Source organism: Aquarana catesbeiana, linkage group LG01 (assembly GCF_042186555.1).
Source record: "Aquarana catesbeiana isolate 2022-GZ linkage group LG01, ASM4218655v1, whole genome shotgun sequence".
Classification (NCBI taxonomy): domain Eukaryota; kingdom Metazoa; phylum Chordata; class Amphibia; order Anura; family Ranidae; genus Aquarana; species Aquarana catesbeiana.
The window spans coordinates 1,852,476-1,987,458 of NC_133324.1; the positions used below are offsets into that span (position 1 = coordinate 1,852,476).

Below are 134,983 nucleotides of genomic sequence, written 5' to 3' on the forward strand. Positions count from 1 at the left end.
AACGCCAGTATCTTTGCAGTGAATTTTTTAAACTTTTTTCAGCTTTTTTCAGCGTTTTTGCAATAGCGTTTTTTAGCGTTTTTGAGCGTTTTTCAGTGTTAGAACGTTTTTACAGCTGAAAAACATCTTTCAGAACGCACTGGTCCTGGGTTTTTTTTTACAGCTTAAAAACGCTTATGCCACTTGCAGCTCAAAAACGCCTAGGTGGGCATGAAGCCATAGACTAACATAGACAGGCCTTTTTAAGCTGCAAAAAAAGCTCAAAAAAGCAGCTGTAAAAACGTCCGTGTGCATGAGGACTAACAAAGGAGGGAGATTCTTGAGACATCATGCCGTGTCCCAAGCAATGTTCATTTCATTGACCGAAAAAGTTGTCAACTAAAATACGACAAACAATTCAGATGACTAAAATACACCTGAAGCTAAAATTGCATTTTAGTCAAGACTATGACTAAAACTAAATCCAAAACGAACATAGTTACATAGTAGGTGAGGTTGAAAAAAAAAGACACAAGATCGATGCCCCCCGCTGAGACCACCGCCTGTGGAAGGGGTGAGGAGGGGTGAGGAGGGGAGGGGTGAGGAGGGGTGAGGGGTGAGGAGGGGTGAGGGGTGAGGAGGGGTGAGGAGGGGAGGGGTGAGGAGGGGTGAGGGGTGAGGAGGGGTGAGGGGTGAGGAGGGGTGAGGAGGGGTGAGGAGGGGTGAGGAGGGGTGAGGAGGGGTGAGGAGGGGTGAGGAGGGGTGAGGAGGGGTGAGGAGGGGTGAGGAGGGGTGAGGAGGGGTGAGGAGGGGTGAGGAGGGGTGAGGAGGGGTGAGGAGGGGTGAGGAGGGGTGGAGGAGGGGAGGGTGGGGGAGGGGTGGGGTGGAGGAGGGGAGGAGGAGGGGAGGGGGAGGGGAGGAGGAGGGGTGGGGGAGGGGTGGGGGAGGGGTGGAGGAGGGGAGGAGGAGGGGAGGAGGAGGGGGAGTGGAGGAGGGGTGGGGGAGGGGTGGAGGAGGAGAGGGTGGGGGAGGGGAGGAGGAGGAGAGGGTGGGGGAGGGGAGGAGGAGAGGGTGGGGGAGGGGGAGGGGTGAGGAGGGGGAGGGGTGAGGAGGGGGGAGGGGGAGGGGTGAGGAGGGGGAGGGGTGAGGAGGGGAGGGGAGGAGAAAGGGGAGGGGAGGGGAGGGGGAGGGGAGGGGGAGGGGAGGGGGAGGGGTGGGGGAGGGGTGGGGGAGGGGAGGGGGAGGGGTGGGGGAGGGGAGGGGTGGGGGAGGGGCGAGGAGGGGGTGGGGGAGTAGGGGTGGGGAGGGGTGGGGGAGGGGGGGAGGAGTAGGGGGAGGAGGGGTGGGGAGTAGGGGGAGGAGGGGGTGATGAAACGTGGATTGTATCCTGGAGACTCTGTAGTCTGGGTGGAATTCGATGATTTCTCTCCATCAGCCGTCTAATCTATCCAATGTCTCCAGAACCTTCCGATGGCACAAACAGGAGGTGCAGTGGGTAGGAATGTACAGTGGGTAGTATGGGAAGTATCGGGTGGCTCGGTGGGCAGTATTGGAGTGGAGAAGTGGGTAGTGCTGGGTTGTACAAGTGAGCACAGTAGGTAGTAGTATTGGGGTGGAGGTAGGTGACTCGTTGGGCAGTATTGGGGTGTAGGTAGGTGGCTCGGTGGGCAGTATTGGAGTGTGGGTAGGTGGCTCGGTGGGCAGTATTGGGGTGTGGGTAGGTGGCTCGGTAGGTAAGTATTGGGGTGGAGGTAGGTGGCTCGGTGGGTAAGTATTGGGGTGGAGGTAGGTGGCTCAGTGGGTACAGTGGGGAGTATTGGGGTGTGGGTAGGTGGCTCGGTGGGAAGTATTGGGGTGTAGGTAGGTGGCTCGGTGGGCAGTATTGGGGTGTGGGTAGGTGGCTCGGTGGGCAGTATTGGGGTGTAGGTAGGTGGCTCGGTGGGCAGTATTGGGGTGTGGGTAGGTGGCTCGGTGGGCAGTATTGGGGTGTGGGTAGGTGGCTCAGTGGGTACAGTGGGAAGTATTGGGGTGTGGGTAGGTGGCTCGGTAGCTAAGTATTGGGGTGGAGGTAGGTGGCTCAGTGGGAAGTATTAGGGTGTAGGTAGGTGGGCAGTATTGGGGTGTAGGTAGGTGGCTCGGTGGGCAGTATTGGGGTGTGGGTAGGTGGCTCGGTGGGAAGTATTGGGGTGTAGGTAGGTGGCTCGGTGGGCAGTATTGGGGTGTGGGTAGGTGGCTCGGTGGGCAGTATTGGGGTGTAGGTAGGTGGCTCAGTGGGCAGTATTGGGGTGTAGGTAGGTGGCTCAGTGGGCAGTATTGGGGTGTAGGTAGGTGGCTCAGTGGGTACAGTGGGGAGTATTGGGGTGTGGGTAGGTGGCTCGGTGGGCAGTATTGGGGTGGAGGTAGGTGGCTCAGTGGGAAGTATTGGGGTGTGGGTAGGTGGCTCGGTGGGAAGTATTGGGGTGTGGGTAGGTGGCTCGGTGGGCAGTATTGGGGTGTAGGTAGGTGGCTCAGTGGGCAGTATTGGGGTGTAGGTAGGTGGCTCAGTGGGAAGTATTGGGGTGTGGGTAGGTGGCTCGGTGGGAAGTATTGGGGTGTGGGTAGGTGGCTCGTTGGGCAGTATTGGGGTGTAGGTAGGTGGCTCGGTGGGCAGTATTGGAGTGTGGGTAGGTGGCTCGGTGGGCAGTATTGGGGTGTGGGTAGGTGGCTCGGTAGGTAAGTATTGGGGTGGAGGTAGGTGGCTCGGTGGGTAAGTATTGGGGTGGAGGTAGGTGGCTCAGTGGGTACAGTGGGGAGTATTGGGGTGTGGGTAGGTGGCTCGGTGGGAAGTATTGGGGTGTAGGTAGGTGGCTCGGTGGGCAGTATTGGGGTGTGGGTAGGTGGCTCGGTGGGCAGTATTGGGGTGTAGGTAGGTGGCTCGGTGGGCAGTATTGGGGTGTGGGTAGGTGGCTCGGTGGGCAGTATTGGGGTGTGGGTAGGTGGCTCAGTGGGTACAGTGGGAAGTATTGGGGTGTGGGTAGGTGGCTCGGTAGCTAAGTATTGGGGTGGAGGTAGGTGGCTCAGTGGGAAGTATTAGGGTGTAGGTAGGTGGGCAGTATTGGGGTGTAGGTAGGTGGCTCGGTGGGCAGTATTGGGGTGTGGGTAGGTGGCTCGGTGGGAAGTATTGGGGTGTAGGTAGGTGGCTCGGTGGGCAGTATTGGGGTGTGGGTAGGTGGCTCGGTGGGCAGTATTGGGGTGTAGGTAGGTGGCTCAGTGGGCAGTATTGGGGTGTAGGTAGGTGGCTCAGTGGGCAGTATTGGGGTGTAGGTAGGTGGCTCAGTGGGTACAGTGGGGAGTATTGGGGTGTGGGTAGGTGGCTCGGTGGGCAGTATTGGGGTGGAGGTAGGTGGCTCAGTGGGAAGTATTGGGGTGTGGGTAGGTGGCTCGGTGGGAAGTATTGGGGTGTGGGTAGGTGGCTCGGTGGGCAGTATTGGGGTGTAGGTAGGTGGCTCAGTGGGCAGTATTGGGGTGTAGGTAGGTGGCTCAGTGGGAAGTATTGGGGTGTGGGTAGGTGGCTCGGTGGGAAGTATTGGGGTGTGGGTAGGTGGCTCGGTGGGCAGTATTGGGGTGGAGGTAGGTGGCTCGGTGGGCAGTATTGGGGTGTAGGTAGGTGGCTCAGTGGGCAGTATTGGGGTGTGGGTAGGTGGCTCGGTGGGAAGTATTGGGGTGTAGGTAGGTGGCTCAGTGGGAAGTATTGGGGTGTGGGTAGGTGGCTCGGTGGGAAGTATTGGGGTGTAGGTAGGTGGCTCAGTGGGAAGTATTGGGGTGTGGGTAGGTGGCTCGGTGGGAAGTATTGGGGTGTGGGTAGGTGGCTCGGTGGGCAGTATTGGGGTGGAGGTAGGTGGCTCGGTGGGCAGTATTGGGGTGTAGGTAGGTGGCTCAGTGGGCAGTATTGGGGTGTGGGTAGGTGGCTCGGTGGGAAGTATTGGGGTGTAGGTAGGTGGCTCAGTGGGCAGTATTGGGGTGTAGGTAGGTGGCTCAGTGGGAAGTATTGGGGTGTGGGTAGGTGGCTCGGTGGGAAGTATTGGGGTGTGGGTAGGTGGCTCGGTGGGCAGTATTGGGGTGGAGGTAGGTGGCTCGGTGGGCAGTATTGGGGTGTAGGTAGGTGGCTCAGTGGGCAGTATTGGGGTGTGGGTAGGTGGCTCGGTGGGAAGTATTGGGGTGTAGGTAGGTGGCTCAGTGGGAAGTATTGGGGTGTGGGTAGGTGGCTCGGTGGGAAGTATTGGGGTGTGGGTAGGTGGCTCGGTGGGCAGTATTGGGGTGGAGGTAGGTGGCTCGGTGGGCAGTATTGGGGTGTAGGTAGGTGGCTCGGTGGGCAGTATTGGGGTGTGGGTAGGTGGCTCGGTGGGAAGTATTGGGGTGTAGGTAGGTGGCTCAGTGGGAAGTATTGGGGTGTGGGTAGGTGGCTCGGTGGGAAGTATTGGGGTGTGGGTAGGTGGCTCGGTAGGTAAGTATTGGGGTGGAGGTAGGTGGCTCAGTGGGTACAGTGGGGAGTATTGGGGTGTGGGTAGGTGGCTCGGTGGGTAAGTATTGGGGTGGAGGTAGGTGGCTCAGTGGGTACAGTGGGGAGTATTGGGGTGTGGGTAGGTGGCTCGGTGGGAAGTATTGGGGTGTAGGTAGGTGGCTCAGAAGGTAAGTATTGGGGTGTGGGTAGGTGGCTCGGTGGGAAGTATTGGGGTGTAGGTAGGTGGCTCAGTGGGTACAGTGGGGAGTATTGGGGTGTGGGTAGGTGGCACGGTGGGCAGTATTGGGGTGTGGGTAGGTGGCTCGGTGGGAAGTATTGGGGTGTAGGTAGGTGGCTCAGAAGGTAAGTATTGGGGTGTGGGTAGGTGGCACGGTGGGCAGTATTGGGGTGTAGGTAGGTGGCTCGGTGGGAAGTATTGGGGTGTAGGTAGGTGGCTCAGTGGGGAGTATTGGGGTGTGGGTAGGTGGCTCGGTGGGTAAGTACCGGGAAGATTTCTCTCACCTCAGGTGAAGCTTCTCTCGTGTCTTCAGGGCGCCGCCATGTTGGTGACCTGTAAGCCCCGCCCCCTTTCTGACGCCATTCGGTGACTTTCCCGCCCACAGAGTTAAAGAAGGAAAGCTCCGCCCTGTAGGCGGAAGAGGGCGGAGCGGCTGAGTAAGGAATGAGACTATGTCTCATCAGATGAGGTGACCCGTCAAAATGTGTAACGGAAGTGACGTTTCGTCGCCGCCATCTTGCTACACCCCGCACTCCTCCATAAGGATACACTGAGAAGGGGTAAAGCGGACATCTTGTTACACCCACCGAGTTTTGCATTCTACACTTATTTATAGCAGTAAAGTGAGTTTATATAGTGAAATACAAGACTCAGAACTCCGTCTGATTGGTAAGATGTTGAATTTTAAAAGCAGCGGCAACCCTGATCATCTCACAGGTTTGCTGATCTGACAGAAGATCGCTGCTTTTAAAATTCAACATCTAACCAATCAGACGGAGTTCTGAGTCTTGTATTTCACTATATAAACTCACTTTACTGCTATAAATAAGTGTAGAATGCAAAACTCGGTGGGTGTAACAACATGTCCGCTTTACCCCTTCTCAGTGTATCCTTATTGAGGAGTGCGGGGTGTAGCAAGATGGCGGCGACGAAACGTCACTTCCGTTACACATTCTGACGGGTGATGAATCTCGGGAGGGGAGTATAAAATGATTGGAGGAATACGATCAGACATGACGGTGAGCTCCGTCATAGTGGGAGGAGATGGAGGAGGAGTTCTGACCGGATGACAGTGCAGGGTGCAAAATCATTCCTGAATGGGAGGAGTCTGAGATGTGGGAGGGGTGTGATTCCTGAATGGGAGGGTCTCATTCCTGGGTGGGAGGGGTGTGATTCCTGAATGGGAGAGGTCTCATTCCTGGGTGGGAGGGGTGTGATTCCTGAATGGGAGGGGTCTCATTCCTGGGTGGGAGGGGTCTTATTCCTGGGTGGGAGGGGTCTCATTCCTGGGTGGAAGGGGTGTGATTCCTGAATTGGAGGGTCTCATTCCTGGGTGGGAGGGGTGTGATTCCTGAATGGGAGGGGTCTCATTCCTGGGTGGGTGGGGTGTGACTCCTGAATGGGAGTGGTCTCATTCCTGGGTGGGAGGGGTGTGACTCCTGAATGGGAGGGGTCTCATTTCTGGGTGGGAGGGGTGTGATTCCTGAATGGGAGGGGTCTCATTCCTGGGTGGAAGGGGTGTGACTCCTGAATGGGAGGGGTCTCATTTCTGGGTGGGAGGGGTGTGATTCCTGAATGGGAGGGGTCTCATTCCTGGGTGGGAGGGGTGTGATTCCTGAATTGGAGGGTCTTATTCCTGGGTGGGAGGGGTGTGATTCCTGAATGGGAGTGGTCTCATTCCTGGGTGGGAGGGGTGTGACTCCTGAATGGGAGGGGTCTCATTTCTGGGTGGGAGGGGTGTGATTCCTGAATGGGAGGGGTCTCATTCCTGGGTGGGAGGGGTGTGATTCCTGAATGGGAGTGGTCTCATTCCTGGGTGGGAGGGGTGTGATTCCTGAATGGGAGGGTCTTATTTCTGGGTTGGAGGGGTGTGATTCCTGAGTGGGAGGGGTGTGATTCCTAAGTGGGCGGGGTCTCATTCCTGGGTGGGAGGGGTGTGATTCCTGAATGGGAGGGTCTTATTCCTGGGGGAAAAGGGTGTGATTCCTGGGTGGGAGGGTCTTATTCCAGGGTGGGAGGGGTGTGATTCCTGGGTGGGAGGGGTCTCATACCTGGGTGGGAGGGTCTTATTCCAGAGTGGGAGGGGTCTCATTCCTGGGTGGGAGGGTGTGATTCCTGAATGGGAGGGTCTCATTCCTGGGTGGGAGGGGTGTGATTCCTTAATGGGAGGGTCTTATTCCTGGGTGGGAGGGTGTGATTCCTGAGTGGGAGGGGTCTCATTCCTTGGTGGGAAGGGTGTGATTCCTGAATGGGAGGGTCTTATTTCTGGGTGGGAGGGGTTTGATTCCTGAATGGGAGGGTCTCATTCCTGGGTGGGAGGAGTGTTATTCGTGAATGGGAGGGTCTTATTTCTGGGTGGGAGGGGTGTGATTCCTTAATGGGAGGGGTCTCATTCCTGGGTGGGAGGGGTGTGACTCCTGAATGGGAGGGGTCTCATTTCTGGGTGGGAGGGGTGTGATTCCTGAATGGGAGGGGTCTCATTCCTGGGTGGGAGGGGTGTGATTCCTGAATGGGAGGGTCTTATTCCTGGGTGGGAGGGGTGTGATTCCTGAATGGGAGGGGTCTCATTCCTGGGTGGGAGGGGTGTGATTCCTGAATGGGAGGGGTCTCATTCCTGGGTGGGAGGGGTGTGATTCCTGAATGGGAGGGGTCTCATTCCTGGGTGGGAGGGGTCTTATTCCTGGGTGGGAGGGGTCTCATTCCTGGGTGGAAGGGGTGTGACTCCTGAATGGGAGGGGTCTCATTCCTGGGTGGGAGGGGTGTGACTCCTGAATGGGAGGGGTCTCATTCCTGGGTGGGAGGGGTGTGATTCCTTAATGGGAGGGTCTTATTCCTGGGTGGGAGGGTGTGATTCCTGAGTGGGAGGGGTCTCATTCCTTGGTGGGAAGGGTGTGATTCCTGAATGGGAGGGTCTTATTTCTGGGTGGGAGGGGTTTGATTCCTGAATGGGAGGGTCTCATTCCTGGGTGGGAGGAGTGTTATTCGTGAATGGGAGGGTCTTATTTCTGGGTGGGAGGGGTGTGATTCCTTAATGGGAGGGGTCTCATTCCTGGGTGGGAGGGGTGTGACTCCTGAATGGGAGGGGTCTCATTTCTGGGTGGGAGGGGTGTGATTCCTGAATGGGAGGGGTCTCATTCCTGGGTGGGAGGGGTGTGATTCCTGAATGGGAGGGTCTTATTCCTGGGTGGGAGGGGTGTGATTCCTGAATGGGAGGGGTCTCATTCCTGGGTGGGAGGGGTGTGATTCCTGAATGGGAGGGGTCTCATTCCTGGGTGGGAGGGGTGTGATTCCTGAATGGGAGGGGTCTCATTCCTGGGTGGGAGGGGTCTTATTCCTGGGTGGGAGGGGTCTCATTCCTGGGTGGAAGGGGTGTGACTCCTGAATGGGAGGGGTCTCATTCCTGGGTGGGAGGGGTGTGACTCCTGAATGGGAGGGGTCTCATTCCTGGGTGGGAGGGGTGTGATTCCTGAATTGGAGGGTCTCATTCCTGGGTGGGTGGGGTGTGACTCCTGAATGGGAGTGGTCTCATTCCTGGGTGGGAGGGGTGTGACTCCTGAATGGGAGGGGTCTCATTTCTGGGTGGGAGGGGTGTGATTCCTGAATGGGAGGGGTCTCATTCCTGGGTGGAAGGGGTGTGACTCCTGAATGGGAGGGGTCTCATTTCTGGGTGGGAGGGGTGTGATTCCTGAATGGGAGGGGTCTCATTCCTGGGTGGGAGGGGTGTGATTCCTGAATTGGAGGGTCTTATTCCTGGGTGGGAGGGGTGTGATTCCTGAATGGGAGTGGTCTCATTCCTGGGTGGGAGGGGTGTGACTCCTGAATGGGAGGGGTCTCATTTCTGGGTGGGAGGGGTGTGATTCCTGAATGGGAGGGGTCTCATTCCTGGGTGGGAGGGGTGTGATTCCTGAATGGGAGGGTCTTATTCCTGGGTGGGAGGGGTGTGATTCCTGAATGGGAGGGGTCTCATTCCTGGGTGGGAGGGGTGTGATTACTGAATGGGAGGGGTCTCATTCCTGGGTGGAAGGGGTGTGACTCCTGAATGGGAGGGGTCTCATTCCTGGGTGGGAGGGGTGTGATTCCTGAATGGGAGGGTCTTATTCCTGGGTGGGAGGGGTGTGATTCCTGAATGGGAGGGTCTTATTCCTGGGTGGGAGGGGTGTGATTCCTGAATGGGAGGGGTCTCATTCCTGGGTTGGAGGGGTGTGATTCCTGAATGGGAGGGGTCTCATTCCTGGGTGGGAGGGGTGTGATTCCTGAATGGGAGGGTCTTATTCCTGGGTGGGAGGGGTGTGATTCCTGAATGGGAGGGTCTTATTCCTGGGTGGGAGGGGTGTGATTTCTGAATGGGAGGGGTCTCATTCCTGGGTGGGAGGGGTGTGATTCCTGAATGGGAGGGGTCTCATTCCTGGGTGGGAGGGGTGTGATTCCTGAATGGGAGGGGTCTTATTCCTGGGTGGGAGGGGTGTGATTCCTGAATGGGATGGGTCTCATTCCTGGGTGGGAGGGGTGTGATTCCTCAATGGGATTGGTCTCATTCCTGGGTGGGAGGGGTGTGATTCCTGAATGGGAGGGGTCTCATTCCTGGGTGGGAGGGGTGTGATTACTGAATGGGAGGGTCTTATTCCTGGGTGGGAGGGGTTTGATTCCTGAATGGGAGGGGTCTCATTCCTGGGTGGGAGGGGTGTGATTCCTGAATGGGAGGGTCTCATTCCTGGGTGGGAGGGGTCTCATTCGTGGGTGGGAGGGGTGTGATTCCTGAATAGGAGTGGTCTCATTCCTGGGTGGGAGGGGTGTGATTCCTGAATGGGAGGGGTCTCATTCCTGAATGGGAGGGGGTCTCATTCCTGGGTGGGAGGGGTCTCATTCCTGGGTGGGAGGGGTGTGATTCCTGAATAGGAGTGGTCTCATTCCTGGGTGGAGGGGTGTGATTCCTGAATGGGAGGGTCTTATTCCTGGGTGGGAGGGGTGTGATTCCTGAATGGGAGGGGTCTCATTCCTGGGTGGGAGGGGTGTGATTCCTGAATGGGAGGGGTCTCATTCCTGGGTGGGAGGGGTGTGATTCCTGAATGGGAGGGGTCTCATTCCTGGGTGGGAGGGGTGTGATTCCTGAATGGGAGGGGTCTCATTCCTGGGTGGGAGGGGTCTCATTCCTGGGTGGAGGGGTGTGATTCCTGAATGGGAGTGGTCTCATTCCTGGGTGGAGGGGTGTGATTCCTGAATGGGAGGGGTCTCATTCCTGGGTGGGAGGGGTGTGATTCCTGAATGGGAGGGGTCTCATTCCTGGGTGGGAGGGGTGTGATTCCTGAATGGGAGGGGTCTCATTCCTGGGTGGGAGGGGTCTCATTCCTGGGTGGAGGGGTGTGATTCCTGAATGGGAGTGGTCTCATTCCTGGGTGGAGGGGTGTGATTCCTGAATGGGAGGGGTCTCATTCCTGGGTGGGAGGGGTGTGATTCCTGAATGGGAGTGGTCTCATTCCTGGGTGGGAGGGGTGTGATTCCTGAATGGGAGGGTCTTATTTCTGGGTTGGAGGGGTGTGATTCCTGAGTGGGAGGGGTGTGATTCCTAAGTGGGCGGGGTCTCATTCCTGGGTGGGAGGGGTGTGATTCCTGAATGGGAGGGTCTTATTCCTGGGGGAAAAGGGTGTGATTCCTGGGTGGGAGGGTCTTATTCCAGGGTGGGAGGGGTGTGATTCCTGGGTGGGAGGGGTCTCATACCTGGGTGGGAGGGTCTTATTCCAGAGTGGGAGGGGTCTCATTCCTGGGTGGGAGGGTGTGATTCCTGAATGGGAGGGTCTCATTCCTGGGTGGGAGGGGTGTGATTCCTTAATGGGAGGGTCTTATTCCTGGGTGGGAGGGTGTGATTCCTGAGTGGGAGGGGTCTCATTCCTTGGTGGGAAGGGTGTGATTCCTGAATGGGAGGGTCTTATTTCTGGGTGGGAGGGGTTTGATTCCTGAATGGGAGGGTCTCATTCCTGGGTGGGAGGAGTGTTATTCGTGAATGGGAGGGTCTTATTTCTGGGTGGGAGGGGTGTGATTCCTTAATGGGAGGGTCTTATTCCTGGGTGGGAGGGGTCTCATTCCTGGGTGGGAGGGGTGTGATTCCTGAATGGGGGGATCTTATTTCTGGGTGGGAGGGGTGTGATTCCTGAGTGGGAGGGGTGTGATTCCTAAGTGGGCGGGGTCTCATTCCTGGGTGGGAGGGGTGTGATTCCTGAATGGGAGGGTCTTATTCCTGGGGGAAAAGGGTGTGATTCCTGGGTGGGAGGGTCTTATTCCAGGGTGGGAGGGGTGTGATTCCTGGGTGGGAGGGGTCTCATACCTGGGTGGGAGGGTCTTATTCCAGAGTGGGAGGGGTCTCATTCCTGGGTGGGAGGGTGTGATTCCTGAATGGGAGGGTCTCATTCCTGGGTGGGAGGAGTGTTATTCGTGAATGGGAGGGTCTTATTTCTGGGTGGGAGGGGTGTGATTCCTGAATGGGAGGGTCTCATTCCTGGGTGGGAGGAGTGTTATTCGTGAATGGGAGGGTCTTATTTCTGGGTGGGAGGGGTTTGATTCCTGAATGGGAGGGTCTCATTCCTGGGTGGGAGGAGTGTTATTTGTGAATGGGAGGGTCTTATTTCTGGGTGGGAGGGGTGTGATTCCTGAATGGGAGGGTCTCATTCCTGGGTGGGAGGAGTGTTATTCGTGAATGGGAGGGTCTTATTTCTGGGTGGGAGGGGTGTGATTCCTTAATGGGAGGGTCTTATTCCTGGGTGGGAGGGGTCTCATTCCTGGGTGGGAGGGGTGTGATTCCTGAATGGGAGGGTCTTATTTCTGGGTGGGAGGGGTGTGATTCCTGAATGGGAGGGTCTCATTTCTCGGTGGGAGGAGTCTGGAGAAGAGGAAAGTTGCAGGGTCTGCATTCCTGTAGAAGTATGTAAAGCGGCAAAAATACAAATTGGTCCGCCCCCCTCCCCACCCCCGCTTTTTTTTTTCTCTTTTATTTGTTTCACATTTTGACCTCGCCCTCGCAGCGCCGGTATCGGCTCCTGGGATTGGTGGGTAATTTGGATTCTCTTCCCCCCCGCTGAGCTATTGTGTTCTGAGCCCCCCTCCCCCCAGAACACAGTGATCTGCTATTGGATGGAATATTGTAATGAAGAGGATGGTGAGAGCGGCTTCTATCGGAGCTGAACACACTGAATGTCCCCTCCCCCCTCTGTGTGTTCCCAGCCTATGTCTCCCTCTTCATGACGGGGGAAGGGAGGAGGGACGATTGGATCTTCTATCCTGGAGGGCTGAAGGTGATTGGTCCCTCAGCGTGTTCTACATGTAGGAAGGTTTGGGGTGGAATCGGTGAATACGGTGGGGGGAGGAGGACACTCAAGGCTCATTGGAAGCTTTCTGAACGTCAATCAGAGCCGCTGTCACCAAATACAATGGAGAGCTTACAGTCTGGTCACACCATGTGTTCCCTTCAAATATTATACCCCATGTCGCTTTAGTGCTGCTTCAAAGTGTCTTCAAAGCCTCCATAGAAGTCTATGGCAAAGCTTGTTTGAAGCACCATCGAAACACCACCGATACATCATCAAAACACCACCAATACATCATTGAGGCACCACCAAAACACCACCGATACATCATTGAGGCACCACCAAAGCACCATCATCAAAACGCCACTGATACATCATTGAGGCACCACCAAAACACCACCGATACATCATTGAGGCACCACCGATACATCATTGAGGCACCACCAAAACACCACCGATACATCATTGAGGCACCACCGATACATCATTGAGGCACCACCAAAGCACCATCATCAAAACACCACCGATACATCATCAAAACACCACCAAAGCACCACCAATACATCATTGAGGCACCACCAAAACACCACCGATACATCATTGAGGCACCACCAAAACACCACCAATACATCATTGAGACACCACCAAAGCACCATCATCAAAACACCACCGATACATCATTGAGGCACCACCAAAACACCACCGATACATCATTGAGGCACCACCGATACATCATTGAGGCACCACCGATACATCATTGAGGCACCACCAAAACACCACCAATACATCATTGAGGCACCACCAAAACACCACTGATACATCATTGAGGCACCACTGATACATCATTGAGGCACCACCAAAACACCACCAATACATCATTGAGGCACCACCAAAACACCACTGATACATCATTGAGGCACCACCAAAACTCCACTGATACATCATTGAGGCACCACTGATACATCATTGAGGCACCACCAAAACACCACCAATACATCATTGAGGCACCACCAAAACACCACTGATACATCATTGAGGCACCACCAAAACTCCACTGATACATCATTGAGGCACCACCGATACATCATTGAGGCACCACCGATACATCATTGAGGCACCACCAAAACACCACCGATACATCATTGAGGCACCATCGAAGCACCAACAAAACACCACAGAAGCACCATCAAAGCACCACCATCATTGAAGCACCATCGATACATCATCAAAACACCACCAAAGCACCATCATCAAAACACCACTGATACATCATTAAGGCACCACCAAAACACCACTGATACATCATTAAGGCACCACCAAAACACCACTGATACATCATTGAGGCACCACCAAAACACCACTGATACATCATTGAGGCACCACTGATACATCATCCAAAGCACCATCATCAAAACGCCACCGATACATCATTGAGGCACCACCAAAACACCACCGATACATCATTGAGGCACCATCGAAGCAGCACCAAAACACCACAGAAGCACCATCATTGAGGCACCACCAAAACACCACAGATACATCATTGAGGCACCACCAAAACACCACTGATACATCATTGAGGCACCACCAAAACACCACCGATACATCATTGCGGCACCACCGATACATCATCCAAAGCACCATCATCAAAACGCCACTAATACATCATTGAGGCACCACCAAAACACCACCGATACATCATTGAGGCACCACCGATACATCATTGAGGCACCACCAAAACACCACCGATACATCATTGAGGCACCACCGATACATCATTGAGGCACCACCAAAGCACCATCATCAAAACACCACCGATACATCATCAAAACACCACCAAAGCACCACCAATACATCATTGAGGCACCACCAAAACACCACCGATACATCATTGAGGCACCACCAAAACACCACCAATACATCATTGAGACACCACCAAAGCACCATCATCAAAACACCACCGATACATCATTGAGGCACCACCAAAACACCACCGATACATCATTGAGGCACCACCGATACATCATTGAGGCACCACCGATACATCATTGAGGCACCACCAAAACACCACCAATACATCATTGAGGCACCACCAAAACACCACTGATACATCATTGAGGCACCACTGATACATCATTGAGGCACCACCAAAACACCACCAATACATCATTGAGGCACCACCAAAACACCACTGATACATCATTGAGGCACCACCAAAACTCCACTGATACATCATTGAGGCACCACTGATACATCATTGAGGCACCACCAAAACACCACCAATACATCATTGAGGCACCACCAAAACACCACTGATACATCATTGAGGCACCACCAAAACTCCACTGATACATCATTGAGGCACCACCGATACATCATTGAGGCACCACCGATACATCATTGAGGCACCACCAAAACACCACCGATACATCATTGAGGCACCATCGAAGCACCAACAAAACACCACAGAAGCACCATCAAAGCACCACCATCATTGAAGCACCATCGATACATCATCAAAACACCACCAAAGCACCATCATCAAAACACCACTGATACATCATTAAGGCACCACCAAAACACCACTGATACATCATTAAGGCACCACCAAAACACCACTGATACATCATTGAGGCACCACCAAAACACCACTGATACATCATTGAGGCACCACTGATACATCATCCAAAGCACCATCATCAAAACGCCACCGATACATCATTGAGGCACCACCAAAACACCACCGATACATCATTGAGGCACCATCGAAGCAGCACCAAAACACCACAGAAGCACCATCATTGAGGCACCACCAAAACACCACAGATACATCATTGAGGCACCACCAAAACACCACTGATACATCATTGAGGCACCACCAAAACACCACCGATACATCATTGCGGCACCACCGATACATCATCCAAAGCACCATCATCAAAACGCCACTAATACATCATTGAGGCACCACCAAAACACCACCGATACATCATTGAGGCACCATCGAAGCAGCACCAAAACACCACAGAAGCACCATCATTGAGGCACCACCAAAACACCACAGATACATCATTGAGGCACCACCGATACATCATCCAAAGCACCATCATCAAAACACCACCGATACACCATTGAAGCACCATCAGAGCACCATTAACCACTTCAGCCCCAGAAGGATTTACCCCTCTTCCTGACCAGAGCACTTTTTGAGATTCGGCACTGCGTTGCTTTATCTGACAATTGCGCGGTCGTGCGACGTTGTACCCAAACAAAATTGACGTCCTTTTTTCCCCACAAATAGAGATTTCTTTTGGTGGTATTTGATCACCTCTGCGGTTTTTATTTTTTGCGCTATAAACAAAAAAAAGCGACAATTTTTTTAAAAAAAGCAATATATTTTACTTTTTGCTATAATAAATATCCCAAAAAAAAAATATAAAAAAACAGATTTCTTCCTCAGTTTAGGCCGATCGTATTCTTCTACATATTTTTGGTAAAAAAAATAATTCGCAATAAGCGTTTATTGATTGGTTTGCGCAAAAGTTATAGTGTCTACAAAATAGGGGATAGATTTATGACATTTTTATTATGAATTTTTTTTTTTTTTTTTTTTTAGTAATGGCGGCGATCAGCGATTTTTAACGGGACTGCGACATTATGGCGGACACATCAGACATTTTTGACACCATTTTGGGACCATTGTCATTTATACAGCGATCAGTGCTATAAAAATGTACTGATTACTGTGTAAATGACACGGGAAGGGGTTAAACACTAGGGGGCGATCAAGGTGTTAAGTGTGTCCTAGGGAGTGATTCTAACTGTGGGGGGATGGGCTACCACTGACATGACAGCGATCACTGGGAGCAGCAGATCCCCGTCATGTCACAAGGCAGAACGAGGAAATGTCTTGTTTACAAAGTCATCCTCGCTCTTCTTAAGCTCCATGACACAATCTCGGGCCCCCGGCGGACATCGAGTCCACGGTCATGGAGTACGCGGCGGGTACGCCCGCCCACAATGCTGTGATTTAAAGGGGACGCGCCTGTACGCCCATTTGCCCAGCCGTGCCATTGTGCCGACCTACGTGCGCTGGGCGGCTAGTGGTAAAGCATCATCAGAGATCTGGATGACAAGCCCAGGACCTCCTCGCCATGTTTTATCATAGAGGAGTAGAGATCTAGATGATGAGCCCAGGACCTCCTCGTCATGTTTTATCATAGAGGAGTAGAGATCTAGATGATGAGCCCAGGACCTCCTCGCCATGTTTTATTATTGAATAGTAGAGATCCGCATGATGAGCCCAGGACCACCTCGCCATGTTTTTTTATAGAGGAGTAGAGATCTAGAGGATGAGCCCGGGACCTCCTCGCCATGTTTTATTATAGAGGAGTAGAGATCTAGATGATGAGCCCAGGATCTCCTCGCCATGTTTTATTATAGAATAGTAGAGATCTAGATGATGAGCCCAGGACCTCTTCGCCATGTTTTATTATAGAGGAGTAGAGATCTAGATGATGAGCCCAGGACCTCCTCGCCATGTTTTATTATAGAGGAGTAGAGATCTAGATGATGAGCCCGGGACCTCCTCACAATGTTTTATTATAGAGGAGTAGAGATCTAGAGGATGAGCCCAGGACCTCTTCGCCATGTTTTATTATAGAGGAGTAGAGATCTAGATGATGAGCCCGGGACCTCCTCACAATGTTTTATTATAGAGGAGTAGAGATCTAGAGGATGAGCCCAGGACCTCTTCGCCATGTTTTATTATAGAGGAGTAGAGATCTAGATGATGAGCCCAGGACCACCTCTCCATGTTTTATTATAGAGGAGTAGAGATCTAGAGGATGAGCCCAGGTCCTCCTCGCCATGTTTTATCATAGAAGAGTAGAGATCTAGAGGATGAGCCCAGGACCTCCTCGCCATGTTTTATTATAGAGGAGTAGAGATCTAGATGATGAGCCCAGGACCTCCTCGCCATGTTTTATCATAGAAGAGTAGAGATCTAGAGGATGAGCCCAGGACCTCCTCGCCATGTTTTATCATAGAAGAGTAGAGATCTAGAGGATGAGCCCAGGACCTCTTCGCCATGTTTTATCATAGAAGAGTAGAGATCTAGAGGATGAGCCCAGGACCTCCTCACCATGTTTTATCATAGAAGAGTAGAGATCTAGAGGATGAGCCCAGGACCTCCTCGCCATGTTTTATTATAGAGGAGGAGAGATCTAGATGATGAGCCCAGGACCACCTCTCCATGTTTTATTATAGAGGAATAGAGATCTAGATGATGAGCCCAGGACCTCCTCGCCATGTTTTATTATAGAGGAGTAGAGATCTAGATGATGAGCCCGGGACCTCCTCACAATGTTTTATTATAGAGGAATAGAGATCTAGATGATGAGCTCAGGACCTCCTCACAATGTTTTATTATAGAGGAGTAGAGATCTAGATGATGAGCTCAGGACCTCCTCGCCATGTTTATTATAGAGGAGTAGAGATCTAGGTGATGAGCCCGGGACCTCCTCACAATGTTTTATTATAGAGATCTAGATGATGAGCCCAGGACCTCCTCGCCATGTTTTATTATAGAGTAGTAGAGATCTAGATGATGAGCCCGGGACCTCCTCACAATGTTTTATTATAGAGGAGTAGAGATCTAGAGGATGAGCCCGGGACCTCTTTGCCATGTTTTATTATAGAGGAGTAGAGATCTAAATGATGAGCCCAGGACCTCCTCGCCATGTTTTATTATAGAGGAGTAGAGATCTAGAGGATGAGCCCAGGACCTCCTCGCCATGTTTTATTATAGAGGAGTAGAGATCTAGATGATGAGCCCGGGACCTCTTCGCCATGTTTTATTATAGAGGAGTAGAGATCTAGATGATGAGCCCGGGACCTCCTCACAATGTTTTATTATAGAGGAGTAGAGATCTAGATGATGAGCTCAGGACCTCCTCGCCATGTTTTATTATAGAGGAGTAGAGATCTAGAGGATGAGCCCAGGACCTCCTCGCCATGTTTTATTATAGAGGAGTAGAGATCTAGATGATGAGCCCAGGACCTCCTCGCCATGTTTTATCATAGAAGAGTAGAGATCTAGAGGATGAGCCCAGGACCTCCTCGCCATGTTTTATCATAGAAGAGTAGAGATCTAGATGATGAGCCCGGGACCTCTTCGCCATGTTTTATTATAGAGGAGTAGAGATCTAGATGATGAGCCCGGGACCTCCTCACAATGTTTTATTATAGAGGAGTAGAGATCTAGATGATGAGCTCAGGACCTCCTCGCCATGTTTTATTATAGAGGAGTAGAGATCTAGGTGATGAGCCCGGGACCTCCTGACATTGTTTTATTATAGAGATCTAGATGATGAGCCCAGGACCTCCTCGCCATGTTTTATTATAGAGGAGTAGAGATCTAGATGATGAGCCCAGGACCTCCTCGCCATGTTTTATTATAGAGGAGTAGAGATCTAGATGATGAGCCCGGGACCTCCTCACAATGTTTTATTATAGAGGAGTAGAGATCTAGAGGATGAGCCCGGGACCTCTTCGCCATGTTTTATTATAGAGGAGTAGAGATCTAAATGATGAGCCCAGGACCTCCTCACCATGTTTTATTATAGAGGAGTAGAGATCTAGAGGATGAGCCCAGGACCTCCTCGCCATGTTTTATTATAGAATAGTAGAGATCTAGAGGATGAGCCCAGGACCTCCGCACCATGTTTTATTATAGAGGAGTAGAGATCTAGATGATGAGCCCGGGACCTCTTCGCCATGTTTTATTATAGAGGAGTAGAGATCTAGATGATGAGCCTGGGACCTCTTCGCCATGTTTTATTATAGAGGAGTAGAGATCTAGATGATGAGCCCAGGACCTCCTCGCCATGTTTTATTATAGAGGAGTAGAGATCTAGAGGATGAGACCGGGACCTCCTCGCCATGTTTTATTATAGAGGAGTAGAGATCTAGAGGATGAGCCCAGGACCTCCTCGCCATGTTTACGGACGAGGCAGAGGGCTGATTCCTCCATCACATTGGAGGAATCAGAGAGCATTGTGTCAACATCGGAAGAAGAGAAGAGGGAAGAAGACGATGGAGAAGAGCAGGCCAATGCTAGCAAGAGAGCGGCAAAAGAGCAGAAGACAGCGGAGGAGCCCGGCAGAAGAACCGGAGAGCGGGAGAAGAGGCCAGAGAGAGCGGAGAAGTCTGAAGAGACCCCCAAAGTCGCAAGAAGACCCCCGGAGCTGCCTAATAATTTACTTTAAAAACCTGTGTAGTGTTTTTTTATTGACACTTTTTTCCCCAGGTGAATGGGTAGGGGTACGGTGTACCCCATACTCATTCACATAGGGTGGGGGGCCGGGATCTGGGGGCCCACTTATTAAAGGGGCTCCCAGACCCCGACAACCAGCGGCCAGGGTTGTCGGGAAGAGGCCCTTGTCCTCATCAACATGGGGACAGGGTGCCTTGGGGTGGGGGGGGGGCACAGGGCGCCCCCCTGCCCCAAAGCACCCACCCCCCCCATGTTGAGGGCATGCGGCATGGGGCCTGGTACGGTTCAAGAGGGGGGGGGCGCTTGCTCGTCGCCACTCCCTTTCCTGACCGGCTGGGCTGCGTGCTCAGATAAGGGTCTGGTATGGATATTGGGGGGGCCCCACGCCCTTTTTTCATAACAGACCTAAGGGCCTGGTATGCTCTGCGCTGGCTCCCGCGACAGGGCTCGCAAGGTGTCAATCTCGCCAATAAAAGCGGCAAGATTGACTTCCTTTTCTAGTCCCGTCGTACCTCATCATGTTCAAAATGAACGGATTTAGTCCGTGTGTGGGCAAGTCCGTTCGTTTGAAAGTCCACCGTAAGTCCGTCGGGAGAACTGTCAGACCTAGTCTGCCGGAAAGTCCAGTCGTTTGTGGGCAAGTCCGTTCTTTCGGAAAGACCGTCGGACCTAGTCTGCCGGAAAGTCCGGTCGTGTGTACGCGGCATTAGTGTCCGATCTGTCTGCCGCAATGTCGCAGTCCCGCTAAAAATCGCTGATCGCCGCCATTACTAGTAAAATAAATAAAAGGTCCATAAATCTATCCCATAGTTCGTAGACGCTATAACTTTTGCGCAAACCAATCAATATACATTTATTGGGATTTTTTTACCACAATTATGTAGCAGAATACACATTGACCTAAAATGATGAAGAAATTTGATTTTTTAAATTTTTTTATTGGATGTTCTATAGCAGAAAGTAAAAAAAAAGCTCCACTAAAGTCCACTACTGAAGCCCAATTTGTAGACTGTAGAATGGCCTCTCTGCAGTGCAGGAGAAGGTGTAGTTAGTAGATGGAAATGAAGGGAAAGACCCAGCAGATCGACATTTCTTGTACAATCCAGGAGGAGAGAACCAGCTGATCCGGATCTGTAACCCGAATGCAGTTGTGGGCGAATCACAGCACATAAAACCTGAGGAAATGTCCTTTGGATTTTCAGATGGGGTGCCGGATCAACCCTCATCATTCCAGTCGTGACAGTAATGCCGCGTACACACGACCGGACTTTCCATCAGAGTAGACTCTGACGGTCTTTCCGACTGAGTTCCCCTGAAACGGTCTTGCCTACACGCGATCACACCAAAGTCCGTTCGTTTAGAATGTGATGACGTACGACGGGACTAGGAAAGGGAAGTTCAGTAGCCAATAGCTGCCCTTGCGTTGTTTTTGGTCCATCGGACTAGCATACAGACGAACGGTTTTCCCGATAGGGATTGAGTTCGTTGGAAAGATTTGAAACATGTTCTATTTCTAGGTCCGTCAGAATTGTAGAAAGAAAAAGTCAGGTGAAGCCCACACACGATCGTAATGTCCGACGGAATCATTCCATCGGACCTTTTTTGCCGGAAAGTCCGGTCCTGTGTACACGGCATTAGAAGCTTCCTGCTTATTGCAGCCAATGAGAACAATGCTTTGTTTACGACCAATCCCATATCTAATATTTATTCAGTCGGGAGTCTTCCAAGTGATGGTAGAAGCCATCGTTGGCCGGCCATTTGCCATTGGTGATGGATTGCGGAGGTCATTGTTTAAGCCTCTACACCTTCTTTGAAGCTTGTCTTCAGCTATGGATTATGTGCTTATGGATGTTTTCAGTTTTTTTATTCCATACTGAATGTGATTGAGTGTTGGTGGTAAGAGGAAGTGGAGATAGGCCAAAGGGACGTGGACTAATGTAGAACTGTGACCTGCAAATCTATGGATCATCGATAGGCTGATCATGGGAATGTAGAAGAGAAGTACAGCACTGATGTGACGCACACAAGTCCAGAAAACTTTCCAGCGTGCTGACACTAAACTTAGTTGACAAACGGCTCATAATTTAGGGCATTCGAGAGAACAAGACGAAAAGCGTCCAGGCCCATCGTGGACATAACAGCAAATATACTGTAGAAGTTATTCTCAGTAGGCTTGGAGCAGAGAAGCCTCATGATGTCGGGGTGTAAGCAGAAGGCATGGGACAGCATGGCGCTCCTACAGAGTCTTGAGGTTTGGTCCATGACTGGAATAGGCAATATCACTGCAAAGCTGCGCTGCACTGTGAGTAGTCTTAATCTCCTGGCCAGATGACTAGTGAGGAGGGACAGATATCTCAGAGGGTTGCAGATTGCTACAAACCTGTCATAGGACATAGCCAGAAGAATAGAAGATTCCATGACTTAAAAAGAATGAATACAGAACATCTGAAGCAGACAAAGTGGCACTGGGAGCTCCATAGACTGGAAGGAGAATACACCCAGAACTGTTTTGATTGTAGCCAATGAGAGCCCCAGGTCGGTGATGGCCAGCATGGAAACCAAGTCATACATCGGAATCTGCAGAGATTCATCTGTCCTTATTATAAGTATTAGTATACAGTTTCCAAACAATGAAAGAAGATGAAGGAGACAAAAGAGGTCTAAGATCCAGGAATACAAATCTTCTAGGCCTGGAATTCCCACCAGAACAACAGTCCATAGATGGCTGCTTTCCTTCATAATCATGGAGGAGACCATAGTACCCCTAGACATGGCAAAATAACAAGATTTGGAGTTTCTAGCCATTCAGTAATGGCAACTGGAGATCGCCTACAGACGGCTGCTAGACTCTGCTAAGGCCCTAATACTGGATGTGAATGGGCCCTAATACTGGGTGTGAATGGGCCCTAATAGTGGATGTGAATGGGCCCTAATACTGGGTGTGAATGGGCCCTAATACTAGATGTGAATGGGCCCTAATACTAGATGTGAATGGGCCCTAATACCGGATGTGAATGGGCCCTAATACTGGGTGTGAATGGGCCCTAATACTGGGTGTGAATGGGCCCTAATACTAGATGTGAATGGGCCCTAATACTAGATGTGAATGGGCCCTAATACCGGATGTGAATGGGCCCTAATACAGGGTGTGAATGGGCCCTAATACTGGGTGTGAATGGGCCCTAATACAGGGTGTGAATGGGCTCTAATACTGGGTGTGAATGGGCCCTAATACCGGGTGTGAATGGACCCTAATACCGGGTGTGAATGGGCCCTAATACCGGGTGTGAATGGGCCCTAATACTGGATGTGAATGGGCCCTAATACCGGATGTGAATGGGCCCTAATACTGGGTGTGAATGGGCCCTAATACTGGATGTGAAGGGGCCCTAATACCGGGTGTGAATGGGCCCTAATACCGGGTGTGAATGGGCCCTAATACTGGATGTGAATGGGCCCTAATACTGGGTGTGAATGGGCCCTAATACTGGGTGTGAATGGGCCCTAATACTGAATGTGAATGGGCCCTAATACTGGGTGTGAATGGGCCCTAATACTGAATGTGAATGGGCCCTAATACTGGATGTGAATGGGCCCTAATACTAAATGTGAATGGGCCCTAATACTGGATGTGAATGGGCCCTAATACCGGGTGTGAATGGGCCCTAATACCGGGTGTGAATGGGCCCTAATACTGGATGTGAATGGGCCCTAATGCCGGGTGTGAATGGGCCCTAATACTGGATGTGAATGGGCCCTAATACTGGATGTGAATGGGCCCTAATACTGGGTGTGAATGGGCCCTAATACTGGGTGTGAATGGGCCCTAATACTGGGTGTGAATGGGCCCTAATACTGAATGTGAATGGGCCCTAATACTGGGTGTGAATGGGCCCTAATACTGAATGTGAATGGGCCCTAATACTGGATGTGAATGGGCCCTAATACTAAATGTGAATGGGCCCTAATACTGGATGTGAATGGGCCCTAATACCGGGTGTGAATGGGCCCTAATACCGGGTGTGAATGGGCCCTAATACTGGATGTGAATGGGCCCTAATGCCGGGTGTGAATGGGCCCTAATACTGGATGTGAATGGGCCCTAATACTGGATGTGAATGGGCCCTAATACTGGGTGTGAATGGGCCCTAATACTGGGTGTGAATGGGCCCTAATACTGGGTGTGAATGGGCCCTAATACTGAATGTGAATGGGCCCTAATACTGAATGTGAATGGGCCCTAATACTGGGTGTGAATGGGCCCTAATACTGAATGTGAATGGGCCCTAATACTGGATGTGAATGGGCCCTAATACTAAATGTGAATGGGCCCTAATACTGGAAGTGAATGGGCCCTAATACCGGGTGTGAATGGGCCCTAATACCGGGTGTGAATGGGCCCTAATACTGAATGTGAATGGGCCCTAATACTGGATGTGAATGGGCCCTAATACTGAATGTGAATGGGCCCTAATACTGGGTGTGAATGGGCCCTAATACTGAATGTGAATGGGCCCTAATACTGGATGTGAATGGGCCCTAATACTGGGTGTGAATGGGCCCTAATACTGAATGTGAATGGGCCCTAATACTGGATGTGAATGGGCCCTAATACTGGATGTGAATGGGCCCTAATACTGGGTGTGAATGGGCCCTAATACTGGGTGTGAATGGGCCCTAATACTGAATGTGAATGGGCCCTAATACTCGATGTGAATGGGCCCTAATACTGAATGTGAATGGGCCCTAATACTGGATGTGAATGGGCCCTAATACTGAATGTGAATGGGCCCTAATACTGGATGTGAATGGGCCCTAATACTGGGTGTGAATGGGCCCTAATACTGGATGTGAATGGGCCCTAATACTGAATGTGAATGGGCCCTAATACTGAATGTGAATGGGCCCTAATACTGGGTGTGAATGGGCCCTAATACTGAATGTGAATGGGCCCTAATACTGGATGTGAATGGGCCCTAATACTGGGTGTGAATGGGCCCTAATACTGAATGTGAATGGGCCCTAATACTGGATGTGAATGGGCCCTAATACTGGGTGTGAATGGGCCCTAATACTGGGTGTGAATGGGCCCTAATACTGAATGTGAATGGGCCCTAATACTCGATGTGAATGGGCCCTAATACTGAATGTGAATGGGCCCTAATACTGGATGTGAATGGGCCCTAATACTGGGTGTGAATGGGCCCTAATACTGGGTGTGAATGGGCCCTAATACTGAATGTGAATGGGCCCTAATACTGGGTGTGAATGGGCCCTAATACTGAATGTGAATGGGCCCTAATACTGGATGTGAATGGGCCCTAATACTAAATGTGAATGGGCCCTAATACTGGAAGTGAATGGGCCCTAATACCGGGTGTGAATGGGCCCTAATACCGGGTGTGAATGGGCCCTAATACTGGATGTGAATGGGCCCTAATACTGGATGTGAATGGGCCCTAATACCGGATGTGAATGGGCCCTAATACTGGATGTGAATGGGCCCTAATACTGGATGTGAGTGGGCCCTAATACTGGGTGTGAATGGGCCCTAATACTGGATGTGAATGGGCCCTAATACTGAATGTGAATGGGCCCTAATACTGGGTGTGAATGGGCCCTAATACTGGGTGTGAATGGGCCCTAATACTGAGTGTGAATGGGCCCTAATACTGAATGTGAATGGGTCCTAATACTGGGTGTGAATGGGCCCTAATACCGGGTGTGAATGGGCCCTAATACTGGATGTGAATGGGCCCTAATACTAAATGTGAATGGGCCCTAATACTGGATGTGAATGGGCCCTAATACTGGATGTGAATGGGCCCTAATACCGGATGTGAATGGGCCCTAATACTGGATGTGAATGGGCCCTAATACTGGATGTGAATGGGCCCTAATACCGGGTGTGAATGGGCCCTAATACTGGATGTGAATGGGCCCTAATACTGGATGTGAATGGGCCCTAATACCGGGTGTCAGCCGTTAGATTTCTCCATATGATACAAATTATTTTTTATTCTGAGAATCTCCCCGATGTTTTCCTATTTATCTCATTTTACACCCAGAGGAATGACGGAGGTTTTTATTGGAGGATGGAAAGATGGAGACATAGATTGGTGAGATTCGCTTTATTACTGCAGACTCATAACCCAGCTGAATCCGCTGCCAATAATAATAATAATAATAATAATAATCCTGAAATATGGCTACAAAATAATAACAGACATTTATAGAACATACAAGATGTATTCCCCATCTCTTCCCTAGTGTCGACCAATCAGAAGACAGCTTTTGTCTGTGGCGAGGTGTCACTGCTGTCCGGATCTAGGGGGAAGCTGGGGGGGGGGTCCAAGTGATAACAGGGAAGAGCAGATGTCCTGGTGGCCTGGGGCCCTCACCTGCACCACACCTGCCATCACCTGTACCAGGACTGTCAGTTGCTGTATTTTGTGCTAATAGATAGCGGCATCTTTAGGGTTTAATCACAATCAAAACTAAGGCTTGAAATACTATTGATCCAAATATCATCAACAAAAGGTGAGAAGACACAGGTGAGAGGCCACATGGTGAGAAGACACAGGTGAGAGGATACAAGGTGAGAGAACACATGATGAAAAGACACAGGTGAGTGAATACATGGTGAGAGGACACAGGTGAGTGAATACATGGTGAGAGGACACAGGTGAGTGAATACATGGTGAGAGGACACAGGTGAGAGGATACAAGGTGAGAGAACACATGATGAAAAGACACAGGTGAGTGAATACATGGTGAGAGGACACAGGTGAGTGAATACATGGTGAGAGGACACAGGTGAGAGGATACATGGTTAGAGGGCACATGGTGAGAGGACACACATGGTGAAAAGAAACAGGTGAGTGAATACATGGTGAGAGGACACAGGTGAGAGGCCACATGGTGAGAAGACACAGGTGAGAGGATATGTGGTGAGAGGACACATGTGAGAAGACACAGGTGAGAGGATATGTGGTGAGAGGACACATGTGAGAAGACACAGGTGAGAGGACACAGGTGAGAAGACACAGGTGAGAGGATATGTGGTGAGAGGACACATGTGAGAAGACACAGGTGAGAGGACACAGGTGAGAGGATACATGGTGAGAATACACAGGTGAGAGGACACAGGTGAGAAGACACGGGTGAGAGGATACATGGTGAGAAGACACAGGTGAGATTACACAGGTGAGAGGATACATGGTGAGAGGGCACATGGTGAGAGAATACAAGGTGAGAAGACACAGGTGAGAGGATACATGGTGAGAGGGCACATGGTGAGAGAATACAAGGTGAGAAGACACAGGTGAGAGGATACATGGTGAGAAGACACAGGTGAGAGGATACAAGGTGAGAGGATACGTGGTGAGAGAACACATGATGAAAAGACACAGGTGAGTGAATACATGGTGAGAGGACACAGGTGAGTGAATACATGGTGAGAAGACACAGGTGAGAGGATACATGGTTAGAGGGCACATGGTGAGAGGATACATGGTGAGAGGACACACATGGTGAAAAGAAACAGGTGAGTGAATACATGGTGAGAGGACACAGGTGAGAGGACACATGGTGAGAAGACACAGGTGAGAGGATACATGGTGAGAGGGCACATGGTAAGAGGATACATGGTGAGAGGACACAGGTGAGCAGACACGTGATGAGAGGTCACAGGTGAGCAGACACGTGATGAGAGGACACAGGTGAGCAGACACATGATGGGAGGACACGGGTGACTGGACACATGGTGAGAGGACACAGGTGAGAGAACACAGGTGAGCAGACACATGGTGAGAGGTCAGAGGTGAGCAGACACATGGTGGGAGGATACAGGTGAGCAAACACATGATGAGAGGTCACAGGTGAGCAGACACATAATGAGAGAACACAGGTGAGCAGACACGTGATGAGAGGACACAGGTGACTGGACACATGGTGAGAAGACACAGGTGAGAGGGCGCATGGTGAGAGCACACAGGTGAGCAGACACATGATGAAAGGTCACAGGTGAGCAGACACATGATAAGAGGACACAGGTGAGCAGACACATGATGGGAGGACACAGGTGACTGCACACATGGTGAGAAGACACAGGTGAGAGCACACAGGTGAGCAGACACATGGTGAGCAGACATATGGTGAGAGGACACAGGTGAGCAGACACATGATGAGAGGACACAGGTAACCAGACACATGAGAGGACACAGGTGGGCAGACAAATGGTGAGAGGACACAGGTGAGCAGACAAATGGTAAGAGGACACAGGTGAAAGAGCACATGGTGAGAGGACACAGGTGAGAGAACACATGGTGAAAGGGCACATGGTGAGAGGACACAGGTGAGCAGACACATGATGAGAGGACACAGGTGAGCAGACACATGATGAGAGGACACAGGTGAGCAAACACATGGTGAGAGGACACATAGTGAGAGGGCACAGGTGAGCAGACACATGGCGAGAGGACACAGGTGAACAGACACATGGTGAGAGGACACAGGTGAGCAGACACATGATGAGAGGACACAGGTAACCAGACACATGAGAGGACATAGGTGGGCAGACAAATGGTGAGAGGACACAGGTGAGCAGACAAATGGTAAGAGGACACAGGTGAAAGAGCACATGGTGAGAGGACACAGGTGAGCAGACACATGGTGAGAGGACACAGGTGAGCAGACACATGGTGAGAGGGCACAGGTGAGCAGACACATGGTGAGAGGACACAGGTGAGCAAACACATGGTGAACAGACACATGGTGAGAGGACACAGGTGAGAGAACACATGGTGAAAGGGCACATGGTGAGAGGACACAGGTGAGCAGACACATGATGAGAGGACACAGGTGAGCGGGCACAGTTGAGAGAACACATGGTGAAAGGGCACATGATGAGAGGACACAGGTGAGCAGACACATGGTGAGAGGACACAGGTGAGCAAACACATGGTGAGAGGACACAGGTGAGCAGACACATAGTGAACCGACACATGGTGAGAGGACACAGGTGAGCAGACACATGGTGAGAGGACACAGGTGAGCAGACACGTGGTGAGAGGACACAGGTGAGCAAACACATGGTGAGAGGACACAGGTGAACAGACACATGGTGAGAGGACACAGGTGAGCAGACACATGATGAGAGGACACAGGTGAGAGAACACATGGTGAAAGGGCACATGGTGAGAGGACACAGGTGAGCAGACACATGATGAGAGGACACAGGTGAGCGGGCACAGTTGAGAGAACACATGGTGAAAGGGCACATGATGAGAGGACACAGGTGAGCAGACACATGGTGAGAGAACACAGGTGAGCAAACACATGGTGAGAGGACACAGGTGAACAGACACATGGTGAGAGGACACAGGTGAGCAGACACATAGTGAACCGACACATGGTGAGAGGACACAGGTGAGCAGACACATGGTGAGAGGACACAGGTGAGCAGACACGTGGTGAGAGGACACAGGTGACCAGACACGTGGTGAGAGGACACAGGTGAAAGAGCACATGGTGAAAGGGCACATGGTGAGAGGATACTGGTGAACAGACAAATGGTGAAGAAACAAATGTATGATGACCAGACACATGGTGACCAGTCCTGTACAAACCATCATTTATGGTGAGGATTACCAGCTCTGAATTCACACATTCTCTGTGGACTTTGATTCTGATTACTGGATTTCATGTGAGACAAAGCGTTCTTCTAGGTGGGGGAAGGTTTTATACCTTCATTAATAATATTTTCTCAGTTATGAGATGATCAGGGTGGTGGGGAGAAAGGCTCCATCCAGACATTGTGTGGTGGGAACATCACGTAGTCTTCATTCTCTCCTGGCCTTCTAATGATGAAGACTTCCTCTCCATGTTTACTATTCAAGAATGTAATTCCGAGTACACACTTCAATATCATTTCTATATCAAAGTCTTTGGGTTCCGGGTCATCTTTTAGGACTGTCTGAGACAATCTGTCCTCCGAGTCCCATATCTGGAATGGCATTATGTGGTCAGAACAGGGATTTGATGAAACAGTGGTGCTCATTGATTGGGATGAAGATTGTATGAACACCGGCGTGTGAGGAATAAATCATGGGGATCTTTTTCTTCAAAACCTGAGAAAAGAAAGAATAATCATCATCCGTATCTAATCCAATCATTTCCACCGAGGTGCTTTCCCTGGGAGTGTACTGAGTGCAGCAGATGGAGGGATGGAAGGGACAAATGTCATGGGTTCAGTATTATTAATGGTTGGACTTTGGAAATCGGGGAATGGGAATCCTCCCCCCAAGTGGTAAACATGAAATATACTCATATGATACCTGTACAGTATTTCACATTGGGAAAGGTTTCTTTAGTCCTGAATATAATAACATGAATACAGAAACACTATACGTTCCCTTTACATTATTATTACTACTGCTATAATGATTTGGGGTTTGGGAATATCGGGGGGGGGGGGAGGGGTTGGAAGCTGGAAGTATACACGCTGTAGAGACATATAATGGGTGATAGGACCACATTTCTGATGAATATACTGGCCTGGAAGGTGTTTATCGGGGGTTCTATTATCCGCCATCTTCCTTGTCCACAATCTATTAGCACCCCTCTAGTTCATTCCCACCATATACAGTGGGGGAGAAAATAATGATTTTATCCTCTGCAGATTGTGTAAGTTTTGCCCACTTACATAGAAATGAAGGGTCTATAATTTTTATCATAGGTGTATTTTATATAATAGAGACAGAATATCAACCAAAAATCCAGAAAAATCACACAATACAAATGTTAAAAAAAGACTTGCAGTTCCGTAAGTAAAATAAGTATTTGATCTCCAAGAAAAACATGACTTAGTAGTTGGTGGAGAAACCCTTGTTGGTGATCACAGAGGTCAGACGTTTCTTGTAGTTGGTGATCAGGTTTGCACACATCTCAGGAGGGATTTTGGTCCACTCTTCTTTACAGATCTTCTCTAAATCCTTAAGGCTTCTTGGCTGTCTCTTGACAACAGGAAGTTTCAACTCCATCCATACATTTTCTTTAGGATTAAGGTCTGGAGACTGGCTAGGACACTCCCTGACCTTAATATGCTTCTTGAGCCATAATCAGCATTTTTTGAACCATAGTCAGCATTTTTCTATCTCTAAACACGGTGAGTTAATGCCAAAGAGCTCGATTTTGGTCTCATCTGACCACAGCAGTTTCTCCCAATCCTTCTTTGAATTATTTAGATGTTCATTGACAAACTTCTGACAGGCCTCTACATGTGCCTTCTTGAGGCGGGGGACATGTTTGGGATAAAAAAAATGCTGACCCTAAGAACACCATCCCTACAGTCACACACGGAGATGGAAACATGATGATTTGGGGCTGTTTCTCTGATAAAGGTTCAGGCCGACTTTGCCGCATTGAGGGGCCAATGAAAGGGGCCATGTATTGTAATATCTTGGAGGAGAACCTTCTTCTCTCAGCCAGAACACTGAAGATGGGTCATGGATGGGTCTTCCAGCATGACAATGACCCAAAACATACCACCAAGGCAACAAAGGAGTGGCTTAAGAAGAAGCACATTGAGGTCATGGAGTTGCCTAGCCAGTCTCCAGACCTTAATCCTATAGAATATGGAGGGAGCTGAAACTTCAAGTTGCCAAGCAACAGCCAAAGAAATCTTAAGAATTTAGAGAAGATCTGTAAAGAAGAGTGGACCAAAATCCCTACTGAGATGTGTGCAAACCTGATCACCACCTACAAGAAACGTCTGACCTCTGTGATCACCAACAAGGGTTTCTCCACCAACTACTAAGTCATGTTTTGTGAAGGGGATCAAATACTTATTTTACTCACTGAACTGCAACTCCATTTATAACATTTGTATCGTGTTTTTTCTGGATTTTTGGTTGATATTCTGTCTCTATCATATAAAATACACCTATGATAAAAATTATAGACCCTTCATTTCTTTGTAAGTGGGCAAAACTTACACAATCTGCAGGGGAGCAATCATTATTTCCCCCACTGTATCAGCATACAGTCTTGGGTTGGATGCTCAGATATCCATCTGATATGAAGAGATGCTGCTTTTGGGGTTCAGTCATTAGAAGGGAATAAAAGACAAAACTTACTTCAACCATTTTGGCCAGAAAAATGAAGCAATGTTGGAGAAGAGATCTTGGGTTCCCCCGGCCGGTTGGACGGTGAAGATGATGGTACGTATGGGGATGGTCTGTCTTGCTGTAGTAGTAGTGGAATATTTTTGCTTTGCTTCATCGGCTAGGCATGCAAAGTACATGGAGCTGTTAGTGTTGTTAGTCATGGCAGGAAAGCGCTTACACACAGAAGGTCTTAGTTCTAGGCAGGTATGAATACAGATACAGGTACGTAGGATGTGCAGTGTGACATGCTGTGTGAATGTAGGACCCCTCACATGCACCATTCCCATATGAATTCATATACAGGACAGAACAATGTCATTAGTAATGGTGGAGATGTCCACAGACGTACAGACATGGAGCAGGAAATGGACCATCTGGACAGACATGGTGGCCTTACCTCACCTTTTAACATTGGAGGTGCTTCTCCCCTGCTTTGTCTCTTTAGCTCTTGGGCTGAGTTAGATTCTCCTCCATGTTTTTGGATGGCAGGTACAAGCTGTATACCCCTCTCTTGTATCCAAAGCGTTTACAAGGCTTTTTGGCCATTGCCTTGAAGGAGTCTTTGTGGAGTTGGCCCCCCCAGGGTGACACTATGTTTGTCTGATAGAGAGGAAATGTGGCTGGTGACTGGAGACAAGGGTAAGGACAGGCAGATCTATGAGCCTGGCCAAGGCGTGGGCTGGAGACATGATTACCCAAATATGAGCGTTCTAGGTAGAAGAAATGAAGAAAACCGACGTGAAAACCCCAACCATAAACGACAAGAAAGGTTCATATTCAGGAAAGAGGAAATCAGAACGTTTCTAGAATATTCCAAGATTACATTTGTTATAATTTTACTTTTCATTACTGATTGCAGTTACTGTACTGACAGTCTGACATGGATGGATGAAGAGATGGACAGGGAGAGAGTGGTGGATGAACAGAGGGATGAAATCTACAGACTGATGAATGGATGACAGGATCGACAGAGGAAGGCATGGATGGATATAGGAATGGGACCCAGACCTACAGGTGGATGAATGGATAGAGGGATGGACAGGACCTAAAGACTGGTGGAGGGATGAAAAGATGTGCAGAGGAAGGAATGAATAAATGTGTGGATGGATGATTATAGGGATGGGACAGGACCTACAGACTAATAGATGGATGGAATAACAGTTGGGGTGTAAGGATGGTTATAGGATGGGCTAATGTTGGATTCATAGAGGGATGGAGCTGTTGATTCATGGTTCCAGGGGGGGGTTAGGGTATTGATACATACATAGCTGGATGGTGGAAATGGTGGAAAGATGGCTGTATGGAGAGTGATGGTAGCTGGATACATGAAGAGATCGATGGTAACCATCTTAGAGCTGTGAGAGGATTTTTCCAGAGGATGACAATCAGTGGAGTATATGTATGATGGATATATGTCGGGGTGGATCTGTAGACTGATGGATGGATGAATTGGTAACCTCATATTACAGCTATGAGAGGACTTTCTAGACCTGAGACTCTCAATCTTTTTTCAGTCGCGGCACCCTTTATAATTCTGCACATCTCGAGGCCCCCCACGTATAGTTTTACATATCGCAGAGCCATCCACACACAAACACAGGACACCCAACATTGGAGGCGATTTACTCTTTACTCCCAGGTACTGACTCATATTCCACCATTTCTTTTCCCTTATACAATTAACGTGACCCCATAGCTGATGGAGAGGAGTGGAGGAGGGGCAAACAAGGACATCTTCAGGTGCCCTCATCATCGTTTATTAACCTATATCATCAGTTGTTCAGATGCCGTTAGCAACACACACAGTGCCCAAGGATGTAATGCTGCACAATAAAAACCCGGGGCTTTTTGGAACTGGCTTGTTCCACCCACTGGCTTGTTCACAATTTTTGGGTGATTTGTGGCAATTTTTTAGGCATTTTGCCAAGGCCCCCCTGAAGAACCCAGAAGGCACCCAGGTTGAAAAAGGCTGTTCTACACCATCACAATCCAACAGTATGGATGGATGGACAGCAGGATGATCTATAGATGAATAGATGGAAGGATAGAGCTAATGATATGGTAATATTAGAGGTATGAGTGGACCTTTTAAATGATCACAATCAGTGGAGTATATGGATGATTGTAAATTGATTGATGGAAGCAGATTGATAGATGAATTGGTAGTATTTGTAGATGACCATATGATTGTTGGATGAGTATATGGATGATGGATAGGGATGAGCCGAACACCCCCCGGTTCGGTTCGCACCAGAACCCGCGAACGGACCGAAAGTTCGCACGAACGTTAGAACCCCATTGACGTCTATGGGACTCGAACGTTCGAAATCAAAAGTGCTCATTTTAAAGGCTAATTTGCATGGTATTGTCCTAAAAAGGGTTTGGGGACCCGGGTCCTACCCCAGGGGACATGTATCAATGCAAAAAAAACTTTTAAAAACGGCCGTTTTTTCGGGAGCAGTGATTTTAATGATGCTTAAAGTAAAAAAAAAAAAGTGAAATATTCCTTTAAATATCGTACCTGGGGGGTGTCTATAGTATGCCTGTAAAGTGACGTGTGTTTCCCATGTTTAGAACAGTCCCTGCACCAAATGTCATTTTTAAAGGAAAAAATCTCATTTAAAACTGCTTGCGGGTTTAATGTCATGTCGGGTCATGGCAATATGGATGAAAATCAGTGAGACAAACGGCATGGGTACCCCCCAGTCCATTACCAGTCCCTTTGGGTCTTGTATGGATATTAAGGGGAACCCCGCACCCAAATTAAAATAAGGAAAGGTGTGGGGCCACCAGGCCCTATATACTCTGAACAGCAGTATACAGGCGGTGCAAACAAGACAGGGACTGTAGGTTTGTTGTTAAGTAGAATCTGTTTGTAATTTTGAACATTTTTAACGTGTTTAGCTCCAGCCAAAAAATCTTTTCTAAGCTTTTTGGAAAACATAGGGAAGGGTTATCACCCCTGTGACATTTGTTTTGCTGTCTTTCCTCCTCTTCAGAAGATTTCACCTCACTTTTTTGTCCCAATGAAAAATGTTTTTTGAAAATTTGGGTTTTTTTGTGGAACAAGGATTGGAAAGCATCAGTGGAAAGGAGAACTTGTTTTCCCATATTAACTCTTACAGGAGAGAATTTCCCTTCCTAGGGGTAGATTTCATCTCACTTCCTGTTGTCTCCTTCCGTTTGCAAGTAGGAGTCGTTTGTAAGTTAGATGTTTGAAAGTAGGGTCCTGCCCTATATACTCAGCAGAAATTTGGGCCTTAGGTGTTGCTGTGGCCACAACACTGTAAGCCCTCACAGGGCCCTGCTGTGAAATATTAGATCAAGAATTGTAATTACATGCCCCTGTTGAACAGCAGCTGAAAAATTAGGCCTTAGGCACTGGTGCTGGTGCCACAACACTGCAACCCCTCACAGACACTCTAGTTGGAACGCAGGAACGAGCCCTGCTGCAAATTATTGCTTCAAAAATTGTAATTACACGCCCCTGTTAGACAGGGGCAGAAAAATTGGGCCTTAGGCACTGGTGCTGGTGCCACAACACTGCAACCCCTCACAGACACTCTAGTTGGAACGCAGGAACGAGCCCTACTGCAAAGTATTGCATCAAAAATTGTAATTACACGCCCCTGTTAGACAGGGGCAGAAAAATTGGGCCTTAGGCACTGGTGCTGGTGCCACAACACTGCAACCCCTCACAGACACTCTAGTTGGAACGCAGGAACGAGCCCTGCTGCAAAGTATTGCATCAAAAATTGTAATTACACGCCCCTGTTAGACAGGGGCAGAAAAATTGGGCCCTAGGCACTGGTGCTGGTGCCACAACACTGCAACCCCTCACAGACACTCTAGTTGGAATGCAGGAACGAGCCCTGCTGCAAAGTATTACATCAAAAATTGTAATTACACGCCCCTGTTAAACAGGGGCTGAAAAATTGTGCCTTAGGCACTGGTGGTGGCGCCCAGAACCAAAAATGTTCTTACAAGCTATCAGCGTGATGATTGAGGAGGAAGAGGATAATTACTCAGGGATAGTCACTCAGCATCAGCATAGGCAGTCTTTGAAGGGATCTGAGATTTCAAAAAAAATTATTCGGTTACATCAGCATCAGGTGCTTGGTAGCTGGTGGTGATCCAAGACTCATTCATTTTTATGAAGGTCAGCCGATCGACCGAGTCGGTGGACAGACGCACCCTGTGATCGGTTACCACGCCTCCAGCAGCACTGAATGTGCGTTCCGAAAGAACGCTGGATGCAGGACAGGCCAGTAGCTCAATTGCATACTGTGCAAGCTCTGGCCAGTGATCCATCCTCAAGACCCAGTAACCCAGAGGATTTTCGGTGGGAAAGGTGTCCAAGTCTGATCTTGCCCCTAGGTATTCCTGCACCATGTAAAACAGACGCTGGCGATGGTTGCTGGAACCGATCATACCTTGGGGCTGCGGACCAAAAAATTGTCTGAACGCATCGGTCAGACGGCCACCTTCTCCACCGCTCCTTCTTTGACTGACCGAAGCCTCAGCAACACGTTGTCCAGAAACAGGAGTTTGTAACCTCCCAGTCTCTGGGAACGCGTTGCACAGACCTTTCTGCAAGGCCTCCCGAAGATGTTTCATCCTCTGCTCCCTCTGCGATGGCAAGATAAGGTCCGCAACCTTACCCTTGTAACGTGGATCAAGGAGGGTTGCCAGCCAGTATTGGTCCTTCTCCTTGATACCACGAATACGAGGATCCTTACGCAGGCTTTGCAGGATCAGGGAGGCCATGCAGCGTAGGTTTGCTGAGGCATTCGGTCCGGAGTCCTCTGGGTCACTAAGAACGACATGGTCCGCAGCCACCTCCTCCCAGCCACGTACAAGTCCATGTGTTTCTTGGGACTGATCCCTTAAAGACTGCTGCTGATGCTGAGTGCCAGGCTCCACCTCCATACTGACACAATCTTCCTCCTCCTCCTCTTCCTCCTCGTCCTCTTCCTGTGTGATCGGCGGGCACGCAGGAACACTGTCTGGATAAAGGGGGCCTTGAGAGCTAAGGAAGTCCTCCTCTTCCTGCCTCTGTTCTGCCTCAAGTGCCCTGTCCATTATTCCACGCAGCGTGTGCTCCAACAGGTGGACAAGGGGGACAGTGTCACTGATGCATGCACTGTCACTGCTCACCATCCTCGTGGCCTCCTCGAATGGTGACAGGACAGTGCATGCATCCCTGATCATGGCCCACTGGCGTGGGGAAAAAAAACCAAGCTCCCCTGACCCTGTCCTGGTGCCATAGTCGCACAGGTACTCATTGATGGCCCTCTGCTGCGTGTGCAGCCGCTGCAGCATGGCCAACGTTGAGTTCCACCTGGTGGGCATGTCACAGATTAGGCGGTTCTTGGGCAGGTTAAACTCCTTTTGGAGGTCCGTCAGCCGAGCACTGGCATTATATGACCGGCGGAAATGCACACAGACTTTCCTGGCCTGCCTCAGGACATCCTGTAAGCCCGGGTACCTGCCCAAGAACCGCTGCACCACCAAGTTAAGGACGTGAGCCAAACAGGGCACATGGGTCATTTGTCCCTGTCGGAGGGCAGAGAGGAGGTTGGTGCCATTGTCGCAAACCACCATTCCTGCCTTAAGTTGGCGTGGCGTCAACCACCTCTGAACCTGCCCCTGCAGAGCTGACAGAACCTCTGCCCCAGTGTGGCTCCTGTCCCCCAAGCACACCAGCTCAAGCACCGCATGGCATCTTTTGGCCTGCGTACTTGCGTAGCCCCTTGAACGCCTACGGAGCACCGCTGGTTCCGAGGAAGAGGCCATGGAGGAAGAAGAAGAGGAGGGGGTGGAGGAGAGAGGTGTGTCACAATCAGCATTTTGGAGGCGTGGTGGCGGAACAACCTCCAACACTACTGCACCTTGTCCTGCATCCTTCCCAGCTGCCAGCAGAGTCACCCAATGCGCCGTGAAACTTAGGTAACGTCCCTGTCCATGCCTGCTGGACCATGAGTCAGCGGTAATATGCACCTTACCGCTGACCGCCCTGTCCAGCGAGGCATGGACATTGCCTTCCACATGCCGGTAGAGAGCCGGAATCGCCTTCCGTGAGAAAAAGTGGCGTTTGGGTACCTGCCACTGAGGAACCGCACATTCCACAAACTCACGGAAGGGGGCAGAGTCTACCAACTGAAAAGGCAGCAGTTGAAGTGCTAGCAATTTTGCCAAGCTAGCATTCAACCGCTGGGCATGTGGATGGCTGGGAGCAAACTTCTTTCGGCGGTGCAGCAGCTGGGGCAGGGAAATTTGCCTGGTACAATCTGACGTCGGTGTACCAAAAGCAGATTGCCCACAAGTACTTGGCTGTGACACACCTAATTCTACACCTTCATTCCTCTCACTGTAGGTCTCAGAGAGGACTGAAGGTCTAGTGGGGTTGGAAATCTCAGCTGATGAGGAGCAAGGAGAGATCCTCTTTGTTCTTTGGTGTGGGTCTTTTAGATACGCTTGCCAACGAACTGCATGGCAGGTCAACATATGTCTGGTCAAGCATGTGGTACCCAAGCGGGAGATATTTTGGCCACGCGAGATACGCTTGAGACATATGTTGCAAATAGCAGCGGTGCGATCTGATGCACTCGTCTCAAAAAAGGCCCACACCAAAGAACTTTTTGAATAACGCGCAGAGACTGCAGCGCCCTGCACATGTGGAGCTTTGGGGTGTGATGCAGTCAATGTGCTGCCCTTAGGCTGGCCCCTGGAGGGCATCCTGCCTCGTTGGTGATGTGCTGCCGCCTCCTCCTCCTCCTCCTCCTCCTCCTCCTCTCTCCTATCAGGCACCCACGTTGAGTCAGTGACCTCATCATCCCCTCCCTCCTCATCACTGGAGCAAACCTGGCAGTATGCTGCAGCAGGGGGAGCATGACTGCCAGATTGCTGTCCTTCTTGGGCACCCCCTCTGTCCGCGCTCATGTTACTGCCTTCATCGAGCTCAGTATCGTCATCAGAGCCTTCCAAACGCTGGGCATCCTCCTGGAGCATGTACCCAACACTGTGGTCAAACAGTTCGAGGGAATCCTCATGAGGACATGGTGGAGCTAGGGAAGGAGTCACTGATGACATTGAGCTGAGGGAAGAGGCCGCTGCTTTGCCAGACAAAGCACCCTGGGCATGGGTGAGAGAGGATGAGGAGGATGAGGACGGCTTGGTCATCCACTCGACCAAGTCTTCCGCATGTTGCGGCTCAACATGGCCAGCTGCCGAAAAAAAGGCCAAGCGTGTCCCATGGCCACGTGCTGATGAGGATGCACCGTCTCCACGACCAGCACTAGACACAGAGCCTGCTTGCCCTCTCTTATTGGCTTGTGACTGTCTGCCTCTCCTTCTTGGCCTTCCAGACATACTAATGGCCTGTAGCTGCACTAAGCTGGGATAGAACACCTGTAATTTTCTTCAAGTAGCTTTATATACTGTAACCAGACAAGCCTGCCTGTCAGTAGGAAGATAACAGGAACGGATCTAGCTGAACACTGTGAGCAGGACGCACTGTACTAAATGTAAATAGTCTAGCTGCCTGACCGTGGTACTAATAGGATCAAATAGAACACCTGTAATTTTCTTCAGGTAGCTTTATATACTGTAACCAGACAAGCCTGCCTGTCAGTAGGAAGATAACAGGAACGGATCTAGCTGTACACTGTGAGCAGGACGCACTGTACTAAATGTAAATAGTCTAGCTGCCTGACCGTGGTACTAATAGGATCAAATAGAACACCTGTAATTTTCTTCAGGTAGCTTTATATACTGTAACCAGACAAGCCTGCCTGTCAGTAGGAAGATAACAGGAACGGATCTAGCTGTACACTGTGAGCAGGACGCACTGTACTAAATGTAAATAGTCTAGCTGCCTGACCGTGGTACTAATAGGATCAAATAGAACACCTGTAATTTTCTTCAGGTAGCTTTATATACTGTAACCAGACAAGCCTGCCTGTCAGTAGGAAGATAACAGGAACGGATCTAGCTGAACACTGTGAGCAGGACACACTGTACTAAATGTAAATAGTCTAGCTGCCTGACCGTGGTACTAATAGGATCAAATAGAACACCTGTAATTTTCTTCAGGTAGCTTTATATACTGTAACCAGACAAGCCTGCCTGTCAGTAGGAAGATAACAGGAACGGATCTAGCTGAACACTGTGAGCAGGACACACTGTACTAAATGTAAATAGTCTAGCTGCCTGACCGTGGTACTAATAGGATCAAATAGAACACCTGTAATTTTCTTCAGGTAGCTTTATATACTGTAACCAGACAAGCCTGCCGGTCAGTAGGAATTTAACAGGAACGGATCTAGCTGAACACTGTGAGCAGGACGCACTGCATTAAATGTAAATAGTCTAGATAGAAGATAACAGGAACGGATCTAGCTAAACTGAATACAGTGTATATATATATATGCAACACCTGGGATGCATATATATACACAATACACTGTAAGTGCAGCTAACTGACTGACTGTTCTGCCTAATCTATCTAACTCAAATCAAATGACACTGTCTCTCTCTCTCTCTATCTCTCAGCACACCGGAACACACACTACACAGGGCCGCCGTGCAGGCGGCCTTATATAGTGTGGGGTGTGTACTAAATGCCCTGAGCCGTAATTGGCCAAAGCCACCCTGGCTTTGGCCAATTACAGCTCTCTCTACTGACAGCGCTGTGATTGGCCAAGCATGCGGGTCATAGTGCATGCTTGGCCAATCATCAGCCAGCAATGCACTGCGATGCCGCAGTGAATTATGGGCCGTGACGCGCCACACGAATTTAGCGCGAACGGCCCATAACGTTCGCAATTCGGCGAACGATCGAACAGCCGATGTTCGAGTCGAACATGGGTTCGACTCGAACACGAAGCTCATCCCTAATGATGGATATAGATCAGAATAGATCTATAGATATATGAATGGAAGCATGGATGAATAGTATGGTATTTGTAGAGCTATGAGGTGACTTTCTGGGCGATCACAATCAATGGAGTATATAGATGGTGGATTCACATCCGAATGGATCTGTAGATTGATTGATGGAAGCAGATCAGTAGATGAACTGGTACGGTAGAAAGACTTAGGAAGACCTCTATGATGAAGACCTTTATTATCACAACCAATAAAGTATATTGATGGTGGATGTACTGTAGATCAGAATGGATCTGTAGACGGATGGCTGGATGAATGGAGGCATGGATGTATTGTATGGTATTTGTAGAGGTACAGTATGAGGTGACTTTCTGGGTGATCACGATGAATGGAGTATATGAATGATGGATGAGCATATGGATTATGGATGTACATCAGGATGGATCTGTAGATTGATTGATGGAAGCAGATTTGTAGATTAACTTGTACGGTAGTATTAGGGAGTCCTCCTTTATGATCCCAACCAATAAAGTATATAGATGGTGGATTTAGACCAGAATGGATCTGTAGACCGATGGATAAATTGGTAGATAGAATTAGAGATATGAAAGGACATTCTAGGTGATCACAATGAAAAGAGTATATAGATGATTGACGAGTATATGGATTATGGATGCACATCAGGATGGATCTGTAGATGAATTGATGGAAGCAGATTGGTAGATGAATTGGTACAGTAGTATTAAAAGACTTAGGAAAGACCTCCTTTATGATCACAACCAATAAAGTATATAGATGGTGGATGTAGATCAGAATGGATCTGTAGATGGATGGCTGGATGAATGTAAGCATGGATGAATTGTGTGGTATTTGTAGAGATATACTGACTGGAATGGTACCAGCTGATTGGAGAAAAGCCAATGTAGCACCAATATTTAAAAAGGGCCCAAAATACATCCCTGGGAATTACAGACCAGTTAGCCTAACATCAATAGTATGTAAACTCTTGGAGGGACTATAAGGGACTATATACAAGATTTTAGTAATGAGAACGGTATCATTAGCAGTAATCAGCATGGATTCATGAAGAATCGTTCTTGCCAAACCAATCTATGAACCTTCTATGAGGAGGTGAGTTGCCATCTAGATAAAGGAAGGCCCGTAGACGTGGTGTATCTGGATTTTACAAAAGCATTTGACACAGTTCCCCATAAACGTTTACTGTACAAAATAAGGTGCGTTGGCATGGACCATAGGGTGAGTTCATGGATTGAAAACTGGCTACAAGGGCGAGTTCAGAGGGTGGTGATAAATGGGGAGTACTCAGAATGGTCAGGGGTGGGTAGTGGGGTTCCCCAGGGTTCTGTGCTGGGACCAATCCTATTTAATTTGTTTATAAACGACCTGGAGGATGGGATAAACAGTTCAATCTCTGTATTTGCGGACGATACTAAGCTAAGCAGGGCAATAACTTCTCTGCAGGATGTGGAAACCTTGCAAAAGGATCTGAACTAAATTAATGGGGGAGGGGCAACTACATGGCAAATGAGGTTCAATGTAGAAAAATGTAAAATAATGCATCTAAGATGGAAAAGGACCTGGGGGTCCTAGTAGATGATAGGCTCAGCAATTAAAAAGGGGATCAACTCCAGAGATAAAACAATAATTCTCCCGCTCTACAAGACTCTGGTCCGGCCGCACCTGGAGTATGCTGTCCAGTTCTGGGCACCAGTCCTCAGGAAGGATGTACTGGAAATACAAAGAAGGGCAACAAAGCTAATAAAGGATCTGGAGGATATTAGTTATGAGGAAAGGTTGCGAGCACTGAACTTATTCTCTCTGGAGAAGAGACGCTTGAGAGGGATATGATTTCAAACTATAAATACCGGACTGGTGACCCCACAATAGGGAGAAAACTTTTAGTGGAATGGAGTTTAATAAGACTCATGGCCATTCATTAAAATTAGAAGAAAAGAGGTTTAACCTTAAACTACGTAGAGGGTTCTTTACTGTAAGAGCAGCAATGTTGTGGAATTCCCTTCCACAGGCGGTGGTCTCAGCAGGGAATATCGATAGTTTCAAGAAACTATTAGATAATCACCTGAATGACCACAACATACAGAGATATACAATGTAATACTGACATATAATCACACACATAGGTTGGACTTGTGTCTTTTGTCAACCTCTTCTACTATGACTATGTAACTATGTATATAAGATGACTTTCTAGGTGATCACAATGAATGGAGTATATGGACGATGGATGTAGATCAAAATAGATCTATAGATTGGTTGATGGAAGCAGATTGGTAGATGAACTGGTAGTATTTGTAGATGATCATACAGATGCTTGATGAATACTGTATGAGGATGATGGATGTAGATCAGGATGGATCTGTAGACGGATGGATAAATTGGTAGATAGGATTAGAGATACAGGTATGAAAAGGGTTTTCTCGGTGATCACAGTGTATACAGTATATGGATGATGAATGATTTCATGGATGTACAGTAGATCAGAATGGATCTGTAGATTGGTTGATGGAAGCAGATTGGTAGATGAACTGGTAGTAATTGTAGATGATCATATAGATAATAGATGAGTACATTAATGTAGATCAGAATGAATCTGTAGATTGGTTGATGGAAGCAGATTGGTAGATGAACTGGTAGTAATTGTAGATGATGAATGAGAACATTAATGTAGATCAGAATGGATCTGTAGATTGATTGATGGAAGCAGATTGGTAGATGAACTGGTAGTATTTGTAGATGATCATATAGATGATGGATGAGTACATTAATGTAGATCAGAATGGATCTGTAGATTGGTTGATGGAAGCAGATTGGTAGATGAACTGGTAGTATTTGTAGATGATCATATAGATGATGGATGAGTACATTAATGTAGATCAGAATGGATCTGTAGATTGGTTGATGGAAGCAGATTGGTAGATGAACTGGTAGTATTTGTAGATGATCATATAGATGATGGATGAGTACATTAATGTAGATCAGAATGGATCTGTAGATTGGTTGATGGAAGCAGATTGGTAGATGAACTGGTAGTATTTGTAGATGATCATATAGATGATGGATGAGTACATTAATGTAGATCAGAATGGATCTGTAGATTGGTTGATGGAAGCAGATTGGTAGATGAACTGGTAGTATTTGTAGATGATCATATAGATGATGGATGAGTACATTAATGTAGATCAGAATGGATCTGTAGATTGGTTGATGGAAGCAGATTGGTAGATGAACTGGTAGTATTTGTAGATGATCATATAGATGATGGATGAGTACATTAATGTAGATCAGAATGGATCTGTAGATTGGTTGATGGAAGCAGATTGGTAGATGAACTGGTAGTAATTGTAGATGATGAATGAGAACATTAATGTAGATCAGAATGGATCTGTAGATTGGTTGATGGAAGCAGATTTGTAGATGAACTGGTAGTATTTGTAGATGATCATATAGATGATGGATGAGTACATTAATGTAGATCAGAATGGATCTGTAGATTGGTTGATGGAAGCAGATTGGTAGATGAACTGGTAGTATTTGTAGATGATCATATAGATGATGGATGAGTATATTAATGTAGATCAGAATGGATCTGTAGATTGGTTGATGGAAGCAGATTGGTAGATGAACTGGTAGTATTTGTAGATGATCATATAGATGATGGATGAGTACATTAATGTAGATCAGAATGGATCTGTAGACGGATGAATAAATTGGTAGATAGAATTAGAGATATGAAAAGACTTTCTAGGTGATCACAATGAATGGAGTATATGGATGATGGATGAATATTTTGATGTAGACCAGAATGGATCTGTAGACAGATGGATAAATTGGTAGCTAGGAATAGAGATACGAGTATGAAAAAGACCTTTAAGGTGATCACAATGAATAAAGTATATGGATGATGAATAAGTATATGGATGATGGATGTAGATCAGAATGGATCTGTAGACGGATGGATAAATATGGTAGACAGAATTAGAGATATGAAAGGACTTTCTAGGTGATCACAATCTGCGGGTTCTGAAGTGACTTTGATACGAAAAATCACATGAGCTTCATCACCAACTCCATTCATTTTCCTCTTACCTGAAAAGCCGGATTTGAAGCCCCATTTCACACCTTTAGAGAAGAATTTTGGTTTCAGACGATCCTTTTTAGGGAAAAAAGTCAAGTTTGACTTTTGTTTGCTCTTCTCTTTCTCCTTGTTTAGTTTTTGGGCTGTTCTTGGCTCAGAATATGGATCCTTTTTGTCTTTCTGGCCTTTGCTTAGATCTTTAGATGATGACATTAGCAAGTGAAGAGGTTTGGGAGTTGCTTGGACTGGCCTGTCTTTTGGGTGGTCCTTGTCCACTAATACAGAGACACCTTCCTCTAACAGTTTCTTAGAAGATGATGTAATTGTCACCATTGTTGGTACTTCACCTGTGTTTGGCCCATCTTTGTAAAAGGTTTGGTCACTTGTGGCCTGAAGAGGTGAAGGAGACCCCAATGACTTGGAAGGGTGGTCTGGTGTAGGTTGGACAATGCTTTCCAGAATCATATCTGTCTTTGCAGAAACTGTATAATCACCAGGACTCTTGGTAGTGGGGTTGCTTTGCCTTCCTGGTTCCTCGATTATCTTGTCATCCTTCTGTTTCTCAGTGGGCTGAGTATTGACATTTGAATGGTCTGCACCTTGATCCAAGCTGGTGTGCTCCATAGTTGTAACAGGCAATATGGATCGGCTATCATCAGTTGTGCCAAGTTCTATCTGTGGACTTAAATCAAGAGGTGTCTGCGGGGAGCCAATGGAGGAATCCTCTGGACTGGACGGAGTTAAGTCCAGTATCTGCTCAGATGTTGTGGTTGATGATATTGTGGTTGGCATGATGGGTGATAATGTTGTAGTTGGCACAGGTGGTGATGATTTGGTTGGTAAAGGCGGTGGTGTTGGGTCTGACTCAGTCTTTGCTGTCGTAATGTCGGCTTCTAATACTGTTGTTGCATCTGAAGTAATTTCTGATTGTTTCTCTGATATCAGCTGTGAAGTTGTGCCTGGTACCAATTCAGATTGTGTGTCTGGTACCAATTCAGATTGTGTGTCTGGTACCAATTCAGATTGTGTATCTGGTGCCATCGTTATTGTATATGGTGCCATCGTTATTGTATACGGTTCCATCATTATTGTATATGATGCCAGCTCTATTGTATATGGTGCCAGCTCTGCATCGGGGGGCAGCTCAGACGTTGTGTCTGGCAGATTTGTGCTGTTTTCTTTCTGCTCTATGTCTACATCTGATTATAAATAGAAAGATCTCCCGTTACAAGCAATATATCAGCAGATGTGATACAATCATACATGATGTGGATATAAACAAGAGAGCGGGTGATAAACATGTCCAGTGGGTCTACCATATAGACCTCTGATCAGGCCTGAGCCTCACGGCTCCATGTCAGAAGAATGTTTAACAATCGTATGAACAGAGTTTTCCTTTGTTAAGAATAATCCCACTTTTGTGGGAAACAAATAATAATACAGAATATACAATTGTTACATTAATATCTGTGGCCTGTGTAGACCTTCATACTCCCTCAAGGACATCTGTGCCCTGTGTGGACCCTCATATTTCCTTATGGACATCTGTGCCCTGTGTGGACCCTCATAACCCTCTAAGGACATCTGTGCCCTGTGTGGACCCTCATACCCCCCTAAGGACATCTGTGCCCTGTGTGGACCCTCATACCCCCCTAAGGACATCTGTGCCCTCTGTGGACACTCATACCCCCCTAAGGACATCTGTGCCCTGTGTGGACCCTCATACCCCCCTAAGGACATCTGTGCCCTCTGTGGACACTCATATTTCCTTATGGACATCTGTGCCCTGTGTGGACCCTCATACTCCCCTAAGGACATCTGTGCCCTGTGTGGACCCTCATACCCCCCTAAGGACATCTGTGCCCTGTGTGGACCCTCATACCCCCCTAAGGACATCTGTGCCCTCTGTGGACACTCATACCCCCCTAAGGACATCTGTGCCCTCTGTGGCCCCTCATACCCCCCTAAGGACATCTGTGCCCTGTGTGGACCCTCATACCCCCCTAAGGACACCTGTGCCCTGTGTGAACCCTCCGATCCCCCTAAGGGACATATGTGGCCTGTGTGGACCCTCATACCCCCTAAGGACATCTGTGCCCTGTGTGGACCCTCATACCCACAGAGATGGATACTTTTGGATTTGCATCCCATGTGGACCCTCATACCCCCAGAGAAGTGAAGCACACGTGTTGTATGTACATGTGAAACATGCTGGATCATTTTTCCTGGTTTGGTAAACTGGAATTATCAGAGTAGAGGGAAGGCAATAATAATAATCGGAAATGTGATATGCCGACTGACCCCACACTGCGCACATACTCACCAAACCCGGACATTTGTCTGAGGATCACATTTACTGTCTGTGAATGTTGTTTACACGTCTTTCGTGGGGCCAAGGGCCAGGCTGGGACTTCTAGTGATATATTGTGCACTGAGGACCTTGCTGGGACATATGGTGCCACTGGAATCAATCTGTGATAATTATTTACTGGATAATAATGCCGCAATTGACATTGTCATCACTAGTCTGGTCATCACTGGTCTGGTCATCACTAGTCTGGTCATCACTGGTCTGCTGGTCATCACTAGTCTGGTCATCACTGGTCTGATTAGCACTAGTTTGGTCATCACTGGTATGGTCATCACCTGTCTGGTCATCACCGGTCTGGTCATCACTAGTCTGGTCATCACTGGTCTGGTCATCACTAGTCTGGTCATCACTGGTCTGGTCATCACTAGTCTGGTCATCACTGGTCTGATTAGCACTAGTTTGGTCATCACTGGTATTGTCATCACTGGTATTGTCATCACCAGTCTGGTCATCACCGGTCTGGTCATCACTGGTCTGGTCATCACTGGTCTGGTCATCACTAGTCTGGTCATCACTGGTCTGATTAGCACTAGTTTGGTCATCACTGGTATTGTCATCACCTGTCTGGTCATCACCAGTCTGGTCATCACTAGTCTGGTCATCACTGGTCTGGTCATCACTGGTCTGATTAGCACTAGTTTGGTCATCACTGGTATTGTCATCACCAGTCTGGTCATCACTAGTTTGGTCATCACTAGTCTGGTCATCACTAGTCTGGTCATCACTGGTCTGGTCATCACTGGTCTGGTCATCACTGGTCTGATTAGCACTAGTTTGGGCATCACTGGTATTGTCATCACTTGTCTGGTCATCACTAGTCTGGTCATCACTGGTCTGGTCATCACTGGTCTAGTCATCACTAGTCTGGTCATCACTAGTCTGGTCATCACTGGTCTGGTCATCACTAGTCTGGTCATCACTAGTCTGGTCATCACTAGTCTGGTCATCACTGGTCTGGTCATCACTGGTCTGGTCATCACTAGTCTGGTCATCACTGGTCTGATTAGCACTAGTTTGGTCATCACTGGTATTGTCATCACCTGTCTGGTCATCACTAGTCTGGTCATCACTGGTCTGGTCATCACTGGTCTGGTCATCACTGGTCTGGTCATCACTAGTCTGGTCATCACTAGTCTGGTCATCACTAGTCTGGTCATCACTGGTCTGATTAGCACTAGTTTGGTCATCACTGGTATTGTCATCACCTGTCTGGTCATCACTAGTCTGGTCATCACTGGTCTGGTCATCACTGGTCTGGTCATCACTAGTCTGGTCATCACTAGTCTGGTCATCACTTGTCTGGTCATCACTAGTCTGGTCATCACTAGTCTGGTCATCACTGGTCTGATTAGCACTAGTTTGGTCATCACTGGTATTGTCATCACTAGTCTGGTCATCACTAGTCTGGTCATCACTAGTCTGGTCATCACTAGTCTGGTCATCACTGGTCTGGTCATCACTGGTCTGGTCATCACTGGTCTGGTCATCACTAGTCTGGTCATCACTGGTCTGGTCATCACTGGTCTGGTCATCACTAGTCTGGTCATCACTGGTCTGATTAGCACTAGTTTGGTCATCACTGGTATTGTCATCACCTGCCTGGTCATCACTAGTCTGGTCATCACTGGTCTGGTCATCACTGGTCTGGTCATCACTGGTCTGGTCATCACTAGTCTGGTCATCACTAGTCTGGTCATCACTGGTCTGATTAGCAATAGTTTGGTCATCACTGGTCTGATTAGCACTATTTTGGTCATCACTGGTATTGTCATCACCTGTCTGGTCATCACTAGTCTGGTCATCACTAGTCTGGCCATCACTAGTCTGGTCATCACTGGTCTGATTAGCACTAGTTTGGTCATCACTGGTATTGTCATCACCTGTCTGGTCATCACCGGTCTGGTCATCACTAGTCTGGCCATCACTAGTCTGGTCATCACTGGTCTGATTAGCACTAGTTTGGTCATCACTGGTCTGGTCATCACCTGTCTGGTCATCACTAGTCTGGTCATCACTGGTCTGGTCATCACTGGTCTGGTCATCACTGGTCTGATTAGCACTAGTTTGGTCATCACTGGTATTGTCATCACCTGTCTGGTCATCACTAGTCTGGTCATCACTGGTCTGGTCATCACTGGTCTGGTCATCACTGGTCTGGTCATCACTAGTCTGGTCATCACTGGTCTGGTCATCACTAGTCTGGTCATCACTGGTCTGGTCATCACTAGTCTGGTCATCACTGGTCTGATTAGCACTAGTTTGGTCATCACTGGTATTGTCATCACCTGTCTGGTCATCACTAGTCTGGTCATCACTGGTCTGGTCATCACTGGTCTGGTCATCACTGGTCTGGTCATCACTAGTCTGGTCATCACTGGTCTGATTAGCACTAGTTTGGTCATCACTGGTCTGATTAGCACTAGTTTGGTCATCACTGGTATTGTCATCACCTGTCTTGTCATCACTAGTCTGGTCATCACTGGTCTGGTCATCACTGGTCTGGTCATCACTGGTCTGGTCATCACTGGTCTGATTAGCACTAGTTTGGTCATCACTGGTATTGTCATCACCTGTCTGGTCATCACTAGTCTGGTCATCACTAGTCTGGTCATCACTGGTCTGGTCATCACTAGTCTGGTTATCACTGGTCTGATTAGAACTAGTTTGGTCATCACTGGTATTGTCATCACCTGTCTGGTCATCACTAGTCTGGTCATAACTAGTCTAGTCATCGCTGGTCTGGTCATCACTGGTCTGGTCATCACTGGTCTGGTCATCACTGGTCTGGTCATCACTGATCTGGTCATCACTGGTCTGGTCATCACTGGTCTGGTCATCACTGGTCTGATTAGCACTAGTTTGGTCATCACTGGTATTGTCATCACCTGTCTGGTCATCACTAGTCTGGTCATCACTAGTCTGGTCATCACTGGTCTGGTCATCACTGGTCTGGTCATCACTAGTCTGGTCATCACTAGTCTGGTCATCACTGGTCTGATTAGCACTAGTTTGGTCATCACTGGTATTGTCATCACTAGTCTGGTCATCACTAGTCTGGTCATCACTGGTCTGGTCATCACTAGTCTGGTCATCACTGGTCTGGTCATCACTGGTCTGGTCATCACTGGTCTGGATTCTTGTTTTAGGGATTGATACATGAAGTGGATTTATCTGAATGGTATCAAAATAGTTGGATTTCATTTGTAGCACTGTATGACCGGCAGTACTTACCTCCACACAGAGACTCAACAGTTTTTTCCCCCAGGCTGTGAGAGCCTTCAACTCCAATCCTCTTTGAAACCTCTTCTATTCCTATATATTGTGATCAGGAACGTCTCACGTCCCCTCCTTTTTACTCTTGAATATGCACTAGACACTTTTATAACACTTGCTGCTACAAAGACTTTTGAAAACATATAGTATATGTACAGCTACGTAGTTCCTAGATGTGTAGTCCTCACTGTGTTTTTATTCTTTGTACATCCAGTTATAATTATGTTTAATTTGTATGTAGCACCGTGGCCCTGTAAGATACGATATTTTGTCCTACTGTATGTTCTTACGTGTAGTGGAATGACAATAGGGCTTGACTTGACTTTAAGTCTTGCCCCAAGAATGCTATTTATAGCATAAATGTCCAGCAAATCCAACTTTGATTGGTCTGGTCATCACTAGTCTGGTCATCACTGGTCTGGTCATCACTGGTCTGGTCATCACTGGTCTGGTCATCATTAGTCTGGTCATCACTGGTCTGGTCATCACTGGTCTGGTCATCACTGGTCTTGTTATCATTAGTCTGGTCATCACTGGTCTTGTTATCATTAGTCTGGTCATCACTAGTCTGGTCATCACTGGTCTGGTCATCATTAGTCTGGTCATCACTGGTCTGGTCATCACTGGTCTGGTCATCACTGGTCTTGTTATCATTAGTCTGGTCATCACTGGTCTTGTCATCATTAGTCTGGTCATCACTGGTCTGGTCATCACTGGTCTGGTCATCACTGGTCATGTTATCATTAGTCTGGTCATCACTGGTCTTGTCATCATTAGTCTGGTCATCACTGGTCTGGTCATCACTGGTCTGGTCATCACTAGTCCACTCTTTATTAGTCTGGTCATCACTGGTATTGTCATCACTAGTCTGTTCATCGCTGGTCTGGTCATCACTGGTCTGGTCATCACTGGTCTTGTTATCATTAGTCTGGTCATCACTGGTCTTGTTATCATTAGTCTGGTCATCACTGGTCTTGTTATCATTAGTCTGGTCATCACTAGTCTGGTCATCACTGGTCCGGTCATCACTGGTCCGGTCATCACTGGTCCGATCATCACTGGTCCGGTCATCACTGGTCCGGTCATCACTGGTCTGGTCATTACTGGTCTGGTCATCATTAGTCTGGTCATCACTGGTCTTGTCATCATTAGTCTGGTCATCACTGGTCTGGTCATCACTGGTCTGGTCATCACTGGTCTGGTCATCACTAGTCCACTCTTTATTAGTCTGGTCATCACTGGTCTGGTCATCACTGGTATTGTCATCACTAGTCTGTTCATCGCTGGTCTGGTCATCACTAGTCTGGTCATCACTGGTTTGGTCATCACTGGTTTGGTCATCATCACTGGTTTGGTCATCACTAGTCTGGTCATCACTGGTCTGGTCATCACTAGTCCACTCTTTATTAGTCTGGTCATCACTGGTCTGGTCATCACTGGTATTGTCATCACTAGTCTGTTCATTGCTGGTCTGGTCATCACTAGTCTGGTCATCACTGGTCTGGTCATCACTAGTCTGGTCATCACTAGTCTGGTCATCACTGGTATTGTTATCACTAGTCTGGTCATCACTAGTCTGGTCATCACTGGTCTGGTCATCACTGATCTGGTCATCACTGGTCTGGTCTTCACTGGTCTGGTCTTCACTAGTCTGGTCATCACTGGTCTGGTCATCACTGGTCTTGTCATCACTAGTCTGTTCATCACTAGTCTGGTCATCACTAGTCTGGTCATCACTGGTCTTGTCATCACTGGTATTGTCATTACTAGTCTGGTCATCACTGGTATTGTCATCACTGGTCTGGTCATCACTATTCTGGTCATCACTGGTCTGGTCATCACTGGTCTGGTCATCACTAGTTTGGTCATCACTGGTATTGTCATCACCTGTCTGGTCATCACTAGTCTGGTCATCACTGGTCTGGTCATCACTAGTCTGGTCATCACTGGTCTGGTCATCACTGGTCTGGTCATCACTAGTCTGGTCATCACTAGTCTGGTCATCACTGGTCTAGTCATCACTAGTCTGTTCATCACTAGTCTGGTCATCACTAGTCTGGTCATCACTGGTCTTGTCATCACTGGTATTGTCATTACTAGTCTGGTCATCACTGGTATTGTCATCACTGGTCTGGTCATCACTAGTCTGGTCATCACTGGTCTGGTCATCACTGGTCTGGTCATCACTAGTTTGGTCATCACTGGTATTGTCATCACCTGTCTGGTCATCACTAGTCTGGTCATCACTAGTCTGGTCATCACTGGTCTGGTCATCACTGGTCTGGTCATCACTAGTCTGGTCATCACTGGTCTGGTCATCACTGGTCTGGTCATCACTAGTCTGGTCATCACTGGTCTGGATTCTTGTTTTAGGGATTGATACATGAAGTGGATTTATCTGAATGGTATCAAAATTGTTGGATTTCATTTGTAGCATTGTATGACCGGCAGTACTTACCTCCACACAGAGACTCCTTACAGGTGTGTGTCTCCGGGCAGGCCGAACATGGGGCCCCCACCGTAAACGGCTTCTGACCCTGGAAGTTCCCTCTGTGAGGAGGAGAGAGAGTTCCATCATCATTATTCCATTCCTGGTATGAAGAATCATTCACATCAGATTTATCTACTAGAGTGCTAAGGAGACCATCATGGAGCTCCAACCAGTGGTCGGTAGGGAAACCGTGTGAAGTATGATGGGGCCCTGTAGGGAAACTGCTATGTATGATGGGGCCCCCGTAGGGAAACTGCTGTTTATGATGGGGCTCCATGGGGAAACTGCTGTGTATGATGGTGCACGTAAGGAAAATGCTGTGTATGATAGGGGTACTGTAGGGAAACTGCTGTGTATGATAGTGGTCGCATAGCGAAACTGCTGCAAATGATGGGGGTCCCATAGGGAAACTGCTGTGTATGATAGGGTCCCATAGGGAAACTGCTATGTATGATGGGGCCCCATGTTGGGAAACTGCTGTGTATGATGGGGCTCCATGGGGAAACTGCTGTGTATGTAGGGGCTCCATGGGGAAACTGCTGTGTATGATGGGGCCCGTAAGGAAACTGCTGTGTCTGATAGTGGTCGCATAGCGAAACTGCTGCAAATGATGGGGGTCCCATAGGGAAACTGCTGTGTATGATAGGGTCCCATAAGGAAACTGCTGTGTATGATAGGGATCCTGTAGGGAAACTGCTGTGTATGATGGGGGCCCCATAGGGAAACTGCTGTGTATGATAGGTTCCCATAGGGAAACTGCTGTGTATGATGGGGGTCCCATATGTAAACTGCTGTGTATGATGGCGCCCAGTAGGGAAACTGCTATGTATGATGGGGTCCAGTAGGGAAACTGCTGTGTATGATGGGGGCCCAGTAGAGAAACTCCTGTGTATGATGGGGGTCCCATAGAAAACGTCTATGTATGATTGGGGCCCTTTAAGGAAACTGCTGTGTATGATTGGGTTCCCATAGGGAAACCTCCTTAGCACCCTGGAAGTGGCAGAACCAACTCCTGGAGGTGCTGGCTGTGTGTTTCTGACCAACCAATCAGAATCTGTCAGTATGCGGTACACCTTGCATTGTGTGTATCACCCTGCAGAGGTGAAGGAATCTGGTTCCTCCAGGGTGGTGAAACCTCTTCAAAGAGGAGACTCCATGGCTTTAATGACTTCAGTGTTTAATCTTGGGTGTGGGAGTGGGGGAAGGGGGGTTGGCTGGGAACAGGATAATAATGATGTGAATTATTATGATGTGAACACGTTAAGAAGAACATGGGGGGGGGGGGGGGGGCAATTCTTAATGGGAACATGGAGACCAATTCTCTGACATTAATGGGAACATGGAGACCAATTCTCTGACATTAATGGGGGCCAAGTCTCTGACATTAATGAGGGCCAAGTCTCTGACATTAATGAGAACATTGGGGCCAATTGTCTGGCATTGATGGGGGTCAATTCTGACATTAATGGGAACATGGAGACCAATTCTCTGACATTGATGGGAACATGGGGGCCACTTGTCTGACATTATTGGGAACATGGGGGCCAATTCTCTGACATTAATGGGAACATGGAGACCAATTCTCTGACATTAATGGGGGCCAAGTCTCTGACATTAATGAGGGCCAAGTCTCTGACATTAATGAGAACATTGGGGCCAATTGTCTGGCATTGATGGGGGTCAATTCTGACATTAATGGGAACATGGAGACCAATTCTCTGACATTGATGGGAACATGGGGGCCACTTGTCTGACATTATTGGGAACATGGGGGCCAATTCTCTGACATTAATGTGAACATGGGGGCCAATTGTCTGGCATTGATGGAGACCAATTCTCTGACATTATTGGGATCACGGGGACCAAATCTCTAACAATAATGGGAACATGGGGACCAATTATCTGGCATTGATGGGGGTCAATTCTGACATTAATGGGAACAAGGAGACCAATTCTCTGACATTAATGGAGACCAATTCTCTGACATTAATGGAGACCAATTCTCTGACATTAATGGGGGCCAATTCTCTGACATTAATGGAGACCAATTCTCTGACATTAATGGAGACCAATTCTTTGACATTAATGGGGGCCGATTCTCTGACATTAATGGGGGCCAATTCTCTGACATTAATGGAGACCAATTCTTTGACATTAATGGGGGCCGATTCTCTGACATTAATGGAGACCAATTCTCTGACATTAATGGAGACCAATTCTCTGACATTAATGGAGACCAATTCTTTGACATTAATGGGGGCCAATTCTCTGACATTAATGGGGGCCGATTCTCTGACTTTAATGGGAACATGGGGACCAATTCTCTGACATTTATGGGAACATGGAGACCAATTCTCTGACATTAATGGGAACATGGGGGCCAATTGTCTGGCATTGATGGGGACCAATTTTCTGGCATTAATGGGAACATGGGGGCCAATTGTCTGGCATTGATGGGGGCAAAAGGTCTGACATTAATGGAAACATGAAGACCGAGTCTCTGACATTAATGGGAACATGGGGGCCAATTGTCTGGCATTTATGGGGACCATATCTCTGACATTAATGGGAACATGGGGGCCACATGTCTGGCATTGATGGGGGCAAAAGGTCTGACATTAATGGGAACATGGGGGCCAAGTGTCTGGCATTGATGGGGCTAATGGTCTGACATTAATGGAAACATGGAGACCGAGTCTCTGAAATTAATGGGAACATGGGGCCAATTGTTTGGCATAGATGGAACACGGGTCCAATTCTCGGAAATTATTGGGAACATGGGGGCCAATTGTCTGGCTTTGATGGGGACCAATTCTCTGACATTAATGGAAGATGGGGGAGGCAAGTTTTCTGACTCTAATGGAAGATAGAATATCCTAAAAAATTAATTTTTTGACCCTGCTGATGAAATTGTAGTCTGTGGACTTCAGTCCAGGAAACATTAGAAATGACGGCTTGAATTCACCGGACACTTCATAGTACAGATATATTGTGATTAGGAGAAATGTAAGTTTATTGTAAATAGTCCTGTAAAGAGACACCTTGTATTATGTTGGGCTGTGGCCTTGTGATTGTATTATCTAGTGCTGTGGCCCCTCTGATTGTATTATCTAGTGCTGTGGCCCCTGTGATTGTATTATGTTGTGCTGTGGCCCCTCTGATTGTATTATGTAGGGCTTTGGCCCCTCTAATTGAATATGGTGGATTGTGGCCCCTGTGGTTGTAAACAGTGGACTGTGGCCCCTGTGATTGGAGTGCAGTGGACTGTGGCCCCTGTGATTGGATAATGGTGAACTGTGGCCCCTGTGATTGGATAATGGTGGGCTGGGGCCCCTGTGATTGTGTGAATTGGGGTTAATTTCTGGGCTGCTGGCGGAGCGGAGTCCCCCGTGTCGCAGTCATCCGACATCTCACATTTCTCTCTGCTTCCAGCTACTATAAGTAAAGCCAGGTGACAGACGTTCGCCGGGCGAGGAGCGTTCTCCCAGGGCCGAGGGGCAAGGAGCTTTCACCCGGGGAGGAGGGGCGAGGAGCGTTCTCCTGGGGACGAGGGGCGAGGAGCGTTCTCCCAGGGCCGAGGGGCGAGGAGCTTTCACCCGGGGAGGAGGGGCGAGGAGCGTTCTCCTGGGGACGAGGGGCGAGGAGCGTTCTCCCAGGGCCGAGGGGCGAGGAGCTTTCACCCGGGGAGGAGGGGCGAGGAGCGTTCTCCTGGGGACGAGGGGCGAAGAGCGTTCTCCCAGGGCCGAGGGGCGAGGAGCTTTCACCCGGGGAGGAGGGGCGAGGAGCTTTCACCCGGGGAGGAGGGGCGAGGATTGTTCTCCTGGGGACGAGGGGCGAGGAGCGTTCTCCCAGGGCCGAGGGGCGAGGAGCTTTCACCCGGGGAGGAGGGGCGAGGATTGTTCTCCTGGGGACGAGGGGCGAGGAGCGTTCTCCCGGGGAGGAGGGGCGAGGAGCGTTCTACCGGGGAGGAGGGGCGAGGAGCGTTCTACCGGGGAGGAGGGGCGAGGAGCGTTCTCCTGGGGACGAGGGGCGAGGAGCGTTCTCCCAGGGCCGAGGGGCGAGGAGCTTTCACCCGGGGAGGAGGGGCGAGGAGCGTTCTCCCGGGGAGGAGGGGCGAGGAGCGTTCACCTGGGTAGGAGGGCGGAGGTCCTTTCAGCACAACGCACATCAGCTGACAGGGTGGAGCGCATGAGGCTATAGGGGGGGCTCCGCACTACACTGAATACCATTAACTCCAATAGTGGTATATATATCCCCCAATATATATAGATATATGTTCAGCATATACACCCCTCCCCCCTGTATACACACCAATCAGCCATAACATTTTGTCCACTGACTGTATACAATATAACGTATCTGACAAAAGTAAGTACACCCCTCAGTGACATTTGTGTAAATCTTTTCTTCTATCTTTTCATGTGACAACACTGAAGAAATGACACTTGTCTACAATGTAAAGTAGTGAGTGTACAGCTTGTATAACAGTGTAAATTTACTGTCCCCTCAAAATAACTCAACACACAGCCATTAATGTCTAAACCGCTGGCAACAAAAGTCAGTACACCCCTAAGTGAAAATCTCCAAATTGGGCCCAAAGTGTCAATATTTTGTGTGGCCACCATTATTTTCCAGCACTGCCTTAACCCTCTTGGACATGGAGGTCACCAGAGCTTCATAGGTTGTCACTGGAGTCCTCTTCCCCTCCTCCATGACGACATCACAGAGCTGGTGGATATTAGAGACCTTGCGCTCCTCCACCTTCCGTTTGAGGATGTCCCACAGATGATCAATAGGGTTTAGGTCTGGAGACATGCTTGGCCAGTCCATCACCTTTACCCTCAGCTTCTTTAGCAAGGCAGTGGTGGTCTTGGAGGTGTGTTTGGGGTGGTTATCATGTTGGAATACTGCCCTGCGGTCCAGTCTCTGAAGGGAGGGGATCATGCTCCTCTTCAGTATGTCACAGTACATGTTGGCATTCATGGTTCCCTCAATGATCTGTAGCCCCCCAGTGCCGGCAGCACTCATGTACCCCCAGACCATGACACTCCCACCACCATGCTTGACTGTAGACAAGACACACTTGTCTTTGTCCTCCTCACCTGGTTGCCCCCACACACGCTTGTCACCATCTGAACCAAATACGTTTATCTTGTTCTCATCAGACCACAGGACATGGTTCCAGTAATCCATGTCCTTAGTCTGCTTGTCTTCAGCAAACTGTTTGTGGACTTTCTTGTACATCATCTTTAGAAGAGGCTTCCTTCTGGGATGACAGCCATGCAGACCAATTTGTCAGTTTTCCCAAATAAATGAAGTGAAAACCTCACTTTTTACCCTGAGATGGGGAATATTTTGGGCTGACTATTATTATTATACAGGATTTATATGGCACCAACAGGTTATGCAGCGCTGTACAATATCAAAGGGAGACATTACAGTTACAATACTATAAAATACAAGAGGTTAGGAGAGCTCAGAAGAGCTTACAATCTAAGAGCGTGGGTCAAGTGGTTATAACTGTGGGAAATGAGCTGATGAAAGTGGTAAAAGACTAGTTGGAGGCGTGATAGGCTTCCCTTAAGAAATGAGTTTCAGGCAACCTCGGCACTCCAGCTGTGGTGAAACTACAAATCCCATCATGCCTCTGCCTTTAGGAGTCATGCCTGTGATTATCGGGTCTTGCAATGTCTCGTGGGACTTGTAGTTTCAAAATAGCTGGAGGGCTCAGGTTGCCTACCCCTGGACTAAAGGCAGACAGAGTAGGAGATAGCCGGACAGTTTGGGTTAGGGAGTTCCAGAGGATGGTAGAGGCTCTGGAGAAGTCCTGGAGACGAGCATGGTAGAAGGCGACTAGAGAGCAGGAGGTCTTTGGAGGAGCGGAGAGGACAGAAACTAGTTGGGGAATGTTTTTATTGATATTATCTATGTAGCGCTCACCCCCCGGGGAGGCCGCTGAGAATATAATCAGGTCTCCTGACTAGTACAGAGGCTGCCAGGCACACGCACACCGACAACACAGGTCAGTTCAGGCAGGAAAGTCTTCAAGAACTTTATCAGGAAATGGGTTCAGGGATCAGAATACCCCAAATGGTAGCAGAAATAACAGGGGGACAGCTTCTCACTAGTCTTCTCTAAGCAGCCTTTCCTGGAGGTGGCCAGTATATATAGGACTCTATAAGAGGAGTCCCAGTCCATATAGCATCCTCTGGCACTGTACACAGCAAGGTCTTCACTCACAATGCCCCAGGAGCTGTCTGCCACCCAGCAACCATAGGTAGATCCTCAGTGAGGGAGACAAAAGATCCTTCTCCAGACCAGGACTCCAGGGTAGTGCTCTCCACCAAATAATCCTTTAGCAATCTCCTCCAGGCCCTCAACCCAGCAGCTGCTGCCCAGACTGCAATTCTTATGGTAGTAGCTCTCTCTCCCAGGAGGACGTGAACCCCACCTTAAAAAGGAAAGATCACTTTGGAAGGGCCTCCCAAATATGTATCACCTTCCCAGCCACCTTCTGGATACTTCCTTCCAGAGATTGGCTGGGGCCTGATAAATATTTACACTGGTCATTTGATTTTCCCAGAAGTAGGTCAGAGAAATCAAACACCCAGATCAGGAAACCCTGACCAGACAAAAGTAATAGATCACCGCCAATCCACTGACTACAGTGAGGCCAAAACTACATTACACCTAGCAGCCTAACCAGAGGAGGGCGCTATATATATATATATATATATTGTGAGAGTGAGAGCCCCTGTCTTAGTGAAAATGTGTGTAAAATGGACACAGGACTCTCAAAGAAGCAATTTGAGAAGTTCCAGCAAAAGATCGGTAAGCAGAGAAAACTTTGCTTTAAGTTTTCTCTGGATTTTGTAAGTCTGGATTGGGGCTGGAAACTTGAAGACTTCAAAGAGCATTGGGAGGGATGGAGTCTTCAGTCATGTGTCCGGGTTTTCCAGAAGCTCTGCAGGTTGTGTGTGTGTCCGGGTTTTCCAGAAGCTCTGCAGGTTGTGTGTGTGTCCGGGTTTTCCCGAAGCTCTGCAGGTTGTGTGTGTGTCCGGGTTTTCCCGAAGCTCTGCAGGTTGTGTGTGTGTCCGGGTTTTCCAGAAGCTCTGCAGGTTGTGTGTGTGTCCGGGTTTTCCAGAAGCTCTGCAGGTTGTGTGTGTGTCCGGGTTTTCCCGAAGCTCTGCAGGTTGTGTGTTTGTCTGGGTTTTCCAGAAGCTCTGCAGGTTGTGTGTGTGTCCGGGTTTTCCCGAAGCTCTGCAGGTTGTGTGTGTGTCTGGGTTTTCCAGAAGCTCTGCAGGTTGTGTGTGTGTCCGGGTTTTCCCGAAGCTCTGCAGGTTGTGTGTGTGTCCGGGTTTTCCAGAAGCTCTGCAGGTTGTGTGTGTGTCCGGGTTTTCCAGAAGCTCTGCAGGTTGTGTGTGTGTCCGGGTTTTCCAGAAGCTCTGCAGGTTGTGTGTGTGTCCGGGTTTTCCAGAAGCTCTGCAGGTTGTGTGTGTGTCCGGGTTTTCCCGAAGCTCTGCAGGTTGTGTGTGTGTCCGGGTTTTCCAGAAGCTCTGCAGGTTGTGTGTGTGTCTGGGTTTTCCAGAAGCTCTGCAGGTTGTGTGTGTGTCCGGGTTTTCCAGAAGCTCTGCAGGTTGTGTGTGTGTCCAGGTTTTCCGGAAGCTCTGCAGGTTGTGTGTGTGTCCGGGTTTTCCGGAAGCTCTGCAGGTTGTGTGTGTGTCCGGGTTTTCCAGAAGCTCTGCAGGTTGTGTGTGTGTCCGGGTTTTCCAGAAGCTCTGCAGGTTGTGTGTGTGTCCGGGTTTTCCAGAAGCTCTGCAGGTTGTGTGTGTGTCCGGGTTTTCCAGAAGCTCTGCAGGTTGTGTGTGTGTCCGGGTTTTCCAGAAGCTCTGCAGGTTGTGTGTGTGTCCGGGTTTTCCAGAAGCTCTGCAGGTTGTGTGTGTGTCCGGGTTTTCCCGAAGCTCTGCAGGTTGTGTGTTTGTCTGGGTTTTCCAGAAGCTCTGCAGGTTGTGTGTGTGTCCGGGTTTTCCCGAAGCTCTGCAGGTTGTGTGTGTGTCTGGGTTTTCCAGAAGCTCTGCAGGTTGTGTGTGTGTCCGGGTTTTCCCGAAGCTCTGCAGGTTGTGTGTGTGTCCGGGTTTTCCAGAAGCTCTGCAGGTTGTGTGTGTGTCCGGGTTTTCCAGAAGCTCTGCAGGTTGTGTGTGTGTCCGGGTTTTCCAGAAGCTCTGCAGGTTGTGTGTGTGTCCGGGTTTTCCAGAAGCTCTGCAGGTTGTGTGTGTGTCCGGGTTTTCCCGAAGCTCTGCAGGTTGTGTGTGTGTCCGGGTTTTCCAGAAGCTCTGCAGGTTGTGTGTGTGTCTGGGTTTTCCAGAAGCTCTGCAGGTTGTGTGTGTGTCCGGGTTTTCCAGAAGCTCTGCAGGTTGTGTGTGTGTCCAGGTTTTCCGGAAGCTCTGCAGGTTGTGTGTGTGTCCGGGTTTTCCGGAAGCTCTGCAGGTTGTGTGTGTGTCCGGGTTTTCCAGAAGCTCTGCAGGTTGTGTGTGTGTCCGGGTTTTCCAGAAGCTCTGCAGGTTGTGTGTGTGTCCGGGTTTTCCAGAAGCTCTGCAGGTTGTGTGTGTGTCCGGGTTTTCCAGAAGCTCTGCAGGTTGTGTGTGTGTCCGGGTTTTCCAGAAGCTCTGCAGGTTGTGTGTGTGTGTCCGGGTTTTCCAGAAGCTCTGCAGGTTGTGTGTGTGTCCGGGTGCACACACCCGTTGGAAGGCAGAGCTGAGCATAGCTCAGGGTGTGTTGGGAAAGGAGTTGGTGTTGGAGCAGTTTCTGCAGACAGGAGGGAGGTGTGCTGCCATTTAAGACCCCAGGCAACATCCTTGAGACGGCACTCCATGTGGGAGAGGTTCCAGGTCCGTGGACTGAGAGAGTTGGGCCAGCTGAAAGAGTCGGGGAGACCATAGCTGAGACACCTAGAAGAGAGAGTCTTGGGGACCAGAGGGGACCGTGAGTCTTGGGGACCAGAGGGGACCGTGAGTCTTGGGGACCAGAGGGGACTGTGAGTCTTGGGGACCAGAGAGGACTGTGAGTCTTGGGGACCAGAGGGGACTGTGAGTCTTGGAGGAGTGTCAGGAGAGCCCCTTCCTAGAGGCCAGTAGTGGGCTGTGCAGCAAGGAACTGCGCCCAAGGCTGATCGAGCCTTAAGAGCCAGGTGGATTGGCATTTTTCAGTTGTTGTTGTTCTGGGAGAAGAATCCCTGTGTGGGAAAACTAAACGTGTGTGTGAACTTTCATCTTTTTGTTACTTTCAATAAAAGTGGGCTACCACGCCCTTAAACCTTAGTTCCTGTTGGCTGTGAACTCACATAAAACTCATCTATCACTGAGCTGGACATCCCCCAATGTCACAATATATATTACAGGGCTTTATTTCAGCAGAAACCTGGGGGAACGCAGTTCCGGGGCCTCCAGCATGGAATGTATGGCAAGGGGTGGTTGGGTATGCTGGAGGGTCTATCAATACTGGCTTCTGGGGAATCTATTGTCCCTGGGGGGATCTGTTGTTGCTGGTGGGGTTTCAATAGTTGCTGGGAGGGATCTACAGCGAGTTGCATTAATGCCAAAGAGCTCAATTTTGGTCTCCTCTGACCACAGAACCTTCTCCCAATCCTTCTCTGAATCATTTAGATGTTCATTGGCATGATAGTATGTGCCTTCTTGAGGAGGGGGACGTGTTTGGAAGAAGAACAATGCTGACTATGACCCTAAGAACATCATCCCTACAGTCACACACCATCCCTACAGTCACACACGGAGGTGGAAACATGATGATTTGGGGCTGTTTCTTTGATAAAGGTTCAGGCCGACTTTGCCGCATTGAGGGGCCAATGGACGGGACCATGTATTGTAAGATCTTGGAGGAGAACCTTCTTCCCTCATCCAGAACACTGAAGATGGGTCATGGATGGGTCTTCCAGCATGACAATGACCCAAAACATACCGCCAAGGCAACAAAGGAGGGGCTCAAGAAGAAGCACATTAAGGTCATGGAGTGGCCTATCCAGTCTCCAGACCTTAATCCTATAGAAAATTTATGGAGGAGCTGAAACTTTGAGTTGTTAAGCGACAGCCAAGATACCTTAAGGATTTAGAGAAGATCTGTAAAGAAGAGTGGACCAAAATCCCTCCTGAGATGTGTGCAAACCTGATCACCACCTACAAGAAACGTCTGACCTCTGTGATCACCAACAAGGGTTTCTCCACCAACTACTAAGTCATGTTTTGTGAAGGGGATCAAATACTTATTTTACTCACTGAACTGCAACTCCATTTATAACATTTGTATCGTTTTTTCTGGATTTTTGGTTGATATTCTGTCTCTATCATATAAAATACACCTATGATAACAATTATAGACCCTTCATTTCTTTGTAAGTGGGCAAAACTTACACCATCTGCAGGGGAGACGATCGTTATTTTCATAGTAAATAAGTCAGCTCCCCCAGGCACCGTGGTGTTCCTCGGCCTGTAGCCCGGAGACAGATCACACCATTGTGTTCCTCATTAGGGACAATGTGATTGTGCCTTGTTGCCGGTTGGTTGTCCTCTTCTCTAGGACCCTCCGATGCATTCCACATGGGTTTTGTTGGCCACAATATTAGTAGGACAGAGAGGAGAAGGTTGGGGTTTGTTCCCAGGAAAGCTTCCGGCAGATGTCTCTCACTCATGGATTAGCTGCGTCCAGCTTGGTGTGTTTTCCATGTCTATCCTCACAGCTCACATTATTTTCTCCATTTCATTAATCACAAGTGACTTTCCTGACGAGGATTGTACGTCTCCTCCATCGAATCCTGGTGATGGCAGACTAACCCCCATCCCCCCCCCCCCGCCCGCCGCAGAAACCAGCCTGGAAAAGTCATTTTCTTTCCCTCCCAGAGTCACAGTAATAAAGCCAGATCCGGCCTTCCCGGTCATATTATTGTGTTCCCGGCCAACTCTCTCCAGCTGAACATTCTTCAGCTTCTCCAGGGATTCCTTTATAGACTTCAGCTAGGAGGAGGCGCACACTGTGACAGGACGGGGATGCAGCGGGCATCTGCACTGCAGCTGGGGGTGCAGAACACATTTGTGCCACAGCTGAGATGCCTCCTGCACCCCTCATCAATGTACCACTAGACAGAACACAGATGTCCCCTACACCCCCAGCCACAGCACAGATGCCTCCTGCACCCCTCATCAATGTACGGGTACACCTTGAAATCAGAGCATAGATACCCTCTACAGGTCAATTCATGGCAAAGATGCCCCCTACACCCCCAGTCACACCACATCAACCCCCCCCATAGCACACCTGATCCATGTACCACTAGACAGAGCACAGATGTCCCCTACACCCCCAGCCAAAGCAGAGATGCCCCCTACACCCCCAGCCAAAGCACAGATACTTTATGTACCCCCAGTTCACCTGTACATTCAGACCATCTATACACCCAGCTCACCTGTACACCCACATCACCTGTACACCCACATCACCTGTACACCCACATCACCTGTACACCCACATCACCTGTACACCCACATCACCTGTACACCCAGCTCACCTGTACACCCACATCACCTGTACACCCAGCTCACCTGTACACCCTGATCACCAGTAAACCCAGATCACCTGTACACCCACATCACATGTACGCCCACATCACCTGTACACCCAGCTCACCTGTACACCCAGCTCACCTGTACACCCACATCACCTGTACACCCAGCTCACCTGTACACCCACATCACCTGTACTCCCAGCTCACCTGTACACCCACATCACCTGTACACCCAGCTCACCTGTACACCCACATCACCTGTACACCCAGCTCACCTGTACACCCACATCACCTGTACACCCAGCTCACCTGTACTCCCAGTTCACCTGTACACCCACATCACCTGTACACCCACATCACCTGTACACCCAGCTCACCTGTACACCCACATCACCTGTACACCCAGCTCACCTGTACACCCTGATCACCAGTAAACCCAGATCACCTGTACACCCACATCACATGTACGCCCACATCACCTGTACACCCAGCTCACCTGTACACCCAGCTCACCTGTACACCCACATCACCTGTACACCCAGCTCACCTGTACACCCACATCACCTGTACACCCAGCTCACCTGTACACCCAGATCACCTGTACACCCACATCACCTGTACACCCACATCACCTGTACACCCACAACACCTGTACACCCACATCACCTGTACACCCAGCTCACCTGTACACCCACATCACCTGTACACCCACATCACCTGTACACCCACATCACCTGTACACCTAGCTCACCTGTACACCCAGCTCACCTGTACACCCAGATCACCTGTACACCCACATCACCTGTACACCCACAACACCTGTACTCCCAGCTCACCTGTACACCCACATCACCTGTACACCCAGCTCACCTGTACACCCACATCACCTGTACACCCACATCACCTGTACACCCACATCACCTGTACACCTAGCTCACCTGTACACCCAGCTCACCTGTACACCCAGATCACCTGTACACCCAGATCACCTGTACACCCACATCACCTGTACACCCACAACACCTGTACTCCCAGCTCACCTGTACACCCACATCACCTGTACACCCAGCTCACCTGTACACCCACATCACCTGTACACCCACATCACCTGTACACCTAGCTCACCTGTACACCTAGCTCACCTGTACACCCAGCTCACCTGTACACCCAGATCACCTGTACACCCACATCACCTGTACACCCAGCTCACCTGTACACCCAGCTCACCTGTACACCCTGATCACCAGTAAACCCAGATCACCTGTACACCCAGATCAACTGTATGCCCACATCACATGTACACCCAGCTCACCTGTATGCCCACATCACATGTACACCCACATCACCTGTACACCCAGCTCACCTGTACAACCCTAGTAACCCTAAACCTAGGAAACCCAACCCTAACCCTAGTAACCCTAAAGCTAGGAAATGTAACCATAGGAACTCTAAACTTAGGAAACCTAACCCTAGTAACCCTAACCCTAAGAATTCTAACCCTAGCAAACCTAACCATAACCCTTGTAACCCTAACCCTAGGAACCCTAAACTTAGGAAACCTAACCCTAGTAACCCTAACCCTAAGAACGCTAACCCTTACCCTAGGAAACATGACCTTAACCCTAGGAACCCTAACCCTAAGAACTCTAACCATAACCCTAGGAAACCTTACCCTAGTAACCCTAAACCTAGGAAACCTAACCTTATGAATGCTAATCCTAGGAACGCTAACCCTAAACCTATGAAACCTAGTCCTAACCCTAGGAACCCTAACCTTAGTAGCCTCAACCCTTGGAGCCATAAACCCTAGGAACCCTAACCCTAGGTGCGGTAACCCTAAACCTAGGAACCCTAACCCTATTAACCCTAAACCTAGTAGCCATAACCCTAGGAAACCTAACCCTAACAACCTTAACCCTAGGAACCCTAACGCTAATGCTAGGAAACCTAAACCTAGGAACCCTAACTCTAGGAACCCTAAACCTAGGAAACGTAACCCTAAACCTAGTAACCCTAACCCTAGGAACCCTAACCCTAAGAAACCCAACCCCAACCCTAGTAACCTTAACCCTAAGAAACCTAACCCTAAACCTAGGAACCCTAACCCTAGTAACCCTAATCCTAGTAACCATAACACTAGGAAACCTAACCCTAGGAACCCCAACCTTAGTAGCCCTAACCCTTGGAACCATAAACCCTAGGAACCCTAACCCTAGGAATGGTAGCCCTAAACCTAGGAACCCTAACCCTATTAACCCTAAACCTAGTAGCCATAACCCTAGGAAACTTAACCCTAACAACCTTAACCCTAGGAAACCTAACGCTAATGCTAGGAAACCTAAACCTAAACCTAGGAACCCTAACTCTAGGAACCCTAAACCTAGGAAACTTAACCCTAAACTTAGTAACACTAACCCTAGGAACCCTAACCCTAAGAAACCCAACCCCAACCCTAGTAACCTTAACACTAAGAAACCTAACCCTAAACCTAGGAACCCTAACCCTAGTAACCCTAATCCTAGTAACCATAACACTAGGAAACCTAACCCTAGGAACCCCAACCTTAGTAGCCCTAACCCTTGGAACCATAAACCCTAGGAACCCTAACCCTATTAACCCTAAACCTAGTAGCCATAACCCTAGGAAACTTAACCCTAACAACCTTAACCCTAGGAACCCTAACGCTAATGCTAGGAAACCTAATCCTAACCCTAGGAACTCTAAACCTAGGAACCCTAACCCTAGGAAACCTAAACCTAGGAAACTTAACCCTAAACCTAGTAACCCAAACAAAACCTAGGAACCCTAACGCTAGGAAACTTAACCCTAGTAACCCTAAACCTAGTAACCATAACACTAGGAAACCTAACCCTAGTAACCCTAACCCTAGTAACCCTAACTCTGGGAAACCTAACCCTAGTAACCCTAACCCTGGGAAACCTAACCCTAGTAACCCTAACCCTAGTAACCCTAACTCTGGGAAACCTAACCCTAGTAACCCTAACCCTAGGAACCCTAAAGGAGTGTCATCGTCTTTGTGAAAAGTGTCAGCTAAAGGCATTTCCCACCATGTGACAAATCAAAGACTGCTGATTGGTTGCTGACTTACGGCGGTTCGTAGTTACAGACCAGGAGATACATGTTGCCATCTTCAAATCCCTCAACCTTCTCACAGAATTTCTCTCCACATCCGACGCGTTCCGTGGTGGCCCAGACCATCTGTGAAGAATGACAGGAATTCTCATGGGTGACAGCACCAGAGGATACACGTAACAGGTAACACAGGAAGGACATGTATGATGGGGCCCCTGATCTGCAGAGCCGCACACTCATTATTCATACAGATGGTGACCATATTGGATCAGATCTCATCATTAAGATGTCATTGGGAGATCCGAAGGAGATTGAATAAAGATTGTAAATTGGACAGTCAGCCTCGGGTAGAGAATATAATGGTGAGTCATATGGGGACCCCTAGAAAGACTTTCCCTTATCCAATGTGACCCCCATAGATGATTGAACATAACCTGGAAATGGGGCCACACTCATTGCAGACACCCCTCAGCCAATGTGACCCTTGATTGGTAATTGGACATAACCCTGAAAAGGGGGCCAAACCAATCCCAGACACCCCTCAGTCAATGTGACCCTTGATTGGTGATTGGACATAACCCTAAAAGGGGGCCACACTAATCGCAAACACCCCTCAGCCAATGTGCAGCCAATGTGACCTCTGATTGGTGATGGGACATTCTGTGTATGTCCAAATTTAATGCCCTTCAACCAAACATTGTTCTGAACCTCGAAGTGCCTTGTGACTCTCAACTTTCCTATCTTCAGGGAGAATGTAAAGGCAAAACTTTTTCTATGTTTTGGATGGATTTGGGAAGGTTGGACCCTCTGTCATGTTCCTATTGCTGTCTGTGTCCCCTGTTGGGGAGATTCATCCTCTATTTGTGCCAGTGTCACCGAAAGTGACTGGAAATCCAAATTGTTACACGAGTTGGGGGAAATCTTCCATTGGGGACACATCCTGGAGACACCTGACTATATCTCCAGAGGGGTAAGAAATAGAAAACTACCAGGGGTTTTAACCCTTACCTACTGCATCCAACAACTACAAGGGGTTTCAACCCTTACCTACTGCATCCAACAACTACCAAGGGTTCTAACCCTTACCTACTTTATCCAACAACTACCAGGTGTTCTAACCATTACCTACTGCATAGAGAACGTTGGGTTATACATACATTATAAGGTCATGTCTGGTTTTCTCCAAAGTATTTCTAAGGCCAAATATTTTCTTCAGTTTTGGTTGGAGTAGTGAAAAACTCGGCCAGTGTTTTCTTTTGCTATGTACCTCTGGGGAGACTTTCCCTGACTTCATATGCCAAAGAAATAACAGGAAGTGACACCTGAGGGACATAGACAGAGGCTCTAACCCTTCTCTACTCCATCCAAAACTGGACAGTAACATGGTACGCCTTTATATACACCAGGCTAAGATCTCAGGAACCTTGTACGGGGGTTAAGCCCAGAAAGCCAGGACTCTGCAATGAAATGTCAGGATGCTGCACTGGAACGCCAGCTATCTGCCCATGCTCCAGTCACAGCCATTACCTCTGCACTGAGCTGCACATTGGGTCTGACATGTCTTTTCCTACATAAAAGGTGATCAGCACCCCTCATACCTGTCGCCCCCACCATACCTGTAGCCCCTCATACCAGTAGTCCCCCATACCTCTAGTCCCCCATACCTCTAGTCCCCCATACCTGTAGCCTCCCATACCTGTAGCCTCCCATACCTGTGGCCCCTCATGCCTTTAGCCCCACATGCCTGTAGCCCCTCATACAGGTAGCCCCTCATACCTGTAGCCCCTCATACCTGTAGCCCCTCATACAGGTAGCCCCTCATACCTGTAGCCCCTCATACCTGTAGCACCTCATACCTGTAGCCCCCATACCTGTAGCCCCCATACCTGTAGCCCCTCATACCTGTAGCCCCCCCATACCTTTAGCCCCACATACCTGTAGCCCCTCATACCTGTAGCCCCCATACCTGTAGCCCCTCATACCTGTAGCCCCCCCATACCTGTAGCCCCCCCATACCTGTGGCCCCCTGCCATAAGCAGAAGTGACTCATTACATTTAGTTGTGCCTGGAGGTAATCTGCTCAGGATAGTTTGCTGCATCTCACTTGGCTTACCCTTAGGTTCTGTGTTGCTGTTCCTGGCTTCTGCCTGTAGGTGTCACTGTCACCATTGGCAATATACAGGGGGTCTCCAGCAATGCTACATTATGACTATTTATGTCCCCTCTGGCCAACCACAAGGACATTTATTGGCAGTGGTGCATGCTGGGGAGGATAAACTTGGGGAGTGGCCTGGTGGGGTCTCTTCTGCCTTGGCCGAGGCCTGGGAAGGTGTGTAGTGGAATATACAGGCTATGCTGGAAGCCTGTTGGGCCTAGCACAGAGACCTGGAACTATCCTACTTAAGGGGAATATAGCATCCAATGTAGAGGGTCTGGGGGAGATGTCCTGCTGGAGGAGGAATGAGTCTGACCTTCTGAGGATCCTGGAACTTGTGGAAGCATGAGGATCCTGGAACTTGTGGAAGCATGAGAATCCTGGAACTTGTGGAAGCATGAAGGCACCCACTGCCTGCCTGAGGGGGACAAGGGTCTCAGCGTGATGTCCTTCTTAAGGGAAATTAGTCTGACCCTCTGAGGATTCTGGTACTCGTGGAAGCACGGAGGCACCCACTGCCTGCTGACTGAGGGGGGCATAGCATCCAATGTAGAAGGTCTGGGGAAGATGTCTTGCTGGAGGGGGAATGAGTCTGACCTTCTGAGGATCCTGGAACTTGTGGAAGGATGGGGCCACCCACTACCTGCCTGATGGGGACAAAGGACCCAACATGATGTCCTGTTGGAGGGGAATGAGTCTGATCCTCTGATGATCCTAGAACTTGAAGTATGGGGGCACCGACTGCCTGCTGACTAAAGGGACATAGCATCCAATGTAGAGGGTCTGGGGAAGATTTCCTGCTGGAGGGGGGATGAGTCTGATCCTCTGAGGATCCTGGAACTTGACGTATGGGGCACCCAGGACCTGCTGACTGAGGGGAAAATAGCATCCAATGTAGAGGGTCTGGGGAAGATGTCCTGCTGGAGGGGTGTGTGTCGGACCCTCTGAGGATCCTAGTACACGTGGGAGCATGAAGGCACCCTCTGCCTGCTGACTGAGGGGACATAGCACCCAATTTAGAGGGTCTGGGGAAGATGTCCTGCTGGAGGGGGGATGAGTCTGACCCTCTGAGGATCCTAGTACACGTGAGAGCATGGAGGCACACACTGCCTGCTGACTGAGAGGACATACTTAGCATTCAATATAGAGGGTCTGGGGAAGATGTCCTGCTGGAGGGGGAATGAGTCTGATCCGATAAGGATCCTGGAACTTGAAGTATGGGGCACCCACTGCCTGCTGACTGGTCACCGCCTCATATAAAGTCTCAACTGTTCTTCTTTTTCTTATAGCAATACAGGGATGGAAGCACGTAGTTTATGTTTAGGTTTAGCTAGGTCTGATAACATCTACACATTTAGTAATTATACCCTTATTACTGGATTATTTAATTCCCTCTCTTTCTAGGGCCAACACCCTTGGGATGGGGCTGTTACCTCTCATCCCTTGATTAGATATACGGCCTCCCTTGCTCTATTAAGTGTGTCATGTGATCTGGTTTAGGAACCCTCTGGCTCCCATCCCTCCCGGGAGCTGCGATGCATGCCATGGACCCTCCCCTCCTACAGACAATGTGGGTGGACGTTCATGCGCCATGCATCAACGTCACCTTCTGTGTGTTGCAGGTGCGGTGTCATTGCTGTGGCACCGCCCCTCGTTTCCATGGTAATACCATCTGGCGGCTAGATGGAGAAGTGTAATGGCACCGATGCTGGGCAGTTCTCTTCCCCAGCCAAGGACACCTCCCTCCTGCAGTGCATGCCTACGTGACGTTGGTGGGCGTGTGATGGCCTTGCCCTTTTAGGCTTCACCCAGGGACATCAGATTCACTCTTGTGTGTCGTTGCTCACTTCGGTTTACTACATGAATCACCTTCGATCCCTGGACCCTATGAACTGATCACTGTCTAATTGGTAACTAGAATTCACCTCTAGTTGCACTGTACTGTTAGATTACTTTATTCAACCTTTCTTGGTGATGTGTTTATATCCTTATCGCTTTTCACTTCTTACACCTTACTATTCAACCTCCAATGAAGAGGGTCTGGGGAAGATGTCCTGCTGGAGGGAGAATGAGTCTGACCTTCTGAGGATCCTGGTACTTGTGGAAGCATGGAGGCACCCACTGCCTGCTGACTGAGAGGACATAGCATCCAATGTAGAGGGTCTGGGGAAGATGTCCTGCTGGAGGGAAATGAGTCTGATCCTTGAAGGATCCTGGTACTTGTGGAAGCATGGAGGCACCTGCTACCTGCCTGAAGGGAACAAGGGACTCAACGTGATATCCTGCTGAAGGGGGAATAAGTCTGATACTCTGAGGATCCTGGCACTCGTGGATGCATGAAGGCACACTCTGCCTACTGACTGAGGGGACATAGCATCCAATGTAGAGGGTCTGGGGAAGATGTCCTGCTGGAGGGGGAATGGTTCTGACCTTCTGAGGATCCTGGAACTTGTGGAAGGATGGGGACACCCACTACCTACTTGAGAGGGAGATGGGACTCAACGTGAAGTCCTGCTGGAGAAGGAATGAGTCAGACCCTCTGGGGACCCTGGTACTCGTGGAAGCATGGAGGCACCCACTGCCTGCTGACCTAGGGGACATAGCATCCAATGTAGAGGGTCTGGGCAAGATGATCCCTAATATTTTGGATTTAATTGGAGATAAAGCACTTATCTTTAGGAAAAGGAGTGTTGTAGAAGACAGTTTGGGCACCAATTTGTGAAATCCTGGCTCCTTGCTAACGCTGCAGCTGCAGGGTCTGATGAGGTGACCGTAGTCCTCTGATATCGGCACACAAACCCACCAGACACTAGTTGACAAATAGGTGCTAATTTAGGTCTTCATGATGGAGCCAGCTTTTGAATTCAAATTTTTGGGACATTTGTCCAACCCATGGATTACTGAATTAATAAATTATTTGTAGCACCCTACTAGATAGCTGTTAGGATTAGGTAGTTTAGTTTTTAACTAACCAATGGGGCTGTGTTTGATTAGTTTAGCCTGTTCAGTTTTTCACTTGTTGCAGGTTTGATTGCTCTCTCTGCTTTCTGGAGAACTGTGGGTTGTTTCTGGAACATAGGTGTGGAGCAGCCCACACCTGGCCAATACCCAGACTTTGCTTACAGTTCTACAGAAGGAAGTCTAGTGTCCTCACTTTGTTCTTTTTGGAGTATCCCTCCCACTGCCCCAACCCAATCCAAGTTACCCAAAAATAAAAACACCAAAAAGAGAACCCCTGGACTGTTTATTGAGCTGGAGAGTGACTATGAATGCTTGCCTGGCTACGGAGCAACTGTTGGGAAATGAAACCTTGGACAACTTTCTAGCGGCTCCTATGGGATAGCGCTACATATCTGTAAATCTTCTGAAGTTATACATTAGCTGCCAGATCAGTTCCTTCCACATTTTCATTGTTATCTCTCAACTCTCTATAATATCACCCCACCTCTGTGTTTAATGTTACAGAACCCCGACCATTGACCTAACCCTGAACCAAGAATCAGGACCGTACAATAGCCACACTCACAGCCAGATGCCCATAATACATTTCTTCTTACAAAAACATTGGTCTGAATATTGGGTCCCAATGTATGAACATAGAAAGTGATGAACCCCCATCACCACTTTCATCTGAGGCCCGATTTTAACAAGCCCAGAGCCTGGAGACCCCCATTACCTGGGTGTAGTGGCCACACATTTGGCCCTCCTGGCAGGTGTTGGCAGTGAAGTTGTAAAAGTCTCGCTCATTATGCCAATCGGCCAATCCCATGTCCACATCCAGGCCAGAGCCCGACATCAGGAAGAGGTTCTCCCCCCGGTGTCCACGTTCCTCATTATGTTCCCAGATGCACTTTGCTGCATAGGATGTAGCCAGCTCTTCCAGGGTGGAGTCCCAGCTCTGCAAAGGAAAGATTTGCAGGAATATTCATAATATAATCTTAAAATTCAACAAACAGCCCAAAGCAAGTTCATCCCGGATGGAAGATGAGGTTCCCAAGCTGGAAAGTGACATAATATCTGTGCCGAGACATTATTTTTACCAATTATATCCCCACAGCCAAAGCCTGAGACCCCCAGCATTGGAATATACAGATGTGATGTCATTTATTATATCACCTGACACCCCCTCTGGGGCGGAGTCCCAGAATTGGAATATATAGATGTGATGTCATATTTATTATATCACCTGACACCCCCTCTGGGGCGAAGTTCCAGCATTGGAATATACAGATGTGATGTCATATTTATTATATCACCTGACAACCCCTCTGGGGCGGAGTTTCAGCATTGGAATAGATAGATGTGATGTCATATTTATTATATCACCTGACACCCCCTCCACTCCTGTCCCTCTCCATGCTCCATTCCGGTCCTCCTCTGTGCTCCGCTCCAGTCCCCCTCCATGCTCTGCTCCGGTCCCCCTCCATGCTCTTCTCCGGTCCCCCTCTGTGCTCCTCTCCGGTCCCCCTCCATGCTCTGCTCCGGTCCCCCTCTGTGTTCTGCTCCGGTCCCCCTTCATGCTCCGCTCCAGTCCCCCTTCATGCTCCGCTCCTGTTCCCCTCCATGCTCTGCTCCAGTTCCCCTCCATGCTCTGCTCTGGTCCCCCTCTCTGCTCCGCTCCAGTCCCCCTCCATGCTCCGGTCCCCCTCCATGCTCTGCTCCGGTCCCCCTCTGTGCTCCGCTCTGGTCCCCCTCCATGCTCTGCTCCGGTCCCTCTCTGTGCTCCGCTCCGGTCCCCCTCCATGCTCCGCTCCGGTCCCCCTCCATGCTCCGCTCCGGTCCCCCTCCATGCTCTGCTCTGGTCCCCCTCTGTGCTCTGCTCCGGTCCCCCTTCATGCTCCGCTCCGGTCCCCCTCCATGCTCCGCTCCGGTCCCCCTCCATGCTCCGGTCCCCCTCCATGCTCTGCTCCGGTCCCCCTCCATGCTCCTCTCCAGTCCCCCTCTGTGCTCCGCTCTGGTCCCCCTCCATGCTCTGCTCCGGTCCCTCTCTGTGCTCCGCTCCGTTCCCCCTCCATGCTCCGCTCCGGTCCCCCTCCATGCTCCGCTCCGGTCCCCCTCCATGCTCTGCTCCGGTCCCCCTCTGTGCTCTGCTCCGGTCCCCCCTTCATGCTCCGCTCTGGTCCCCCTTCATGCTCCGCTCCAGTCCCCCTCCATGCTCCGGTCCCCCTCCATGCTCTGCTCCTGTCCCCCTCTGTGCTCCGCTCCGGTCCCCCTCTGTGCTCCTCTCCGGTCCCCCTCCATGCTCTGCTCTGGTCCCCCTCTGTGTTCTGCTCCGGTCCCCCTTCATGCTCCGCTCCGGTCCCCCTTCATGCTCCACTCCGTTTCCCCTCCATGCTCTGCTCCGGTTCCCCTCCATGCTCTGCTCCGGTTCCCCTCCATGCTCTGCTCCGGTTCCCCTCCATGCTCTGCTCTGGTCCCCCTCTGTGCTCCGCTCCAGTCCCCCTCCATGCTCCGGTCCCCCTCCATGCTCTGCTCCGGTCCCCCTCTGTGCTCCGCTCTAGTCCCCCGCCATGCTCCGGTCCCCCTCCATGCTCTGCTCCGGTTCCCCTCTGTGCTCCACTCTGGTCCCCCTCCATGCTCTGCTCCGGTCCCTCTCTGTGCTCCGCTCCAGTCCCTCTCCATGCTCCGGTCCCCCTCCATGCTCCGCTCCGGTCCCCCTCTGTGCTCCACTCTGGTCCCCCTCCGTGCTCTGCTCTGGTCCCCCTCCATGCTCCGCTCCGGTCCCCCTCCGTTCTCCACTCAGGTCCCCCTCCGTTCTCTGCTCCGGTCCCCCTCTGTGTTCCGCTCCGGTCCCCCTTCATACTCCGCTCCAGTCCCCCTTCATACTCCGCTCCAGTCCCCCTTCATGCTCTGCTCTGGTCCCCCTCTGTGCTCTGCTCCGGTCCCCCTTCATGCTCTGCTCTGGTCCCCCTCTGTGCTCCGCTCCGGTCCCCCTTCATGCTCTGCTCCGGTTCCCCTCCATGCTCTGCTCTGGTCCCCCTCCATGCTCTGCTCTGGTCCCCCTCCATGCTCCGCTCCGGTCCCCCTCCGTTCTCCACTCAGGTCCCCCTCCGTTCTCTGCTCCGGTCCCCCTCTGTGTTCCGCTCCGGTCCCCCTTCATACTCCGCTCCAGTCCCCCTTTATACTCCGCTCCAGTCCCCCTTCATGCTCTGCTCTGGTCCCCCTCTGTGCTCTGCTCCGGTCCCCCTTCATGCTCTGCTCTGGTCCCCCTCTGTGCTCCGCTCCGGTCCCCCTTCATGCTCTGCTCCGGTTCCCCTCCATGCTCTGCTCTGGTCCCCCTCCATGCTCTGCTCTGGTCCCCCTCCATGCTCTGCTCCGGTTCCCCTCCATGCTCTGCTCTGGTCCCCCTCCATGCGCTGCTTTGGTCCCCCTCCATGCTCTGCTCCGGTCCCCCTCTGTGCTCCGCTCCAGTCCCCCTCCATGCTCCGGTCCCCCTCCATGCTCTGCTCCGGTTCCCCTCTGTGCTCCACTCTGGTCCCCCTCCATGCTCTGCTCCGGTCCCCCTCTGTGCTCCGCTCCAGTCCCTCTCCATGCTCCGGTCCCCCTCCATGCTCCGCTCCGGTTCCCCTCTGTGCTCCACTCTGGTCCCCCTCCATGCTCTGCTCTGGTCCCCCTCCATGCTCCGCTCTGGTCCCCCTCCATGCTCCGCCTCGGTCCCCCTCCGTTCTCCATTCATGTCCCCCTCCGTTCTCTGCTCCGGTCCCCCTCTGTGTTCCGCTCCGGTCCCCCTTCATACTCCGCTTCAGTCCCCCTTCATACTCCGCTCCAGTCCCCCTTCATGCTCTGCTCTGGTCCCCCTCCATGCTCTGCTCCGGTTCCCCTCCATGCTCTGCTCTGGTCCCCCTCCATGCTCTGCTCCGGTCCCCCTTCATACTCTGCTCCAGTCCCCCTTCATACTCCGCTCCAGTCCCCCTTCATGCTCTGCTCTGGTCCCCCTCTGTGCTCCGCTCCGGTCCCCCTTCATGCTCTGCTCTGGTCCCCCTCCATGCTCTGCTCTGGTCCCCCTCCATGCTCTGCTCTGGTCCCCCTCCATGCTCTGCTCTGGTCCCCCTCCATGCTCTGCTCTGGTCCCCCTCCATGCTCTGCTCCGGTTCCCCTCCATGCTCTGCTCTGGTCCCCCTCCATGCTCTGCTCTGGTCCCCCTCCATGCTCTGCTCTGGTCCCCCTCCATGCTCTGCTCTGGTCCCCCTCCATGCTCTTCTCTGGTCCCATTGTAATCTGAGCATTGTAATCTGTGTTTCCTCTGCTTCAGTTTATGAATGGAGAGGAGCCTCTGTCTCCTCTCCATTCATCTTCAGTGCAGCTGAGGCTATAGATAAAGGGACTGGGGAATTTGTGTAATCAGTGCCTTTCCCTGTCCCAATGGGGAGATGTCAGGGGTCAGGAGTCTGTTTGATGGGTCTGTTTGAAAATATAGATGTGATGTCATATTTATTATATCACCTGACACCCCCTCTGGGGCGGAGTTCCAGCATTGGAATGTTAGGGGTCAGGAGTCTGTTTGATGGGCGCTTCATTAAAAAGGTGGGGTATACATGGGCAGGGCAAAGGGGGTGGAGTCAGGGGTGGAGCCGGGGGGGGCAGCAAAATGAGGTTTCGCCTAGGGTGTCAAAATTCCTTGCACCAGCCCTGCCCTTTATACTATAAACATATATAGATGGGTGCTAACTGACATCGGGTTTTCACTGAAAGGAATATGGCAATTCATAATGTGTAGATCTATTTTTCTGTATTAATACCGCGCATGCGGATAATTTGCCCTTATGTTTCTTATGTTGGATGGTCAATCGGACCCCTTTACATGTTCCAAGTTGAACTCCTGCTGGACCTGTTACCCAAAGGATAACTTTCTTTTGCCTTTTTATGGTTTCTTGTCTAAATGTCTTATGTCTTGTTCTTTACATATTGAATAAAGACAGACTACTTAAAAAAAAAAAAAAAGTTAAATTGTAAAAATAATAAAAAATAAAAAACACACTGACACCATCCACTCCCCCCCCCCCCCCCAAAAAAAAGAAGACATTGTAAAAAAAAAAACAACAACAACAAAAAATTGTAAAAATTAATTAAAAAAAAGTATTGTAAAAAATAAAATTGTAAAAAAATAAAAATAAAGATAAAAAAACTACTGACACAGTCGATGCACCATCAGTGCTGCATATCAGTGCCACTGTCACATGACATTAAAAAAGAAGTAAGATTATTTTTTAATGTCACATGAGAGAGCAAGTAGAGGACAGCGGGAGAGAACCCTTCTAAGAATCTCCATGGAGGACTACTGGTCACAGCACTGGACCGGGACCGGGCGGGCTGATGAGTGAGCATAGTCAGGAGGACTGGGGAGGCACGCCTGAGAAAACTGGGAGATTGCCTTTCCAGAGATGGGTGCAGAACCAGAGGAGAGGACTGTGGAGAAGGGCAGTGGAAAGGGGTCTTTGCAGCCAGGCTGGTTGGTAGGGTCTGAAGAGAGCTATCTGGGAGTGGTAGCCAAGCAGAGGACAGCGGGAGAGAACCCTTCTAAGAATCTCCATGGAGGACTACTGGTCACAGCACTGGACCGGGACCGGGAGGGCTGATGAGTGAGCATAGTCGGGAGGACTGGGGAGGAAAAGCCTGAGAGAACTGGGAGATTGCCTTTCCAGAGATGGGTGCAGAACCAGAGGAGAGGACTGTGGAGAAGGGCAGTGGAAAGGGGTCTTTGCAGCCAGGCTGGTTGGTAGGGTCTGAAGAGAGCTATCTGGGAGTGGTAGCCAAGCAGAGGACAGCGGGAGAGAACCCTTCTAAGAATCTCCATGGAGGACTACTGGTCACAGCACTGGACCGGGACCGGGAGGGCTGATGAGTGAGCATAGTCGGGAGGACTGGGGAGGAAAAGCCTGAGAGAACTGGGAGATTGCCTTTCCAGAGATGGGTGCAGAACCAGAGGAGAGGACTGTGGAGAAGGGCAGTGGAAAGGGGTCTTTGCAGCCAGGCTGGTTGGCAGGGCCTGAAGGGAGCTATCTGGGAGTGGTAGCCAAGCAGAGGACAGCTAGCACTTGGACTATTCTACACCACAGGGGCCCGAGGTCCCTACCCGCAATAGGCAGTTCATTGGGGCCTGGCTGAAGTAGTGTCAGGCCTATCCATGCAGTGCTATCTAGTCTGGAGGAGCGACAGTCTGTGGCAAGGAAAGTGCTGGAGGAGGAATTGGTTAGCAGCAAGTGTTTGTGCTGGAGAGAGAAGAGTGAAACGTATATACAGAAATGTGTAGAGGAGTCCCCAGCAACTTTGCACTAAATCTTCCTGGGCATCCCATAATTCCCAAATCCCCATCCAAGTTTAATCCCCTCAAATAAACAAAACAAAGTAATAGACTGTTTTTTGTCTCTGAGTGACTGGGATGGATTTCTGGCTGGGCAGGGTGACAGGTGAACCACTACACACAGCAACCCCTACGGGGGCATGGCTACAATTGTAATTGCCCGAGTGGCCTAGGTGGCATTATCTGTGTTCTATGATTAGCAAGGATGGGTTTCGTTTTAGTTCTACCTGTTCACTGTTTTTTTGTTTATGTAATGTTATTGTATTGAGCCAGGATATGCCAAGATGCTCCGTTTTGCACTCTTACCTTTTTTATGGAAAACAATAAAAATAAGTTAAAAAAAAAATTAGTCTTCCAAGACCTTTCAACATCCATGGAAGAGCCAAACCCAAATCTAAAACAGAGAGAACTTCACAAAGCCAACAATCATGGAAGAGCTGAACTCAGCTCTAAAGCAATTCAAGGAGACCTTCACAAAGCCAACAATCATGGAACAGCTGAACCCAACTCTAAAGCAATTCAAGGAGACCTTCACAAAGCCAACAATCATGGAAGAGCTGAACTCAACTCTAAAGCAATTCAAGGAGACCTTCACAAAGCCAACAATCATGGAACAGCTGAACCCAACTCTAAAGCAATTCAAGGAGACCTTCAGAAAGCCAACAATCATGGAAGAGCTGAACCCAACTCTAAAGCAATTCAAGGAGACCTTCACAAAGCCAACAATCATGGAAGAGCTGAACTCAACTCTAAAGCAATTCAAGGAGACCTTCACAAAGCCAACAATCATGGAAGAGCTGAACCCAACTCTAAAGCAATTCAAGGAGACCTTCACAAAGCCAAATCTAAGAAAGAGCCAAGCCCAACTTTAAGGCCTCATGTGCACTGCTGCTGGTAAACGGATGTTGAGGAGCAGTTGGGCATTTTTTTCTGTTTTATGATTGGGCAAGCAGGGCACTGAGCAGGTTAGCGTATTGGCGTGGCTCCCCAGCCTGTTACAGTGCTACTCGATGGTGTCACCCACGTGCGTTTTATGAAAACAGTGGGCCCGTGTGCAAGACCACAAGTTGAACCCTTTACTTGATAAATAAAAGAAAAAAATGTGGTATGGCCAGTGCACTATGGCAAAAAGCGGACATGCTTTCAACATGCCAGGAGCATTGCTAAGATTGCTAAAAGACCTGGGATATCTTTGGCCACTTCATACAAAGTAGCAAAGTGGTGCGCTGTGCACGCCGTGGCAAACAGTAGGTGTGGCCAAGTTGTGTTAACAGTGGGAGGGGCTTAAAGGGGCATGGTTAAATAAAACAGAAGTCTTTTGTAAATAAAATATGCTTAAATTGTTTTATAGTGTCTGTAATCTACAATACAGTGAAGGGTTCAACCATTTTACCAAGGAGGAAACCTTGGCAAACATTCTGAGATCTCGGAGAACCCCTGAAATAATGTTCACATTCTACAGCTCATGGAACATCGGTGTGATCAGTGAGCTGTTCATTTATTGTAATTATTTTTAGTAATAGCATTAAATAATAGAATAAATATTGTTAATATATAATGTACCTATTTAATGTGAGATTTCTGCTTGTATATTTTTGCACAGATGCTCAATTCTGGGTCAAACCTGAGACAAGCAGTTGACAGGAGGTCAGTAGGGCACATTACATGGGTGGGGGGTCAGTAGGGCACATTACAGGGGTGGGGGGTCAGTAGGGCACATTACAGGGGTGGGGGGTCAGTAGGGCACATTACAGGGGTGGGGGGTCAGTAGGGCACATTACAGGGGTGGGGGGTCAGTAGGGCACATTACAGGGGTGGGGGGTCAGTGGGGCACATTACATCGGGTGGGGGGTCAGCAGGGCACATTACAGGGGTGGGGGTCAGTAGGGCACATTAAATGGGTGGGGGGGTCAGTAGGGCACATTATAGGGGTGGGGGGTCAGCAGGGCACATTACATGGGTGGGGGGTCAGCAGGGCACATTACATGAGTTGGGGGTCAGTAGGGCACATTACATGGGTGGGGGGTCAGCAGGGCACATTACATGGGTGGGGGGTCAGCAGGGCACATTACATGGGTAGGGGGTCAGCAGGGCACATTACATGGGTGGGGGGGTCAGTAGGGCACATTACATGGGTGGGGGATCAGCAGGGCACATTACATGGGTGGGGGGTCAGTAGGGCACATTACATGGGTGGGGGGTCAGCAGGGCACATTACATGGGTGGGGGGTCAGTAGGGCACATTACAGTGGGCACACTAGTGTTGTGAACATTTTATGAAGATGTATTTAATATATATTGTCACAGTGTCTCCCGGGGTTAGTTCTCCTGCAGCCCGCTCTAAAGCCCGGACTGGGGCAGACTGAGGCTGGTTGAGACCCGTTTGGTAATGGAAAGGTTCCTGAGGTTGCAGAGAAGTGTTTGCAGAGTGGGGATATGTCCGCCTTAGGGTTAGGTCATGGTGGTCATGTCTGTTACTTGGGAAGATACAGGAAACGGTCGTACTAAGATACATTATACCAAAAGGCTGAAAGTGACATGGATTATGTGCAGCGTATAGTGAAATTTCCACCACACTAGGAAACATTACATGGCAGGCAGCAGGGAACCTTATATCAGGGGGCACAGCAGGGCACATTTTGTCAGGAGGGGGGTACAGCAGGGTACTTTACAGGGCAGCAGGGCACATTATGCGGGGGGGCAAATTGCATCAGGGGCACAAGAATGTGGGGGGCACATTGCATCGGGGGCACAGTAGGGCACAAAAATGTGGGGGGTTAATTGCAGAGGGGAGCACAGTAGGGCACAAAAATGTGGGGGGCTCATTGCAGCGGGGAGCACAGTAGGGCACATTATGTGGGGGGCACATTGCCTCGGAGCACATTAGGCCACATTATGTGGGGGACACAATGCATTGGGGGGCACAGTAGGGCACATTATGTGGGGGGCACATTACATAGGGGGCACAGTAGGACACATTATGTGGGGGACATATTGCTTAGGGGGCACAGTAGGACACATTATGTGGGGGCACATTGCATCGGGGGGGCATAGTAGGGCGTATTGTGTGGGGGACACATTGCATCGGGGCACAGTAGGGCACATTATGTGGGGGGGCACATTGCATGGGGGCACAGTAGGGCACATTATGTGGGGGGGCACATTGCATGGGGGCACAGTAGGGCACATTCTGTGGGGGGCACATTATATTGGAGGGCCCAGCAGGGCACATTATGTTGGAGACACAGCAGGGTACTTTACAGGGCAGCAGGGCACATTATGTGGGGGGCATGTTGCATCGGGGGCACAGTAGGGCACATTATGTGGGGGGCACATTGCATCGGGGCACAGTAGGGCACATTATGTGGGGGGTACATTGCATCGGGGCACAGTAGGGCACATTATGTGGGGGGCACATTGTTTACAGTATGCTGTCCTTGTACTCTCTGCAATATATAGTATATATATATATGTGTGTGTGTGTGTGTATCCTGTACTGTATATATACACTGTATATTCTGCCTCCTGTACTATACACTATATATTCTACTCATTGTAGTCCTTTCCTCTCTGGGGATGAACGATGATTGCAGTGACCATGGGGAAGGCAGGTTCTGCCTCATCAACTAGTGGACATCTTTCCCTATCTCCTACGGGCAGGTGCTGCTGCTCAGTCCTGTAAATGCTTTAATTGGTCAGATTAGATGGGGCGGGTGGTGTCTGCAGCGATGCCCGGTGGGGGCACTGTAACCTGGAGTGGCTTTGCATGCTGTGTGTTGGGATGTTGATATGATAGGAAGCCATAGGCGCACCTGCAGTGGCTCATATTTGTCACAGATACCTCCATTTGTGCAGTGTGATTCAGCCCAGCACACATGAATGATATGCTGCTGGCGTCACCCTCCTGGCAGGTGTCACCCGGCCGCACCCCTGCACCCCCATAGAGACGCCACCGTTCTAAAACAGACCACAGAGACCATGAAGCCAACATCCATAGAAGAGTAAAACTCAACACCAAAAGGCTCTGCAGGGACCTTCACATAACCAGCTTCAATTGAACAGCAGAAACCAACTAGAAAAACAGTCTGCAGAGACCTTGAGAAAGCAAACATCCATGGAAGAGCTGAATCCAACTCTAAAACACTCTATAGAGGTCTTCACAAAGCTGACATTCATGGAAGAGCTGAACCTAACTCTAGAACAGTCCACAGAGACCTTCAAAAAGCCAACGTCCATGGAAGAGCTGGAAATAATTCTTAAACAGTCCATAGAGACCTTTTACAAAGCCAAGATCCATGGAAAAGCTGGACCCAATTCTAAAACACTCTACAGAGGTTTTCACAAAGCTGACATCTATGGAGGAGCTGAACCCAACTCTAGAACAGTCCACAAAGACCTTCATAACGCCAACATCCGTGAAAGAGATGAACTTAGCTTTAAAAGAATTCACAGAGAACATCACAAAGCCAACATTCATAGAATAGCTTTAAATAACTATAAACCAGTCCATAGAAGCCTCCATAAAGCCAACATCCATGGAAGAGCTTTAAATAACTATAAACCAATCCATAGAAGCCTTCATAAAGCCAAGATCCATGGAAGAAATAACACTAAAACAGCCCATAGAAGCCTTCACACCGGCAACATCCATGGAAGAGCTGGAACCATCTTTAGAGCAGTTCACAGAGACCTTCACAAAGCCAACATCCATGGAAGAGCTAATCCCAACTTTAGAAGAGGAGTTTCAGGGGGCCCCCTCTGTGCAAACCCATTATACAGAGCAGGTGAGTATAACATGTTTGTTATTTTAAAAAATGCCACTATATCAGCTGGAACTTGACTCTAAATGAGAACGGGTAGTTGAGCGGAGGGGGGCTGTGTGCCACTGGAGCCCTTTGAACTGGAAGCTGGACTACTTTACAACAGGCTGTATGTTTGGACTGTGTGTATACCAGAAACCAATGAATGAAGCCTCTACTTGTGCTCATAATGCTTCATGGTCCCCAGTCTGTTCCAGTCTACCTATACTAGTGCTAAGCAAGAGGTGTCCACTGCTAGCGATACTTTCTATTCTGGAGTATCCTGCATCCCCCAAATCCCCCCAACTTCCAACCAGCAAATAAACTTCCAAAAGAGACAACCCCCAGAGTGATCAATGAGGGGAGTGAATGGACTGATGTGTGGCGGGCTGCCTCTACACTGTGTGGGAAAGAACCTGTCTAACCTTCACAAGCCCCAAAGGGGTAGCGCTACACCACATACCTCACTCCTCATACTTCATACTTCACTCCTCATACCTCACTCCTCATACCTCATACTTCACTCCTCATACCTCACTCCTCATACCTCATACTTCACTCCTCATACCTCACTCCTGATACCTCATACTTCACTCCTCACTCCTCATATCTCATACCTCACTCCTCATACCTCACTCCTGATACCGCACTATGGACAACCCTGACTTCTCATATTTCTCTACTGACATTCTTCATACCTTACTCCTCATACCTCACTCCTAATACCTCACTATGGACAACCATGACCTCTCATATTTATCTTCTGACATTCTTCATACCTTACTCCTCATACCTCACTATGGACAACCCTGACTTCTCATATTTATCTTCTGACATTCTTCATACCTTACTCCTCATACCTCACTATGGACAACCCTGACTTCTCATATTTATCTTCTGACATTCTTCATACCTTACTCCTCATACCTCACTATGGACAACCCTAACTTCTCATATTTATCTTCTGACATTCTTCATACCTTACTCCTCATACCTCACTATAGACAACCCTGACTTCTTATATTTCTCTGACATTCTTCATACCTCACTCCTCATACCTCACTATGGACAACCCTGACTTCTCATATTTCTCTTCTGACATTCTTCATACCTTACTCCTCATACCTCACTATGGACAACCCTGACTTCTCATATTTATCTTCTGACATTCTTCATACCTTACTCCTCATACCTCACTATGGACAACCCTGACTTCTCATATTTCTCTATTGACATTCTTCATACCTCACTCCTCATACCTCACTATGGACAACCCTGACTTCTCATATTTCTCTACTGACATTCTTCATACCTTACTCCTCATACCTCACTCCTCATACCTCACTATGGACAACCCTGACTTCTCATATTTCTCTACTGACATTCTTCATACCTTACTCCTCATACCTCACTCCTCATACCTCATTCCTGATACCGCACTATGGACAACCCTGACTTCTCATATTTCTCTATTGACATTCTTCATACCTTTCTCCTCATACCTCATACCTCACTCCTAATACCTCACTATGGACAACCCTGACTTCTCATATTTATCTTCTGACATTCTTCATACCTCACTCCTCATACCTCACTATGGACAACCCTGACTTCTCATATTTCTCTGACATTCTTCATACCTCACTCCTCACACCTCACTATGGACAACCCTGACTTCTCATATTTCTCTGACATTCTTCATACCTCACTCCTCATATCTCACTATGGACAACCCTGACTTCTCATATTTCTCTATTGACATTCTTCATACCTTACTCCTCATACCTCACTCCTCATACCTCATTCCTGATACCGCACTATGGACAACCCTGACTTCTCATATTTCTCTATTGACATTCTTCATACCTTTCTCCTCATACCTCATACCTCACTCCTAATACCTCACTATGGACAACCCTGACTTCTCATATTTATCTTCTGACATTCTTCATACCTCACTCCTCATACCTCACTATGGACAACCCTGACTTCTCATATTTCTCTGACATTCTTCATACCTCACTCCTCATATCTCACTATGGACAACCCTGACTTCTCATATTTCTCTATTGACATTCTTCATACCTTACTCCTCATACCTCATACCTCACTCCTAATACCTCACTATGGACAACCCTGACTTCTCATATTTATCTTCTGACATTCTTCATACCTCACTCCTCATATTTCACTATGGACAACCCTGACTTCTCATATTTCTCTATTGACATTCTTCATACCTCACTCCTCATACCTCACTATGGACAACCCTAACTTCTCATATTTCTCTACTGACATTCTTCATACCTTACTCCTCATACCTCATACCTCACTCCTCATACCTCACTCCTGATACCGCACTATGGACAACCCTGACTTTTCATATTTCTCTACTGACATTCTTCATACCTTACTCCTCATACCTCATACCTCACTCCTCATACCTCACTATGGACAACCCTGACTTCTCATATTTCTCTACTGACATTCTTCGTACCTCACTCCTCGTACCTCACTCCTCATACGTCAGTACTGACATATCTGCTAAAACTCACACCTCTGTTTATTGTCCAGTCATAAATCTCATATCTCATTCTTAATACCCGATGTCTCAGCCATCATTCCTCATTAATCACACCACATACTTCATGCTTGATGTCTCAGTTCTCATACCTCACTACAGACATATGGGATACACCTTTCTACTGACCATTCATAAATTCCATCCCTTACTCCTCATGCCTCATACCTTATTGCTTCATTTGTCATACCACATGCCTCATACATACCTATATGATCCCATCACATCACAGCCTATACATGGATTGCCATGAACATAACAATCATTGTGCCATCTGTTTGGTATGAAGATAAATGAGCCATTCTGTTTTAGTAGAGTAACAGTTATTTGACAGTATAACTTGTCTCAAATGAGAAGAAAACCTGTCACCTTAAGGTATATATGTGGATGAAGCTCTCCGCTAGAGACCAGGGGCAGCACCCTATGGAATATTGCATGACATATGACCATAGAAAATGATGCATGTAGAAAAGAAAATATGAAAATGTTACAAACAATAACATCATATATGTAGCTAAACCGTTTCCAAGCTCACAGGAGATCGTGTATCAAAGAGGTTTGGGGTGATATTCAGGAACACCTCCTCAACCTAACCAGAGTATTAGTTAGATTTGCCCTGACATGACAAGTTGTGAATTGAAATGGAGCCATAAGAGAACTGAGCTCTGAGTCCAAAAGGATGTGTTCCAGGAAGGGCTTCCATCTCGTGAAGAACCGCTTTGTGGGTTCAAGGTTCTACACTATTCTTTCAAGTCTTTCGATATACATTAAAGATTTAAGCTCCCTGTTCACCATCTGGATGGAAGGGGCAGTTGGTGTTGTCCACCATTTAAGAATTACCCTGCTGGCTAGCAAAAGACAGAGATGTATCAACTGAGGGAAGTGGGTGAGATGTGTGGAGCCCGTTGGAGGACACTGATTTTTACCGTTGAATAGACAGAGTGAAGGGTCTTTAGGAATGGTGACACTTGTGACTCCAAAATATAGGCCATTACATGGTCCCAGAAGGTTGAGATATCCTGGAGGTTCCAGAAACAATTCATGTTGGCCACTCTTTATGGCTATACCATCCCCCACTCTTTAGTGAAGATTTACCACAAGATGTTGGAGGGTGTCTGTGTAAAATTGTGCCCATTAGTGAGGTCAGGTACTGATGTTGGATGAGAGGACCTGACTCACCATCAGTGTACCCTTTCATCCCAAAGGTGATCAGCAGGAATAAGGACAGGGCTCTGTACAGGACAGTTCCTCCACACCAAACTGGTCACACCATGTCTTTATGGACATACAAACGCACATTCCGCACTCCGCTAACAACCTTTATCTGTGTCAGAAGAGTCCGACATTCTCTCCCTTGTCAGACAAGACTGGGTTTAGGGTTAAGCCCATTGGGTGAAATGCCTCCGAGGGGAAGAGTCACGTCTAATGAAGGAGAAAGTGGATCCCATAGAGCCCGATCTTCAACGGCAGGGTGCTGCAAATGGAGTCCGGATCTGTGCCATTTATATCCATTTTTGTCATTTGAATTTTCTAGAAGCCAAACCCGAAAGCATAAGAACTATGTAGGAGCCAAAACCAAATCTTCTGCCCAATGTTGGAGCAAAAATCTGCTTCTGGCTTGTGTCCCATACACATGAGATGATGGTTGGCCAATCTCACATCCATGGGGAGAGGGAGACATCCTCCAGCCAATAGTTGTTGCTGGGAAATGGACAACCCAGGCTGGAAACTGCTTTCTGATCTCCACTGTTCCCTCTAAGATATCCATCAATAGTCCCTCCCCCCTCACTGACAGTCCCTCACCCATCAATAGTCCCTCCCCCACTTCCGAGGATTGGTGTATACAGTATCTGACAAAAGTAAGTACACCCCTCAGTCACATTTGTGTAAATCTTTTCTTCTACCCTATTGATCATCTGTGGGTCGGAAGATGGAGGAGCACAAGGTCTCTAACATCCACCAGCTCTGTGATGTCATCATGGAGGAGGGGAAGAGGACTCCAGTGACAACCTGTGAAGCTCTGGTGACCTCCATGTCCAAGAGGGTTAAGGCAGTGCTGGAAAATAATGGTGGCCACACAAAATATTGACACTTTGGGCCCAATTTGGAGATTTTCACTTAGGGGTGTACTGACTTTTGTTGCCAGCGGTTTAGACATTAATGGCTGTGTGTTGAGTTATTTTGAGGGGACAGTAAATTTACACTGTTATACAAGCTGTACACTCACTACTTTACATTGCAGACAAGTGTCATTTCTTCAGTGTTGTTACATGAAAAGAGAGAAGAAAAGATTTACACCAATGTCACTGAGGGGTGTACTTACTTTTCTCAGATACTGTATGTGGAACTGGGCTGTCTATGCCTATTAATAACAAGGAGCAGTTCTCATTCTTCATATCCTTTCTATATTGCCTGCCTAGGCCATAGCAGCTCCATCGTCATCCTGACTATCCCCGATCCACCCAGGATTGTCACATTCAGGAGGAGATCATATAATTGTGATGATGTTATTATCTTCCCTGCTCATTACCTGACACCTTTCCATGACCACATCCAGGGGAAGATGAAAGAGGTCCGACCTGTCTACTACAAAGAGGTCCGACCTGTCTACTACAAAGAGGTCCGACCTGTCTACTACAAAGAGGTCCGACCTGTCTACTACAAAGAGGTCCGACCTGTCTACTACAAAGAGGTCCGACCTGTCTACTACAAAGAGGTCCGACCTGTCTACTACAAAGAGGTCCGACCCGTCTACTACAAAGAGGTCTGACCCGTCTACTACAAAGAGGTCTGACCCGTCTACTACAAAGAGGTCCGACCCGTCTACTACAAAGAGGTCTGACCCGTCTACTACAAAGAGGTCCGACCCGTCTACTACAAAGAGGTCTGACCTGTCTACTACAAAGAGGTCTGACCCGTCTACTACAAAGACGTCCGACCCGTCTACTACAAAGAGGTCTGACCCGTCTACTACAAAGAGGTCCGACCCGTCTACTACAAAGAGGTCTGACCTGTCTACTACAAAGAGGTCTGACCCGTCTACTACAAAGAGGTCCGACCCGTCTACTACAAAGAGGTCTGACCCGTCTACTACAAAGAGGTCCGAACTGTCTACTACAAAGAGGTCTGACCCGTCTACTACAAAGAGGTCCGACCTGTCTACTACAAAGAGGTCTGACCTGTCTACTACAAAGAGGTCTGACCTGTCTACTACAAAGAGATCTGACCTGTCTACTACAAAGAGGTCTGACCCGTCTACTACAAAGAGATCTGACCTGTCTACTACAAAGAGGTCTGACCTGTCTACTACAAAGAGGTCTGACCCGTCTACTACAAAGAGATCTGACCTGTCTACTACAAAGAGGTCTGACCTGTCTACTACAAAGAGATCTGACCTGTCTACTACAAAGAGGTCTGACCCGTCTACTACAAAGAGATCTGACCTGTCTACTACAAAGAGGTCCGACCCGTCTACTACAAAGAGGTCTGACCGTCTACTACAAAGAGGTCCGACCTGTCTACTACAAAGAGGTCTGACCGTCTACTACAAAGAGGTCTGACCAGTCTACTACAAAGAGGTCCGACCCGTCTACTACAAAGAGGTCCGACCTGTCTACTACAAAGAGGTCTGACCCGTCTACTACAAAGAGATCTGACCTGTCTACTACAAAGAGGTCTGACCCTTCTACTACAAAGAGATCTGACCTGTCTACTACAAAGAGGTCCGACCTGTCTACTACAAAGAGGTCTGACCCGTCTACTACAAAGAAATCTGACCTGTCTACTACAAAGAGGTCCGACCTGTCTACTACAAAGAGGTCTGACCCGTCTACTACAAAGAGGTCCGACCTGTCTACTACAAAGAGGTCTGACCCGTCTACTACAAAGAGGTCCGACCTGTCTACTACAAAGAGGTCTGACCCGTCTACTACAAAGAGGTCTGACCCGTCTACTACAAAGAGGTCCGACCTGTCTACTACAAAGAGGTCTGACCCGTCTACTACAAAGAGGTCCGACCTGTCTACTACAAAGAGGTCTGACCCGTCTACTACAAAGAGGTCCGACCCGTCTACTACAAAGAGGTCCGACCCGTCTACTACAAAGAGGTCTGACCCGTCTACTACAAAGAGGTCTGACCCGTCTATTACAAAGAGGTCCGACCTGTCTACTACAAAGAGGTCTGACCGTCTACTACAAAGAGGTCCGACCTGTCTATTACAAAGAGGTCCGACCTGTCTACTACAAAGAGGTCCGACCCGTCTACTACAAAGAGGTCCGACCCATCTACTACAAAGAGGTCCGACCCGTCTACTACAAAGAGGTCCGACCTGTCTACTACAAAGAGGTCTGACCGTCTACTACAAAGAGGTCCGACCTGTCTACTACAAAGAGGTCTGACCGTCTACTACAAAGAGGTCTGACCTGTCTACTACAAAGTGGTCCGACCCGTCTACTACAAAGAGGTCCAACCTGTCTACTACAAAGAGGTCCGACCCGTCTACTATAAAGAGGTCTGACCTGTCTACTACAAAGAGGTTCGACCTGTCTACTACAAAGAGGTCCGACCTGTCTACTACAAAGAGGTCCGACCCGTCTACTACAAAGAGGTCTGACCGTCTACTACAAAGAGGTCTGACCGTCTACTACAAAGAGGTCCGACCTGTCTATTACAAAGAGGTCCGACCCGTCTACTACAAAGAGGTCCGACCCATCTACTACAAAGAGGTCCGACCCGTCTACTACAAAGAGGTCCGACCTGTCTACTACAAAGAGGTCTGACCGTCTACTACAAAGAGGTCCGACCTGTCTACTACAAAGAGGTCCGACCCGTCTACTACAAAGAGGTCCGACCTGTCTACTACAAAGAGGTCCGACCCATCTACTACAAAGAGGTCCGACCCGTCTACTACAAAGAGGTCTGACCGTCTACTACAAAGAGGTCTGACCGTCTACTACAAAGAGGTCCGACCTGTCTACTACAAAGAGGTCCGACCCGTCTACTACAAAGAGGTCCGACCTGTCTACTACAAAGAGGTCCGACCCGTCTACTACAAAGAGGTCTGACCCGTCTACTACAAAGAGGTCCGACCCGTCTACTACAAAGAGGTCCGACCTGTCTACTACAAAGAGGTCCGACCCGTCTACTTCAAAGAGGTCTGACCCGTCTACTACAAAGAGGTCCGACCCGTCTACTACAAAGAGGTCTGACCGTCTACTACAAAGAGGTCTGACCTGTCTACTACAAAGAGGTCTGACCCGTCTACTACAAAGAGGTCTGACCTGTCTACTACAAAGAGGTCTGACCTGTCTACTACAAAGAGGTCTGACCTGTCTACTACAAAGAGGTCCGACCTGTCTACTACAAAGAGGTCTGACCTGTCTACTACAAAGAGGTCTAACCCGTCTACTACAAAGAGGTCTGACCCGTCTACTACAAAGAGGTCCGACCTGTCTACTACAAAGAGGTCTGACCGTCTACTACAAAGAGGTCTGACCCGTCTACTACAAAGAGGTCCGACCTGTCTACTACAAAGAGGTCTGACCCGTCTACTACAAAGAGGTCTGACCCGTCTACTACAAAGAGGTCTGACCCGTCTACTACAAAGAGGTCCGACCCGTCTACTACAAAGAGGTCTGACCTGTCTACTACAAAGAGGTCTGACCGTCTACTACAAAGAGGTCCGACCCGTCTACTACAAAGAGGTCCGACCTGTCTACTACAAAGAGGTCTGACCCGTCTACTACAAAGAGGTCCGACCTGTCTACTACAAAGAGGTCTGACCCGTCTACTACAAAGAGGTCTGACCCGTCTACTACAAAGAGGTCTGACCCGTCTACTACAAAGAGGTCCGACCCGTCTACTACAAAGAGGTCCGACCTGTCTACTACAAAGAGGTCTGACCCGTCTACTACAAAGAGGTCTGACCCGTCTACTACAAAGAGGTCCGACCTGTCTACTACAAAGAGGTCTGACCCGTCTACTACAAAGAGGTCTGACCCGTCTACTACAAAGAGGTCTGACCCGTCTACTACAAAGAGGTCCGACCCGTCTACTACAAAGAGGTCTGACCCGTCTACTACAAAGAGGTCCGACCCGTCTACTACAAAGAGGTCCGACCTGTCTACTACAAAGAGGTCTGACCCGTCTACTACAAAGAGGTCTGACCCGTCTACTACAAAGAGGTCTGACCCGTCTACTACAAAGAGGTCCGACCCGTCTACTACAAAGAGGTCCGACCCGTCTACTACAAAGAGGTCCGGACCGTCTACTACAAAGAGGTCATAGAACTCGCTGAATCACTGGCTGTGCGCCACAAAGACCAAGCTGTGCGCTGCGGGAAACCCTGCGATTCAGTACTGGTTCCCGCATCGCACCTGAATCGCACACTGAGATCTGCGAACCCCTGGGGGTGCCAATATAAAGTTAATGACACCCCCAGATCGGTGCGCAGATTGCAGTGCAAACTGTGAATTGGTGCAGAAATCGGAACGTATAAGTGTCAACACCCAATGCGATTCGATTCCAGTGCTCACCATTTTGGTGCGAATGCAATGTGATCATTATAAACACTTGCTGCTACAAAGACTTTTGGAAACATATAGTATATGTACAGCTACGTAGTTCCTAGATGTGTAGTCCTCACTGTGTTTTTATTCTTTGTACATCCAGTTATAATGATGTTTAATTTGTATGTAGCACCGTGGCCCTGTGAGATACGATATTTCGTTCTACTGTATGTTCTTATGTGTAGTGGAATGACAATAGAGCTTGACTTGTGATTTCAGTCATACAGTTTGTAGGGCTGAAATCACATCACACAGACTTCGCATGTAATCTGCACAGCAATGCGATGCGATTCACATGCGATATCAATCATCGCACCCTAACCCTAAGTGTGAACCCAACACCATCTTATTACTAAGCACGGCTGATATTCCTATAGTGGTGAAGCCTCATTCGTGTCTATCAGATGATACAACAAAGTGCGAAGGTGCTATTCTATGTACATTGATACAATAAGATACAATAAGATACAATAAGATACAAAGGTGAATAAAGCAATCCATCAAACATGTTCCTCCTGTAATCTCATACTGAGAGCCTCACACCTACTAATAGGGATGAGCTTTGTGTTCGAGTCGAACCCATGTTCGACTCAAACATCGTCTGTTCGCCCGTTCGCCGAATTGCGAACGATATGGGCCGTTCGCGCCAAATTCGTGTGGTGCGTCACGGCCCATAATTCACTGCGGCATCGCAGTGCATTGCTGACTGATGATTGGCTAAGCATGCACTATGACCCGCATGCTTGGCCAATCACAGCGCCGCCTGAACAGAGAGCCGTAATTGGCCAAAGCCAAGGAGGCTTTGGCCAATTATGGCTCAGGGGGTTTAGTACACGCCCCACACTATATAAGGCCGCCTGCACGGCGGTCCTGTGTAGTGTGACAGACAGTGTCATTTGATTTGAGTTAGATAGATTAGGCAGAACAGTCAGTCAGTTTAGCTGCACTTACAGTGTATTGTGTATATATATGCATCCCAGGTGTTGCATATATATATATATATATATATATATATACACTGTATTCAGTTTAGCTAGATCCGTTCCTGTTATCTTCCTACTGACAGGCAGGCTTGTCTTGTTACAATATTTACAGCTACCTGAAGAAAATTACTGGTGTTCTTTTGATCCTATTAGTACCACAGTCAAGAAGCTAGACTATTTACAGTTAGTGCGGTGCGTCCTGCTCACAGTGTTCAGCTAAAACTACAAGTTAGTGGGGTGCGTCCTGCTCACAGTGTTCAGCTAAACCTACAAGTTAGTGGGGTGCGTCCTGCTCACAGTGTTCAGCTAAACCTACAAGTTAGTGGGGTGCGTCCTGCTCACAGTGTTCAGCTAAAACTACAAGTTAGTGGGGTGCGTCCTGCTCACAGTGTTCATCTAAAGCTACCTGTAGAAGGTTGGTGGTGTTCTCATACTACAGGCAGGCAGTTGATTTTGCTAGCTGCAGTATCAGTATATATATATATATATATCCCAGCTTAGTGCAGCTACAGGCCATTAGTATGTCTGGAAGGCCAAGAAGGAGAGGCAGACAGTCACAAGCCAATAAGAGAGGGCAAGCAGGCTCTGTGTCTAGTGCTGGTCGTGGAGACGGTGCATCCTCATCAGCACGTGGCCGTGGGACACGCTTGGCCATTTTTTCGGCAGCTGGCCGTGTTGAGCCGCAACATGCGGAAGACTTGGTCGAGTGGATGACCAAGCCGTCCTCATCCTCCTCATCCTCTCTCACCCATGCTCAGGGTACTTTGTCTGGCAAAGCAGCGGCCTCTTCCCTCGGCTCAATGTCATCAGTGACTCCTTCCCTAGCCCCACCATGTCCTCCTGAGGAGTCCCTCGAACTGTTTGACCACAGTGTTGGGTACATGCTCCAGGAGGATGCCCAGCGTTTGGAAGGCTCTGATGATGATACTGAGCTAGATGAAAGCAGTAACGTGAGCATGGACAGAGGGGGTGCCCAAGAAGGACAGCAATCTGGCAGTCATGCTCCCCCTGCTGCAGCATACTGCCAGGTTTGCTCCAGTGATGAGGAGGGAGGGGATGATGAGGTCACTGACTCAACGTGGGTGCCTGATAGGAGAGAGGAGGAGGAGGAGGCACATCACCAACGAGGCAGGATGCCCTCCAGGGGCCAGCCTAAGGGCAGCACATTGACTGCATCACACCTCAAAGCTCCGCATGTGCAGGGCGCTGCTGTCTCTGCGTGTTATTCTAAAGTTCTTTGGTGTGGGCCTTTTTTGAGACGAGTGCATCAGATCGCACCGCTGCTATTTGCAACATATGTCTCAAGCGAATCTCGCGTGGCCAAAACATTTCCCGCTTGGGTACCACATGCTTGACCAGACATATGTTGACCTGCCATGCAGTTCATTGGCAAGCGTATCTAAAAGACCCACACCAAAGAACAAAGAGGACCTCTCCTTGCTCCTCATCAGCTGAGATCTCCAACCCCACTAGACCTTCAGTCCTCTCTGAGACCTGCACTGAGAGGAATGAAGGTGTAGAATTAGGTGTGTCACAGCCAAGTACTTGTGGGCAATCTGCTTTTGGTACACCGACGTCAGATTGTACCAGGCAAATTTCCCTGCCCCAACTGCTGCACCGCCGAAAGAAGTTTGCTCCCAGCCATCCACATGCCCAGCGGTTTAATGCTAGCTTGGCAAAATTGCTAGCACTTCAACTGCTGCCTTTTCAGTTGGTAGACTCTGCCCCCTTCCGTGAGTTTGTGGAATGTGCAGTTCCTCAGTGGCAGGTACCCAAACGCCACTTTTTCTCACGGAAGGCGATTCCCGCTCTCTACCGGCATGTGGAAGGCAATGTCCATGCCTCGCTGGACAGGGCGGTCAGCGGTAAGGTGCATATTACCACTGACTCATGGTCCAGCAGGCATGGACAGGGACGTTACCTAAGTTTTACGGCGCATTGGGTGACTCTGCTGGCAGCTGGGAAGGATGCAGGACAAGGTGCAGTAGTGTTGGATGTTGTTCCGCCACCACGCCTCCAAAATGCTAATGATTGTGACACACCTCTCTCCTCCACCCCCTCCTCTTCTTCTTCCTCCATGGCCTCTTCCTGTGCTTTGTCCTCGGAACCAGTGGTGCTCCGTAGCCGTTCAAGGGGCTATGCAAGTACGCAGGCCAAAAGATGCCATGCGGTGCTTGAGCTGGTGTGCTTGGGGGACAGGAGCCACACTGGGGCAGAGGTTCTGTCAGCTCTGCAGGGGCAGGTTCAGAGGTGGTTGACGCCACGCCAACTTAAGGCAGGAATGGTGGTTTGCGACAATGGCACCAACCTCCTCTCTGCCCTCCGACAGGGACAAATGACCCATGTGCCCTGTTTGGCTCACGTCCTTAACTTGGTGGTGCAGCGGTTCTTGGGCAGGTACCCGGGCTTACAGGATGTCCTGAGGCAGGCCAGGAAAGTCTGTGTGCATTTCCGCCGGTCATATAATGCCAGTGCTCGGCTGATGGACCTCCAAAAGGAGTTTAACCTGCCCAAGAACCGCCTAATCTGTGACATGCCCACCAGGTGGAACTCAACGTTGGCCATGCTGCAGCGGCTGCACACGCAGCAGAGGGCCATCAATGAGTACCTGTGCGACTATGGCACCAGGACAGGGTCAGGGGAGCTTGTTTTTTTTTCCCCACGCCAGTGGGCCATGATCAGGGATGCATGCACTGTCCTGTCACTATTTGAGGAGGCCACGAGGATGGTGAGCAGTGACAGTGCATGCATCAGTGACACTGTCCCCCTTGTCCACCTGGTGGAGCACACGCTGTGTGGAATAATGGACAGGGCACTTGAGGCAGAACAGAGGCAGGAAGAGGAGGACTTCCTTAGCTCTCAAGGCCCCCTTTATCCAGACAGTGTTCCTGCGTGCACAGGATCACACAGGAAGAGGACGAGGAGGAGGAGGAGGAGGAGGATTGTGTCAGTATGGAGGTGGAGCCTGGCACTCAGCATCAGCAGCAGTCTTTAAGGGATCAGTCCCAAGAAACACATGGACTTGTACGTGGCTGGGAGGAGGAGGCTGCGGACCATGTCGTCCTTAGTGACCCAGAGGACTCCGGACCGAATGCCTCAGCAAACCTACGCTGCATGGCCTCCCTGATCCTGCAAAGCCTGCGTAAGGATCCTCGTATTCGTGGTATCAAGGAGAAGGACCAATACTGGCTGGCAACCCTCCTTGATCCACGTTACAAGGGTAAGGTTGCGGACCTTATCTTGCCATCGCAGAGGGAGCAGAGGATGAAACATGTTCGGGAGGCCTTGCAGAAAGGTCTGTGCAACGCGTTCCCAGAGACTGGGAGGTTACAAACTCCTGTTCCTGGACGTGTTGCTGAGGCTTCGGTCAGTCAAAGAAGGAGCGGTGGAGAAGGTGGCCGTCTGACCGATGCATTCAGACAATTTTTTGGTCCGTAGCCCCAAGGTATGATCGGTTCCAGCAACCATCGCCAGCGTCTGTTTTACATGGTGCAGGAATACCTAGGGGCAAGATCTGACTTGGACACCTTTCCCACCGAAAATCCTCTGGGTTACTGGGTCTTGAGGATGGATCACTGGCCAGAGCTTGCACAGTGTGCAATTGAGCTACTGGCCTGTCCTGCATCCAGTTTTCTTTCGGAACGCACATTCAGTGCTGCTGGAGGCTTTGTAACCGATCACAGGGTGCGTCTGTCCACCGACTCGGTCGATCGACTGACCTTCATAAAAATGAATCAGTCTTGGATCACCCCCAGCTACCAAGCACCTGATGCTGATGTAACCGAATAATTTTTTTGAAATCTCAAATCCCTTCAAAGACTGCCTATGCTGATGCTGAGTGACTATCCTGAGTAATTATCCTCTTCCTCCTCAATCATCACGCTGATAGCTTGTAAGAACATTTTTGGTTCTGGGCGCCACCACCAGTGCCTAAGGCACAATTTTTCTGCCCCTGTTTCACAGGGGCGTGTAATTACAATTTTTGATGCAATACTTTGCAGCAGGGCTCGTTCCTGCGTTCCAACTAGAGTGTCTGTGAGGGGTTGCAGTGTTGTGGCACCAGCACCACCACCACCACCACCACCAAAGGCCCAATTTTTCTGCCCCTGTTCAACAGGGACATGTAATTACAATTCTTGATCTAATATTTCACAGCAGGGCCCTGTGAGGGCTTACAGTGTTGTGGCCACAACAACACCTAAATCCCAAATTTCAGCTATACATAATTTTAAATAAATTTGAAGCTTTTTAAACATTTTTGCACTATGCAAAGTCTTTGTTGCTGGTCACTCCACCATGATATCTGAGGAATCATGTGCTGGTCGCTCCACCATGATATCTGGGGAGTCATGTGCTGGTCGCTCCACCATGATATCTGAGGAGTCATGTGCTGGTCGCTCCACCATGATATCTGGGGAGTCATGTGCTGGTCGCTCCACCATGATATCTGAGGAGTCATGTGCTGGTCGCTCCACCATGATATCTGAGGAGTCATGTGCTGGTCGCTCCACCATGATATCTGAGGAGTCATGTGCTGGTCGCTCCACCATGATATCTGGGGAGTCATGTGCTGGTCGCTCCACCATGATATCTGGGGAGTCATGTGCTGGTCGATCCACCATGATATCTGAGGAGTCATGTGCTGGTCGATCCACCATGATATCTGAGGAGTCATGTGCTGGTCGCTCCACCATGATATCTGGGGAGTCATGTGCTGGTCACTCCACCATGATATCTGAGGAATCATGTGCTGGTCGCTCCACCATGATATCTGAGGAGTCATGTGCTGGTCGATCCACCATGATATCTGGGGAGTCATATGCTGGTCGCTCCACCATGATATCTGGGGAGTCATGTGCTGGTCGATCCACCATGATATCTGGGGAGTCATATGCTGGTCGCTCCACCATGATATCTGGGGAGTCATATGCTGGTCGCTCCACCATGATATCTGGGGAGTCATGTGCTGGTCGCTCCACCATGATATCTGAGGAGTCATGTGCTGGTCGCTCCACCATGATATCTGAGGAGTCATGTGCTGGTCGCTCCACCATGATATCTGGGGAGTCATGTGCTGGTCGCTCCACCATGATATCTGAGGAGTCATGTGCTGGTCGCTCCACCATGATATCTGGGGAGTCATGTGCTGGTCGCTCCACCATGATATCTGGGGAGTCATGTGCTGGTCGCTCCACCATGATATCTGAGGAGTCGTGTGCTGGTCGCTCCACCATGATATCTGAGGAGTCATGTGCTGGTCGCTCCACCGTGATATCTGACGAGTCATGTGCTGGTCGCTCCGCCATGATATCTGAGGAGTCATGTGCTGGTCGCTCCGCCATGATATCTGAGGAGTCATGTGCTGGTCGCTCCACCATGATATCTGAGGAGTCATGTGCTGGTCGCTCCAGCATGATATCTGAGGAGTCATGTGGTGGTCACTCCACCATGATATCTGGGGAGTCATGTGCTGGTCGCTCCACCATGATATCTGGGGAGTCATGTGCTGGTCGCTCCACCATGATATCTGAGGAGTCATGTGCTGGTCGATCCACCATGATATCTGGGGAGTCATGTGCTGGTCGCTCCACCATGATATCTGAGGAGTCATGTGCTGGTTGATCCACCATGATATCTGGGGAGTCATGTGCTGGTCGCTCCACCATGATATCTGGGGAGTCATGTGCTGGTCGCTCCACCATGATATCTGAGGAGTCATGTGCTGGTCGCTCCACCATGATATCTGGGGAGTCATGTGCTGGTCGCTCCACCATGATATCTGAGGAATCATGTGCTGGTCGCTCCACCATGATATCTGGGGAGTCATGTGCTGGTCGCTCCACCATGATATCTGAGGAGTCATGTGCTGGTCGCTCCACCATGATATCTGGGGAGTCATGTCTGGGGAGTCATGTGCTGGTCGCTCCACCATGATATCTGAGGAGTCGTGTGCTGGTCGCTCCACCATGATATCTGAGGAGTCATGTGCTGGTCGCTCCACCGTGATATCTGAGGAGTCATGTGCTGGTCGCTCCGCCATGATATCTGAGGAGTCATGTGCTGGTCGCTCCACCATGATATCTGAGGAGGCATGTGCTGGTCGCTCCGCCATGATATCTGAGGAGTCATGTGCTGGTCGCTCCACCATGATATCTGAGGAGTCATGTGCTGGTCGCTCCAGCATGATATCTGAGGAGTCATGTGGTGGTCGCTCCACCATGATATCTGGGGAGTCATGTGCTGGTCGCTCCACCATGATATCTGGGGAGTCATGTGCTGGTCGCTCCACCATGATATCTGAGGAGTCATGTGCTGGTCGATCCACCATGATATCTGGGGAGTCATGTGCTGGTCGCTCCACCATGATATCTGAGGAGTCATGTGCTGGTTGATCCACCATGATATCTGGGGAGTCATGTGCTGGTCGCTCCACCATGATATCTGGGGAGTCATGTGCTGGTCGCTCCACCATGATATCTGGGGAGTCATGTGCTGGTCGCTCCACCATGATATCTGGGGAGTCATGTGCTGGTCGCTCCACCATGATATCTGAGGAGTCATGTGCTGGTCGCTCCACCATGATATCTGGGGAGTCATGTGCTGGTCGATCCACCATGATATCTGAGGAGTCATGTGCTGGTCGATCCACCATGATATCTGGGGAGTCATGTGCTGGTCGCTCCACCATGATATCTGGGGAGTCATGTGCTGGTCGATCCACCATGATATCTGAGGAGTCATGTGCTGGTCACTCCACCATGATATCTGGGGAGTCATGTGCTGGTCGCTCCACCATGATATCTGAGGAGTCATGTGCTGGTCACTCCACCATGATATCTGGGGAGTCATGTGCTGGTCGATCCACCATGATATCTGAGGAGTCATGTGCTGGTCGCTCCACCATGATATCTGGGGAGTCATGTGCTGGTCGCTCCACCATGATATCTGAGGAGTCATGTGCTGGTCGCTCCACCATGATATCTGGGGAGTCATGTGCTGGTCGATCCACCATGATATCTGAGGAGTCATGTGCTGGTCGATCCACCATGATATCTGAGGAGTCATGTGCTGGTCGCTCCACCATGATATCTGGGGAGTCATGTGCTGGTCGCTCCACCATGACATCTGGGGAGTCATGTGCTGGTCGCTCCACCATGATATATAGTTACATAGTTACATAGTTACATAGTAGGTGAGGTTGAAAAAAGACACAAGTCCATCAAGTCCAACCTATGTGTGTGATTATGTGTCAGTATTACATTGTATATCCCTGTATATTGCGGTCATTCAGGTGATTATCTAATAGTTTCTTGAAGCTATCAATGCTCCCCGCTGAGACCACCGCCTGTGGAAGGGAATTCCACATCCTTGCCGCTCTTACAGTAAAGAACCTTCTACGTAGTTTAAGATTAAACCTCTTTTCTTCTAATTTTAATGAGTGGCCACGAGTCTTGGTAAACTCTCTTCTGTGAAAAAGTTTTATCCCTATTGAGGGGTCACCAGTCCGGTATTTATATATTGTGGGGTCACCAGTCCGGTATTTGTAAATTGAAATCATATCCCCTCTCAAGCGTCTCTTCTTCAGAGAGAATAAGTTCAGAGCTCACAACCTTTCCTCATAACTAAGATCCTCCAGACCCTTTATTAGCTTTGTTGCCCTTCTTTGTACTCGCTCCATTTCCAGTACGTCCCTCCTGAGGACTGGTGCCCAGAACTGGACAGCATACTCCAGGTGCGGCCGGACCAGAGTCTTGTAGAGCGGGAGAATTATCATTTTATCTCTGGAGTTGATCCCCCTTTTAATGCCAATATTCTGTTTGCTTTGTTAGCAGCAGCTTGGCATTGCATGCCATTGCTGAGCCTATCATCTACTAGGACCCCCAGGTCCTTTTCCATCCTAGATTCCCCCAGAGGTTCTCCCCCCAGTGTATAGATTGCATTCAGATTTTTACCACCCAAATGCATTATTTTACATTTTTCTACATTGAACCTCATTTGCCATGTAGTCACCCCTCCCCCATTCATTTGTTCAGGTCTTTTTGCAAGATTTCCACATCCTGCGGAGAAGTTATTGCCCTGCTTAGCTTAGTATCATCTGCAAATACAGAGATTGAACTGTTTATCCCATCCTCCAGATCGTTTATGAACAAATTAAATAGGATTGGTCCCAGCACAGAACCTTGGGGAACCCCACTACCCACCCCTGACCATTCTGAGTACTCCCCATTTATCACCACCCTCTGAACACGCCCTTGTAGCCAGTTTTCAATCCATGTACTCACCCTATGGTCCATGCCAACGCACCTTATTTTGTACAGTAAACGTTTATGGGGAACTGTGTCAAATGCTTTTGCAAAATCCAGATACACCACGTCTACGGGCCTTCCTTTATCTAGATGGCAACTCACCTCCTCATAGAAGGTTAATAGATTGGTTTGGCAAGAACGATTCTTCATGAATCCATGCTGATTACTGCTAATGATATCGTTCTCATTACTAAAATCTTGTATATAGTCCCTTATCATCCCCTCCAAGAGTTTACATACTATCGATGTTAGGCTAACTGGTCTGTAATTCCCAGGGATGTATTTTGGGCCCTTTTTAAATATAGGAGCTACATTGGCTTTTCTCCAATCAGCTGGTACCATTCCAGTCAGTAGACTATCTGTAAAAATTAGGAACAACGGTCTGGCAATCACTTGACTGAGTTTCCTAAGTACCCTCGGATGCAAGCCATCTGGTCCCGGTGATTTATTAATGTTAAGTTTCTCAAGTCTAATTTTAATTCCGTCCTCTGTTAACCATGGAGGTGCTTCCTGTGTTGTGTCATGAGGATAAACACTGCAGTTTTGGTTACTGAAGCCCCCCGATTCCCTCGTGAAGACTGAGGAGAAGAATAAATTCAATACCTTTGCCATCTCCCCATCCTTTGTAACCAGATGTCCTTCCTCATTCTTTATGGGGCCAATATGGTCTGTCCTCCCTTTTTTACTGTTTACATACTTAAAGAATTTCTTGGGATTTTTTTTGCTCTCCTCCGCTATGTGTCTTTCATGTTCTATCTTAGCTGTCCTAATTGCACCTTTACATATCCTGTTGCATTCTTTATAAAGTCTGAATGCTGAGGATGATCCCTCAACCTTGTATTTTTTGAAGGCCTTCTCCTTTGCTTTTATATGCATTTTTACATTGGAGTTAAGCCATCCAGGACTTTTGTTCGCTCTTTTAAATTTATTACCCAATGGGATACTTTGGCTAATGCCCTTATTTAATATGCTCTTAAAGCAAACCCATCTCTCCTCCTTATTCTTTGTTTCTAATATTTTATCCCAATTTATGCCTTTTAGCAAGGTTTGTAGTTTAGGGAAGTTGGCTCTTTTGAAATTCAGTGTCTTTGTGTTCCCTTCATGTTTCCTATTTGTGTGATTTATACTGAAACTAATTGACCTGTGATCGCTGTTACCTAAATTGCCCCGTATTTCCACATCTGTTATCAGGTCTGTATTGTTGGTAATCAGTAGATCTAGTAATGTTTTATTTCTAGTTGGTGCGTCTACCATCTGACCCATAAAATTGTCCTGCAAGACATTAAGGAACTGGCGAGCCTTAAATGAATGCGCGGTTCCCTCCGCCCAATCTATGTCTGGATAATTAAAATCCCCCATTATGATAACACTTCCCATCCTTGCTGCTACTCCAATTTGTGATAGGAGATCCGTCTCCACTTCCTCCCTCAGGTTAGGGGGCCTATAGCATACTCCCAGTATTATTTTCCCCTTAGCTTTATCCCTTTGGAGCTCTACCCATAAGGATTCCACCTCCTCTCTAGCTCCCTCAGTGATGTCATCTCTCACATTCACTTGTACATTATTCTTGATATATAGGCATACCCTTCCCCCTTTTTTACCCTCTCTATCCTTGCGGTATAGGGTATACCCTTGAATGTTTGCCAGCCAATCATGAGAGTTGTTGAACCAGGTCTCTGAAATTCCCACAAAATCCAAATCCTCCTCGTACAACAGTATCTCTAGTTCACCCATCTTGTCCGCCATGCTCCTGGCATTGGTGAACATGCCACATGGTTTAGACCGGTCGCATATTGTCTTCGTATTGGGTGTTTCGAGATTGCAACTAGGACTTGCTACTATACTTACCTTGTGTTTTTGTGCTTTGGTTAACCTACCACTAATGCCCCCAATACTACCCTCTGGAATATCTTCCGCGCTGGCTATCTCTGCCTCTGGACCCTCCCCCCCATCGCCTAGTTTAAAAACCCCTCTAACTTTTTGGCCATCTTCCTTCCCAGCAGATCTGCACCCTCCTCATTTAGGTGCAGTCCGTCCCTTCTATAGTACCGGTTACCGACTGAGAAGTCGGCCCAGTCCTCCAGGAACCCAAACCCCTCCTTACTACACCACCTCTTCAGCCACTTGTTTACTTCCCTAATCTCCCTCTTCCTTTCTGGTGTGGGAGTCATGTGCTGGTCGCTCCACCATGATATCTGAGGAGTCATGTGCTGGTCCATCCACCATGATATCTGGGGAGTCATGTGCTGGTCGCTCCACCATGATATCTGAGGAGTCATGTGCTGGTCGCTCCACCATGATATCTGAGGAGTCATGTGCTGGTCGATCCACCATGATATCTGGGGAGTCATGTGCTGGTCTCTCCACCATGATATCTGAGGAGTCATGTGCTGGTCGCTCCACCATGATATCTGGGGAGTCATGTGCTGGTCGCTCCACCATGATATCTGAGGAGTCATGTGCTGGTCGCTCCACCATGATATCTGGGGAGTCATGTGCTGGTCGCTCCACCATGATATCTGAGGAGTCATGTGCTGGTCGCTCCACCATAATATCTGAGGAGTCATGTGCTTTTCGCTCCAGCATGATATCTGAGGAGTCATGTGGTGGTCGCTCCACCATGATATCTGGGGAGTCATGTGCTGGTCACTCCACCATGATATCTGGGGAGTCATGTGCTGGTCGCTCCACCATGATATCTGAGGAGTCATGTGCTGGTCGCTCCACCATGATATCTGGGGAGTCATGTGCTGGTCGCTCCACCATGATATCTGGGGAGTCATGTGCTGGTCGCTCCACCATGATATCTGGGGAGTCATGTGCTGGTCGCTCCACCATGATATCTGAGGAGTCATGTGCTGGTCGCTCCACCATGATATCTGGGGAGTCATGTGCTGGTTGATCCACCATGATATCTGAGGAGTCATGTGCTGGTCGATCCACCATGATATCTGGGGAGTCATGTGCTGGTCGCTCCACCATGATATCTGGGGAGTCATGTGCTGGTCGATCCACCATGATATCTGAGGAGTCATGTGCTGGTCGCTCCACCATGATATCTGGGGAGTCATGTGCTGGTCGCTCCACCATGATATCTGGGGAGTCATGTGCTGGTCGCTCCACCATGATATCTGAGGAGTCATGTGCTGGTCGATCCACCATGATATCTGGGGAGTCATATGCTGGTCGCTCCACCATGATATCTGGGGAGTCATGTGCTGGTCGCTCCACCATGATATCTGAGGAGTCATGTGCTGGTCGCTCCACCATGATATCTGAGGAGTCATGTGGTGGTTGCTCCACCATGATATCTGGGGAGTCATGTGCTGGTCGCTCCACCATGATATCTGGGGAGTCATGTGCTGGTCGCTCCACCGTGATATCTGGGGAGTCATGTGCTGGTCGCTCCACCATGATATCTGAGGAGTCATGTGCTGGTCGCTCCACCATGATATCTGGGGAGTCATGTGCTGGTCGATCCACCATGATATCTGAGGAGTCATGTGCTGGTCGATCCACCATGATATCTGGGGAGTCATGTGCTGGTCGCTCCACCATGATATCTGAGGAGTCATGTGCTGGTCGCTCCACCATGATATCTGAGGAGTCATGTGCTGGTCGCTCCACCATGATATCTGAGGAGTCATGTGCTGGTCCATCCACCATGATATCTGAGGAGTCATGTGCTGGTCGCTCCACCATGATATCTGAGGAGTCATGTGCCGGTCGCTCCACCATGATATCTGAGGAGTCATGTGCCGGTCAATCCACCATGATATCTGAGGAGTCATGTGCTGGTCGATCCACCATGATATCTGAGGAGTCATGTGCTGGTCGCTCCGCCATGATATCTGAGGAGTCATGTGCCGGTCAATCCACCATGATATCTGAGGAGTCATGTGCTGGTCCATCCACCATGATATCTGGGGAGTCATGTGCTGGTCCATCCACCATGATATCTGGGGAGTCATGTGCTGGTCGCTCCACCATGATATCTGAGGAGTCATGTGCTGGTCGCTCCACCATGATATCTGAGGAGTCATGTGCTGGTCGCTCCACCATGATATCTGAGGAGTCATGTGCTGGTCGCTCCACCATGATATCTGGGGAGTCATGTGCTGGTCGCTCCACCATGATATCTGAGGAGTCATGTGCTGGTCGCTCCACCATGATATCTGGGGAGTCATGTGCTGGTCGCTCCACCATGATATCTGGGGAGTCATGTGCTGGTCGCTCCACCATGATATCTGAGGAGTCATGTGCCAGTCAATCCACCATGATATCTGAGGAGTCATGTGCTGGTCGATCCACCATGATATCTGAGGAGTCATGTGCTGGTCGCTCCACCATGATATCTGAGGAGTCATGTGCTGGTCGCTCCACCATGATATCTGAGGAGTCATGTGCTGGTCGCTCCACCATGATATCTGAGGAGTCATGTGCTGGTCGATCCACCATGATATCTGAGGAGTCATGTGCTGGTCGATCCACCATGATATCTGAGGAGTCATGTGCTGGTCGATCTACCATATCTGAGGACTCATGGTGGACATACAGGTAAGTGGTGGTGCATTGTCACAAGGGGGGGTATCAACACAAGAAGATATTTTGGTTTTGGTTTTTAGTAATAGTGTTTTAGTTGAAGATACAAGTTTTGCCTGAAATACTACAGAATTTTTTGGGACTATCTTGAGTGTAAATTTATCAAAATGACACATTTTGTTAGTTTTTTCTTGATATACACAATTGTTTTTGGAATAATTGGAATATGTTTTGTATCGATAACATATTGTAGGTGTGAGGATCTCCGTAGAAGATGAATATGTTTTTATTTTAATTCAGAAAAATGTTTATTGTAGTAAACAAATAACATTCGACTTCCAAAAATAAAAATAAGATCCATTTACATAACCAAAGATTGGTGCTGTGCTGGAATAATGCAAACCTGACTCCATCCCCTAAAATAAATCTCATATAATCATCATATGTATCAATGTACAAAGGATTACCAAACATCAGCACAGACATGTCATCCACTGATGGACACTAATGGGGCAGGAACATTTGTTGTGCACATTCAGGGTTATCCCAATGATTCCTTCCACAGGTGGTGGTCTCAGCGGGGAGCATTGATAGCTTCAAGAAACTATTAGATAATCACCTGAATGACCGCAATATACAGGGATATGTAATGTAATACTGACACATAATCACACACATAGGTTGGACTGGATGGACTTGTGTCTATAACAACATGTGACTATGTAATACAACAACACTGTAACATATTTCTATTCAATTATATCTTGGCACGTTTTCATCCCATATGATATTCCTGTAGCACCAACATATACCACAGTGCCGTACAGAGATCACTGAGCCAGTCACACAGTTATATAGTAGGTGAGGTTGAAAAAAGACACAAGTCCATCAAGTCCAACCTATGTCATCCGTCTCTGTACCAGAGGAGCTTACACTCTAATGTCCCCTCCCCCACAGTCACACACTATTATTATTATTATTATTATAATACATTTATATAGCTCTGACACATTCTGTAGCGCTGTACAAAGTGGTATTCTCTCACCAGTGTCCTCATGTTGGCGGCGGGGGGGTCGGACTTGGATCGGTAGAAGTTGTGTTTGTCCACGATCAGTTTCTTCTCCTTGTTGGTGAGTGCGGAGATGAGGAGGGGGAGGCAGAGAAGAAGAGGATGAAGATGACGGAATCTCCCCATGGTGAAGTGTGTTATATTGTACAGGTGTAATCAGTGCTGCGCATCAGTATAGGGGAGTGAGATGGGGGGCTGTATATTTCACCTGTGTGTTATTGTGTACCTGTGCATTACATTACCTGGGTGTCTGTCAGTGCAGGGACAGGGTGTCAGTGGGTGTCAGTGCAGGGACAGGGTGTCAGTGTAGGGACAGGGTGTCAGTGGGTGTCAGTGCAGGGACAGGGTGTCAGTGGGTGTCAGTGCTGTGGGTGTCAGTGGGTGTCAGTGCTGTGGGTGTCAGTGGGTGTCAGTGCTGTGGGTGTCAGTGGGTGTCAGTGGGTGTCAGTGGGTGTCAGTGGGTGTCAGTGCTGTGGGTGTCAGGTATAGTTCCAGTAGTGCACAGTGTGATTAGTCCTGATAGTGTGTGGCAGTGTGGGTGGTTGCAGGGTGTCTGTGTAGTATTGTACAGTGTAGTGTAGTGTAGCTCGCTGTCAGTGTTCTCTATACACAGTGAGGGAAGGAGAGAGACTATAAAGTGTGGAGTTGGGTGTGCCGTGCGTCACGTCTCCACCCATTGATGTATTATTATTCTGGAAGGGTTGGAGGGACCAGGGATTGGGCAGAGCCGAGTACACTCCATCCGTCCAGCTGGGGAGCATTAACAGCACTCTGTATGTTATTATTATTTAGGATTTGTATTATTATTATTATAATTAACATGATTTATATTATTATAATAAATGTACAATGTTTATATTTTTATTATTATTATTCGGGATTTATATTATTATTAATATTATTCGGGATTTATATAACTATTATTATTATTACTACTATTCAGGATTTATATATCTATTCTTATTACTATTCAGGATTTATATTGTAATAAACTCATTCCAGATCTACACAGGTGTCGCCCCGGGGTGTCCCTTTAACCAATCCCTGACCTGCAGTTGTTGTTGTGCGGTTTTATTCCCGCCATTAGAATTACAGATGATCTGTCATCGGCCTCTTTATTGGCTGACTCATTTCCTGCAGTGCCAGTTGGCTGAGTCGATCTCATACATAGCAGGACACATGTGGAGCGGGTGGTAAAGATTATTATTGATAATGATGTAATTGCCGGAGATTTATTTCACACATAAAACTAACACATGGACAAGCTATGGACAGGCTATGGACAGGTTATGGTCAGGCTATGGACAGGTTATGGTCAGGCTATGGTCAGGCTATGGACAGGCTATGGACAGGCTATGGTCAGGCTATGGACAGTCTATGGACAGGCTATGGTCAGGCTATGGTCAGGCAATGGTCAGGCTATGGACAGGCAATGGTCAGGCTATGGACAGGCTATGGACAGGCTATGGACAGTCTATGGACAGGCTATGGACAGTCTATGGACAGGCTATGGTCAGGCTATGGACAGTCTATGGACAGGCTATGGACGGGCTATGGTCAGGCAATGGTCAGGCTATGGACAGGCTATGTACAGGCTATGGACAGGCTATGGTTGGGCTATGGATAGGCTATGGTCAGGCTATGGACAGGCTATGGTCAAGCTATGGACAGTCTATGGTCAGGCTATGGTCAGGCCATGGACAGGCTATAGTCAGGTTATGGTCAGTCTATGGTCAGGCTATGGACAGGCTATAGTCAGGTTATGGTCAGGCTATGGACAGGCTATGGCCAGGCTATGGTTAGGCTATGGTCAAGCTTTAGTCAGGTTATGGACAGGCTATGGTTAGGCTATGTTCATGCTATGGACATGCTATGGACAGGCTATGGTCAGGCTATGGACAGGCTATGGACAGGTTATGGTCAGGCTATGGTCAGGCTATGGACAGGTTATGGTCAGGCTATGGACAGGCTATGGACAGGTTATGGTCAGGCTATGGACAGGCTATGGACAGGCTATGGACAGTCTATGGTCACGCTATGGACAGGCTATAGTCAGTTTATGGTCAGGCTATGGTCAGGCTATGGACAGGTTATGGTCAGGCTATGGACAGTTATGGTCAGGCTATGGACAGGCTATGGACAGGTTATGGTCAGGCTATGGTCAGGCTATGGACAGGCTATGGAAAGGCTATGGACAGGTTATGGTCAGGCTATGGACAGGTTATGGTCAGGTTATGGTCAGGCTATGGACAGGCTATGGACAGGTTATGGTCAGGCTATGGACAGGTTATGGTCAGGCTATGGACAGGTTATGGACAGGTTATGGTCAGGCTATGGACAGGCTATGGACAGGCTATGGACAGGTTATGGTCAGGTTATGGTCAGGCTATGGACAGGTTATGGTCAGGCTATGGACAGTCTATGGACAGGCTATGGACAGGTTATGGTCAGGCTATGGACAGGTTATGGTCAGGCTATGGACAGGTTATGGACAGGTTATGGTCAGGCTATGGACAGGCTATGGACAGGCTATGGACAGGTTATGGTCAGGTTATGGTCAGGCTATGGACAGGTTATGGTCAGGCTATGGACAGTCTATGGACAGGTTATGGTCAGGTTATGGTCAGGCTATGGACAGGTTATGGTCAGGCTATGGACAGGCTATGGACAGGTTATGGTCAGGTTATGGTCAGGCTATGGACAGGTTATGGTCAGGCTATGGACAGTCTATAGACAGGTTATGGTCAGGTTATGGTCAGGCTATGGACAGGTTATGGTCAGGCTATGGACAGTCTATGGACAGGTTATGGTCAGGTTATGGTCAGGCTATGGACAGGTTATGGTCAGGCTATGGACAGTCTATAGACAGGTTATGGTCAGGTTATGGTCAGGCTATGGACAGGTTATGGTCAGGCTATGGACAGGCTATGGACAGGTTATGGTCAGGTTATGGTCAGGCTATGGACAGGTTATGGTCAGGCTATGGACAGGCTATGGTCAGGCTCTCGGTCTACTGGAACGGTTTGAAGGGCAGGAGGCACTGTTTAGCGGAAGGAAGCACCTAATCGGGGTGCCAAAACGGTTCTGTCACAATTAGGTATGATCTGATCCTTGTATGATATGTATGATCTGATCCACGTATGATATGTATGATCTGATCCTCGTATGATATGTAAGATCTGATTCTCATATGATATGTACGATATGATCATTGTATGATATGTATGATCTGATTCTCATATGATATGTACGATATGATCATTGTATGATATGTATGATCTGATCCTCGTATGATATGTATGATCTGATCCTCGTATGATATGTATGATCTGATCCTCGTATGATATGTACGATATGATCATTGTATGATATGTATGATCTGATCCTCGTATGATATGTATGATCTGATCCTCGTATGATATGTATGATCTGATCCTCGTATGATATGTATGATCTGATCCTCGTATGATATGTATGATCTGATCATTGTATGATATGTATGATCTGATCCTCGTATGATATGTATGATCTGATCATTGTATGATATGTATGATCTGATCCTCGTATGATATGTATGATCTGATCCTCGTATGATATGTATGATCTGATCCTTGTATGATATGTATGATCTGATCCTTGTATGATATGTATGATCTGATCATTGTATGATATGTATGATCTGATCATTGTATGATATGTATGATCTGATCCTCGTATGATATGTATGATCTGATCATTGTATGATATGTATGATCTGATCCTCGTATGATATGTATGATCTGATCATTGTATGATATGTATGATCTGATCCTCGTATGATATGTATGATCTGATCCTCGTATGATATGTATGATCTGATCCTCGTGTGATATGTAAGATCTGATCATTGTATGATATGTATGATCTGATCCTCGTATGATATGTATGATCTGATCATTGCATGATATGTATGATTTGATCCTCGTGTGATATGTAAGATCTGATCATTGTATGATATGTATGATCTGATCCTCGTGTGATATGTATGATCTGATCATTGTATGATATGTATGATCTGATCCTCGTGTGATATGTATGATCTGATCCTCGTGTGATATGTATGATCTGATCCTCGTATGATATGTAAGATCTGATCCTTGTATGATATGTAAGATCTGATCCTCGTATGATATGTATGATCTGATCATTGTACGATATGTATGATCTGATCCTCGTGTGATATGTATGATCTGATCATGGTACGATATGTATGATCTGATCATTGTATGATATGTATGATCTGATCCTCGTATGATATGTATGATCTGATCCTCGTGTGATATGTATGATCTGATTCTCATATGATATGTACGATATGATCATTGTATGATATGTATGATCTGATCCTCGTATGATATGTATGATCTGATCCTCGTATGATATGTATGATCTGATCCTCGTGTGATATGTATGATCTGATCCTCGTGTGATATGTATGATCTGATCATTCTATGATATGTATGATCTGATCCTCGTGTGATATGTATGATCTGATCCTCGTGTGATATGTATGATCTGATCCTCGTATGATATGTAAGATCTGATCCTTGTATGATATGTATGATCTGATCCTCGTATGATATGTATGATCTGATCATTGTATGATATGTATGATCTGATCCTCGTATGATATGTATGATCTGATCATTGTATGATATGTATGATCTGATCCTCGTGTGATATGTATGATCTGATCCTCGTGTGATATGTATGATCTGATCCTTGTATGATATGTATGATCTGATCATTGTACGATATGTATGATCTGATCATTGTATGATATGTAAGATCTGATCCTCGTATGATATGTATGATCTGATCCTCGTGTGATATGTATGATCTGATCCTTGTATGATATGTATGATCTGATCATTGTATGATATGTATGATCTGATCCTCATGTGATATGTATGATCTGATGCTTGTATGATATGTATGATCTGATCCTCGTATGATATGTATGATCTGATCATGGTACGATATGTATGATCTGATCATTGTATGATATGTATGATCTGATCCTCGTATGATATGTATGATCTGATCATTGTACGATATGTATGATCTGATCATTGTATGATATGTATGATCTGATCCTTGTATGATATGTATGATCTGATCCTCGTATGATATGTATGATCTGATCCTTGTGTGATATGTATGATCTGATCCTTGTATGATATGTATGATCTGATCATTGTACGATATGTATGATCTGATCCTCGTGTGATATGTATGATCTGATCCTCGTGTGATATGTATGATCTGATCCTCATGTGATATGTATGATCTGATCCTCGTGTGATATGTATGATCTGATCCTTGTATGATATGTATGATCTGATCATTGTACGATATGTATGATCTGATCCTCGTGTGATATGTATGATCTGATCCTCGTGTGATATGTATGATCTGATCCTCATGTGATATGTATGATCTGATCCTCATGTGATATGTATGATCTGATCCTCATGTGATATGTATGATCTGATGCTTGTATGATATGTATGATCTGATCCTCGTATGATATGTATGATCTGATCATTGTACGATATGTATGATCTGATCATTGTATGATATGTATGATCTGATCATTGTACGATATGTATGATCTGATCATTGTATGATATGTATGATCTGATCCTCGTATGATATGTATGATCTGATCATTGTACGATATGTATGATCTGATCATTGTATGATATGTATGATCTGATCCTTGTATGATATGTATGATCTGATCCTCGTATGATATGTATGATCTGATCATTGTATGATATGTATGATGTGATCCTCGTATGATATGTAAGATCTGATCATTGTATGATATGTATGATCTGATCCTCGTATGATATGTATGATCTGATCATTGTACGATATGTATGATCTGATCCTCGTATGATATGTATGATCTGATCATTGTATGATATGTATGATCTGATCCTCGTGTGATATGTATGATCTGATCATTGCACGATATGTATGATCTGATCCTCGTGTGATATGTATGATCTGATCCTCGTGTGATATGTAAGATCTGATCATTGTATGATATGTATGATCTGATCCTCGTGTGATATGTATGATCTGATCCTCGTATGATATGTATGATCTGATCATTGTATGATATGTATGATCTGATCCTCGTGTGATATGTATGATCTGATCATTGTACGATATGTATGATCTGATCCTCGTGTGATATGTATGATCTGATCCTCATGTGATATGTATGATCTGATCCTCATGTGATATGTATGATCTGATCCTTGTATGATATGTATGATCTGATCATTGTATGATATGTATGATCTGATCCTCATGTGATATGTATGATCTGATGCTTGTATGATATGTATGATCTGATCCTCGTATGATATGTATGATCTGATCATGGTACGATATGTATGATCTGATCATTGTATGATATGTATGATCTGATCCTCGTATGATATGTATGATCTGATCATTGTACGATATGTATGATCTGATCATTGTATGATATGTATGATCTGATCCTTGTATGATATGTATGATGTGATCCTCGTATGATATGTAAGATCTGATCATTGTATGATATGTATGATCTGATCCTCGTATGATATGTATGATCTGATCATTGTACGATATGTATGATCTGATCCTCGTGTGATATGTATGATCTGATCCTCGTGTGATATGTATGATCTGATCCTCGTGTGATATGTATGATCTGATCCTCGTGTGATATGTATGAGCTGATCATTGTATGATATGTATGATCTGATCATTGTATGATATGTATGATCTGATCCTCGTGTGATATGTATGATCTGATCCTCGTATGATATGTATGATCTGATCATAGTATGATATGTATGATCTGATCATTGTATGATATGTATGATCTGATATGTATGATCTGATCCTCGTGTGATATGTACGATCTGATCCTCGTGTGATATGTATGATGTGATCCTCGTATGATATGTATGATCTGATCCTTGTGTGATATGTATGATCTGATCCTCGTATGATATGTAAGATCTGATCCTCGTATGATATGTAAGATCTGATCCTCGTGTGATATGTATGATCTGATCATTGTATGATATGTATGATCTGATCATTGTACGATATGTATGATCTGATCCTCATGTGATATGTATGATCTGATCCTCATGTGATATGTATGATCTGATCATTGTATGATATGTATGATCTGATCCTCGTATGATATGTATGATCTGATCATTTTATGATATGTATGATCTGATCCTCGTATGATATGTATGATCTGATCCTCGTATGATATGTATGATCTGATCATTGTATGATATGTATGATCTGATCATTGTATGATATGTATGATCTGATCCTCGTATGATATGTATGATCTGATCATTGTATGATATGTATGATCTGATCCTCGTGTGATATGTATGATCTGATCATTGTATGATATGTATGATCTGATCCTCGTGTGATATGTATGATCTGATCCTCGTATGATATGTATGATCTGATCCTCATGTGATATGTATGATCTGATCCTCGTGTGATATGTATGATCTGATCCTCGTATGATATGTATGATCTGATCATTGTATGATATGTATGATCTGATCCTCGTATGATATGTATGATCTGATCATTGTATGATATGTATGATCTGATCCTCGTGTGATATGTATGATCTGATCCTCGTGTGATATGTATGATCTGATCATTGTATGATATGTATGATCTGATCATTGTATGATATGTATAATCTGATCCTCGTGTGATATGTATGATCTGATCCTCGTATGATATGTATGATCTGATCCTCATGTGATATGTATGATCTGATCCTCGTATGATATGTATGATCTGATCCTCATGTGATATGTATGATCTGATCATTGTATGATATGTATGATCTGATCCTCGTATGATATGTATGATCTGATCCTCGTATGATATGTATGATCTGATCATTGTATGATATGTATGATCTGATCCTCGTATGATATGTATGATCTGATCCTCATATGATATGTATGATCTGATCCTTGTGTGATATGTATGATCTGATCCTTGTGTGATATGTATGATCTGATCCTTGTATGATATGTATGATCTGATCATTGTACGATATGTATGATCTGATCCTCGTATGATATGTATGATCTGATCATTGTATGATATGTATGATCTGATCCTCGTGTGATATGTATGATCTGATCATTGTATGATATGTATGATCTGATCCTCATGTGATATGTATGATCTGATCCTCGTATGATATGTATGATCTGATCCTCGTATGATATGTATGATCTGATCATTGTACGATATGTATGATCTGATCCTCGTGTGATATGTATGATCTGATCATGGTATGATATGTATGATCTGATCCTCGTGTGATATGTATGATCTGATCATTGTATGATATGTATGATCTGATCCTTGTATGATATGTATGATCTGATCCTCGTATGATATGTATGATCTGATCCTCGTATGATATGTATGATCTGATCCTCATATGATATGTATGATCTGATCCTTGTGTGATATGTATGATCTGATCCTCGTGTGATATGTATGATCTGATCCTCGTGTGATATGTATGATCTGATCATTGTATGATATGTATGATCTGATCCTCGTGTGATATGTATGATCTGATCCTCGTATGATATGTATGATCTGATCCTCATGTGATATGTATGATCTGATCCTCGTGTGATATGTATGATCTGATCCTCGTATGATATGTATGATCTGATCATTGTATGATATGTATGATCTGATCCTCGTATGATATGTATGATCTGATCCTCATATGATATGTATGATCTGATCCTCGTGTGATATGTATGATCTGATCCTCGTATGATATGTATGATCTGATCATTGTATGATATGTATGATCTGATCCTCGTATGATATGTATGATCTGATCCTCATGTGATATGTATGATCTGATCCTCGTGTGATATGTATGATCTGATCCTCGTATGATATGTATGATCTGATCCTCGTATGATATGTATGATCTGATCATTGTATGATATGTATGATCTGATCCTCGTATGATATGTATGATCTGATCCTCATATGATATGTATGATCTGATCCTTGTGTGATATGTATGATCTGATCCTTGTGTGATATGTATGATCTGATCCTTGTATGATATGTATGATCTGATCATTGTACGATATGTATGATCTGATCCTCGTGTGATATGTATGATCTGATCCTCGTATGATATGTATGATCTGATCCTCGTATGATATGTATGATCTGATCATTGTATGATATGTATGATCTGATCCTCGTATGATATGTATGATCTGATCCTCGTACGATATGTATGATCTGATCCTCGTGTGATATGTATGATCTGATCCTCGTATGATATGTATGATCTGATCCTCATGTGATATGTATGATCTGATCCTCGTATGATATGTATGATCTGATCATTGTATGATATGTATGATCTGATCCTCGTATGATATGTATGATCTGATCCTTGTATGATATGTATGATCTGATCATTGTATGATATGTATGATCTGATCATTGTATGATATGTATGATCTGATCCTCGTATGATATGTATGATCTGATCCTCGTATGATATGTATGATCTGATCATAGTATGATATGTATGATCTGATCCTCATATGATATGTATGATCTGATCCTTGTGTGATATGTATGATCTGATCATTGTATGATATGTATGATCTGATCATTGTATGATATGTATGATCTGATCATTGTATGATATGTATGATCTGATCCTCGTATGATATGTATGATCTGATCCTCGTATGATATGTATGATCTGATCATTGTATGATATGTATGATCTGATCCTCGTATGATATGTATGATCTGATCCTTGTATGATATGTATGATCTGATCATTGTATGATATGTATGATCTGATCATTGTATGATATGTATGATCTGATCCTCGTATGATATGTATGATCTGATCATTGTATGATATGTATGATCTGATCCTCGTGTGATATGTATGATCTGATCCTCGTATGATATGTATGATCTGATCCTCATGTGATATGTATGATCTGATCCTCGTGTGATATGTATGATCTGATCATTGTATGATATGTATGATCTGATCCTCGTATGATATGTATGATCTGATCCTCGTATGATATGTATGATCTGATCCTCATATGATATGTATGATCTGATCCTTGTGTGATATGTATGATCTGATCCTCGTGTGATATGTATGATCTGATCATTGTACGATATGTATGATCTGATCCTCGTGTGATATGTATGATCTGATCCTCGTGTGATATGTATGATCTGATCCTCGTGTGATATGTATGATCTGATCATTGTATGATATGTATGATCTGATCCTCATGTGATATGTATGATCTGATCATGGTACGATATGTATGATCTGATCCTCGTATGATATGTATGATCTGATCCTCATATGATATGTATGATCTGATCCTTGTGTGATATGTATGATCTGATCCTCATGTGATATGTATGATCTGATCATTGTATGATATGTATGATCTGATCCTCGTATGATATGTATGATCTGATCCTCATATGATATGTATGATCTGATCCTTGTGTGATATGTATGATCTGATCCTCGTGTGATATGTATGATCTGATCCTCGTGTGATATGTATGATCTGATCATTGTATGATATGTATGATCTGATCCTTGTAGGATATGTATGATCTGATCCTCGTATGATATGTATGATCTGATCCTCATATGATATGTATGATCTGATCCTTGTGTGATATGTATGATCTGATCCTCATATGATATGTATGATCTGATCCTCGTATGATATGTATGATCTGATCCTCGTGTGATATGTATGATCTGATCCTCATGTGATATGTATGATCTGATCCTCATGTGATATGTATGATCTGATACTTGTATGATATGTATGATCTGATCCTCGTATGATATGTATGATCTGATCCTTGTATGATATGTATGATCTGATCATTGTACGATATGTATGATCTGATCCTTGTATGATATGTATGATCTGATCATTGTATGATATGTATGATCTGATCCTCGTATGATATGTATGATCTGATTATTGTATGATATGTATGATGTGATCCTCGTATGATATGTATGATCTGATCATTGTATGATATGTATGATCTGATCCTCGTGTGATATGTATGATCTGATCATTGTATGATACGTATGATCTGATTATTGTATGATATGTATGATCTGATCATTGTATGATATGTATGATCCGATCCTCATGTGATATGTATGATCTGATCCTTGTATGATATGTACGATATGATCATTGTATGATATGTATGATCTGATCATTGTATGATATGTATGATCTGATCATTGTATGATATGTATGATCTGATCCTTGTATGATATGTACGATATGATCATTGTATGATATGTATGATCTGATCATTGTATGATATGTATGATCTGATCATTGTATGATATGTATGATCTGTTCCTCGTGTGATATGTATGATCTGATCCTCGTATGATATGTATGATCTGATCATTGTATGATATGTATGATCTGATCATTGTATGATATGTATGATCTGATCATTGTATGATATGTATGATCTGATCCTCGTATGATATGTATGATCTGATCATTGTATGATATGTATGATCTGATCCTCGTATGATATGTATGATCTGATCATTGTATGATATGTATGATCTGTTCCTCGTGTGATATGTATGATCTGATCATTGCACGATATGTATGATCTGATCCTCGTGTGATATGTATGATCTGATCATTGCACGATATGTATGATCTGATCATTGTATGATATGTATGATCTGAACCTTGTGTGATATGTATGATCTGATCATTGTACGATATGTATGATCTGATCCTCGTGTGATGTGTATGATCTGATCCTCATATGATATGTATGATCTGATCATTGCACGATATGTATGATCTGATCATTGCACGATATGTATGATCTGATCATTGCACGATATGTATGATCTGATCATTGCACGATATGTATGATCTGAACCTTGTGTGATATGTATGATCTGATCATGGTACGATATGTATGATCTGAACCTTGTGTGATATGTATGATCTGATCTTTGTGTGATATGTATGATCTGATCATTGCACGATATGTATGATCTGATCATTGCATGATATGTATGATCTGATCATTGTACGATATGTATGATCTGATCCTCGTATTATATGTATGATCTGAACCTTGTGTGATATGTATGATCTGATCCTCGTGTGATATGTATGATCTGATCATTGCACGATATGTATGATCTGATCATTGTACGTTATGTATGATCTGATCCTCGTATGATATGTATAATCTGGTCCTCGTGTGATATGTATGATCGGATCATGGCTAGGTCCAAGTATTGCAGGCAGCTTCCACACACTGCCATCCTGTTAGGCGCCAGAGTAAATGAGCACAGAACCTCTTTTATTGAACCCACCAATCCAGGAGGTCTTGGACGGCAGTAATAGAATTGTCACATATATGATCCTCTCCCGGTTGCTGTACAGCCAGTGAAGGTGGCATTTCCTTGTACAGAATCACTGGCAGTTGTTAAATGGAGCAATCTTATCTCTGCCTGTAATATGAGTAATACAGATGTCCTGGTGGGTTCCATGGTTCCAGGCATCCACAGTCCATGATATGAAGTGCCTTGTCTAGGGTAACGTTGGACCCAGATACAATAACTCTAACCCAATGACTCCAACCCAATGACCCCAACCCAATGACCCAAATACAATGACCCCAAACCAATGACCCCAAACCAATGACTCCAATCCAGTGACCCCAACTCACTGACCCAGATACAATGACTCCAACACAATGACCCTAACACTAAAGTGCAGCATACACAACCTAGAGAGATATCGGTTGGAGAACATTATCATGTATCTTATGGTGATGAACAGGCGACATCTTCAGTTATGAGCCAACCACCAATGGGCTGGCTGATGAGCGGAAACTCAAACAAGGATGTGGAATTTCTTTCTTTGAAGGTCCAAGTACCCCTTCTTCCACCATTCAGGGTTGAGCGATGGGGTAGATCTCCAGACCAGACTGAGAATTCAGTAACTGGAATTACAGGTAGAAGAATTTGGTCCTTGCTTTCTATCTGGATAGTCTAGAGCAGTGGTCATCATCCCTGTCCTCAAGGCCCACTAACAGGCCAGGTTTGGAAGATAACTGAAATACATGACAGGTGATATCATTTGCTGCTCAGTGATTGCCGTATTCTAGTCAGCATGTCCCCAAGGTAATTCATAAAACCTGGCCTGTTAATGGGCCCTGAGGACAGGGTGGATGACCACTGGTGTAGAGTCTGCAACTCCAACAAAGTCTGTGTTTCTAGCAGCAACTAGCCATTACACAGCACGGTCCCACCTCTCCCTTGAATTACCCTCGTTATTTGGAATTGATTCATGCTCAGTATTTCTGTTGCTCAAACCAGCACCGGCACATAACATGAGATGAGGTATATAATGGCAGATCCAACTTCATAGAAGATGATTAAAGCTTCTGCCAGAATAAAACATATTGAGGAATTACTTCAAGTTTATATAAATATATAATACCAAGTTTATTTAATCATCAGTGTCACATTTCCATACACACGTGTGACTTCCATAAAATAACAAAACCAAAGAGGAATCTATCACATGTTTATATGCCCTGTCATAAAAGCTTCATTCATAAACATGAACTCCAATAAAAAGATTCCAGTGATGAGTCATAATGAGACTTCAGCTTCTGTCCTTATACACGGCTGAAAGTTCCACACGTTGTATCATCCGTATAGACATCCCAGCCTTCCATTTAATGGACCTCATCTCTAACTCCACATACTACAGAGGAGACCACATACAGAAACCACTGCTAGAAGATTGATGAGTGATAATGTTATACATGGCTGAAAGATCCACACGTTGTATCATTGGTATAGACATCCCAGCCTTCCATTTAATGGACCTCATCTCTAACTCCACATACTACAGAGGAGACCACATACAGAAACCACTGCTAGAAGATTGATGAGTGATAATGTTATACATGGCTGAAAGATCCACACGTTGTATCATTGGTATAGACATCCCAGCCTTCCATCTAATGGACCTCATCTCTAACTCCACATACTACAGAGGAGACCACATACAGAAACCACTGCTAGAAGATTGATGAGTGATAATGTTATACATGGCTGAAAGATCCACACGTTGTATCATTGGTATAGACATCCCAGCCTTCCATCTAATGGACCTCATCTCTAACTCCACATACTACAGAGGAGACCACATACAGAAACCACTGCTAGAAGATTGATGAGTGATAATGAGACTTCAGCTTCTGTCCTTATACACGGCTGAAAGATCCACACATTGTATCATCGGTATAGACATCCCATCCATCCATCTAATGGACCTCATCTCTAACTCCACATACTACAGAGGAGACCACATACAGAAACCACTGCTAGAAGATTGATGAGTGATAATGAGACGTCAGCTTCTGTTCTTATACACGGCTGAAAGATGCACACGTTGTATCATCTGCATACACACCTCATCCATCCATCCATCTTTTCCTCCACATAAGACAAAGCAATATAAAAATCAATACAAATACAACAATACAATGCAAACAAAAAAATGGCACCCCAAAACTATAAAATAAAACCCCCTAACTAATCAATACTCAATGGGACCAGATATTTTCTACAAAGAGAACTCAAGGCAAGTGGGAGAGTTTTAGAGATGAATTAAACAAAGTGCGTTAGTCATTGGAGTCTATTGGGGTAACAAGCATAAAAGAATAAAATAAAAACCTATGTGGCTAAATTTATTGTAAAAAAAAAAAACAAATAAATGAGAAAAAACAGGCCTTTAAAAGGTACAAAGTAGAAAGGACACCCTCAGCATTCCAGATTTACAAGGAATAGAAGAAATGAAGGGAGCGATCAGGGTTAGGGTTAGAATATGAGAAACACATTGCTACAGCAAGTAAAACAAATCCCCAAAAATTCTTCCTATCATGTCTGTAGTAAAAAGGCTTTTATAGAAGAGATAGGTCCTGTAAGCGATGGCCATACGAAGCTGGACACAGATGGCAGGTAAAAGGCATTTCTGCACTTCAGGTTTTAGAGAGTCTTAGCAGTATTATTAATGATGTTTCACCAAAGGTACCTATGTGACTGACTGAAAACTAGGTACAAAAATGACTAGAGAAACTTAATATGAACATATCACCAGTTCCAGATGGGGTACACCCATGAGTCCCTAAGGAACTTAGCTCAGTTATAGCCAAGCCACTTTTTCAAATTTTTTAAAGACACCTCCTGACTGGTATGGTACCAAATGATTGGCGTAGAGCAAATGTGGTACAAATTTACAAAAAAGGTTGGAAATGTACATCAGGAAAACACAGACCAGTCAGGCTAACATTAATAGTATGTAAGGTATTGAAGGGAATGCAGAAAAACACATTTTCACCATCGGGGACTCTGGTGAACACTGATTAGTACTTAGACCCCGCACCTTGAGTGAGCCCCTGTCATCCATCAGGGTGACCTGCTTGTATACCTGTCCTGCTAGTCAGAAGGAGTTTCTCCAATGCTATAGACACTGGTCTCTGAGCCTGACCCCGGACTGTGACGGAATGGTAAGGGAGTCTATACAGAAATGTGTCTGTATAGAGGTTTATGAACATCCGTTCTAGTCAGAATAACCTGTTATCATTCTATGAGGAGGTAAGTGAGAAATTGGATGGTGAATGTCCACTGAGTTTCTCTAGACTTTCATCTATAAAATGCGGTCTGTTGGAGCCATTGAATTGTATGTACACAGATAGGAAACTTATTATGGGTCAAGAGTGTAGCGCTAAATGATTCATCCTCTGAATGGCAGGCCCCTGGGGTTCTGTCTTGGGGCCAAAGCTTTTCAATTTGTTTATTATATAGAGGTTGGAATCAAGAGTTCAATTCCAGTGTTTGGTGATGATACCAAATTATGACGAGAAATAACTTCATCACAGGATGGAGCATCCCTACAGAAAGACCTTCATAAAATAGGTGATAGGCCGCTACATGGCAGATGAGGATCAATATTGTTGTGGGAATGTTTATTAATGTACGTTGTCAGATGTTCCCCAGTGTCAGTTTTACTGTAATGCGCTCATGTGAGGGTATGTGCACCTACAGACGTTGGTGGAAGACCATTGGCTGCGGAAACCTTCCTGTGGACACGGCAGATCTGTTTGCTCTTTTAGGGATGTTCGTTTATGCCTCACCAAGAGACTGGCCACCTCATGGCGATCGCATTAACGCTCCTAGCAAACAGATCTGCGTACATGGGAACCATAGCATAACCATACAAAAATGATGGCCCACTGAGCCATGATAGGGTACGGCTTGCGTCATTGGTAGCGGTGGGAATGTGCACACGATCGTGTTCAGAGCCATGTAAGTAGTGTTCAATTTGTGAGACACTTTGTGTCTCACAGGAAAGCTGACCACATGGCTCTGCACACGACCGCCTGCACGCGTCACTACTGGAATTCGATCTGAATATATACATGTGTGTGATTGGTTCTTTTGAAATAATACAAGTGTCTGATTGGCTGATTCTGAAGCCACCACCTTTCTTTGTTATTCATGTTTACACTATAAATAAAAGCAGCAGAACATGGTAGACAGGATTTTGCTAAGCTCAGCGTTATCCCAGCGTCTGTCCATGTTACTTGGAGATATACAAGCGTGCTTTCCTGGCCTTATACAAGAGAGCTATGATTGTGCTTATTAGCGCAGGGAATTATTTGCTTATAGGAGAAGCTTTCATTAATCCACAACAATATTGAGAAATGTAAAGTTATCCACATTAGCAGTAACTCCCCTGGAAGAATCAGTGATCCCCTCTCCTCCACTGACTGTATACAATGTATATGTATTCCCCCCATATTAGGAGGGGCTCCCTGGGAGAATCAGTGATGGAAAAGGATGAATGAATTCTTGGTCACCAACCTTCAGGAAAGAGTTCAGTGATGGGCAACAAAATGGAGGGATGTAGGAGCTTGGTTTTGAGGGATGGAGGAGCTCAGCTATGGGGGATAGAAGAGCTTGGTTATGGGGGGTGGAGGAGCTTAGCAATGGGGGACTGGAGGAGCTTGGCTATGGGGAATGGAATAGCTTGGCTATAGAAAACATGGGAACTCAATGTTATTAACCTCCAGCCATGGAGGATGGAGTAGCTCAGCTTATGAAGTGGAGAGGAGCTCTGCTATGGGGAATAAAGGAGCTCAGTTATGGAGGAGCTCAGCTAAGGGGGAATGGAGGAGCTCAGCTATGGGGAAGGGAAGAGCTCAGCTATGGGGAAGGGAAGAGCTCAGCTATGGGGTATGGAGGAGCTTAGCTATGAGGGAATAGGGGAGGTCAGCTATGGAGGAGCTCAGCTATGAGGGATGGAGGAGCTCAGTTATGGAGGATGGAGGAGCTCAGCTATGAAGTGGAGAGGAACTCTACTATGGAGGATGGAGGAGTTCTGCTTTGGGGAATGGAGGAGCTCTGCTATGGGGAATGGAGGAGCTTAGCTATGGGGGAATAGGGGAGGTCAGCTATGGAGGATGGAGAAGCTCAGCTATGAAATGGAGAGGAGCTTGGCTATGGGGGATGGAGGAGCTCTGCTTTGGGGGTGGAGCAGCTTATCTATGGGAGATGGAGGAGCTCTGCTATGGGGGGTGGAGGAGCTCAGTTATGGGGGATGGAGGAGCTCAGTTATAGAGGCTGGAGGAGCTCAGCTATGAGGGATGGAAGAGCTCAGTTATGGAGGATAGAGGAGCTCAGCCTATGGGGATGGAGAAGCTCAGCTATTGGGGAATGGAGGTGCTCAGTTTTGGAGGATGGAGGAGCTCAGCTATGAAGTGGAGAGGAGCTCTGCTATGAAGGATGGGGAAGCTCTGCTATGGGGGATGGAGGAGCTCAGCTATGGGGATGGAGAAGCTCAGCTTTGGGGGGTGGAGGAGCTTATCTATGGGAGATGGAGGAGCTCTGCTATGGGGGGTGAAGGCGCTCAGCTATGGGGGATGGAAGAGCTCAGTTATGGAGGAGCTTAGTTATGTGGGATGGAGCAGCTCAGCTATGGCGAATGGAGGAGCTCGTCTCTACGGATTAAGGAGCTTAAGTATGGGGGATGGAGGAGCTCAGCTATGGGGAATGGAGAAGCTCATTTATGTGGGATGGAGAAGCTCAGCTATGGGGAATGGAGAAGCTCAGTTATGTGGGATGGAGAAACTCAGTTATGTGGGATGGAGGAGCTCAGTTATGTGGGATGGAGGAGCTCAGTTATGTGGGATGGAGGAGCTCAATTATGGGGCATGGAGGAGCTCAATTATGGGGCATGGAGGAGCTCAGCTATGAGGAATGGAGAAGCTCAGTTATGTGGGATGGAGGAGCTCAGTTATGTGGGATGGAGGAGCTCAGTTATGTGGGATGGAGGAGCTCAGTTATGTGGGATGGAGGAGCTCAATTATGGGCCATGGAGGAGCTCAGCTATGAGGAATGGAGAAGCTCAGCTATGGGGAATGGAGAAGCTCAGTTATGGGGGATGGAGGAGCTCAATTATGGGGGATGGAGGAGCTCAATTATGGGGGATGGAGGAGCTCAGCTATGGAGGATCTCAGCTATGGGGGATGGAGGAGCTCAGCTATGGGGAATAGGGGAGGTCAGCTATGGGGGATGGAGGAGCTCAGTTATGAGGGATGAAGGAGCTCAGCTATGGGGAAAGGAGAAGCTCAGTTATGTGGGATGGATGAGCTCAATTATGGGGATGGAGGAGCTCAGCTATGGAGGGTGGAAGATCTTAGCAATGGCGGATGGAGGAGCTCAGTTATGGGGGATGGAGGAGCTCAGTTATGGGGGATGGAGGAGCTCAGCTATGAGGGATGGAGGAGCTCAGTTATGGAGGATAGAGGAGCTCAGCCTATGGGGATGGAGAAGCTCAGCTATTGGGGAATGGAGGTGCTCAGTTTTGGAGGATGGAGGAGCTCAGCTATGAAGTGGAGAGGAGCTCTGCTATGAAGGATGGGGAAGCTCTGCTATGGGGGATGGAGGAGCTCAGCTATGGGGATGGAGAAGCTCAGCTTTGGGGGGTGGAGGAGCTTATCTATGGGAGATGGAGGAGCTCTGCTATAGGGGGTGAAGGAGCTCAGCTATGGGGGATGGAAGAGCTCAGTTATGGAGGAGCTTAGTTATGGGGGATGGAGCAGCTCAGCTATGGCGAATGGAGGAGCTCGTCTCTACGGATTAAGGAGCTTAAGTATGGGGGATGGAGGAGCTCAGCTATGGGGAATAGGGGAGGTCAGCTATGGGGGATGGAGGAGCTCAGCTATGGGGAATGGAGAAGCTCATTTATGTGGGATGGAGAAGCTCAGCTATGGGGAATGGAGAAGCTCAGTTATGTGGGATGGAGAAACTCAGTTATGTGGGATGGAGGAGCTCAGTTATGTGGGATGGAGGAGCTCAATTATGGGGCATGGAGGAGCTCAATTATGGGGCATGGAGGAGCTCAATTATGGGGCATAGAGGAGCTCAGCTATGAGGAATGGAGAAGCTCAGTTATGTGGGATGGAGGAGCTCAGTTATGTGGGATGGAGGAGCTCAATTATGGGGCATGGAGGAGCTCAATTATGGGGAATGGAGAAGCTCAGCTATGGGGAATGGAGAAGCTCAGTTATGGGGGATGGAGGAGCTCAATTATGGGGGATGGAGGAGCTCAGCTATGGAGGATCTCAGCTATGGGGGATGGAGGAGCTCAGCTATGGGGAATAGGGGAGGTCAGCTATGGGGGATGGAGGAGCTCAGTTATGAGGGATGAAGGAGCTCAGCTATGGGGAAAGGAGAAGCTCAGTTATGTGGGATGGAGGAGCTCAATTATGGGGCATGGAGGAGCTCAATTATGGGGCATGGAGGAGCTCAGCTATGAGGAATGGAGAAGCTCAGCTATGGGGAATGGAGAAGCTCAGTTATGGGGGATGGAGGAGCTCAATTATGGGGGATGGAGGAGCTCAGCTATGGAGGATCTCAGCTATGGGGGATGGAGGAGCTCAGCTATGGGGAATAGGGGAGGTCAGCTATGGGGGATGGAGGAGCTCAGTTATGAGGGATGAAGGAGCTCAGCTATGGGGAAAGGAGAAGCTCAGTTATGTGGGATGGATGAGCTCAATTATGGGGATGGAGGAGCTCAGCTATGGAGGGTGGAAGAGCTTAGCAATGGCGGACGGAGGAGCTCAGTTATGGGGGATGGAGGAGCTCAGTTATGGGGGATGGAGGAGCTCAGCTATGAGGGATGGAGGAGCTCAGTTATGGAGGATAGAGGAGCTCAGCCTATGGGGATGGAGGAGCTCAGCTATGTGGATGGAGAAGCTCAGCTATTGGGGAATGGAGGTGCTCAGTTATGGAGAATGGAGGAGCTCAGCTATGAAGTGGAGAGGAGCTCTGCTATGAAGGATGGGGAAGCTCTGCTATGGGGGATGGAGGAGCTCACCTATGTGGATGGAGAAGCTCAGCTATGGGGGATGGAGGTGCTCAGTTATGGAGGATGGAGGAGCTCGTCTCTATGGATTAAGGAGCTTAGCTATGGGGGATGGAGGAGCTCAGCTATGGGGAATAGGGTTGGTCAGCTATGGGGGATGGAGGAGCTCAGCTATAGAGGATCTCAGCTATGGGGAATGGAGGATCTCAGTAATGGGGGATGGAGAAGCTCAGCTATGGGGGATGGAGGAGCTCGGCTATGGGGGATGGAGGAGCTCGGCTATGGGGGATGGAGGAGCTCGGCTATGGGGGATCTTAGCTATGAGGGAATAGGGGAGGTAAGCTATGAAGGATGGAGGAGCTCAGACATGGGGGATGGAGGTGCTCAGTTATGGAGGATGGAGGAGCTCGTCTCTATGGATTAAGGAGCTTAGCTATGGGGGATGGAGGAGCTCAGCTATGGGGAATAGGGTTGGTCAGCTATGGGGGATGGAGGAGCTCAGCTATAGAGGATCTCAGCTATGGGGAATGGAGGATCTCAGTAATGGGGGATGGAGAAGCTCAGCTATGGGGGATGGAGGAGCTCGGCTATGGGGGATGGAGGAGCTCGGCTATGGGGGATGGAGGAGCTCGGCTATGGGGGATGGAGGAGCTCGGCTATGGGGGATCTTAGCTATGAGGGAATAGGGGAGGTAAGCTATGGAGGATGGAGGAGCTCAGACATGGGGGATGGAGGAGCTCAGCTTTAAGGGATGGAGGAGCTCAGTTATGGAGGATGTAGGAGCTTAGTTATGGGGGATGGAGGAGCTATGCTATGGGGAATAGGGGAGGTCAGCTATGGGGGATGGAGGCGCTCAGCTATGGGGAACAGGGGAGGTCAGCTATGGGGGATGGAGGCGCTCAGCTTTGAAGTGGAGCGGAGCTCTGCTATGAAGTGGAGAGGAGCTCTGCTATGAAGTGGAGAGGAGCTCTGCTAGGGGGATGGAGGAGCTCAACTATGGAGGAGCTCAGCTATGAGGGATGAAGGAGCTCAGCTGTGGAGGATAGAGGAGCTCAGCTGTGGAGGATAGAGGAGCTCAGCTATGGAGGATGGAGGAGCTCAGCTGTGGAGGATAGAGGAGCTCAGCTATGGAGGATGGAGGAGCTCAGCTGTGGAGGATAGAGGAGCTCAGATATTGAGGAGCTCAGCTATGAGGGATGGAGGAGCTCAGTTATTGGGGATGGAGGAGCTCAGCTGTGGAGGATGGAGGAGCTCAGCTCTGGGGGATGGAGGAGCTCAGCTATGGAGGATGGATGAGCTCGGTTATGGAGGATGGAGCAGCTCAGCTATGGAAGATAGAGGAGCTCAGCTTTGGAGGTTGGAGGAGCTCAACTATGGAGGAGCTCAGCTATGAGGGATGAAGGAGCTCAGCTATGGAGGATGGAGGAGCTCAGTTATGGAGGATGGAGGAGCTCAGCTATGGAGGTTGGAGGAGCTCAGCTATGGAGGTTGGAGGAGCTCAGCTATGGAGGAGCTCAGTTATGGAGGATGGAGGAGCTCAGCTATGAGGGATGCAGGAGCTCAGTTATGGAGGATGGAGGAGCTCAGCTCTGGGGGATGGAGGAGCTCAGCTATGAGGGATGGAGGAGATCAATTATGGGGATGGAGGAGCTCAGCTGTGGAGGATAGAGGAGCTCAGCTCTGGAGGATGGAGGAGTTTAGTTATGGAGGATGGAGGAGCTCAGCTATGAGAATCGATGACATGGATTTGAGCTGATGACTCTGGAGAAGAGGCTCTAATAATTACAATGTAGAATAATATAAAGATGACTCCAGTAACTGTAATAAACTCTTCTCTCTGGGGGCCCAGAAGAGGACATTCAGCCATGATTTGAGATTAGAAGAAAGGAGGTTCAACCTTAGATTGAGGAAAGGGTTCTTTGCTGTTAGAGCAGTAAAAATGTTGTTTTCCCTTGCCCAGGAATTAGTACTAGCTATGAGGGACAAAAGAGCTCAGCTACGGGGAACAGGGGAGGTCAGCTATGGGGGATGGAGGTGCTCAGCTATGGGGAATAGGGGAGGTCAGCTATGGGGGATGGAGGAGCTCAGCTATGGGGGATGGAAGAGCTCAGCTATGGGGGATGGAGGAGCTCAGCTATGGGGGATGGAAGAGCTCAGCTATGGGGGATGCAGGAGCTCAGTTATGAGGGATGGAGAAGCTCAGCTGTGGAGGATGGAGAAGCTCAGCTCTGGGGGGGTGGAGAGGGCTCTCTAGTTGATGATTAGTGGGAGATGTTCCTAGTCCCATAGTTACAAAGAATACATCCAAACTGTCCCAAACTAAGGACTGTGTGGAAGCTGAACCCAATACTTATCCAGATCAGAAGTAAAACCCATAAAAAGGAATGTTCAGTTTTCCTTATAACATTTGGACATTTCCTTTATTATACTGCGGAGACAGATTTGTAAACAATTTACCAACATAAGTCAATTGTACAATTCCCTTGTTGTGGATGGGAAGAGATTTCATGTAATCAATACCAGATCCCACCCTGGTTAGTGGCGTGGATGGCAGAAAAGTCAACTCCTGCAGAGCCGCTCACCTCTGGGCACCGCCAACGACAAACGTTTATAGTGCATACGTCAGGCTCTTTTATAGGCTACTAAGGACATTTTTATGAGGAACATTGAAGGCCTGGTGGTAATTGAATTACATTCTTCTTCAACTGTTTGGACCATCAAACATCATGGGTTTAATTATATTGATTTATAAAACCTTTTCGTTCAGCGCAGGCCAATAAATGAAGACAGAGGCCAAGAGAAATATATTTAAAGGGATGATTCAGTCTATCCGAAATCATTTCTACTCTGCTGATACAACTTTTACCGGCCTGGCGGTAGAGGCTCCAGCCCTAATCTGAGACTAGATCACGTGGGTGATGTCATTAAGGTAGAATGTGGGTGATGTCATTAGGGTACAATGTGGGTGATGTCATTAGGGTACCATGTGGGTGATGTCATTAGGGTACCATGTGGGTGATGTCATTAGGGTACCATGTGGGTGATGTCATTAGGGTACCATGTGGGTGATGTCATTAGGGTACCATGTGGGTGATGTCATTAGGGTACAATGTGGGTGATGTCATTAGGGTACAATGTGGGTGATGTCATTAGGGTACAATGTGGGTGATGTCATTAGGGTACCATGTGGGTGATGTCATTAGGGTACCATGTGGGTGATAATATTTGGGTACTAAGTGGGTGATGTCATTAGGGTACAATGTGGGTGATGGCATTAGGCTACCATGTGGGTGATGTCATTGGGATACATTGTGGGTGACAATATTAGTGGGAGTGTTATAGATCCCCTAACAGAGGATGAGGAGTCTCAGCTCCTTTCACAAATTGAAATGGCTGCAAAATAATGCATTTGGGTGGTAAAAATCTGAATGCAATCTATAGACTGGGGGGAGAACCTCGGGGGGGATCTAGGATGGAAAAGGACCTGGGGGTCCTAGTAGATGATAGGCTCAGCAATGACATGCAATGCCAAGCTGCTGCTAATAAAGCAAACAGAATATTGGCATTAAAAAGGGGATCAACTCCAGAGATAAAACGATAATTCTCCCGCTCTACAAGACTCTGGTCCGGCCGCACCTGGAGTATGCTGTCCAGTTCTGGGCACCAGTCCTCAGGAAGGATGTACTGGAAATGGAGCGACTACAAAGAAGGGCAACAAAGCTAATAAAGGGTCTGGAGGATCTTAGTTATGAGGAAAGGTTGTGAGCTCTGAACTTATTCTCTCTGGAGAAGAGACGCTTGAGAGGGGATATGATTTCATTATATAAATACCGGACTGGTGACCCCACAATATACAAATACCGGACTGGTGACCCCACAATATATAAATACTGGACTGGTGACCCCACAATATATAAATACCAGACTGGTGACCCCACAATATATAAATACCGGACTGGTGACCCCACAATATATAAATACCGGACTGGTGACCCCACAATATATAAATACCGGACTGGTGACCCCACAATATATAAATACCGGACTGGTGACCCCACAATATATAAATACCAGACTGGTGACCCCACAATATACAAATACCGGACTGGTGACCCCACAATATATAAATACCAGACTGGTGACCCCACAATATATAAATACCGGACTGGTGACCCCACAATATACAAATACCGGACTGGTGACCCCACAATATATAAATACCAGACTGGTGACCCCCCAATATATAAATACCGGACTGGTGACCCCACAGTATACAAATACCGGACTGGTGACCCCACAATATACAAATACTGGACTGATGACCCCACAATATATAAATACCAGACTGGTGACCCCACAATATATAAATACCGGACTGGTGACCCCACAATATATAAATACCGGACTGGTGACCCCACAATATATAAATACCGGACTGGTGACCCCACAATATATAAATACCGGACTGGTGACCCCACAATATACAAATACCGGACTGGTGACCCCACAATATACAAATACTGGACTGGTGACCCCACAATATATAAATACCGGACTGGTGACCCCACAATATACAAATACCGGACTGGTGACCCCACAATATACAAATACTGGACTGATGACCCCACAATATATAAATACCAGACTGGTGACCCCACAATATACAAATACCGGACTGGTGACCCCACAATATACATATACCGGACTGGTGACCCCACAATATATAAATACCGGACTGGTGACCCCACAATATATAAATACCGGACTGGTGACCCCACAATATACAAATACCGGACTGGTGACCCCACAATATATAAATACCGGACTGGTGACCCCACAATATACAAATACCAGACTGGTGACCCCACAATATATAAATACCGGACTGGTGACCCCACAATATATAAATACCGGACTGGTGACCCCACAATATATAAATACCGGACTGGTGACCCCACAATATACAAATACCGGACTGGTGACCCCACAATATATAAATACCGGACTGGTGACCCCACAATATACAAATACCAGACTGGTGACCCCACAATATATAAATACCGGACTGGTGACCCCACAATATACAAATACCGGACTGGTGACCCCACAATATATAAATACCGGACTGGTGACCCCACAATATATAAATACCGGACTGGTGACCCCACAATATATAAATACCGGACTGGTGACCCCACAATATATAAATACCGGACTGGTGACCCCACAATATACAAATACCTGACTGGTGACCCCACAATATATAAATACCGGACTGGTGACCCCACAATATACAAATACCGGACTGGTGACCCCACAATATATAAATACCGGACTGGTGACCCCACAATATACAAATACCAGACTGGTGACCCCACAATATATAAATACCGGACTGGTGACCCCACAATATATAAATACCGGACTGGTGACCCCACAATATATAAATACCGGACTGGTGACCCCACAATATACAAATACCGGACTGGTGACCCCACAATATATAAATACCGGACTGGTGACCCCACAATATATAAATACCGGACTGGTGACCCCACAATATACAAATACCGGACTGGTGACCCCACAATATATAAATACCGGACTGGTGACCCCACAATATACAAATACCTGACTGGTGACCCCCCAATATATAAATACCGGACTGGTGACCCCACAATATACAAATACCGGACTGGTGACCCCACAATATATAAATACCGGACTGGTGACCCCACAATATACAAATACCGGACTGGTGACCCCCCAATATATAAATACCGGACTGGTGACCCCACAATATACAAATACCGGACTGGTGACCCCATAATATATAAATACCGGACTGGTGACCCCACAATATATAAATACCGGACTGGTGACCCCACAATATACAAATACCGGACTGGTGGCCCCACAATATATAAATACCAGACTGGTGACCCCACAATATATAAATACCAGACTGGTGACCCCACAATATATAAATACCAGACTGGTGACCCCACAATATACAAATACCGGACTGGTGACCCCACAATATATAAATACCAGACTGGTGACCCCACAATATATAAATACCGGACTGGTGACCCCACAATATACAAATACCGGACTGGTGACCCCACAATATATAAATACCGGACTGGTGACCCCACAATATATAAATACCGGACTGGTGACCCCACAATATACAAATACCGGACTGGTGACCCCACAATATATAAATACCAGACTGGTGACCCCCCAATATATAAATACCGGACTGGTGACCCCACAATATACAAATACCGGACTGGTGACCCCACAATATACAAATACTGGACTGATGACCCCACAATATATAAATACCGGACTGGTGACCCCACAATATATAAATACCAGACTGGTGACCCCACAATATATAAATACCGGACTGGTGACCCCACAATATACAAATACCGGACTGGTGACCCCACAATATACAAATACCGGACTGGTGACCCCACAATATATAAATACCGGACTGGTGACCCCACAATATATAAATACCGGACTGGTGACCCCACAATATATAAATACCGGACTGGTGACCCCACAATATACAAATACCGGACTGATGACCCCACAATATACAAATACTGGACTGATGACCCCACAATATATAAATACCAGACTGGTGACCCCACAATATATAAATACCGGACTGGTGACCCCACAATATACAAATACCGGACTGGTGACCCCACAATATACAAATACTGGACTGGTGACCCCACAATATATAAATACCAGACTGGTGACCCCACAATATATAAATACCGGACTGGTGACCCCACAAT

At 47.7% G+C, this 134,983-nt stretch overlaps 2 protein-coding genes across 2 annotated transcripts in view; both read right to left on the reverse strand.

Moving 5' to 3' along the window:
* The window catches only part of LOC141124129 (small ribosomal subunit protein mS26-like), a gene marked incomplete at its 3' end in the record, with an annotated part of 10,351 nt that extends 5,165 nt beyond the window's left edge, over window positions 1–5,186 (reverse strand). The window contains 1 exon segment of the mRNA XM_073612207.1: window positions 4,982–5,186. Coding sequence (XP_073468308.1) covers window positions 4,982–5,158 — 177 coding nt within the window.
* Window positions 5,187–28,425: 23,239 nt separating this feature from the next.
* LOC141129358 (uncharacterized) lies at window positions 28,426–108,100 on the reverse strand. The gene is made up of 7 exons (XM_073617344.1): window positions 107,521–108,100; window positions 73,073–73,294; window positions 67,258–67,367; window positions 52,544–52,635; window positions 44,453–45,640; window positions 31,838–32,145; window positions 28,426–29,398 (listed from the first exon to the last, which is right to left on the reverse strand). Exons 1-6 carry the CDS (start codon window positions 107,668–107,670, stop codon window positions 31,877–31,879), a joined length of 2,031 nt encoding a protein of 676 aa, XP_073473445.1. The 5' UTR covers window positions 107,671–108,100; the 3' UTR covers window positions 28,426–29,398; window positions 31,838–31,876.
* Window positions 108,101–134,983: the final 26,883 nt, after the last annotated feature.

What these genes read in the sequence shown, in the direction of transcription:
- LOC141129358 (XM_073617344.1), bottom strand. Translation starts at nt 107,670, where the DNA reads ATGGGGAGATTCCGTCATCTTCATCCTCTTCTTCTCTGCCTCCCCCTC. An exon ending in CCGCCAACATGAGGACACTG is followed by an intron (nt 73,295 to 107,520) that starts GTGAGAGAATAC and finishes TTTCCTTTGCAG; the next exon opens with AGCTGGGACTCCACCCTGGA. An exon ending in CTTCAAATCCGGCTTTTCAG is followed by an intron (nt 32,146 to 44,452) that starts GTAAGAGGAAAA and finishes TCTTCTACCTAG; the next exon opens with AACGCTCATATTTGGGTAAT.